We start from the raw sequence: 144179 nt of genomic DNA on the forward strand, positions 1-144179 counted from the left end.
CAGACCTATATTAATTTCTAAGGTATTCAGTACAACTAAATCCACACTTTTTCCCTGCTGCTATTAGGTGGGTTTTTGCCTTTTGCCCCAAATGACCTATCCTCTCTCATCAGACTTATGTTCCATTACCCCACCAATCCTCATGGTAGGCTCTCCTGGAATACTCACTTTGAAAATGCCAGTTGAGAATGAATAAGGCTCTTTAATAACAAATATTTTGTTATCACCTATGTTAGAAAAGTATGTTTCAAAATTATATATTTAATATATCCAACCTATCACTTTCTAAAAATATATATAAATCACATTTTTGAATCTTGTGGACTTTGTTATATCGTCTTAAAAACAATTTATTTCATTAATATTTTATGTGAAGCATTTTGGGAATGACGTGGAACATGTTTGACTTAATATTTATGCATATTTGTTTATCCTTGATGGTATACAAACTACACAAAGCTGGAAAAATATCACTAGCCTACAACTTTAACAACTAAAATGGATAATAATAAAGATCCCCATTCACTGACCATTAACTTGAAATCTCAAAAATTACTACATGTAGTTTCTTCCCGAGGCATTCAGACTTGGCACAAGGTGCTGTTCAAAGCTCTGCATAAACCATGCTATGAAGTCTTCCAATAAGATTCCCTCTCCTGCAGCGGCCTCTGGAGGTAGTGAGTGAGTCAGGCCTTATAAGGAGTTGGAGTTTTCCAGGAAGGGCGTTGGCTGCAGACTTCAGTGGTGTAGTGAATTGTAATCTACACATTTTCCACTCACTAGAAACTTCTGTGGAAAAACACTTAACATTGCTGCCATGCTTACTCTGTGCTTCATCAAAGCTACTGATGAAAACCATAACCATCACATTTAAATAAAAACACTGAAAGAGTTCAGCAATGTCCGTTTTTAAGGCTAATTATAAACACAGCGCTAAGCATGGAACACAGGCACATTCTGTTAAATATCAGTGATTGAAGTTATGCTTCACCCGTTCTGTATATGTTGTGATCTTAATTTTTTCCCATGCATTCATAGTTATCCAGACAAAGTTTTATACTCAAAGTTTTAAGACATAAAACACAGAGCCATTTGTTTGACAGAAAAATACTTAGACAACTTTATTGTGTATCAAAATACTGTCTTACAAACACTTTTAAAGCCTTTTTTTTTATTCAGGACAAGATTCTTTTTTTTTTGCTCTGAAAGATAGACTATGCACAAAGCGAGCTGGAAGGACAAAGGGAGGGGGTGAGTGGCGGCTGACGGGGGTGAGATACAAACACTGAGCAGAAAACAAAGCAACATCTGTTCTTTTCTGTTTTTGGTCATCGTGTTTTCAGGACGTGACGAACCACAACATCATCTCCAGCCCTTCTGTCCGGCACAACTTTAGAAACTTCCCTTTTTAAACCTTTTGATTTCGATGGAAAAAAAAGTTCCATACTCGAAGGTGAACCACCACGAACGCATCACATGTCATGTTGATGTTATTCTGAATCAGAGGCTTTCTGTATTGAGACAACCTAATGAACATGCAGATCACGTGGTGTGCCACATTAAAAACACACAAAAAGCGTTGTTTCCCAGCAGCGGTGTTGAGAGAGCATGTGTGAGACAAACCACGAGTATGCTACTGTGAAATGTGTCTTTCTCCTCCCTGTTCACATACGGTGCCTTATCTTTAACCTTTATTAATTTCCCTATTCTAATCCATATTACGGCTTTAAGAACAGCAGTGCCTAAAACTGGATCACACTAGCAGCAGGTAAAACAACTGGGTTAGTTAAAGAGCATAATGACAAACACATGCTGAAGTGGACTGGACCAGTGCTGAGCACATGTGGATATAAGTAACAGACAAGTATTCATCTGACTTTTATACGGACAGATAAAGATCTTACATCAAAGTGTGTCGTTGAGTGTAAAAGAGCTCTTTTACACAATTGTACATAGAAACCCACAGGTCAGGAAGGCACATTACTTCTGACACTCTTTGGTTCAAGTCCTGTGATTGCTCATATTAAACTGAATCCATTATTTATGTATGTAAGAGTAACTCATCCAGTGTAAACAGTAACCTTCCATTCAAAGCTGGGCTCAGCGGGGCCAAAATCTACTGCTGCTACACTACGCTAAGCTATACTATCACTGTACACTAGTTCAGACCAATCTGCTAATGTCCATGACTGAAAATGTATAAAGCCTAAGGCGCAATTGTCTGGCTTACCATAATAAAAAGGTGCATCTTTTTCCTCCCTAAATTGACTGAATGATGTGATTAGTAGAAGAATAAAACAAGAAATGGAGCGAATGACCAGAAAAAAAAGGAGTATGTGTCCATGCATTCATCTTTGGAAGATTCTGGACTGGGTTACAGTGAGGATGTTGGATTTAAAATATTAGCTTGAGGAAAAAACAGAAATCTGGCTGAGGGTTAACACTGATGTGACAGTTTGTTCTCTAACTGGTTAAATAGTTATAAAATAAGATACAAAAAAGCCAGAAATCTTAATTTGTAACATGGGAGGGACCTGGAGTTGTAAACAATGATCGGTTAGACTCTAGATAGAATTTCAGTTGTATTAAACAGTGGTATAAGTTTCTGATCTTGGAGCTGGGCTTTTAGACAGTAATGTGGTAGGGGCTGCCTGGGATGTGTTCATCTCCCCACTTGACCACGAGGATGTACTCTCCCTTCTCTTTGAGCTGATAGCTGACGTTGTACAAGCGGTTGCCCAAATGTTTCACTAGGATCTCCTCGCAGGGGACCTTGGGACCATCCACACCAACCAGGAGCATGTTACGACCTGTGGACAGAGACAGAACAGATCAGTATCTGTAATACATTACTATTAGCTTACAGCAAAACTTCTATCAGTAGCCCGGGCTATTATTTGCTTAAATCACTGAACTCAACAGGCTTATATTAGAGACACTAGACAGCTATACTGTATGGGACAGGCCTTTAATTCCTTTTCCATAAAACTGTTCCTCGGGAAAGATGGGAAATACAATCCAAGTGTTTATTTGAACCAGTGTGACACTGTACAACATTATATTTGTGCCTCAATTGATAGTAAACTCACTCTTTTAATCATTTAATTTCATTCAAAAACATGTTTTACATGGCTGTGGTGTGCCTAACCCTTCTTCCATTTCTTCCCTACTAAGCTGGAAACTCGCATTCCTACTGATAACAACCAATCAGAATTACTGACTCCAATTTTCAGATGAAAAGGCCTGATCACACCAGAAAGTGGAGTGACTACTAGTTGGGCTAGTTGGTGAACTACTGTAGCTGGTGAGCTAACCGCTAACATGCTAGCCAGTGTGGAACATACATGCTGTTAAGTCACATGAAATCCACAAGCTTCTATCTTGTATCTAATCCACACCTTGGTCCAGGGTCTGTAAATAACGATCGCCTAGTCTCTAACCTTTCATTCTATTCAAAAGTAGTGGAAAGAGAACCCTTAGAGTGTGCTGTCAGGGTCAGCCACTCCACCGAAATTGCACACACTAAAGTTGTAAATGACCTTCTCTTTAATATGGATTCAGATTTCACCTCTGTGCTTCTTTCTGTATCTACATTTCAAATGTTTCTTTCATTAATATCCTAAATGTTGCTGAACATAGAAACACAGGACTTTCCCAGATAATGTAAAGATCCTATAGATTTATGTTAAGGCCACCAGTTTTAATTATTTCAACTTTCTTTTTTTACAATTCGTATATTAAGCATTCTTTTGGTATGGCAGCTGGCTCTTAATACTAGAGTAACCATTCAACCGGCGTTGCCACCGAGATGAAGCCAGTCAGAAGCGCAAATCAGTACAGTGCAGGATTCAAAACGCTTTGTTGTCGCTAGGCTTGTGTCGACAGGCAGATTATATATTTATGATTGTAGGGATCATCGAGGATTGTTTTTTCCTATGCTGATAATAAGACCAAAGCTTTTTCTCTGCACTCCATATGAATGGTTAATGTTGATTCAAAATCTTTAATACAAATTAAATTCTTAAGAAAACAGAGAATAAATTATTGAACAAATGTAACTAAATATACTGCTCCTAATACAAAAAATGCTATTACTGAGGTAATAAAAATATTTTAACAGTAGTAATGTGTTTATTAATCCATAATTAGCTCATAATAATCAAAGTTGGAAAACAATACCTTTATTGCTTACTCTTAGAAATCCAAAACTTACTTAAAATGCACAACTGCACATTTAAATCAAGAGGTAAATGCTTAAAGGTGAAGTGCTAAAATTCCAAAAGCAAATAGTGCACGTTTATTCAGACCCTGACACACACTGGCATGCTGTGACGTCCATCCGTGAACTGATAACTGATTTAAGATGCAGATTAAAATTAGTTTTCTTAACAACACAATCTTTAACTTCTGCCTACTGATGGCGTCGAAAATGATCAAGCTTTAAGCTTGGTGTTTGGATGTTTCTTGACTAACTGCACCTTGGGAGACGTAGTTGACTTCTCCCCTAAAACATGTACACACAGGCTTGTACCTTTGACTTTTTAATCAGAGAACCAGATATTTTTTTAATGCAGTAGTTAATATTTTGGACTCATACTTTAACTGGAAAAGTTTCATGCTGATTCAAGCCAAAGAAGTGCTTTAACTGTGAGTCATACAGCATTGTCTGTGGGAAAATTGAATGAGACTTTTCTTTTGGAACCAGGGGCACCCAGAAATTGCTCTTCCCACTTCACAAATCAAATACATTTAGTGCGTGCTCAGGATTGAGATATTGAAATATTGAAATATTATTCCTACACTTGGAGTGTTTGTCTCAGACATATTTCTTGCTGAGGTGAAAAAGCACAAAAAATGCACTTGTTAACATCACAGTCACACATACCTGCTTTGCTACAGTCAACACTGAAGCTGTTTTTCTGACCAATGAAGCCCTTGTTCAGGCCCAGGCCCTTGGCCACGACCTTGCTTGCATCTGACTGAATGGGAGCACCCCGCTGAGAACAGCTGATGGCACGGGTCACAGGGTCAACCATGACAGAAGAGGTTTCGTGCATACTGTGGCTGGACACAAGCTTGGGACCTGGAAGATGGAGACGAGAGTGCAAGTTAATCTCAGGGACATTTACATTCTGTTTTCAATCTTTTTGCATTTTTTCATTAAAATCCTTACATTCTCCTTGCTAATAAACCAAAGATGTTCCTCACCAGTGATCTTGGCTTTGAAGGGGCTTCCGACGATGTGGTAAGGACCGCCGTATTTGATGGAAATGAGATAGCTGCCAGGAGCCATTGGAGTGTATGTGACCTTATAGCCCTCAGGGCACTCCACACAGTCCATCTTCACCTTGGAGGGCCCGTCGATGGTCACAGCTAAAGCACCAGGGCCTGCGTTGCTTGTGTTAACCACAAACTCACATGCAGTTCCTGAAGGTGAACAAGACAGAACAGGTAGGCTTGAGGTGACTATGGCAACAAAAGGTTTAGCATGAGCAGGAAAGAGACTGTTCAGATGAAATTTAAAGCAATTCTCATTTTTTCTGTTGTTAAGAGGGACAGTGTGTTACCTGTGGTGCCTCCCTCCAGTCCTGCTCCATAGGCTGACACCATCCCAGGGTCTCCAGCCTGGCCCATTTCTCCTACTCGGATCTTAAATGGACTACCAGGGATGTGACTTCCGTTGAACTTTACATCAATTAGATAGAGACCGTTCTCTCTGGGGATGAACCGGACTGCGTACTTATCTAGACAAACAGAAAGAGGGGTAATGATAAGGCACATGAAAACTTGCTATCCTGTGCAGCAACACTATCAAACTCTCCCTGTATGCGACATAATTTCTGGGTGAGCAGCCTGGAGGTGTTTAGATGAGTTTGGATACCATCCCTGTGGTTACCTTGGTCGATCTCAGTGACGCAGCATTCCTCCAGGGCTCCAGATGGGCTGTGCACCTTTGCATCAATTACACCCTTTGCTCCATTCAGGCTGACGGCAAATGATGCCGGCTGGTTCACCTTCAAACCCGACTCCTGCTCGACAACACACACTCACATATTCAACACCGTATAACCGACCAAATAGCTGTCCAACTCCCCCCCCCCCACACTGTACGTGATAATCAGCAAACTGCTACTAAGTACTGTCTACTTAAAGGGATAGTTTGGATTTTTTGAAGTGGGGTTGTATGTGGTAATTATTGATAGAAAGTATATTGCCTACAATAGATGTCAGTTGGCACGCCCCCAGTTTGGAGAAGCAGGCTGGAGTCCGACATGGAGGCTAAGCGACATACTGCCGTGGAGGGGTCAGCAATAAAATGTATTTTAGCCACCAAAAAAGCCCCACCTAAAATAATCAATATTAGTTTAAGTCTATGCTATGTTTAAAATATTTTCACTGCTTTAACTTAATGTCAGACAGTTATTTCCAACTGGTAAATGAAGCTGTTAATCACTCCCTTCAAAGCCAGACTCCATTGAGAAATACAGTCAGATAACACTGCTCAACACAGGAGCTGCTGGTCTACCACTGCCTTGTACAGTTATTTTGTTTGTTTTATTGTGTGACTGACATTTAAAAGGGTTATTTCAGATTTACATAAGTTACGGAATAATACAAGCTAACTAACTGATTGAAGCAGTGGTAGACCAGCAGCTCCCGGATTTTGCGAGCTAAAATGTTTTTGTGTCTGGTGGTTTGACCAGAGTATAGATGACGAACTAAAGTCGGTAATGGCATTCCTATTGGAACGGGCTGTCTGATGGAAAGTTAAAGCAGTGAAAATACTCTCAATATAGCATACACTTTAACTGGTCTGTACTTTTTTAGAGGCTAAAATACTTGATGTTGCTGACCCCTCAGCACTGCATCGCTTAGCCTCTGTGTCAGACTCCAGCTTACTTCTCCAAACTGGGGGTGTGCCAACTGACCATATAACCCCACTTCAAAAAATCTGACCTATCCCTTTAATAGTAGGGATGTCACGAGAACCAATTCTTCTGTACCAAGTCGATGCCAAAATTCTGAAAACAGGACGGCATCCGTTTTTCTCCAGTACCATAGGTACCAGGGATGCAATCCTTCCAGACCTTACGGGGTAGCATATACACCTAGAAATGTTCTATTCTGCATTAAAGGGTTAGAAGAACAGTGAATGGCAGGGATTAACAATAAAAATTAAAACACATTTAAATGATTTTAATAAAGGAGGCTGTGTCTAAGTACATGGTATTTATTGATTTATTTTCCCCATGATATTGGTGTCGACTACTTGATTACTGGTATCGTGACATGCCTACTTGATATCACTATGATCACCCCTGTATCATATTCAGATTACTTATGCTACTGTGCACCTTACCTGGAGGTCGCTAACAAGGCTAAAGAGGAGGGCTGAGCAGTGAAAAGGCAGAGAGAGAAGGTGTTTGTGGAAGTTAAACAGAAACTGAAGAAAACAGAGAAAGAATAAGTGATTTTTTTTGTGAAAACATTTATCTGTGAGTATATTTGTAAGTTTATGTGTATGTTTATGTGTATGTGCGAGCACATCTGTGCTAGAATGAGGGAGGGCCAGCAAGCAGGTGAAGACACATTGATATATGAAAGTGAAAGTGTTGTACATAGATGATGACGAAAAGTTATGCACAATAAAAATAGAAATACTCATAGTAATTCAACATGAGGTATTATTATAGATAATAAATTGTAATTATTATAATAATTAGTATAATTTTGACTAGTGCATCATGCATTTACTTAGTGTCTCATAATTTTGACTTACCATGAGATTTTTTTATTTTTATCCTGCAATACTAAATTCACATTTATTTACCAGTATTTATTTTTTTCTGCCAAAAGGGGGCCTCCACAGTTTTTTGTATGTATTTGTGCATTAGTGAGAACAGAGAACAGAGAGGAAAAATAGCCATGTCAGACCTCTTTAACCCTTTAGCGCCTCGTATCAATTTTAGAGGTGGGAGGCTGTTGGCAGCCTTTAGAATGAGGCACGAGAAACACACACAGTCCTCTAGTATCCCAGAAGCCCTTACACTGCCTAACAATGCAGCAGCAGCAGCTGATCTTAAGCCTGCACAACTCAACGTTCATCTCATGCAACTAAGATGCCTATGGAATCAGTACTCTGCTATACACCTAACTCTACACAAGCTATCACATTTCACTTGTTAAATAAGACAATGTGATCTGCCTTCATTACCAACTCCACTCTATCAAAGTCCCTACAAGCGGAAAATATTTGTCTATTGTTTAAAACCACATTAACTAAACTGTCTCTAGTACTTGTCACTGCAGTGTACAAATGTTCACGATATTCTGTCCACACGCAGACTCCTTCAATCTAATATCAATCTAATAAAAGTATGGTCTGCTGCTGCTGCACTGTAGGCAGTGTACTGAGGCCTGGCGTGTGTGCACACGGATGTGTGTGTGTCTCAGAGCCTCACCTGAAGACTGGCAACAGTAAGGCGACGGGCATCGTCTGACGGCGAGGCCACAGGGACGATGAAGGGGCTGTCAGGGATATGCTCGTCGTTGAAACGGATCGACACCTCGTAGTCTCCTACAGGATGGATTTCAAGTCAGAAAGTCACTAGAATGGTCACACAAATCCAGAAACAGTGACAGGCGTCCACAGCATAGATTATAGATTCCATTTCTTTCACAGAAACATTTATGCCAAAAATAAGAGTAAAAGAGTGTAAACAAAACAAAAACAGCACTAAAGAAGATAAGTTTACTTGATGTTTTTTTGCAGAACATGCTTAATCCTCATCCATGCATAAACCCGTCCCTGTCTCTTGTCTCACCAGGCTCCTGCACGATGTAGGACACTCCACTGGAGCCGTCCTTGCGGTCCTCGAAGGAAATTTCAGCCTTGCTCGGCCCCTCCACAGCAATACTGAGACCTCCTGCACCAGCCTCCCTCGTCCAGATACTGAACTCGGCTACACACAACACAGGGGCCAAAACAAAGTCAGGTACGTGTATTGCAGCACACACACAAACTAATGATTCATCCACCATACCAACCTGGCACTCCAGCTTCTGCTCTCTCCAGGCCCGGCCCTCCAGCACGAACCTTATGAGCCCCGCCCTCTCCCAGGGGGCCGACGGTAAACTGGAACGGGCTGCCAGGCACATGCACGCCGTTGTATTTCACATTCACGGTGTGCACACCTGTCTCAGTGGGGACAAAACGAATGCAGTAGGTGTTGTTCTCTCCCTCCATAATGTCAGCCTTGTGAATCTTGCCGGATGGGCTGATCACCTGAGCGGTCATGTCTGCTATGCTGATCTCTGAAGAGGAAGGCAGTCACATGTTTGAATAATTGAAAGAAAAAAAAAAAAGACATGAAGTGAGACTTTGTAACTTAGAACTTTTGTATGACAATGGAACATAAATTACATAGTTAGCTGACATCAGCTAAAGTCAGTCACCAGTCTGTTGCTGTGTCGCTTGTAGTGTGAACATAGCATTACACATCTAACAAGGCAACCAACTGTGTCATAATGTGGAGTTTGATTCCTTCCTCCTGTGACCACAGAGAGCTGCATTATGATGTCATTATTACCTGGGATCTTGAGGCTGAGGTCACACTGGCTGCCTACATTGGCGACTGACGCTGCTCTCCTCTTCCTGGTGATGCTCTCCTTCATCCTGCCCTCCCCTGTTACCTTCACTGTGAATGCACTCCCTACACACACACACACGCGCACACACAATGATTTATTCAGTTTAGTAATCGAGAACAACACTGCTCTGCTCTGTAGTCCCTGAATGTTTTAAGATAAGCACCTGGCACATGTTGGTCAGCAAACTTGATGTTGATGATGTAATTCCCTGGTTCAGTGGGGCAGTAGGTGACCTTACAGGTGCCGTCGTCCTGGTCCTCAGTATTGATGTCCACTTTACTGGGCCCCTCAATGGACAGGCTAAGGCCGCCATAGCCTGTATGAAAGAAAGATGAAAGACGGGTAATAAATAAAATCTGGATGACTGAAAATGTAACAAACCATAACACGTAGAATTATCTTCTTATCATGCACATACCTGCATCACGGGTGTCGATGATGAACTCAGCAGGCTCAAAGGTCCTGGCCTCACTCAGGCCCTGTCCACTTACACGCACACGGCTGGCATCACCAATCTCTGATTGGCTGATCATAACAGCAATAGGGCTGTTAGGAATATGGTGACCGTTCTTCTTGATGTTCACAAGGTGCTCTCCCGTCTCCTTAGGCACAAATGAGATGCCTGTGACAGATGCATGCATAAAAACAGCAGAGATGGGTTAAAACAGGGATTAAGAAGATGACATCAGCTAAGACTTGTCTTTCCAGTTGTTTTCTCCTCGCCTACACACTCACCAACATGTCCATTCCGCAGCATCTTCAGAAGGCAGGGTTCCTCACGGCCTGAGGGCGTGGTCAGTGAGGCGGTCAGCTGGCTGAGGTCAAGCTCTCCGATGTCCAGTGGGATGTCTGCGGTTGAGCCTACCTTCAGATGGGACATCCTCATGGAGTCATCACCTGAGGACACAGCAGTGACAGGCTAACTCAGAGGAGAGAGGACAGTAAAGGGCAGAGGTTCCAAAACTTTTTCTGTCATGCCCCAGGATGCTCAACTTCACCGAATTTTTATTGTCTGGTAATAATATTTGGAAAACCATAAGAGAAACTTAAGCCTAACTGTGTTTTTATGCACAAATGACACGGCCCTGACAAATGACACAGAGGGATTGTTTAAGCCCCCAGGAACAGCGCTGGGCTTTGAACCCAATTTGACATAGTGGCCAAACCATGGGATTACAAGTTCCCTGTCCGTCCCATGATACCATTAGGCCCAAAATACTTAATATCTAGATAGATATCTATAAATCAGTGGATACATTTTTTTAGAGCGTTAGTTTCGGAAGTCTCTAGTGCGCTTGCTCTATGGGCCCATTGATATGGAAATCTAGGTAATTTCATACAGCTGAAATCAAGCTTTTTTGGCTTCATAATAAATAATCACCAGTAAATAATAGTTACCTAGATGTAACTCCAGTTCTATGAGCATGTGAGTAGCCCTCGAACAGGCTTCACTATTGGCTTTTGTCATTAGCAAATAGTGTAAGCTATTAGGGAGCAGAGCATATACAATATAAAATGTGACTACCACGACTGAGTGAAAGCAAATATGAACACAGCTAGAACAGTCTGGTAAGTTTAGAATATTTTAAACCAGAAATAGATAATACTTAAAATATCCAAAATCTCAGACAATATCTACGTTGTGTCCGAAATCACATACTATGCACTACATGCCCAATATGATGGGATCACATTTCACTGGAGTTTTATCTTGTAAATTGCGTGCAACAAATAAATGATGGCATGATTGACTGTTGGATTGGTTGATTGATTTTCAGATGCAGCCTTCGTGTCATATCCTGACATCAGCATAGTATTGCTATATTGCCCAGCCCTAATTTGTCATTTTGCTCTCTAATTAAATCTTGCTAAGCAGAATCTTGACAGGTTAGCATCACAGCGCTATTGTTTGCTCCTACATGAATCAGATTCATAAACCTTTATCACGTCTAGAGAAGCATGACCACCAGCTTCAAAACCATTGGGATAGGCAGTTCTTTTTCTGTGTTTCCATAAGACCAAACATTCGTTCATTTAATTTTGAGTTGCTACAAAAGGATCCAGTCAATGTGAAAATGTTAGTCGTGATGGCATTCAAATTTCCAGCTACTAATTAAAGATTTGAGATTAAATGATATTACCAGTAATCCTAGCAGAGAAGGGGCTGCCAGGGATGTGCTTGTCATTGTATTTGACCAGGATGCTGTAGTCTCCAGGCAGGACGGGCAGGTATGACACGGTGCAGGTCCCATCCTGGTTGTCAACACAGCTGATGTCAGCCTTGGATGGACCTTCGATGGCCAGAGACAGACCCCCTACAAGGACATGCAATGAACAGACGGGGTTTTGTGTGTCTACGCTTGACCGTTTATCACTAATTTTAGCCCTTTGTCTTTCTTGTCTCTTCTGCTTTCTTTCTCTGCGGTATGTTGTGCTGTTAAAAGTTTGAACATGCTGCTAAGTGTGGTTTTGTAGAAAAGTTAAAAGGGACAGTTCACCCCTAATTCAAAAATACACATTTTTCCTCCTACCTGTAGTGCTTTTTTTTTTTTAATCAGTCTAGATCTCTAGTCTAGTCTGTTTTGTTGTGAGTTGCTGAGTGTTGGAGATGAAAGCTGTAGAGATGTCTGCCCTCTCTCCAATATAATGGAACTAGATGGCACTCAGCTTGTGATGCTCAGAGTGCCAAAGAAACTCAACAGCATTGTGTCTTTCCACAGATTATAACCCAGTTACTCAAGATTATCCACAGACCTCGTTGTGAGTAGCTTCATGTAGGACCTATGTTCTCTCTACCGAACTACATCTGCCAACTGTATCCTTGCGCAGAGGGAAGCGTGCGTCTCCTGCTAGCTCACCTAGCACCACTGAGCTAGCCAACATTACAGTACAGCTGGGGAAGATGCCATTAATGTTTACATCTCAGCCTATTGCTAGCATAAGCATCTTGTCCATGAGTAAATGTATGCTTCCTTCTGAGCTACAATATGGTTGGTGGGGTGTAGTTCGATAGAAAGAAAACCGTTCCAATATGAAACTCCTCACAACAAGGTCTGTGGATTATCTTCAGTAACCGGGTCATGATTTCTGGAAAGAGACATTGCTATTCAGTAAAATACATGTTTTTGGTGATTTGAGCACCACAAGCTGAATGCCATCTGGATCCATTACATTGGAGAGAAGGCAGACATCTCTACAGCTGATATCTTCAACAATCTGCAATTCACACCGAAACAATCTAACTCTATAAAAAGCACTACAGGTGAGAAGAAAAATATGCATTTTTGATTTTGGGGTGAACTGTACCTTTAAGCACTGTGTAAAATGAATAACAGTTATTGGTACAGTCATGAATGCTACATTTCTACATAAGCTGCTGATACGGTCAGATGTATACTGTCATATTACTGCTACGTACCCTCTCCAGCATCTTTAGTGTTAACCGTGAAGACAGCAGGCTTGTTGACAGTCCCATGGATGAGGCCAGGCCCATAGGCACTGACATTCCCACTGTTCATGTAGTCCACATAGAACTGTAAGGGACTTCCTGTGAATGACAACAGAGAAGAAGATGATTTTCTCATTCACCTCCAAGGTTACAAATTTCTGTTGTATATTTGCAAAAACTTTTGAGGGGAGTTGTACCAGGGATGTGGATGCCGTCATATTTGATGTCCATCTCATGCAGACCAGCTTCAGTGGGAGCATACTTGACAGTAACAGTGCCATCCTTGTTGTCTGTGATATCAGGCTTGGCCACCTTGCCCGATGGCATCCGGACTTCACCTGAAACAGAGGACAGAAACATACTTTACAGTGAGATGCACACAACACAGACATGATCACTAAAGGTTGGGGTTTAATCTGTCTGGGCTCATTATAGGTTTGTTTATGTTACCTGTGATCTCTCCCTTCTGGATGGTGAATGGGATGACCAGGTCAAACGGTCTCAGCCCTGCCACATCCAAACCATTCATTCCCATTGGTCTGTCTGTTGCCTGGGAGATAGAGGGCAAAGGTCAGATACACTGTCTTTGAATGATGGGCGTGGTTACAGTAACAGTATGCGTCACAGATGCAATCAACACAGTGCAGGACAGAGGGGTAAAAGTTTCCAAACACCAACAAACAGAATGGGATGAGACAATCACGAGATGAAATGATTGGCAATGGTGATCATGGTCAGGACGATGACACCGATACAAACTGCGAGAGGAGAGAGAATGAGATGAGGACAAAAACACTGGTAGGATGACAAAGCACAGTTAGCCATTTTGTAAAATGTGGAGCAGCCACATTAATAATTCCCAAAATGGCTTTTGTCTCCGAAGCAAGTTGACATGGAGCACTGCTGAACAGATGGGCTGCACAATGATTTATGGAAAATATTTAATATCCTGAACCAAGGGAAGTATTTGCTATGTTGCTCAATAAAAATTGCGTGCACATGTTGTGCAACTGCAACACTGACAAGAATATTAATGTGCCTTTTTGACATTGTGCAGCTCTGTTGCACTGTCCATGTGTTTAAGGAATCCTGTTTATGAGATGAAATGAGAGAATAAGTCCCCTCAGAGATGAAACACCTGCGATGAGAGGCAGCAGACACTGATGCAGGCTGATGAAAGGAGGCCATGACTGATGATTTGGATGAGAGATAGGAAGAATAGAAGAACAAAAAATTGAGTTGAGAGGGATGAAAGAAGCTGGAGACAGAGGTTTTAGGTACCCAGGGCTGTTGTGCGTAGTACTGGGGCATTTGGCTCTGCTGCATGAGCTGGTCTGTTGGAGCTCCTTCCAGTGCCTGAGGGGTGGGAGGTGGTGGGGGGTAGGTAGGGGTTGTGTAGGGGATGGAGAGGGTAAAAAAGATAGACAGGATTGGAGGGGAATAAAACAGTAGTCACAGTGATTTAGAAAATCTCTGGCGCAACCGGGACCCAGTCACGAAGCTTCTGTAGGGAGAACCAGTCACGTCAAGAAGCTTTGGTCCATGCAGTATCCCTCACGCACACTTTTGCACTAAACACAAATATGAGATTGTTTGTTACCAGCCGGCCGCCATGTTTTTGAGCTAGCTGGCCAGTGCATTCTGGTAGTAGTAGGTTTTCTACCCCTTGAGCAAAAGCAAATGCCACAGCCCTTTCTCAGTTTTATCTGATCATATAGCACCTATTGCAAAAGTATTTGTGTCCCTCTACTGCGCAGACTACCTAGTTTTGTGAAAAGACCATCTTTCCAACAGTGAAATACTTCTTTGAAGGTCTAATGTCTAGGAGTTAGTGGCATCTAGCCATGAGGTTGCAGACTGCAACCAACTAAAACTTCTCCCATGTATCGAGTGTGTAGGACAGTGCCAGTGTTTGGTTTGTCTGTCAAGGGTTACTGTAGAAACAACATGGCGGACTAATGTAAGAGGACCTGTTCTGAATGTTGATATAAAAAGCTAATTTTAAGGTAATAAAAACACATTGATTATTAGTTTTAGGTCATTATAAACTAATGAAAGCATAGTTATTATTTATAAAACATTTCTGCAGATAGGTGCTCCTAAGCCCTACACACTGACTTGACCTTTAAGTCAATATTGTTAGAAATGTAATTTCTTAGCAACATCTCGGCTTTTACTGTAGTTTTCTATAATAACTATTATAACTAGTTAGGATTAGACAATAAGAAACACTGTGCCTCCGTTTTTTATACATTTATCAAAAGGCTTTGATACAGTAGATCATGTGTGTAAAAGTAGGAAATCTGAATTCCTCCAGGTTACTAGTGGTGTGCCACAGGGATCTATTCTGGGCCCTATTCTGGGCCCTGTTCTGTACAACAGAGCTGTAAACTTAAGACCTGAACTTGATTAAGATTCGAGTTGTGGAAGTCAGGATTTGCAACTCATCTGCTGAGACTTGACTTAACTTGACAAAGAGGGAAATAAGCTGAGCAAACTTGATTTGTTAGCCCATAAATACTGACAAATGCTGTTTTATCTTTTGGATCACTGCAAATAATATGTAGCATAACAGGGATGGTTACAATGTGTACATATAATATGCAACACACTTGCAGTTGCAGCTGCAGGCAACAGAGTAAAATGGAGAAAAAAAATCTAAATTCACATAAGACTAATTAGCCATTTATCATACAATGAATCAGGCTAAAGGCTGTAAGTAGCTAAGTGGTTCCACCTTCATATCCAACTTGATTTTATCAGTTTTTCTGTTTTATTTATTGACTCTATTCTGCTTGTTGTTATTTTGTTGTCCCCCTAACTGTCAAAAGGCAAATGCGGTAAAAGAGCACGTATGAATAAAAGTTAAAATGCACATCACTCACCGTGACTTGGAAAGGGCTGTTAGGGATGTGCTCGCCTCCAAAACGGACGCAGATGACATACTCGCCAGGCTGCGGTGCTGTGTAGAAGATGTCGAATGTGCCGTCCTCGTTTTCGACAACGTCCACATCGAGCTCCGCCCCCTCAGGCGTACACACACTGCATGTCACCTTGCCTTTCCCAGCAGCCTTGGCGTCCACTGTGATGACGGTCTGTTCGCCAATCTGGATAGTTGGACCAACGCCAGCGCCTTAAAGATTGAGAAGAAAGGGTCGGGTGTAAGATGTTGACTGTTATAATTTTTTATCTTATAGAGACACAAACAGACACACACTTACTTTCGCACACACAACATTCGGCATGCACATTCCACGATCATGAGACCAGGATAAAGTTGGATGAGATCTAGTCATGTTATTTCCATCTACTGTATGTTGTTACCAATGACTCATGTTATTATCATACAGTTTCCCATGTAGAACTAAAAGCTAGATAAGCCATTCCACCATGCCATCCTACCTACTCTGTTAGTCCATTAGTCTGTCCAATAAAACATGAGAGAAGGAAACAAACGGTTATGACAGAGGAAGTGGAAAATGAGATGGGAGGAAGAAAAGGTATGGGAGAGAGAGAAGAAGTCGAAAAAGCCAGAGAGAGACAATGGGACATCATGTTGAAAGCTGGTGCCACTATCCTCCATGCTAAAGGTAAAGAAAGAAAAGGTAGAGCAGTTCCTCTACATGACAGAGTCGTTCAGTAGGCTTACCTAAACCGTGACCGCCGATTGAGACTGATAATAGGAACGGTGAGAAGCAGGGGAGCGAGAAAAACAAAGTGACAAAGTCAGGTGGGGGTGGGGGTGGTGGGAGGCAATAACTGTGCTCCAAACACTTGGATGAAAACAAACGGTGATGGTGGAGTGTGAAGCGGGGAGGATGTGTGTGTGTGTGTGTGTGTGTGTGTGTGTGTATGTGTGTGTGTGCAGCAGGGACCTGAGTGAAGGGCGAGTGTACTTGAGGAGCACAGCGTGAGGAACACAACATAACAATGCATGAGAAATGAGACTTAAGCAGCAGGTACACAGAGAAATGAAATCTTAAATGACTAAGCCAATGCGTTTCACAAGTGACTGATCCTCTTTCGCACTGTCACAGATGTGAGTTTTCTTTTTTGATACCACTCTCATGTCTGACGCTAAATGTAAAGCTAGAGCCAGCAGCCACTTAGCTTAGTATAACAACTGGAAGTGGGAACACTGAAACAGCTAGGGTAACTAGATCCACCTATCCTCTTGTTTGTTTAATCTGGACAAAAAACAAAGTTTAAAAACAACAACTTTGTGGCTATGATAAATGGCATCATTGTGGCAATTCTTAAAGAAAATGTGCTTTCCGGTGGGTTTACAAGGCATGTTGTTAAAAATCAGCAGTAAAATATATACAAAATACAACTATTTAAATGTGTATGCCAAAATAAAAAACACAAGTACCTCCCCAGTGCTTAAAAAAATATGCCTTCCCTTTTCACACCACCCACTCCTTCCTCATAAATAAAGAACAGTCCCTTAGCTAAATGTCTAAATTTCAACAGCAGTACCTAGGCAGGCTATTCCACTAAAAGTATGTTGTCAGATGCTACAATTGACCAAACCACAACGTCCAGAGCTTACAAATTAAGCCAATGGCAAAGTGCCACAAACTGCAGTTCCTCTGATGGCAACATGAGGCTGGCTCCAAAAATGAGTCAATCATAGACCCCCATGTTAAAATTCCCAACTTTATAGCAGAAATAAACATGTTTACAGCTTGGTCCAAAAACAGATTTGGCCTCTACACTCATTTTTCCTGTTCGTGACAACCAACTGCTCGTGAATTTTTGTATAACTAACCCGTTGTGCTAAGCTAAACTTTCCATCTCTTGGCTCCAGCTTCATATTTAATGGACATGACAGTGGTAACAATCATCACACTCTTTGCAAGAGAGTAAATGAATTTCCTAATATGTCAAACTGTGGATGAAAAATAAATTAAACACTGTGTAGTTTAACTTCCTGTTTTGTTAATTAAATTTTTTGTTAATGATGGATAACCAGCAGCTCATTTGTGTTTTACATTACAAAATAGGAACAATTGTTGGAGCTGTCCTTAATGCTACTGCTGCTGTTCAACTTATTTTACAGTAAACATGATCCTCATGCAACAACATTAAGATGTGTGGGGAAATTCTGACCTGCCTGGGTGTGTTGTATACAACAGTAAAACTCATTATGATGCAGAAGAGAAATTGTCCAACAATACGAGTTTCAATTATATAAAAGTCAGAATACTGTACCTCTCCAAGGTAAAAACTAAATGTATGAGTAGGTTTTGTTCTAAGTTTTATTTTTCAATCATTTGAAAACAAATGTGGTCAAACAGCGGTCTAACCGTCATGTACATACCTGTGACAGTGCACTTGCTGGCGTCTCCAGTGGGCAGGGCCCTGATACGGTAGGGTGAGTATGGGATCTCATCCCCTCCGTACTTGATGAGGATGGTGTATCTGCCAGTCATGTCCGGCACATAGGACACCAGATAGGTTCCGTCATGGTTGTCACGGATGTTGGCCTTCTTAGGCTTGCCCTCTGGGTCCTGCAGGTGTGAAAACAACCAAAGTTTAAGAACAATCGTCAAAAATAGTATTTTTTACTTTATTTTTTATTTTATTTGCATCATATATGAGCACTCACAGTGATCTGCACTGCCAGCAGTCCCTCGCCTGCATCTTTGGCATCAATGGTAAACTCGACAGGCAGAGAGGCGGGCACCCCTGTGGTATTGAGGCCGGGTCCGCTCGCACGCACCTTGCTGGCGTCGTGTGTGGGGAGCACCTTCACCTTATAGGGACTGAAAAGGGAGACAGGAGAGGGTGCATAAGCACACACAGACACCAAATAGAAACAAATTCTCGGGAGTTAAAAAAAAGTGTACTGTCAGGGCTCAACAATAAGGACTGCCTGATTGCCCGGGGGAAGTAAAACTCAAGGTCGGGCATGTAAACTAACAACTCACTTGCCCGATCGGGCAAGTTGCTAAAAATAGTAAAAGTTAATAACTAATTGATAAAATAAATGTATGTTAAAACGTGCTCTTCGGCTCTGATGCAGTGGTTTCTCTGCCTGAAGTCACAGGCACACGTAACAATGTCCTGCCCACAGCCCCCATTGATATTATTTTGCGTGACGGACGCTTCATATGATAACATAACAATATACTATTTATGGTGTTATGTCATCGTGTCATTTCTGTCTCTACATGGTCACACGTTAACAATTCTCCTCTGCTCTCTGTATCGTACACGGTGGAGTTCCACCACACACACACACAGGTGAGCACGCTAAAGCGGCTCGGGTGCATTTTCCTGACCAAACCTGACCCCGAGCCCGGTGCAGTTTGTCAGCTGACAAAGTTATTGTTATGGACACTGTGTAAATAACCATCAACAGACTGCTGTTACGCACAGACAACTCATGCTGAGCTTGCGTTGCGTTCAGGCGTTGTCATGTAAATAACAACTTCTAGCACTTAAATAGGTCATAGCACAAAACAGCAGCATGTCAAGTGACTTTTTACTTTTATTATATTCAATACAATTGTATGTTCCTAAATCTTGAGACACCTCATATGTAAGCTAGACAGACATTTCACCTGCTCATACTGTACACACATGTACTGTATGTACTTAGTCCTAAAGAACCCTTCTGGTGCCAGTAGATACATAGAAACATCCCAGCAGGCTGCTTTGCAAGCATACAAAAAAGTTTCACGCATGTGAAAATTATTTTTTATGCGTGTGCTTCACCTCCGCTGCTACAACTCCATAGGGGAAATACTGTTGTGTGCGTTTTGTGCAACAGGTGGATGTGGTAGTCTACTGGTAGAGTAGAGAGAGAGCTAAGTAGCGTTGAAGTAGAGTAGAGCAGGGCAGAGAGATGGAAGCAAAATATATTAAACCCAGTGTTAATACAGCAGAACTGGAGAGAGGGGTGAAAAATAAATAGAGGTGGGCATGGCTCAAGTTGGGCGCAAAATTATAGACGGAGAATGATTGACAAATTTTTCACTTTAAGCCCTGACACTGTCATATTTGTGTAGGAATTAAGCTACAATACATGACATATGTTGTTTTAATTAATAAATACAGTGTGAATAAAGATTACATAACATAAAAATAACTGCAGTCTTTGTTATTTGATAGCCGCTTAAATTAAACAATTTTTATTGGGCAAGTAAAAACTGATTTCGGGCAAGTAGATCTCTGACCAACTTGCCCAACTGGGCAAGTGAAAAAAAACCTTAGCGTTGAACTCTGACTGTACATATAATCTGTACATGTTAAAGTGCTTTTGTGTGTTACCTGCGTGGGATCTCCTCGTCCGCATACAATACATTAATAGAATAGGGTCCCTCTCTGGTGGGAACATAGTTGACTGTGTGAGTCTGATCACCGTTATCCACCACTTCCACAGGCTCCACCACACCTACACACATATAGAAAGAAATAGAAAGGAGTTAAACTCTGAGTTAAGTTGAAACAGTGTTCTCCGTGTGTCTTCCAACAGCATGCAGATGAATCACGTGAATCTAAGCTCAAAGATAGTTAACGGAATGGAAAAGAAAAGGACTTGAGCACACTGATTGATTTTCAGCCTTTAACTGTGCAAAAAACCTAAAGTTTTAACACCAGTGATCATCAGACACAGTAGTATTTAAAGCACAGTTAAAGGCTCAAAATGAATCATGTGTGCTCCAGTCCCTTCCTTTTCTTTAAAAATGTATTAAAAGGGTTTAAAAACATAAGATTTATTTTTTGTGTGTGACATCACAAAATACACGCTTTAATTGTGAATAGCGATACACAGAAACAGTAGGACACACACTTACCTTTGGGTCCTTGTACGCGGACCTGCAGTGGGGCCACTCCAGCTTTGGAGGCGTCCACTGTGAATGCCTGAGGAATGTTGGCTCTGACATTGTTACCCAGGCCTGGACCCTGGCACTTCACCTTGGTGCTGTCTACTGTGTCACTGACTGGCACAGAGAACGGACTACCTGCACAGACAAACATCTCAGAAAAGTTAGAAAAAAGATTCTAACATCCTCCAGCATTTTAGCAAGCTGAGATGGTGAACTGTGAAAACATTATCATACTAAAAACCCTCATCTTTTTCCCTTTCATGTTTCTAGTTCTCTCATTGTGCCTAAGAGTCATAAATACTTGCCGCAACTTGGCTACAGTGGTGCCCCTAGTAATTTTTCATAGGGGTCACTAGATGAGGCCACTGAAAATCTTGGGGCGATAGACCAAACCAAAAGCCATGACTGAATTTTAGGAATTTGCTTAAATAAGTTGAAAATGAAAATGTCTTTTGATACTGATAAGTTTTTCAAGCTGTAACAATTCACTACCTTTGATAGGCTGTCCTCCGTAGGTGATGTTGAGGTTGTACGTGCCAGGCTCGTATGGGATGTACTCCACACTGCAGCTGCCATCCTTGTTATCAGTGCAGGACATTTTGGCTTCGGATGGACCCTCCATTGCCAGGCCAAGACCACCAGTACCTGCTCCTCTGCAGAAGGAAGAAGACGACGATGGGCATTAAAAATACAAGCAGGAAACACTTAATGACTGAATGAATGAATGCGTTTTCCACCATTTTTACTTTTTACTCCTCACTTACCGGGTTTCCACTGTGAACTTGTTGGGTTTGTTGGTGATGCCACCTTTCAGGCCAGGGCCGTGCACACGAACACGAGCTGGATCACAGCCTTCAGTGACAGCAACACGGAATGGACTCTTGGGCACTGGAGAGCCATCATAACAAACCTCCACACTATGTGGGCCTGAGGCAAACACACAATACCAGGTCAAACTCATGTACCGGAGAATAAAATAAAATTTAATAAAATTAATAAAATTAAACCTACAAATTCTGCACACACTGTTCTGTTTGAACTCACCCTCCTCATAGGGAGTGTACTCTACGTTGTAGGTTCCATCTCCAAGGTCGGTGATCAGGGCATCTGTACGGCTGCCAGACGGGTTGCTGATGAGGGTTTTGATGTGGTCACCTCCGCTCTGTGTGAGAGCACGAGCATCCACAGTGAAGTCTGTGGTCGCCTCACGGAAAACGCCTAAAAGCAACAGGAAACATACAGTGTGTTGGTGAAATGCTTGCAAGCTTGTACAGGCTTTGATTACATTCAGGGATGCACCAATTTGATTCAGGATGACCAAAATAAAAAATAAAACATATAAAACGCATTATCTTTGCTTAAGAACACTGTAAAATAAATAAATACAATATAGTGACCAAAGCACTAAATATTAACTTGTGAACATAAAACCAAGTATTCAAGTATTTCAATCTTCATTATCAGTCTCTGCAGGTTATTTTACCTTTGCCCTCCACTCCTGGTCCGAACACACGGACTCCGCTGGCGTCGACCGCAGGCTCCACGTTGAGCCGAGCAGGGAAGTTGGGTACATCCTGGCCACCGTAGCGGATGGTGAGAGTGTACGAGCCAGGGTAGAGAGGGATGTAGGTGATGGTGTAGGTCCCGTCTCCATTATCCTGGATGTGAACCTCAGCCTCGGTGCCGCTGTCTGAGATGATCTCGATGGTCAGCTCAGCTGGGCCGGCATTGGTACAGTCCACAATGAACTCCCCTTTCTCCCCGACCTTGGCGCGCTCCAAGCCTGGACCAGAGCAGCGTACCTAAGGAGAGGTGAGATGGGACAGAGGTAAATTACTTTTATTTTAATTTACATGTTAGACATATTATTCATATATTTATATTTTACTGCACAGATGTGTAACAATTATAGGGATGTGTAATAAGTATAACCAGACTTAACCATTGAATTCAACTGAATAGACTGGCCCCACTGTCACCAATACCCAATCCAGCTATTTGAGTTGCTATCGGTCGGATATCCAGTGCCAGTATCAGATTAGTGCACCCCTAAAAAATACCGTCAGTGGCTAACCTTGGATGGATCTGAGACAGGATAAGCTGTTGGGCTGAAGGGTGATCCAGGAATGGGGACACCATCATAGGTCAGTTCAACCTGGTATGGCCCCGCCTCACGGGGGATGAACTTCACCTGACTGGTCTCTGGGCTCAGCCCTGGCTCAACCTGGATCAGAAATATTCACAGAATTTTACTAATGATAAAACCACATATTAACAGCATGTATGCATCATATGTGAGGACCGTATATGGTTTCAACATAGAAACTAAGGTCCTAATAAAGAAAATAAATGCAAATCGGCAAGTCTTGTACCACACCTTGCTGGCCACTGGCTTCCCTGATGGTCCGGTCACCTTGGCAGCAACCTTGCCCTGACCACCAGCACCCTTTGATTTGACAGTCACTTCCTGGTCTTTGCCTACAGTCATCTCTAAAATGACACACAGAGCAAAATGTAGACATGTAAACAGACTGACGCTCATGGTTAGAAAATGACATTTCATATATTTGATTATATGGTTGAGACATGTTTCATATAGGCAACCATGAAAAGATAAAACTGATGAAAAGACAGGATTAAAGTATTCATGGTTCGACAAAATAACCAACTGAGGTCTATGAGATACCAGGTCAAACTCTCCACTTAATAAGTCAACATTCTGACATATGATGTCAATTCTTTTACTTAGTAAGTCAAAATCAGCGTAAAAGTCAAAATTACTCTCCTGAATAGTCAACACAAAATGATAACGTCTATATATGAGAATTGAAATTAGAAGAAGTAGTAAAATCAGAAGTACAAGAGTGTTGACAGTGAAGTACGTACTGTCTCCCAGGCCTGTGACGTTGACCTTGCTGAGGTCCAGTGTGGGTGCCACAGCAACATTGAAGGGGCTCTTGGGAACGTGATCTCCACCGTAGGTCACAGCAACTCCCAGAGGACCCTGGAACAGAAAGGAGGGCATATATGTGATTTCACAAATTACTGTGTAGGAAAGGGCAGACAGAATAATGCAGCCTAGACTTATAATAGAAGAACCAACATAAAACAAAGCAACAGCGGGCAAATCAAGCTGCCTGTTTCTGAGGCAAAAAGCAAATTACAGTTCTGAAATTTCTAAAGATCCAACATTTTACACTCATGTAATTAACTGGGATAACTGCCCTCAAAATGCTGTCATACTTTTTTTGATGAGAATTTAGCTAACTATTCTAATGTTGTGTTCACACACTCAAGCCCTTCACAACGTAACTACGTTATTAAGTGCTTGAGCAAAACTTCAGCAGCGACAGACTATCACAGGGCTGACACATAGAGACAGACAACCATTCATGCTCACATTCACAGCTACGGTCAATTTAGAGTCACTAATCAACCTAACCCTTGTCAGATTGTGGGAGAAAGCTGGAGTACCTGGGGAAAACCCACAGTGACACAGGGAGAACATGCAAACTCTGCACAGAGTTCGAACCCCCCACCCTGGGTTTGAAACAGGAACCCTCTTGCTGTGAGGCGACAATGCTAACCACACAATGAATGAATATTACATACATTGAAAAGCACTGCATTTCATGTCTCCATCTGCTGGTGGGCCATCACGATAAGAGTATGCAAGCATAATATCATGTTAATTCCACTACAAAAGAGACTTGATGATAACTGAAGTTAGGTGGGGAAAAAAGTGGATATATCGATATCCAAATCAGTTATCTGTCAAATAAGTTGCTATATATTGGCAAACCTGATATCAGCAAAAAATCCAATATCATGCATCCCTAATCTGGTTGAAGGAATAGTTTGACATTTTGGGAAATACGCTTATTCACTTTCTCGCCAAAAGTCAGATTATAAAATTGATACCACTGTCATGTCTGTTCATTAGCAACGGAGTGAGAACCAGGAGGTGATTAGCTTAGCTTAGCACACAGACTGGAAACAGGGAGAAAGCTATAGATAGCTAAATTTAAAAAAAAAAGAAAATAAGAGAAAACACCTATCAACATCTCTTGAACTAAGTAACTAACGCATTACTTAATTTGTTTGAACTCTACACAAACCAAAATGAAAAGTGGTTTAAGCAACTAACTCCCCACAAAACTGCAACTTGTCTTTTTTTTGAAGGGTTAGGTACTGGTAGGATGAATTTATCATCTTTGAACAGAGCTAGGCTCGCTGTTTGTCCCTCTTTCCAGTTTTGATGCTAAGCTAAGCTAACTGTCTCCTCACTCTGCCTTCATACTTGGCACATAAACATGAGATTGGTGTCGGTTTCTTATCTAACTCTGGGCATGAACACTAATGAGTGTTTTTCCCAAAATTTCAAACTACTCAAATTTGTGTGCAGAGAAACTTGGCAGAGACCGGACGTGCCTACGTGTCAAAATGTGGACCTATATGATATGAGTGAGTGCTTGTCCCAGTCTTACCTGCTGCACAGGTGTGTATTTCACAGTGTGTGTGTTGTCATGGTTGTTGATGATTTCAAAGTCCTTGACAGCCTCTCCTTTGGTTGGGCCGCTGAAGTTGCAGTCCAGGTTTGCCTTTCCTGCTCCTTTAGTGCTCACAGTGAAATGAGTGGGCTTGTTTAACTCAACACCTGAAGAAGACAGAGGATTAATCTGAGTTAGTGAATCTGGACTAAAATTATGTAATAATTTAGGTTTGATTGCAATAGTTGATGTGAGCTGTGATCACCACCATAGCTTAAGAGAAAATGCAAAGCGAAAGCTGCAGACTTAAATATGCAGATAAATAAGAAATGGAAATACAAGTGTTCTTACCACTGCGGCTGAGTCCTGGTCCCTCTGCCTTGACTTTGCTGGCATCATGAGAAGGATCCACTTTGACCCTGATGGGTGTCATTGGAATAGCCTAAACAACAAACATAAGCAATGCTGTGTTCAGACACACACATTTTAACAAATAGAACACAGTAAAATACTCGATCTACATACATGCAAATTCTGCTCTCATTCATACTGGAAACAATGCATGATTCAAACTCACCTGGTCAGCAAACAGGACCATGATGGTGTAGCTGCCTGCTCCAGGAGGAGTGTATTTGACAGTGAATGTGTCGTTGTCATTCCTTATGATGTCAAAGTCGATGTCGGCCTCTGCAGGTCCCACCACTCCGGGGGCACACTTGATTCCTATACTGATGTCACCTGAGGGCAGGAGACAAAAGTCTATAAAACGTCCATAAAAAAAAAAAAGCCTATTTACACATTCAAAAGACACAGAGCAACATAAACATTCATCCTGAGTGAAGATACGTATATACCAGTTTATTTGGAAAACTTTATCTTGACATGACATCTTCCAACTAAAAAAGCAGTTTATTATCTTCTTAATCTTATTCAACACATCATTTCCATTCAGCTCACTGATGTGTCCGTATCTGCTGCAGCAACAAGAGTCATCAGGTCCACCAGTAAGAGGGGCGCTTATTTTCTATCTATTCATACTCTATGGGCCATAAGTATTTAACCCAGCATGACTTGTCTAAATAGGCTAATTGCATATTAGAAACACAGCAGTGTTGTGTTGGCTAGACAATGTCATACATACTACAGTGACTTCTGTCATTAGTAGCTGAGCTCTTTTTTTTTCTTCTAACACAAATACAGTGATATACTGTATACCCCGGTGAAATGTCAGTATGAAGGTATGAAAAAATGGAGAATGCCTAAGCTTTATCTGGAGCTATATCTCTGACCACCAGAAGAATAAAAGCTGAATATTCACTGTTTTGGTCTCCACCAATGCCTGAGGAAAATATCTAGCTCATTAGCTGCTAAATACTCCACTTTCTGCACTAGCTAGTTGCTAACTTTGTCTATCTGTGTTTTGGTGCTGAGCAAATAGTGTAAAGTGGGTTTAACGTGTGTATTGAGTGTTTTTGCTAAAAACAGCTGCCTGGAACAATGAGAGCTGAAGCTGCAGTCCCAAAAACCAAACCAATGGGGTGAAGGATGCTTAATTGCCATGTTAAGCTAAAAAGAGCTTTGTAACTGCAAGTGACGTCTTTCACATGAGCGAATGTTGATTATTGGAGCCCCACTGCAGATCTCCTGTCAAAGCTACTTATATGCTTTATAAAGCATCAGTTATGCAGTGGTATAAAATACTGTGTGATTCACTGTGTGAAAGGATGCAACAGTTTTATGTAGCTTTACCTTGACCAGCCTCTGCGCAGTCAACAGTGAAGTATGTTGGCTCAAAGGCCTTGAGGCCAGTCTTGGCCACCCCAGGTCCTGACACCTTCACCTTGTTCGGATGGCAGCCTGCTCCAATATTCATCTGGGATCAAAAACACAATAGCTTGAGAGACTTTTCTGTGATAAAATGCCCTTTGTGTAAAACTTCTCTAAACATATGTCTGTGCACTTACCCTGAATGGGCTGTCAGGGATGTTGACTCCTCCCCAGGAGACCATGGCAGTGTGTTTTACAGGCTTACGTGGGGTGTAAGTACAGGCGTATGTGCCGTTGCCATTATCCTTAACCTGTACATCCACAGGAGTACCTTCCCCATCCTGTGTAGATGTGAAAAAACCAATAAGACAAGTGGAACAGATCAATCAGAGGGGTTTAGAACATGAGGACAAAGGTGTTTCAAGGGATGAAACAGGACCAGAAGATCTGACACATGCAAAATTTCAGGTCATATGCTATTACACACACAACCCTACCTGAGCCACAATCTTAAGAGGAGCTTTTCCTCCTTGCTTGGCATCAACTGTGAACTCGGTGGGCTTTCCAACAGCCAAACCACTGCTTTGAAGGCCTGGACCAAACGCCTTAACCTGGAAGAAACCCATTCATGGAGCTTTAGGAAGATAGTTATACATTTACAGCGACAGGACTAAATTAATTTCACATTAAGAGAAATAACTAATAAGTAAATTGTATGCCTGTTCTGCAGCTGCGCAACATGGAAATGCACATATCCCTGGGTGTGTGTATACCTTGTCAGGGTAGAAGTCTTTGCCTGGTGGGTTGACAATCTCAGCCATGAAGGGAGAATGTTGGATGTCTTCATTGTTGCAGAGCACATGCACTGCATACTCCCCGGGCTCTGTGGGCCAGTAGCGCACATCACAGGAGCCATCGCCCTTGTCGTCACATTCGATCTTGGCCTGAGATGGACCTTCTACAGAGAAACCTGAACAGGGGAAAAAACAAACATCTTGAAGGAGCTGTCAATAAGTAACTGAAGATAAAACTTTAGATACTTAGAACACAGACTTTGAGGATTCTTTGACTGTATGTGATCTCTGCCATCTCTTTAGCTTACTTACCCAGTGTACCGACGTTGTCTCCAACAGCCTCCACCACAAAGTCAGCAGATTTGCCGACAACACCACCCTCCAGCCCTGGACCCCAGGCCCTCACCTTCTGCTGGCCGGCCTCAGCGCCAATCTTGACCTCAATGGGACTAAATGGAGCAGAGAGCAATCAGTCACAATCACAAAGTCAATATAGTGCAATTGTAGTATTTGTTCCCATGCCAGTGTGTCTACCTGCGGGGGATGTGCTGTCCTCCCCAGGTGATGGTGATGGTATAAGTTCCAGGTGTGGTGGGGTAATACTCAAAACCGTACACACCATCTCCGAGATCTTTCCTTTTACATGGCTCTTCAAGACCCTCTGTAAACACAGATATAAAGCAATTTTTCTTAACTGCCAGTTGTAGGAGACAAGTTTAAAAAAATTCCAACTGATTGTTTCTTGTTTGCAGGACATCATGACTATATTATAAGCACACTGACAGCGCATGATCATTTCAACCACGGTATGATAGCAAACAGCTTTCAGTTTGGTTTATGAGGCTTGGACCTACATAAATTGAGTCATTGAGGCAACGAAACAAGTGAAACACAATATTATGACTGGTATTAAACTATTAAAGAGCGTTGCCTCATCTGAAATGAGGGTCTATGGACAGAGGAGGTCATACACATAGAAACTGTAAAGCCCTGTGATTCTGGGTTATATTAAAACTAAAATTACTGCCTCATGGTTGTGAAAATGTTTTTTGCACAACATTGTGATGTCACAGTCAAGTTCACCTCAAACCTTTTGTATATAAAATGTCATTACTTCATAATTTCATTCTATGAGACATTTGTGTGAAATTTTGCCATAATTAGCATATGAATTCTTTGTGAGGTCACAGTGATGTTTGACCACCACATTCCAATCAGTTCATCCTTGAGTCTAAGTGGACCTTTGTGCCAAATTTGAGGAAATTTCCTCAAGGCGTTAATGAGATACCATGTTCACAAGCATCGGGACAGACAGACAACCCGCAAACATGATGCTTCTGGCCACAGCTATTGCCGGCGCAGAGGCATAAAACTTAGTTCAGCTGACTACGAAGTTGATATGGCCAGTTTTGCCAACTTGGCAATTTTCTTGCTAGATTTAACTAATTTTAAAACTGTTTTACTGACTTTTTTTCTTTCTGAAAAAGAGACAAGGGAAAAATCTAGCAACTTTTGGGTGGACATTAACTACCCTTCCTTATGGAGCCATGAATTGATGGGTGATAAAAGTTTGAATGATGATAATAACAGCAACTAATGATAAAGCTAGTAAGAGTCTGTTAAGCTTAGGTTGACTTAGGTTTGTGAAAATGTTTTTAATCTTTCAAACTTTTCATATTTCTATGGACACATATTGAGATTAGCACATTATGGCTTCTAGTGACTTCTAGGAACTTTTTTTAGCAGGCTATAGCTACTTTGCATTGAAAACAATTAGCAATGTAAGTGGCTAACCTGTTAGCAAACAGTGGCTAATTTACATACTAGACAGGGAGAAAGGGAGAAAATTGCCTCTGGCTACCTGATAAATTTAATTCTAATATTCACTCTTCTCATAGCTCTGCTTTGGTCTTCACCAACTCCTGAAAAAAAAATCTGTCTCTTTAGCCACTAAATGCTCCACAGTGTTCACCAGCTGATAGCTAACTTTGTCTGCAGTTTGGTGCTGGGAATTTTTTCACTGAAAACACCTTCCTGCTGCTGCTGCTGCTGCTGCTGCTGCTGCCGCCGCTGGAAACAGGTCTGATGAACGATGAACGAAGATGAACAATTAAGCAGGGCACCATAAAATCAAAACCATGGGCTGAAAGATGCTAAAGCCCTCCGTAAAGCTGGGGGGGACTGCTGAATCGGTTGATAACTCTCTGTGGGTTTGTGTCATTTTCTGAAGTCTATCCAAGGACTGCATTCACAATTTAATCAGTTTCACAACCTACTTGCAGCATATCAGCCCTCTACTAAAGTGATGTGTTACCATAGATGGAGTTGATAAATCAATCTGCCATAACAAAACCAAGACTGGTGTTTGCAGTGCAACTCACTGGGCCCCTTGATGGAGACTTTGAGCTCTCCAGTGCCGGCTCCTTTGGTGTAAACCTTGAAGTCTGCGGTCTCTTTCACCCTCAGGCCCTTAGGCTGCAGACCACGACCCTTAGCTCTGCACAGGCTGGGGTTACATGCTGTGGAGAGACACACAAAATCAAAGTGTCAGAGAGAAACAGACACAGAGGCTATTCTGATTCCAACGCGATGCGGATGTGTGAGTTCAGCAGTGGTTTCAGTTGGGAGGGGTGAATAATGAAAAGATCAACAATGACGATGATGACCCAACGATGAAGGGTCCCTGGAAAGCTAAGTGCTTTTCAATTGTCCTTTCCCACCTTCCTCCTGCCCTGCACACTCCTCATGTGCCTCTTATCCATCTATCTTATCCCACAGAGTGAACTCATAGACTAGAGTTAAAGAAATAAGTGTTTCGTCTCACACAGGAAGTGGAGTATCTCCTGATTAAAACTGTACAAAAAAATAGGAGCTGCTGAGTCACAGTTTGATGCCCTGCAGGAAGCAAAGGAAACCCCACAGGAACAGAGGCAACTGAAAGGAGATCAAGATATTTTCCAGGAAGTGGACGACTTGGCACTTAAAGAGGAGAAATATGTTTCCATTTTATTATATTTAAGCCTTTTTTCAATTAAGCAGGTGACGTTTGCAGGTGTGGTATAATTGGCAGAGGCACTATAACCAATGATAATTCATTAAAAATAGAGAAAAATTGTATCTTGTATATAATAAGGTTATTTGCCAGGTTAAACAGAAATGTGATCAGAAAAAACCCCAAAAAAAACTACAACAAACTTGCTATTCCAATTTCCAATTCCTTAAGCATTCTGTAGTTTTATACAAGTTATCTGAATGGACACACCCAATGCGATTTTAAGATTGTGTCTCTCTCAGAATGCCAAAGCTAATTACCACATATCTGTTATTTGAATTCCTTAAAATCCTGATTCTTAATGCCAAAAGCTATGTTTTAAACAATGCTAGTCATGCAATACAAGTACAGTTCTTTGTGAATTGTGTCATTGTGTAAACTGAACACCACTAGTGAGCTAAAAGAAATGAGGCACCCCTTTCCTGGGCAAAAACAAACTGCAGCTTAGTGGAGGTATTCTTCCATAAAAATGTGAGAACATGTTTGTAAATTTCTTAGTCGCGTATTACCTCATGGATCTGATGACCGAGTGATTTTGAAGTCTAGAGCTTTAGAGGCAGATGGCACACACACCACACAAGTAAAGCGGTCAAATATCTACACAAACACACAGCTCATCCACTCATGCATGCAATCGCACACGCACACAGTGGGTACCCAAGAGAGATCCCAGGAAACAGGAAATGACAGCAGAAGGAAGAGGCTGTTCCAGAGAGAGGACAGATACCACCAGGCCTCTATCGAAGAGAAGAAGGGAGGGAAGGGGGAAGAGAGGAGAGAGGACACGACATCCAGCACAGTGGTAGGAAAAGACAGAAAGCATCAGATACGACTGAAGAAAATACAGCAGGCTGAGCAATTATTTAAAGTGGACCCATTATGCTCTTCTCAAGTCTCAAATCATGAAGTAAATGTTTAAGTAAGCAAGCTTCAGGCTTCAGACTGCTTTGAATACTCCGTATCCAAGTTTTTAAAATTTTGGCTGCAAGATGATATCAGATTGTGACAGATTTCTTTATATGGTCATCTGCTCCATCCACTCTAATGCAAGTGTGGTAGCCTACACTGCTACATGTAGCTACATGCTAACATCACGGAAACATGTGAACTTGGTTGCAGAGTTTGTAAATTTGTCCCCAATTATGGATCATATTCCTGCTGGAGCAAGTCCGATTGTGTTTAGAAGCTTTTATTTGTGATTTTTAATGGGAGAAATTGTCGTTTTACACAGTGATTCCCAGTTTCAAGTGCACTGTTGCATGAAGCTACATGCTAATGCCATGGAAACATGTAATCTTTGTTACTGATATTGTCAAATCATTCCTAAATTTGGATCATATCCCTGCTGGAACATGTCCCGTTGTGTTTAGAAGCTTTTATTGGTGATTTTTAACAGGAGACAGTGCTGCTATTTTCCACTGCAGTCATTCCCTTGCTGCAAGTACACTGCTAACGTACACGTAGCTACATGCTAATATCAGGGAGATATGTAATTTTGGTTGCTGAAGCTGTTAATTTATCCTTGATTTCGGATCACTTTCCTGCTGAAACATGTCTGGATGCACTGCCACATGTAGCTATAGCTAACTGGGAAAATATTCAGTCTTGGTTGCATATGTTGATCCAAATTCGGGGAGAATATTATTTTCCTGCTGGAACACGTCATGTGTTTAGAAGTTTTTATTTTATTTTATTTTATTGGTTTTTAAACATGTTCTAGTAGAAACCCAAAATAGAAGTATAAACCTGAAAATGAGCATAATAGGTCATCTTAAAGGATTTAAAATGTTCTTTTGGCCTTTAAGATTTACAGTGGACTTTGTTAAATCTGATAGTCTTTAAAGGCTGAGACCTTCACTGATGTAATTTTAGTAATTTGCAGGGGAAAACATTTAACACAGAATGTTTCAGTAACATCCTATATAGATTCATTTACAAAGAAAGTTTCCCTTGATACTTCTCTAATGAATAATCTGTAACCCTTACCCTCTCCCACGTTGACCGTGAAGGGACTCTTGCTGATCTGACCACCTGCGAAGGTGACATAAATGGTGTGCTGGCCCTCCTGGGTGGGTTTATAGGTGCAGCGGTAGCTACTGTTGCCCTTGTCTTCTATGCTGCAAGTCACTGTGTTCTTCTTACCAGCAGGGTCCATGATGACCACCTCCACCTCGCCAACACCAGCACCTGAGAGAAATCAAGAGAAGGAAGAGGGCACTCAGGAACTGGTAAAAAAATGCACGAGTTAAAGCACACATTAAAACATATTCATGCAGACTTCTAACCTGATGATAGTAAAACCTCACTCACACACTGCCCATGTAATTACCTGCTGTGTAGACATCAAAGTAAGTAGCCTTGTTGGCAATGTTTCCTGAGGGCTCAAGGCCTGGTCCTTGGGCTGTAGCCTTGCTGGAGTCCCCCTGAGCCATGCCGATCTCCACCTCGAAGGGGCTCTTAGCGATGTGCTGCCCTGCAAACAACACTGTCACCTACAAAGCAGTAAGGAGAGAGGGAACTGAGTATCTAGAACTTTCAAGTCAACCCTGTATTTTTAAAAAAAAAAAACAGTCAGTTCATTCAGTTTCTCTCTCTAAAAAAAAGACCTTAGAAGAATTAGAAGTCTTTAATATTTTCTCTTATCTGCTGTGAACAGTAATGTTAGTGATAAAATTATTTTGTATCTGATCACTGACTGTCTGAAGACATTTAAGCCTAGAAACTAAAAGTGGGATTGCTGGGACAGTGAAGTATGCTGCAGGACGCTGTTAAATCCTATTTTGTTTTTCAGTTGACACCATAAGACCTGAAAGAAACGCAGTCATTTCTGCTAGCAAGAGTAGCTGGGAAGCTCATCACCTCATAATGGACAGGTGTTGATTTCAGCAAGACTTATTCAGGTCCAGGTACCATTAATATTAACAACTATATCATTTAAATGTTTTTCCTTTATACTGCTGGGAAATAAAAAATAAATGAAAGTGACGAAAATATATAAAAATATCAAAATCAAAACCTAGTATCAGTCTGATTAAAAAAAAAAAAAAAGAAAAGTTTGACCTGGCAGTACAGAGATTTTATTTTGTTTGTATTTCAACCGCTTATAATCAAACTGTGCATGTCTACAATTTGGTTTCAACAAGTAACATGTTCTTGCAAAAGATCGCTGTTTTTCAAATGTGAAAGCAAGTAGAGGTGTTTTAAAGTTTCAAGTGTACAACTGAATCAAGACGACAGGCACTGATCATGCTGACAGGCTGAGCTCAATCCAGCCAGACTGGAAGTCTGTCCACATAAGGAAACAATAATATGAGTCTATTCAGAGCTGGCCAATGTATAAATATTGTACCAAAATTGTGATATGAGACCAGATATCATTTTAGATTTTGGACATCTAAAGGTTGTTAATGCCAAGTTTTAAAGGCTTGTTTTTCAATGAAGTGCAGACTGGAGTCTCCCATAACAGTGACAGCCAAAGATTAACCTTTGACAACTGTGTCATATAAATGTGTCCATCACAGGTTGAATGTGCTAGAGCTGTGTCATTCACTCGTCTCTTGTATGGAAGAGCAGCATTCACATTTTTTCTCAGTTCCTTTAATTCTCTTTGCAGTTTTCACACTTCAGTGTTCACATCTGTGTGGTTTCTGTGGCTTTGACACACAGCTTGATGCCGTTCAAGTTGGCTGTGTGTTATGTAAAGCAGTCGAAAATGAATGTAGGGCTGGGCGGTATGACAAAATTTTCATATCATTGTTTTAAGAAAAAATCATATCGGTTTCACGGTATTTCACGGTATTTTGCTCAGGTTCGGCCAACTTGACATGCTGCTGTGTTGTGCTATGGCCTATTCAAGTGCCGGAATTTGTTATTTACCTGACAACGCCTGAATGCAACACAGGCTCCGCTCCATTAGCTGTGCTCGGTTATAACTGTCTCGGACTTGGGACGGGTCGTCTTCGGTCAGGAAAATGCAGCCCGAGCCGTGCTCTAGTGTGCTCACCTGTGTGTGCGTGCTTTGTCTGTGTGTGTGTGTGTGCGCATCGGGGCGAAACTCCGCCGTGCGCGATACAGAGGGCAGAGGAGAATTGTAAACGTTGGTGCACCGCTGTTAGTTGCATATAGGGGAAACAATGCTCTTTTTGGTATGAGTTCTTCTGGGTCATCGTGTACAGTTGCTTCACTTTCAGGACTCTCTCCGGCAGCCATTCTTGCCCAAACGTTTCTATATGCTCTCACTGTCGCCTGCTCAAGCACGCCTGTGGTGTGCAGCGGTGAAATGGGTCCCCGCTGAAACACTTTCCCGCCGCGCATGTTCTGCTCACCGGTATTGCGGTATATGAAAAATTCATATCATAACGAAAATAAATACTGGTTTTCGGTACGAACCGGTATACCGCCCAGCCCTAATTCTGATAACACCGATTTGTTCACTTTTTCTAAAAAATAAAACTGTAAGGACTCGATTATTTTTTCCTAGAACAATGCATCCTATAGCACTGACACTAAACTTATGGCCAGTGGCCCTAATGTGGTCCACAATACAGTGCAGGGTTGTCTGCAAACCATTTTCTAATTCTCACTGAAATTTAACAGATTAAGATTTTTTTGTACTATGAGTGTAAACAAGGTTCCAGAGCAAGGTTACAGCCTCAAAATAGAGTTTATTATGTTATGTTATGTTTATTAAAAGAAAGGACAGGCCCAGGGGAGGTTCTGGGGTCCAGGCTAAACCCTAGAAACACTGCATAGACCTGCCTGAGGCTGCTGTGACTGCATTTGCCTCATATATTAATTCTATGCGATAAATATCAGTGATGTTTGTTCGTTAACTGGCCCTTGGCCTACTGACATGTTGTGTATCCATGCCTTATACTTTTTTATACTGTATAACATGCAAACTATGCAAAGTAACTGATAAATAAAGCTGTCAGATAAATGTAGAGAGGTAGAAAGTCCTACACATTGTAACATGTGGTGGAGTAGAAGTATAAAGTGGCATAAAATGGAAATACTGGTATCTCAAAACTGTACTTAAGTAAGGTATTTGAGTAAATGATCTCATTCACTCTCCACCACTGACTTCCATCATCCATTGCATACACTGTTAACAGTGTGAGATCAGTCTTTTGCATTAAAAAAAACCCTCCTACCTTGTGCATGCCTGTTACTTTAGGGATGTAGAAGACAGAGTAGGTGCGGTTCTTATCGTTGTTGGCCGTCACTTTAGCCTGGAGGACATTTTTAAAAAGTTAATGAAATAGAATGCCATGATGACCAAAAACCAAACAGCCAAAAATCAGCAGTGGCTCACCTCCTCTCTGTGTCCTGCAGGGTCCTCCACATAAACCAGCACCTCTCCCATTCCTGCACTGATGGTCTCGACAGTGAACACAGCCTTCTTCATCACGACATTCCCAACAGGTTCAACACCTTCAGAGAGGAGAGGTGGAAGGATGGAGACAGTACATTAATAAAATGTGTAGTTTATATAACATATATGGTTCTGGATTGACACAGAAAAGGTTGAAGATACATAATTAATGCATGCTATCTAACATCTGTGTTACATTTAGGCTGCATTCACACCAAACCTGGTGTTTTGGGGATTAGCCGCAGGGTTGTATGGCAGTGCGGGAGTGTCACTAAAGGGCCCATTTGTAGGGGAGTGGAGGGTGGAGAGAAAGCCAATCTCCCCACCACAAGAAACTGAGTATTTTCCTTTGCTAAATGTATTTATGTTGGCTTAAAAGATCTGTAGAATTCTTCTTGATTATAATTGCTGTTACATCTTCACTGCCACAAAAGACAAGTGATGCACACACATAAACAAAGCAAGGGCCCTCGTTTGTAGGATAGTACACATTACCTGTTAATTCATACTTTATTTCTTTTTATCAATAAAATATTTAACTGTTTTTTATGGCATCTGCTGCAGCTCCACCACCACAGCCTAGATGCACTACCCACATTCAAATGAACGGGGGTGGCGTTTTCGCCTCAGCACTGGATTTGGTGTAAATACAGCCTTCAGGTAGTAACCAGATCAATCTACTGCAAATGGATGAGCTTTAACTGCTTCTGACTGCATAAGTTCAACCTCTTGGACAAGCTCACAATTTTTGGGTCCACGGCTGTAAACATGTAAATCCTTCCTGCTCTAAACTGATCCAGCTGCTCTGCTCAACACAACTGCATTTGTTTCCTTGTTGAAGCTTCAGATGTGTGGGTGTTTGTGTGTGTTGGTACCTGGCCCATAGGCGCGGGCCTTCTTGGGGTTGAGTTTGGGTCGTAGAGGTGCACCAGGCTTCAGTTTAGCCTTGGGGAACTGGGACAGGTAGGTCATGACTGAATGTTCGTCCACGTTGGGGTCAACAATCTCTTCAGGGGTTATCACCTAGGAGGCCAAGAAAAGAAGGAAAATGTTTTCCAGAAGAAAGGGCTGTTTTTCCTTGTTAGTGTATTTGCTAATGGAAGAGAAGTTGTACAGCCTGTCACAGTGCTTAACTTGGTTTCCATGGAGACTATTACCCACAAAAATCAACCAAGCAGTGTTGTGATTTGTAGATCAAAACCACATACCAACCTCTTCCTCAGCTCAGAAAGTACCTGAGACAGACTCACACGCAAACCAGCCGACAGCCACTCATACAGACAGGCTTATTGTCTGATTTTACAACCCACAGAGACAGCAGGGGAAGGGACAAAGCCAGATTCTTAGCTGAAACAGAGCTGAAGGCGGAAACAGCGACGACCACAGAGCCAACTGTCAGCACGCTATGCTGTGCCAGCTGCCAGCACTGTGCTAATCATGCCAACACAACACTGTCAGACTTTCACCAGAGTGACCCAGCCCAAGAACCAGCAGGGAAAAACTAACTTTGGTGAATTAAGTTGAAAATCTCCCTATGAAATGTTGAATATTCATTATGGATAAACACTAAAGGGGATAAAATTAAAATGTGTTCATTCTTTTCTTGATGCACAAGTAAGCACACTGTACCATGAGGCTCGAAACTCTTGTAGTATTAGGTTCTGTCTCATACAGGATGGTGATTTTACCTATCAAACAAACTCACCTCTCAAATCAGTCCTGTAGTATTAAAGGTGAACTCTGATATTTTTCAACCTCGACCCTATTTTCCCATGTCTTTATGTGTAAGTGACTCGTGGGAACGACAATTTTTGAAATTGGTCCAGTATTGAGAGAAATGGCTGCAGCTAGCCGTGGTGACACAGGTCACAACGTAACCGTCCACGTCCACTATGTGCAGTTTCACATAGATTGACCACGTCAGTGAGTAGAAAAACATAGGACAGACAGAATGACTGACTGACAGAATGACACACTGACAGTTTCCGTGATTATGTACAGCATAGTTTTAGTAAGGTTTCCAACTTTTGCCAAGAGAGAGCCTTAGATATTGGTCCCTAGATTATGTTCACTGAGTTTCATGCAGATTAGTCAAACTTCCTAGGAAGAGATCGATTTTAAGTGTTTTCCAAAAAATTCAAAATGGCGGAAAATCTATATAACCGGAAGTTATGGGTTCTTAGGCTGATTTGTTCCTCATGAGAAGAGACATCTCTGTGCAAAGTTTCATGTCTCTACAACATATGGGGCATGAGATATGCCCATTCAAAGTTTGCAATTTCAATCGGTTGCTATAGCGCCCCCCTTTGGCCAATTGATGTAATATTGCTTCATTCGCATCTTCCCATGACCCTCTACCACTGTGCCAAATTTCACATGGATTGACCAAGTCAGTGAGGAGAAAAACGTGGAACAGACACACAGACACACCCACAGACAGAGTTTTCATCATTATAAAGTAAGATGAAAAAAAATCTCAAAAACAGAAATTAGATTTGTTTTTTTGCTGAACATGACCACTGCGCACACCTCATCAGTACACACCAAGTCATGCAGTAATCATCTCACAGGTTATAAATTACTAATAAAGCTGCTTTGAAGAAAAAAAGGTTCATTAATCCACTTTTCCTTGTAAAAATAAATTTAGAAATAATAAATAATACTTAACTGCAAAATCGCATTTAGCTTTTACAATTAATAAAATAACGTATTTCTTATTTCAAAAGAAGCTTATCTGTCCTATATTGGTATTTATTTTACCTGTGGGATGCCCAGCCAGTCGTCAGCTTGCTGCATAGCCTCGCGGGCGTTATCCACTGGTTTGGTCTGATCCCACTGATCCCAGTCAGGACACAGACCTGTAGAGAAGATATGAGGTGAATTAGATTATCATTCAACAGTAGGCTAAAACATATCATGATAATATAATGATATTCTATCCAAATCTATCTAAACTTTATTTAAAGCTGTTTTGGAGCCAGCATGTTGACTCCAAAGTTACAGCCCTGACACCATCCAGCAGATCCGGGCAGAATACCAAACATGCCTTATCTTTATTTGAAGGTGAATCAGTGGCAGTGATTAGGTGTGGGGTCATACCTACATCTGTCTCTGTGGCTCATAATCAAGATGTCTGCCCTTGAATTCACCCATTGGATGTTACTATATTCCTTCATTATCACATATCCTGGCAAACTGTGTCAGCAGTTTTTATCTACTTGTTCATAACTGACTCTCAGGTCTGACTATTGTTATTTCTGGACACTGTTGGAAATCTTTGGCTGCAGGAAAATAAAAGCCCTTGCTGAATCCTTATCTCTGGCTCAAGGCTGTTGGTGATCCACAGGTATGCCAAACATCCTGAGCATGTAAACAGAAACCTCCTTTATGCCTCACTTTCCTTCATCTACATCCCTCCTCCCCTCTGCCTCCTCACCCCCACCCTTTTCTAATTTAACAGGACCATAATGGGAAGGTTCAGCACTGCCCCTCCTCTCCACTCTGTTCAGCTCATCACCCCTGCCCTCAGTTTTTATTCTCGCCCAGATGAGAATTATGCTCTGTTTTCCCTGACTTGACCTCAGATCACCAGCTGTCAGTCTTTGTTGTGTGCAGTCAGTAATGATGCTAAAAGGCGTACTGACATCTGGGAGGCAAAATACATTCAGATACTGAGTAAAACGGAGATAATGAAGGGATAGTTTGTATTTTTTGAAGTGGGGTTATATGAGATACTTATCCTTAGTGCCTGAAATACAGTAAATGACAGTCGGCACACCCCCTTTTTGGAGAAGCAGACTGGAGTGTGACACGGAAACTAAGCAATGTGCTGCTGTGGATGGGGACAGCAACATCATTATCAATATCATTTTAAGTCTACACTAAATTTAGAATATTTCCACTGCTTTACCTCACCATCAGACAGCGATTTCCAACAGGGACCTATATTGATACAGATTTTTTTAAGGTGAGACTTTTTTTAGATGGCTAAAACTGTTGGTATTACTGCATGCTTCTCCAAACTGTGGGCATACAGACAGACATCTACTGTATGTAGTACACCGACTATGGATATGTACCTCATACAACCCCAGTTAAAAAACAAAGTATCCCTTTAAAATGTCATCTCCTCAAACAGCTGTCAGTGAATGTTTCAGGTGACCCTGACTGAGCACGTATCCTCCAGAGATGAGCGTTTCTAGCACTTAATACTTGGCTGGTGTTAACTGCAGACCCTTTCTGTGCACACCACACACACCTACACATTCTAGTCCTTCACCTCCACTGACCTGTGAAACACAGGTCAGTGTTTCCCCACACACACACACACACACACACACACACACACACACCACACACACACACACATGCACACACACTCCCTCACCTGGAGCACAGCTGTCAACCAGGGCACCCAGGGCCCGGCCGCTCTGCCAGTCCTTGCTGAAGTTGGTGATGGGAAGCTCGGGCAGTTTGTTCTGGATCCATCCCAGCAGCCTCTGCTTGGGCGTCTTCTGCTTGCCGTCATCCGACTCCTCCTCCTCATCCCACATGGGCATGGAGATGGAGTAGTGCAGGATCAAGGTCCAGATCAGACCCAGGATCAGCTTCAGGTTCCCATCCACAATGGCTTTAGAGTCTGGAGTTCAGAGGAAGACACAGAGGGTAGATTTTCAGTCATATTAGCATGCTTAAACATTTATACAATCTTGAAAAATGGACATCCAAATCATAGAGGACAAACAGATGCTTGTTATTTAGAACTGTTTTTGTACAATCATTTAAAAAAGACATCATTTTTAAGATGCAGCCCTCCTTCAAAATAGAAACAGCACAAACAACAGTGGACTGGAGGAAGCTATTGTTTGATCCTTTCTCTACTACTGAAACGTCAGTGTTTCAGAAGAGAGGACTAGTAGCTAATCATGTGTGCTTTAAAGTCCACATTTCCCCCAGGAGTGTCTCTGTTATCTGCTATCTAATGCATGTCTCATTAAGGCGGAGTGGGATGCATGCCTTGAAATCATGGACCATGGGGAGAGATAGTGAGTGAATTTATGTTGACTTCCCTCATGGTACTTTGAGGCCTTCTGTGCAGATTTCAATCACATCAAAAGTACTAAAGATAACATATTATGCAAAATGCACTTTTCATGGCTTTTCAAGATAAATGTGTGTCCCCAGTATGTACTGTATGAAGGCCCTTTAAGTCTGAGAAAAGACCATCGTTTTTTTTTTTCTCCTGCTCCATCGTTTAGAAAACATGTGTAACAACAAACTAGACAGACTTGCAGCTCCATACTATATGTAATCCACCATACCAGTTCATATTGCAAGAGAATGACACAACTAGCACATCTAGTCACAGGTTGTTCTAACATTTGAGGCATTTGTCTGTGTTCAGGCAGAGCCACCCTCTCTGCTGCAAGCAGAAGAGTAAGTGATGCAACCAGAAGCTAGCCCAGGCATGAGGGAGAGAACCACATAGCACCCAACATACACACCACATCGTGCAGACACACGTTGCACAAGAAGCAGTTGATCAGGAGGCCTGATTGCTCAGGTCCATCCTGGAGGAAAGGGTGGAGCAATGCATTTGTGTCTCCTAGTTTATGGTGATTAGAACATTAAGGAGGAAATGTCCTGGTTCTTGTAAGAATTTGAGGCGTGGTGCTGATGGCTATCCAGGGTGTATGTATGGGTGCTTATAGGTTTTAAGCTTTCTGCGGGGTATCTGAAAAGTTAAAGGTCTGTTAAAAGGAATGTGTGACTCCCACTTCTGACAGTAGCTATGTCCAGATGGCAGTTTCTGTGTGATGTCAGATGTTTCAACACTCTGATAAAGCTGCAGAAAGCATAAAAACAGAGAAGAGAATGAGGCTGAGAAAACAACATAACAAACGCTTACGAACAAGCGGCTATTCAGATTCCAGCGCTGCTTACAACTTTTTTTGGTTATTGTTGTCAAGACTGGAATAGTGATTGGTAGCAGCAGCTCAACTTCAACAACAATAAGGTCCTGAATTACTTTTTTTTCTAAGATGTTTTTGCATAAGACTGCTGGGGCTGCAGTTGGGGGCTGGGGCTACTGAAAAGGCTGAATTTTAAAGGCCTGCAGTAGGAGGGTCTGAAAGCTGAGGTGCAGTAAGACTTTAAGGACAGGGTCAGGATGAATGGGGGTCTTAACCAAAAGGAGGGGGAGGTTGGAATTTCATGCATGATGAAGATGAGGAGCAGAGTAGCAAGCAAGTCAGGACACAAAGGCTGGTAAGACATGAAAAAAAGCTAATCTAATGCACAGAGATGCATGCTTTACATCAGATTACTACAACCACAACATCTCTGCTGGCTGCTTGTCTGAATTTGTGCTCCAACAGAGAGATGTGCTCACAAGCTTTCAATCCTGCGCTACATGACATGTCAACTGCTCCCAGTGGAAAAATACACCCATCACCATGGGAACTTTGAGTGAGAAACTGAGTGCCAACTCAGTCCGCACAGGAATGACAGGGAAGAGGAAGAGGCGAAAAAGAGAAGACGCAAGAGATAGGAAAGAGTGACTGAAAAGGAGTGACAGAAAGCAGTAAAGGGGGAACAGAAATGTTGCCTAAAGACAGAGATAAAACTGACAGCTATAAACTGTCATTGGTACTGATAGTCAAGTCAAGTCAAGTCAATTTACTTACATAACCCAATATCACTAATTTGCCTCAAGGGCTGTTATAGGATAGGTGGGTGCATGTGTAGCACAGGTTGGTACTTGCAGACAGAATGCTGATCAGATAAAGTTGGGGTGTGTCTCAGAGCAGCCTGTCAGCCACCACAGCATTAAAGCACAACCACAGCCTTTGAACAAGAGCAGAAAAGACCATGACTAATAATTGTTTTAAACTTATTTTTTCTCTCAGTTAAATGAATAATAATTTGTCCATCAAAAGTCAAAAATAGTCAGGGTTGAAGCAAGAACCAACCTCTGCCTGTACAAAATGCTGTAACTAGAACAGTGATAGAACTTAACACAGGCAGTGTCAGTGCCTTACAGTTTCCAGATGAAGCAAAGCTGCCCAGTACAGGGCATCATCTAAGGTTTGGACAACAGACAAGCTTGTCCTCCTCACGGGTACTGTTAGGACATAAATCTACTCACACTCTCTGATAATGTGTGTATATGTGTTGCTCTTTGATTCATGCCTCTCACACACAAAGCCACTAAACATCCAAGGAATCTGCCAGCATTCCCGGCAGACCACGGCGCACCAAGCTCGATGGAGCCCATATACGGACACAGACTGCCAGACTCCCCCTCTGCTGACTCATACCACCCCCCCCCCCCCGCGTTAAATGTGTGTGTGTGAGAGAGCGCGATAGAGGCAGAGTCACCAGAGTGTGGAGACTACTGTATGGAGAGTATGCGTGTCTGTGGTTGATGCTCCATCTGCCCCAAAAACTCCCATGACTCATCTATTTGGCTCGAAGCTGCAGCTCCCCCCCAGTGGCATCGCTATGACATCATTGCAACCCCTGACCCACAGCCTGACCTGATCCCAGCATCTCAAGGAGGGAGAGGGAGGGGGGTTGCAGAGAGGAGCAACAGCAGGCGGAAAGGTTCTGCACAATATTCAGGTTGTACAACAACATCTGGTGCAAATTAGTCCAGAGATCTTGTAAAGGCGGTAGACGAAACAGCACAGCAAGTCTCACTCATAGTATCCTTAGATTTATTCATGTTTTTTGATATATAATAATAAAATATAAAAGACATTGTCAGAATGTCAGGAGACAGATCTATCCACCAATAAATGACCATGCTTGTGTGACTGGGCCTTCACTGTAAGTATTGTAGAACTAGACTGTTAAATTGGCTGGGCCCACAGATTGATCTACATCTGTATCCATTCATATCGTGGCCATTAAGTAACAAGAATTGCTTTGCAGACAAGCAAAAATGTGTTTTAGGTCATTTAGAGGAGAAGGGTCCAGCAGTGGACACGCCGTCCCTCATTGCCCTCCCACTCCTCACAAATGATGCTGTATCACTCGTCGCATCTCACCATGTTTATTCTCTCCCTTCTTTCTCTCTCTCTAGAGTTAACCAATCGCAAACCTCGCACACTCACAACTGCGTTGAGCATAAACTTGGCTTTACCCTAAGCCTAACCAAAAAAGAGTTCCCCTATGACCCAAAAAGCATTTTCCCCATAGACCACCATTGTATAAGAGACGTCTGTAAAACAGGACACCTCAAACTACAACCAAGGTCAGTTATGACTCTTTCTATTCTGAATTTTTGATCCATGAAGGTTTTATTTGTATAAAACTTTTCTATTTTTTAATATCTTTTCTCACATTTTTGCCTTTATAGTTAGGACACTGACAGGAAAGGTGGGAGAGAGAGATGGGATGACACGCTGCCATGCCAGAATTGAAGCTGGGCTGCTGCAAAGCGTTCAACCTATATAGGGCGCACACTCTACCAGGTGAACTCAAGGTCACCCCTATAAAACTTTTCTTGAGCAGAGAAAAGCTATTTAAAAATGCATGACGTCATCACAATGTAAAGTCTGTGAGCTGAACAGGAACTCGCAGGTGCAGCCAGCAGGAGAAACACTACTGCGCATATTCAGTGGCTCACATACCGCGGAAGTAAACCCGTAAACTCGACTCTTTTGTTGCCGCATGCGGCAGGCAAGCAACTCCACTGGAAGGAATAGGCACCATCTTGCCGTCTGATATCTGGGTATTATTATAAATCTACTGGTGCGTTGAACTTAAGTCATTACATTAGCCAAGATGCTAGTGGAGATAAGCTAGGGGAGGGCTGTGAGGAGTGGGAGGGCAGTAAGTTGCAGCAGTGACACTGCCAGATATACTAAAGGTAGTAACACCAGGAGGGTTGTATCAAGCACTTATCCACAGTCAATGTATAACCTACAGTAGAAGGCTGTTCACCCCCAGTTTGGAGAAGCAGGCTGGAGTCCGACACACTAAGCTAAGCGATGTACTGCTGTGAACGAGGGTCAGCAACAAAACCTTTTTTAGCCAGCTACAAATAGCCCCCCCTAAAAAAATCTATAATAGATTAAATGTATACTATATTGAGTATTTTCACAATTTTACCTTTCTGCCAGACAGCCAGTTCCAACAGAAACTGAAGTCGTTACCAGCTTCAGTTAAACATCTATGCTTTCTTCTAAACCCCAAGACTCCATTGACAAATGGCTCACTAAACACAGGAGCTGCTGGTCTTCCACTGCCTCGATCGGTAGGTTTGGGTTTTTGTGGGACTTAAGCGAATCTGAACGAACCCTTCTAGATGCCAAAGTCACACAGTAGTACCAAAAAGATAACTGATTGATGCAGTGGTAGACCAGCAGCTCTTTAGTTCAGCTATGTTAAATCACCATTTTTCACAGTGGAGTCTGGATTTGATGAAAGCAACATAAAATCTAAAATCTAAAATCACTGTCGGATGAAAAGGTTAAGTAGTGAAAATGCTTTCAATATAGTATACACTGATAGTGATCGTTAAAGGTTGGACTTTTTTAGATGTTTAAAATATGTGTTTTTGCTGACCCCAATCCACAGCAGTATATTGCTAAGCTTCTGGGTTGGTATTCAGCCTGCTTCTTCAAACAGGGGCATACAGACAGCAAACTACTGCATGTAATAGATTGGTTATGGATAAGTACCTCATACAACGCCACTTCAAAAAATCTGAACTATCCCTTTAAGCCTGTCATGTGTAATGTAAAGCACTGACTGAGTGGGACCATCACATCATACATACTGAACAAAGTTACTTTTGGCAGACTTCTCAGACATTAAGATCAAGTGTGCAATACAATGGTGCCTGCGCACGCTCACACACATACACTTAGACCAAGTCATGCCTGGAAAAAAAGGAGTGGTTTGAGTGACCAAATCCTGGTCAGACAGAACACTGAGGAAATGTCACACATTCCACACTGCCCTTATCTCTCTCTCTCTCTCACACACACACACACACACACACACAAACACACACACACACAAACTATAGGACATTAAACTTCAGTAAAGCTCAAGAAGCAGCAAAACATTTGCTCTACAAACTGTGACATGAATTCAGCTTGTAGCCTCAAACATCCAAAAGCTGAAAATCATTGACCTAGAGCTCTCTCTCCTTTCCCTCCTCCCTCCCTCCTTTAACTCCATGCAACAAGCCACACTGGAGCTACTACACTTCCTCCTCTTCCTTTCTACTCCTTCCAGTCATCCTCCCTCCCTCCCCTCTCCTTCGATTCACTCCCTCCGCTGGAAAAGGTTCCTCCTGGTTTTTTAGCCTTAAAAGGGCAGAAGCAAACTGGATCCTGGCAGCCCTCCCATTCCCTGGGCTCTGGTTACAGACGAAGGGAGGACAGGACAGGAGAAGGAAAAGGGAGAGGGGGTGGAGTGCTGAGAGAGAGAAGAGAAAAAAAGGGCAGGGAAAAGTGCTGTGTGGGACATTTTTAAAGCCCACATTGACAATAGCACCCGCTGAGGATGGGCTGAGATATGTTCATGGATGGGCAAAAAAAACTGAAGTTTTAAGGGATAGGCAAGGAAAGAAAAATGAAAAACATGAGGAAAAATCGGGAGTGGCAAGTAGGGACAGGCTAAGAAAGAGTCTGAGGAGGTGAGAGCAGGACATGGGCATCACATATAATGATGCATTTGGGGGGTTTAACAAATACCAGGCAGCTTTAATCAACTGTTTGTTTCCTGGAAACATCTATGATCAACCAGAAGAGCAGAGTTTGGGTTTCCGAGTAATTGATAGTTCTTGGCTTGGCAAATATGATTCAGGTCTGGAAAAGTAGATCCCCACCGGACCTGTTTCTGGCAAGGGCACCCACACTGTGTCTGTTTGTAGGTAAAATCTTGTAACATAACGACAGTATGCAAAGCACAAACAACTGTCATCATCCAGGGCAGTTTTCTTGGTTTAAACTGAACATTTTCAATTAAAAAAAACAAAAACAAATGTTATTATATGACAGGATATGGTGTCATTGCAGTTTAATGTATTTAAATATCTCACAGAAGCTCTTTGTGAGTAACTTACAGAATATGTTGCTTTATGTCTGCTTGTTCAGTCTGAACATGAGGCATGGGGTGTTAGGGCATGTTTCCAACTCTGATGTAATGCAATAGCCTGAATACCACTGTACTGAATGGGAATGTGCTCTCTGCTAATCCTCAGTATCCATTTGACCAGTCCTCTTTTGCCTGTGCAGACAGGAAGCTATGCTAATGATAATGAGCGAACAGGAAGTGAATCATTTTGACCTAACCAAGTGGCTAAACTCTGTTATCTAACTCTCAGGCCAACATTCCTCCCTGCCCTTCAGCCCAGCAGTCACTCTCTCACTTTTATCTTGTTTCTGAAAACATAAGATTACATTTGATGTGTATGACATCCCTAACAGGACTGTTTAGAGCCCCCCCCATGGGTCCATGCAGTGCTCTCTTATTATCTGTTGACTGAAGCTGCAGTTGTAGGACTCTTGGGAGTTGCCTTAGCATTGTTATTGTAATTAACTGATGTTAATTGATGTTTTGGCAAACAAGTGACCGCAAAAACAAGCTGTAAACACAATGACATATCATCACCTTATAAAGTTCATATGGCAAACATTAGCAAACAGTGGCTTGTTTACAAATTCAGCAGAACCGTAGCAACATTGGCATTCATTTGGAGTTGTGTTTCTAGCAACCTGATGAATGTAGTCACTCCCCTTTTCACTCTGTTTTGGTCTCCACCTACTCTTAAGAGAAATATCTTTAGCCGCTAAATGATCCTGTATGTTCACCACCTCATCACTACCGGTGGTGTACCGTGGGTTTTAGAGCTTTTTAGCTGAAAAACAACACTGCTATGTGCAATGAGAGTGAACTAACATCCACACTAACATGTTTTTAAAAAATGTTTTTAAAACAACATGCACCAGCACGTTTTAGCATTGTTTTGGAAATAATATCTGTCCACGCTAACATGCCTGAAAACGCGTATCACATGACCATTCACATACACTGGGCATGTGCGTGCCGATGAAAACAGGAAGCAGATTGTCTCTTTGGTTGGTTGCTTTTGAGATAATACTACCAAGATGGCGAAAAGTAAGACCAAAGATTTCTTTGCTTAGACTGACAAAGTGGCAGAAAACACACAGGGAATTGTTGCAAAGCAAATAGAGTGACAGAGCGGTATTGGAGGCGTTATCCGTTGCCAGAGGAAGCCATGGCAATGGGAATGGAGTACCCAAACAAGAAGGAAATCAAAAAAGGTATGTAGACCTAGCTATAATGTTTTGGCTTGATGTGGTGTGACTGATAAGACCCAATCACTTTGTGAATGTGGGTGTCTGCGTGATTGCATCAGAAGTCTCAGTTTCTGCTAAAACGCAATCCTGGAGTTTCCAATCGGAAAAAAGGTCAATAGCGTTTTCAAAGGTCTCTGTTTTAAGAATTCCAAAATGCCAGAGTGGTGTGGATGCTAGGCATAGATGTAGCAATAGTTATGTATTTTAAAAACAAAAATGTATTAGTGTGGATGTAGTCTAAAACAGTAAAGTTGTGGGCAGGGAAAGCAAAACACGGCGTTAAAAGATACTAGAGCTGAAAGGAACTGCAGAGTTAGTGATAATTCTTTGTGGGTTCTGCTATTTAATTTACAAGGTTTCTGCGTCAATGTAATGAAGTGACTTGATCTGTCTGGTATTTCAGTCATTCATTACATAGACTGTGCTCAACAAGCCGAGCAGTGAAGTGTAGATGGAGCGCGGATTTGCCTTAGAGCCCGACTCTTATGGCACTTTCAGACATAAGCGGTTGTTTCACAGCCACCACCCAGCAGTTTTGGTGTTTGATATTTTGAATCGTGTTCACTGCAATCTCCTCACATAGCTAAACAGAGCGGGCTATAGCCACTGGTTGGCAGCTGCTGCCGCTACAATGGTGTTCTGTAACTTCCAACTGTGGCTTTTCCGAATGTTTTCAACACAAAAAAACACATACAATTAAAAATGATGTCCATGTGCAGATGATATCATCCAGTGGTGGAAGTCAGACACGCTCATCTTGTCAGGTATCTTCGCCTACTCCGTCTAGCTGCCAAAATCTAACAATTCAAGGCACAGAAAGTCAGTCCAGGTAGACATGGTCACAGTGAATTAGAGTCATGCAGCCACCCCACCCTACATACATCCAGTTAGCCTGCAGGCAAAACCTCACTGTAAGAAAAAAAAATGTATTCGAGGAATTGTTCAGTAATCTGATTATTCAAAGCTGACCCACCCTTTTCCTGAATCGACTCTTCTGTTGAGCACTCACACACACCAGTCTTATCATTCTATAGTTGCCCAAACATACCTGACAAGATAAGTAGTCATAATAAAAAAGCTACACCATGTACCTTTTTAAAGAAGACAGAATTGTTCCTTCTCTTACAAATGAAAACAATGACACAGCTGCACGATAAGATCACTACAGTACCAGCAGATAAAGGCTTTAAAATGAAACATTGGTACTGGTTGGAAATTAACATTTCTGCTTTTATGACAGGTCAATGAGATGACACTTTACAGTGTTGCCAAACATTTTTACTGATGATTTTTCAAAACCTTTCGATTATATTTTACCCCATTTCCACAACTTTATTCAAGTAGTTTAAAGTGGGTTGGCCTATATATAATAGGCAATACAGCCGTACATTATTAAAAACATTCTTCACAGGCGTTTACGGATAAGCAGCTTGCTTTTTAAACACCCCTGCTGCCAACTAGCTGCATACATCAATAGACCAGACTGGCACATACGAGCACTTCACAAAAACATTGAGGCCATGCCCCTTTATTGGGGGGCAGAAAGCTCAAAAAGATCCTCTTAATGTCAATCCAATTTAACATGTGTTAAGATTCTAATTTCCACAGGTTTGTATATATCTGATTCTTGTCATACAAAAAAATATTTTATAGACATGTCTGATAATTGTTTTGTGACCTTGCCTGAACCTATGCAGTGAATCCTTAATAAATTAAGGCTGATCGCTGTCATGCCCCTCAGGCTTCCCCTGTCCAAGTGAATCAATGACCCAATAAAGTGGACGGATATCGTTCATTTCTTTTTTTCTTTATTAATCAGGATCCCCATCAGTTGTAACCATAGTAACTCTCCTTGGGAGAGATCACAGGATCACGATACCTGGTGCAACAGCTTTTCAGCATTTTACTTGTTTCTCTCTTGATGTGACAGCCCGTTTCTTTGCCTTTTCTTGGCAATGACCCAATGCCCATCTGGGCTGTGTATCACATGATACTAATGACGTTTCAATGGTAACACAGTACAGCACTAGTTTTTACAGTACAAATACAAAGAGCATATTTCACATAACATTAAAACATGAAGAACAGTTTTTTGAATTACAAAACTTTTGCAGGAGTTTCATGACTGTGGGAACCCTGGCTTTAATTATGGAAAATAGGCCAAATTTATACCGGTTGTGGCTATTGTCAGGACTGTCTCAGGGAGAATAGTATCTAAGCCTGATAAAGTGGGATGAATTTTACAGGTTTGTTTGAAAATACATGTAACTCAGGCTGACGTAGTTTTCTTATTTTGCCCAGTGGATGTGTACATTTTTGAAAAGGATTATTTTTCATGTCTGCATCTGCCGGTGGGCCACCACAATAAGAGCAGGCATAATAATATGTTATTCGCACTACAGCAGAGCATTGAAGTTCTCTGAAATTAAATATGTGCATATGTTGGTACTGGATAAGATGCACTGGGAAATATCTGTGTATCAGATATAACGGCAAAAATCCAGTGTCATGCATGCCTAATTAATTAAGCAGCAGAATCAGCTTTATGGCCAAGTATGTATGCACATACAAGGAATCTGACTTACAGATATAAATATACATGTCACATGTCACATATGAACATTTTTAAGCATGGTGTGTCTCTTGTTTTACTGCGTTGGAATGCTAATCTGTAACATGCTGAGCCAAGTTGTAGCACGTAGTATAGAAAGGTCATAATGTCAAACTGACTTAGTTTTGTAAGTTACCGTAATATGTAAAGCTGGCTAATGTTAGTTGAGCCCATGTCTCAGTGCTAGTTTTACAAGAACACAAAGATACAGGCTCTTCTGCTATCGGAACATTTATCTCATTCCTCTGTTAGTAATATCGAAAATGTTATTTAACAGTGTAACTAGGGGTGTAACGGTACACAAAAATCTCGGGTCGGTATGTACCTCGGTGCACAAGTCACGGTTTGGGTTTTTTGGGTACAGTAATGAAAAAAATAGACAACTATTAAATATCTTTTACTTATTGGTAACCTTATTAAAACATACCACCACAGCAGTTAACTCTTTTTACACAATTTTTGAATGAAACAAATATATATAAAATCCTGCTTTTTCACATTGTTTGAATGAAAATAGAAATATAAAAGTGAAAAATAAAATCCTGCTGTTTTTTAAACACATTTTTTGAATGAAAAATATAAATATAAATTTCTGCTTTAACAGTTTTACTCAATTAAAATAAAAAGTATAGTGCAGCTGGTCAGCTTTAAAGCCTGCTCAGATTCAGTTTTACTAGGAACTTACTTAGCTTTCCCACTTTGTTAAAGTGCAGTAAACAAAACATGCTTATATCTAAAGTGCAGCTTAAACAATTTTACTCAACTCCAATGGCGTTGGTTATTTCTTTAGCGCGATGGTCAGGGAAATGCTCTTTCTTTTTAAACGACGACGATATCGTAGTTTGCACCAGATTGCTTTTTCTAGTCGTGCCGGTTAACGTTCAAACTCGGGTGGTGTCGCTTTAGATGCGTTAGCATGTTAGACGTGTTTCCAAGTACATACCCGACATCTGTTCTGCAGTGTCGGCACACTGCTTTTGTCTTGTCAACTTGTTTATTTCCATCTTCGTATTTTACCCTGAAACCAAAGTGTTCTCAAACAGAGGACTTAAGGTTTGCGGGTGGGTCTTCAGGTTTGTCAGGCTCACTTGCCATGTTATCAAAATGCGAGAATGCACTGCACAAAGTGAAAGCGAAGATTTACGGGACTCGGTCCGTCACTCAATTATGTCCGTCGGGGAACTAAATATTTTAAATGGTTCGGCTCGCAAAAACGGAATTAAAATAAAACAAAATAAAATAAAATAATATCCTGTGCCCAATAACTCGGTACAGGGTCGTGCCGAACCGAAAGTCGCATACCGAACGGTTCGACACAAATACATGTACCATTATGGCCCTAAGTGTAACAGAAGGAGACAGCCTGATTGTTGCCACACATCTGTCTCAACCTGCTCGGTCTCCGCTCCCGGGCAAACACAGGGGAACAGCCAGGTTCAAAGTTACATCACAGCTCTGTTAATTTTACATCCTGTCTGTGTGGATGACGGGAAGAGTTTGTCACAATCACTGCCATCTTAACTATTTCGATCAACTCCACACAGGCTCAGTAGTAAGTACAGACGGCAATCATTTTAACAGCTAGTGTGTGTTAAAGCTTCACTGCACACACACACGCACAGAATGATGTCAAGCGAAATTATTCACCTTGTTCAAACATGGGTGTGATGAGCACAGTAGAATATGCGCATAGGCTGTTTCTATACGTGCACAAGAGGAATGTCCTCACACAACTCAAGATATAAAGATGAGATGAATGTTAAATCATCCTATAATCACAGCAAACTAAATAAACAAACCAATGCAAATCACATGGAGACGTAACAACATGAGACACAATGGTGAGCCTCAGCCTGTTTGATCAGTGCTACTGTCAGTGTCTCTCCCCTCATTCACTCCACTGCCAAGTAGATGGCAGCCTTGCCACTATTCAACTGCACTCCTGGCTGACTACCTGTGAGTTCTCCTCTGGATCTGTCAGTAATCATGTGTCTGCTGTCCGTGCCTTATCATGTGGGGTTTTGTTAAAACTGTAGAGAGAGATTAACTATTGGGTTTCAACCTCATTACACTGAACCCCTGGGTGGGTGATATGGCCAAAATCTTTTACCACGATATATGTAATGTTTTTATCACAATATTCCCTTTGGCAGTGATGTTGATGTTTTGTCTTGTGTTATATATCCAGCGCACCCCTTTCCTTGACAATGGCTTACTTTTGCCCCTCCCTAAAAGCTCAAACTCACTCTCAGCCAAGCTGTGGCATGTTTTTCAGTTGGGTTATATTTAAGGTTCAAGAAAATCCAATAGTAAAAAGACAAGGTTTTAAAAAAAGTTCAATTAATACATTATGTTTCTAAAGTAAAGGAGTAATCATGTTAACTAATTGTGATCACAATTTATCATTATTAGAACGATATCGTGATATAAGACTAGATATTTTGGATATCATAATATCGTAGGCTAAGTGTTGTCTTTTCCAGGTTTTAAAGGCTGCATCACAGTAAAATGTTATAATTTTCTGAACTTACCAGACAGTTCTGGCTGCTCTATTATTTGCCTTTAACCACTTAGTGACTTTATCCACATTACTGATGATTACTTATCAAGAACATTGTAAATATTTTGTGAAAGCATCAACGGTCAACCCTATATTATCTTCGCAATATCGATATTGAGGTATGTGGTCAAAAATTATCAAGATGTTTGATTTTCTCCATATTGCTGAGCCTTAACCCAATGCTGACCAAAATAATGGTTATCATTTCTGCCATGATCGAGCAGCCCTAGCCTCACGAGTTAAAAACAAAACAAAAACCTACAATCACTTTAAAAATGGAAGCTTTAAAGGTTCCAGAGAACTATAATTTCAAATGTTAGAGGTTTCTGTATTCACAGCTTCTCTCTCCTCCTCCATGTCTGCCCAAATCATGTTACCTTGAGAGACAGCTGAATTTGCAGGATCACGCGCAAATCCAGCCCTGATTTGCAACATAGCCTACCCCAAACAGTTCCCAAGGTAGAAATGGTATTGCCAAATCTCTACCAGTGGACACATTTCTACCGTTGCATGATATTTATCAAAATACTGCTTAACCCTAGGAAACACTAAACTTCAGTGTGTGCTGAGAATGCAAGGAGAGAGTGTACTGCATTGTAGAGCTGAATTTGTTAACTGTCTAGATTCTCTACCTTCACAGCCTGCTGAAAGATCCAACATACCAACAACCGTGGATCTATTTCAAATCATAATCCTCGTCTGAGTGATGCTAATGACACATATGAGGATACTGTGACTAAAGCTGTTGGCACACACCTCAGACAATGATAAAATAGAGCTTAGTGTAGTGATAACTGGCAATCCTGTAGCTTTGTAGTCCAGTTTGGGGCTGAAACAATTAGTTGATTAATCTATAAGTCAATCAAGATTACTACTCTCACGTCCAGACCACAGACTGTATAAAGATGGATGACATGACAGCTTCCCAAAAGTGAAGGCAAAACATTTAAATCGCCCCCTGGTAGCTGGCTGCAGTATAGGACATAAACCCTGGAACCTGGATGGGACCAAACTAAAATAAATCTTTCTCAAAGATGGTTTCTGTCATTTTAGGTAGTTCATTATGCTGATGTCTTTTCAAATATTAATCTTCCTGATAAGTGTGGTTATAATTATGAATTTGATGTTAAAAAAGGGCAATTGAGGTCATGATTGACAGCTGTGTTTGCCAATCGGTATGCTTGCTTTCAGTGGTATTTCTTGCAATTGGTGGGACTGGTGTATGGGCCGGAACTCAATACTGGCAGATATCACTACTGCACGAATCTATCAAGACAGATTCTGCAATTTACATAGTAAGTCTGAACGATGCTGCGCAAAGCAGTTTTGTGTTGCTATGTGTGGTATTTATTCAGTTATGGGAAATCACAATGTCTAGAAAGCAGCAGTGGCTGCAGCTGACAGGGACGGTTAGCAAAGCTAACATCAGGACATCATCTGTTAAAAGCCTCCCGTTGTCAGATATGACATGAAACTACTCCAGTTAGCTCAATCATGTTGTAACTAAGACATCCGCTGGAAAAAAAAATTTTTTTCACGTTGATGAGACGGCGTTTTGGGTGGAGCGGTCGCTATGGACGCGGAGCTTGCTGTTTCTGTAGGTACACATTTCCTGGGGACACCTGCACGTCTCAGCCATGCCCCCTCCATTGTGATTGGCTAAAGCGTAGCATCGTTCAAACTCAAAGCCCCGCCCTCCCCCTCTCTGTAGTCGTCTTTCACACAGGGCTGCCGACAGATTCTACAATGTAAATTGCAGAATGTAAATCTACAATGTAAATTGCAGAATCTGTCTTGAGAGATTATGTTGTAACTAAGATATCCGCTGGAAAAAATATTTTATTCACAGACCATTTATTGAGTTATTACCTTATTTTTATACAATCTATTATTACAGACACCGCTAACGGCTAACGTTAACAGCTAAAGGTTAGCCCAGCTAATCTACGATAACCATGTTAACGTGCACACGGAAATAGTAAGTAACGTTTGTTCAATCATTGTGTTTATAGACTTAACAAACATCAGATTAGTCTACACGGTGATATATAGCTAAACTCTGCTGGTTTTCTACCCGAAGTATTTGTAAACAACACGGCGATTCCCTGGGGGCACTGCCGGAAGTGAAGGGCGTGAAGGCCCCTGCACTTCCGTTAGTCGAAAAACTCCGGGCTGTGCCTCCAAAGGTAAAGGAAGAATTTTTTTTTTTTTTTTTTTTTTTTAACCGATGGATTTCCAGATTACTACTGCACAGACTCTGGCTCCAAATGATGTCACCAATGCAAAATGGCAGCAGCCATATGCGGGATATTTTGGCTTCGTTTTTGTAAAGTGGGAGGAAATGGAGATGCACTGCCCATCTTAAATACAGTCAGTGGTCCAGACACGGGAGTGGTATTGATTTTATCATCTAACTCTCAGCAAGAAAGGGAGTAAGTGTATTTCTAACAATATTAATTAAATTATGTATCAAGCATAAATGCCCAACATTTGTAATTGTTGTCTGGAAACATTTGAAGATTGCACCTCAGGGCTCTGGGGATTCCTGACTGGCCACTTTTTACTCTTTCATACATTTTACAGAATAAGTGACTTATCAATTATTGATTGGTGATTATTTGCATCCCTAGTCCACATCCATGCTCAACTACTCTGATCTTGATTGCTTTTTGGGTGGAGAAAATCATTGATTTGTCTAATGTAGCTTATCTCATGATGACAGTGTTACACTAGGCACTCTTGCAAATCAATACATGTCCATTTTTAGTAAGCAAGCAAAGGAGAATTGAAAGGGGTGTGGACATCAAGGTTCAGAAAGGACAAAAAATGTTGAACTGGTAAAGGAGAAGGGAAAGAGAGCAAGAGCTTCAGAGCAAAGAAAGAGGGAGGGAGACCATGCATCATGCTGAGCAGTTTGGTAATTTGTGGTAAGGGTTGCTGGCTGGGTGTGCCCGTTTTTCTGCAATGAAAGGAGGAAGTAAAAGAGGAGAGCGGGCTCCTCTCTCATCTTCAGATTAAATGACTCAAGAGGAGCAGCTAGGCTGATGGTGAGTCAGCAAGAGGAACAGACAGTGCTGAGTAGTGTGGCTCATTGGTGCCTGGTACTGCGCCCTCAATGGTATCTTATTGCCAACCACAACACTGATAAACACAATCTCTACTGATGATGAGATCTGTCTGCAGTGGCTCCATCTCTCCATGTCTGCTATGATTGAAGGGTACTTTGACATGAGGATCAAACGGTGCCATCACCTCACCTGTTGGCTGCAGCAGGAAGCAGCAACATGTGTGTGGAAAGCATGAATTGAGCCAGGCATTCCCCCTAGGACTCACTCATGTCTGATTCACACACACAGTCACACACATCCTTCTTTCCTTGCAACCACACAAACAAGGCTGTTGTCTGTCTTTACCCCAGGTGCTGAGAGGGTGCAACATCTGATAGGATTAGTCATTCTTATGCAATCTCAACTTTTAATTGAATTAACAATGTGATTAAATTTGGGATCAAATCCATTAAGGATCCTTGAGCCTCTTGGAAAATCACTGCAGTGTGACCTAACCTATACTATATGGGAAGGGATGAACACTAGAAGGCTATATTCTCCTAGTTTCGTATTGTAGCTCAGCAAACAATTACTTTAATTCACTTGCAGTCTGATAAACAACTACAAAATCACCAGTGTTGTAAACAGGTAGGCAGCTGCATGTAGGCAAAGCCCATTAAACCCAGTGTCACCATGCTTGAGCCAAGTTCTGTCTAATGCTGTGGAGACCCAGCCAAAACCCACTGCACGACATGAGCACAGACAATAGCCCTGTGTCTCTCTCTTTCTGTGTCTGTGTGTGTGTACCGGATCAGCTCTCCTATCCTAGTAGGCCTGAATTACATCCTGGCCCACAAGTTTTGGCTCGGACCGGCCCAGCTCAGCTCAGCTAGGGTGGCAGGGGAGCACAGAAAGCCCGGGGCCCCCTCTGCACAGTCAGACCCCCTCCTCCCAAAACAACCCTGACACAATAGCACAGCGGCCCTGGACACTGGGGAAACGCCTGCATTCTAACTTAAAACACACTCAGTAATATTCCCAACATCAGCAACTTTACTGGAGACTTATTTAACACTCGTTCACAGGAGAACACAGTGGGGTCAAGTGTGTTTCACCCCTTTTTCTTTACAAGGTGACAGATATTTTTTTTAACTGGGCAGTAACATGCTCAACTTTATTCGACCTGCAGGAATGTATACATGCACTGCTCTTTACTTTATCACAATCTACTTGGCCTTGTGCTCCAATTTAGCTGTTTCTTTAAGACAACCAAACATGCATGCACAAAGAGCAGCTTACAAGAGAGGAGAGGCCACCTGAATGAAGCTGGACAGGAATTAAAGGACAGTTGCAAAAACCAAAGACAAATAAACTGGCATTCGTTCACTCAACATGTGACTCACCTATGGACACCAGCTTTATGTTCTCCTTGTCGAGGAACTCCAGGGCCACCGACACGTTCTCCAGCTGCATCTGGCGGAAGGTGGGCCTCTGGTTGTACTTTCTGAACATCTTCTTCTGGGACAGGACCTCCAGGAGCCCGATGAGCCGCAGCCCGTCGCTGAGGTCCGTCTGCAAGTTGCCGATCCTCTTGTTGACGCATTTCAGGTGCTCGTTACACCAGCGGGTAAAGGTGTTCTGCTGGATCTTCTTCCACGGCGCATCCTCGGCCAGGTCCTTCTCCGTGGCGGGCATTTCTGCGTCCTTGTCCGTGGAGAGAGCGTTGGGAGCGGGCGCGGCGCTCTGGTGGAGCCGGGGGTGTGAACCACTCATTTTTATGGTCTCGGCTGTGTCTTGGTTCGCTGGCTGTTTCTCTGGGTGGAGTCTGCTCAACTCTGCGTGGCCGCTCCCTCTTTCTCTCTCTCTCTCTCTCTCTCTCTCTCTCTCTCACTTTCTAGCTTGTCTGTGTCTGAGAGGAAAGAAAAGAAAGAAAGGAGTGAACACGAGAGAGTGACTTATAGCCCGGAGATAGATATTTTGCAAAGAAAGGAGGTGGTTATGGAACCGGAAAGCAGAAAGGGGAGTCATTTTGGATGAAACTTAAGGCACATGTGATACGCTTGCACATGGAGGCAGCTCCACAGGGATGACACTCTTTTTAAATGTTCACTTTAAGAAGAAAATGACTCACATTCAAACTAAATCTCAACAGATGGTAGTCATTCATTTAAGACAACAGAGGGAAAAATAGACTCAGCACAGTCCTGAACACATTTTCCAATAAGTAACATGGAAGTTAAAGGTCTAGTGTGTAGGATATAGCAGCATCTAGTGGTGAGGTTGCAGAACTGAAACTTCTCCCATGTGCCAAGCGTTTCAGAGAACTATGGTGGCCAATGCAAAAATACTGATGGCTTCATCTAGAGGCAGTGTTTGATTTGTTCCTTCTGAGCTAGTGTACAAGCAACACAGCAAAGTCCATGGAAGAGGACCATAGAGTGGTGCAGGAATGAGTCCTAAAACCTGGAAATGATTTAGCATTTTGGCACTCCCAGTTTCCTCGCCTCAAACTCAGTGGGTTAGGTTTTTGGTTAGAAGCCTGAAATAAAGTCTTTGGTTAACACAAACTTAAGAGACTTTTATGTTTGTACTTCACACATGCAAACATCTCTTTAAAAAGGCGGTTGCTAACAAGTGGTTAAATGAGACTACAGAACGTCAATACCATTGGCTTTTTGAGGAGGGAACCAGGGTGACGCTAACTTCCACATCGGCTGTCAAAAAAAAAAAAAAACAAACGTAGTTAAGGTTAACGTTAACATAGTTATTGTGATGTCACCGTAGATTTTTAATAATAACTAGATATGGACGGCTTGACTGGAACATTCACCAAAAAAGTTTCTAGCTTCCAGGTTTACTTCTGTGGTATGCAGCCCACTGAATATGCGCAGTAGTGTTTCCCACTGGCCCTGCCCACAAGTTCCTGCTTGGCTTATAGACTTTACATTGTGTTAATGTCACAGATTTGTAAATCGCTTTTCTCAGCTTGAGGAAAGTTTTACAAACATAAAATCCATGCCTCAAACATTCAGAATAGAAAGATCCATAATTGATAACTGTGGTGATGGCTCACAGACAGCTAGTCACTGTGATCACGCCCTTAATTGGATGTAACTTTATGCCTTAATAGCTATAGCGAACAAAATCGTGTTTTGTAACAGGCTGTAAACATGTTTATTTCTTCTGGTAATTTGGGCAGTTTAACATGTGGTCTATGGGGATCGAATCTGTTTTGGAGCCAGCTTCAAGCTGCTATTCAAGGAACTGCAGTTATTGGCACTTTTGCTTTGGCTTCATTTCTCTACCCTGCAGTTTGCTGCTTTAAGAGGACCTGCTCTGTATATAGATATAAACATCTCATTCTGAGTTAACAAAAACAAAATAATTTTTATTTTCAGGTGATTACAAACTAATAAAAAGATATTTATGAATATTATATACAATTTCTGCAAAATTGATGCTCCTAAATTCTACACACTGTACCTCTGAATTGTATATTATTGGGCACTGGTCTGATAAGTCCAACTCTACAGCTATTTGTGATAGAAATACTAAGTAGAAAAAATGGACTTTAGTCTACTTGTGTATTGTGTATTTTAACATTTTCTGTATTTGTCTACCAGATATGGAAGCTGTAGTGAAAAGAATTGATCAACTTTACATTAAACACAAGACTCCCTCTTTCTCAGCCCTGGTGTATCACTGATTATTTGGAGACAGCCCCATCCTTTATCCTCTATAATCCCATCATTTATCAGTTAGTCATGAGTTGACCGATTCTTGTCACAGTATCATCTCCTTCGAGCTGATACATGTAAATTAGTGATGGGCAACAATGAGCGAACAGATCTTTCTGAATGACTCCTTTTATTGTCCAGTATGTACTGGTTCAACTTGTCAAATGTCTGACTGCTCATGAATCTCCAACTTCACCCACTCGGCTATTTGCTGTTATCGAAGGGTTCTGCTCACACTGCCTGCTACAGTAAATGAATGATAAGTGATTAAATTGGCTGATTGAATCCTGAGTTTTAAGTATTGATGTGGAAACTACGTAAACACTGACCCCATGATGGCTGCTTATGAAGAAAAAGTTGAAGAAACATTTTGGGGTGTGGACAACACAAGCTGTCGAATGCGCATATACTATAACAAAGCATCACAGAGAAAGTGACACCACATTTTGTAAAAAATGTCAAAACTTGAAAAGTTCGGAAGGTTTACATGTATCAACTCAATGGAACTGATGCCGTGAAAAGAATGTTTCATGGCTCACCTGATCAGTTTTCTTTGCTCTTTGTTATTGTTATGTTTAAGTTTAAACTTCAAGCTTATTATTTCATCGACCAATTCAGTCGCGTCATGTTTACATATTGTCAAAAGAAGCGTAAGCAGTAACCTTTGATAACAAAGACTGGGCAAGTGGGGAAAAAAGGCATTCATTAGCCCTCGGACATTTGATAGGCTGATACCATACACTAAAAGTGTTGTTCAAAAAGATTCATTTGTTTATTTTCTCCCATTACTGATGACAGTAATGCTTTGGCTATTGAAGAAGGGGGTTGTTTTCTTAGCTGGAGAAAGAAGGTGATGCTGTGCCAGATGTACAGAGATGAAGGTACCATGTTCAGGGTCCCTGTGAGCATATGAGCTCAGCTAATGCTCATGTTCATTGGTCCCAGGCAGCAGAGATTGAGCTATCCAGAGGGATATGAGCATCAGTGACTCTGCATCAGGTCACAAAGATGTGTTTGTTTGTGCCTGTTGGTCTGCATACAGCTTTGTTCAACTTTCCTTTTCTGTACAGTTGTTTGTGTCTGCAAGCATGAACAATGTGTTTATTTGTGCATATATATTCAATATATGTAGCCTGAATTTGTGCCTTCATGTATATGTGTTTGTCTGGTGATGTCACAGTGTGTAGCCTTATCTTTAAAGAGGTAACAGCGTGAATCAGCCAGACAGGGAAGTGTCTAGACACCAGCCTTACCCACCTCCTCTGTTTGACTTCACTGTACTGACAGATGCGATCACACACCAAGTATGCACCATATGATGCACTAATGACAGGTTGAGTGTTTTATAGAAGCAGGCAGTTTTTCACAACGTAAGAAGGGTAGTGGTAGACAGTTTAATTTGGTGTTTTACTTCATTTTCACTAAAATCTCTTTGAGGGTTGTTTAACCATTTGTGTTGAGAAGCCACCTCTCCTCAAGTTTTAGAGACATCAGAGACATAATTTGATTGTTTTTGAGGGGGATGCTCCATAATGTGGAGTCACAGCACAAAAAGAACATAAGAGGGGATGAGGTGGAAAATATTATAATCCAGATGTCTTGCACATGCTCTCGCTGTCATTTCTGTTCTGTTTTCACATGACAGAAAGCCCCTGGGAAACATATTAAATAATTCGAGAGCCACTCAGCCAATTTTTCACATGATGTTCAGTTTATTAGTTGTGGGGGGTACAGCTCAGCCTGTGAAACAGTTGTATAATGTCTTCAGAGGCTCTAGAGGAATCTTTCTAAGGTCTGAAGGTGTTCTTTCATCTAACATAATTTGCACGATTTGACCTCTGGAATGTTTGTGTTAATTTGCCACAAACTGCCAACTGTAAGATGGCAGCATACACATTGACTATGTGTGTGTTTATTTCTGCTGTAAAGTTGTGCATTTTAACATGGGGGTCTATGGGAATTTACGCTGTTAAGGAGCCAGCCTCAAGTGGCCATTCAAAGAAGTAGTTTTGGGTTTGTCTGCACTGGCTTAATTTTTCAGCCTCAGAGGATGTGGCTTGCTGGAGACATGGAATTTGAAAGATGAACGCATTTTAAACGTGAAGTCTAATGACATTCTATTAAGGTGCATTATGGGAATTGTAGGATCCAGCACTTTTCAAGCTTGACTCAAACTAGAGGCTAAAAGTCAAGATATCTCAACCTCTGCTGCCTCAGTTTTGCCCATAATTTTTCAAATCTGTTATGCAAGTCACCCAACTTTTTTGAAAGTGTAATACTAAATCACTGCAGTGCCCCTTCAACAGGACTATCTCATTTATTTAAAATTGCAAGTCTCAACAATTCACACATAAGTTTATGTCTTTTGATTAATTTTCTCCCTGAGAGAAACAGAACAGCAGTAGCTATAAAGACAGTTGGAGAGAAGTGACTCTGCAGCGTTTTTGACTAAACAAGGAGCTCAGTGCCAGGAGCCACAGTGTGGCCAGGAGCCATTAAGAATGCTTTGCCTTTGTGTGTTTGTGTGTGCCTGGTCAAGGAGGGAGAATCTCAAGAATGCCCCTCACCCCCGTAACAACCCTGGAGCCCCCAGGCTTAATAACACCCCAATAAAAGGCCCTTATTAATGTAATCTTAACACACACACACACACACACACACACACACACGAACCAAGTTTTCACATTCACTTTGCCAGCTAAAACAATAGAACAATAGATAAAACATAGTTTCAAAATATTCGGCTCTAGTCCCTGTAGATGTGTAATTTTAATTCATTACTTTTACATTTGTCCTAAGAGTTTACAGGTTTTACAATTAAAATAGAAACTAATGACGACAGTGGGTAGTGATTGTGGCAGAGCAGGAAAACAGGGCAGCAGACTTTATAAAAAATGAGAAGTGAGACACAGACAGTAAAGAGCTGTAACTGAATGGATATGTGGAAACAGGAACGTTTTTGAGGGATCATCTCTGGGTTAAATTCGTACTGCGCTTCAGAAAGCACAATAAAATGTTCCCTGGAAGTAAGTGAGAGCTGAGAAAACTGGTGAAATATTCACAGCGGAGTGGCCTATTGTTTCAATGGAATTTGCCAAATAAACAGGAGACAAAACACGGGGCGGGGACATAGAGAGCTGACCAAGACACATTAAAATGTCTCAGGATCTGGAGAGCAAACTGGTCCCTCTGGCTTTGCATTTAGCTCCCTCTAGTGAATATTTATTGCATCACATTTTCCAGTTTTCTTCTTTAAATGACTCCTCTATCCCCCTCCCCTTCACTGTTTTGGAAATCACACTCTTCTCTTGTCCTCTCTGCACTTTTGCTTTTAAAAATTATCCCCTTGTTATATCTGTCTCTGCCCCAGTCTTCTACCACTTTGTTCGCATCTGGACTCATTCTGGACAACTTTCATCGCACTAATCAAATACTTACTGTGTGTTTTATTTACGAATCCCCACTGACATTTTTTCATATAGTCTTGATCAAATAATGGCTGATGTGTAGATGTTTGCATTCGCGTCATTTTTTGAGAAGCTTTACATTGACCGCTTCTTTGCATGGGGCGCATCCTATTATGGAGGATAAAAAATGACCTATAGTCATACTATGCAGGAATTGTAAATGACTATTTGTAAATAGCAGGGATGCACAATAATATTGGCACATCATTGGTATTGGCTAATACTGGCTTTGAAATTAACAATTGGAATCGGCCAACATGCTTTTTCGTATTTTGCACAATGAATGAATATTACATACACTGAAAAGCATTGTATTTCATTTCTCCATCTGCTGGTGGACTGTCACGATAAGACTATGCGTGTATAGCATGACATTAATTCAACTACAGAAGAGACTTGATGATCACTAAAATTAGGTGAGGAAAAATGTGGACATATTGATATCCGTATCAGTTATAGGTCAAATTAGTTGGTGAAAAAATCCAACATTGTGTGTCACAAGTAAAAAGTACCACCAGTAAAGGTGAAAGTGAAAGCCAACCCCAGACTGGTGTTTCACCTTACTATAGTTGCAGGGTTTTTTGTGTGCTGTGTCCATATTTTTTATGGATTCCTCTTGGATGTGTGCCGCTAACAGTCTGGTACCGTGTCACTGCCTTTTCATAAAGTCCTGACCACACCTGTTCACACTGCCCAGGAACCAACCTGTTCACACTGCCCAGGAATGTCCCAAACACAGCAAAATAAGAGGAAAATGGGAAAACACAAACAGAGGGCAGAGTCTTTGCAGATAAATACATCGCCACACACTGAGAGTGACTCATAAAGTGATAACTGAGCAACACTTTCTCACTACCAGCTTGTCATGTATCGCCATTTGGCTAGTGGACTTTCACGCCTACTAGGTATCCTGGGTGCCAACATTCTAGGACGCCAAGTGTGTCTTTTTAAATAGGCTACACTTTCATTTTCACAGGAAATGCAGAGTCTCTGCTTATTACATGCGTACAGTCTTTTTAAAAAAATAAACTTACAGCGTCAGTAATGCACCTCATATTAACGTATATTTCCTTGTGCAACAAAAACACATTAAGAAAAAAACACAATGATTTGGCCCAACATTCATAGTGAAGCAAACACCAAGGTCCTGGGTGAAAGCCTGGTGTTTGTTGAAACCCATCCACCACCATTCCCACCTGACCTATAGGGATTTTCCAGCTCCTTAAATTCCGTTGTTATCCAGCAGTTTTTCAAACTGATGCCACCCAGCATACCATGGCGCTGAGAAAGGATGCCAAACAGAGTAAATTAGAAATAAAACCATCTAATTCCATTATATTGAAGAAAAGGGGAACATCTCTACAGTCTATATCTCCAACACTCAGCAAGTCACACCAAAACAACATAGACTGATAAATAGCACTGCAGCTAAGAGGAAAAATATGTATTTTTGATATGGGGGTGAACTGTCCCATTAACAGGCTCTGCCAGTGATACTACTATTAGTATACTACCAGCCCTGCAGTGCCAGCAGCTTCTCATCATCACTCACCACACCCGCTCAGTCGCAAGCAGAGCAGAACTCAGCAGAGGAAGTTAGACGAATGCTGCAAGCAGCCCCACTAACCACATGTCACATGTACAGAGTGGTGGTGAGGAGAGAGAGCAAGTCATATGCACAGATTACAGCAAAGTTGTGACTTTCCCCTTAATGCCCTGTGTGTGTGTGTGTGTATGTGAGTGTGTGTGTGTGTGTGTGTGTTATGTGTGTGTGTGTGTGTGTGTGTGTGGGTGTGTGTGTGTGTGTGTGTGTGTTTCCTCTGGTGGCACTTGTTCGGTGAAAGTAGGCCAAGAAGTGTCAAATAAGGACGGGTTTGGTCTACATGTTTACATCTCACACTTTCTATGCCCGCAGCACCAGCTTCTTCGGGGCTCTTGTCACCTCATTATTATGAAGGTGTTATGAAACTGAGAAGCTGCAATAAGTCATCGAAATTTTTGGCCGGCCTACAGAGCCAGTAAACATCCAAAGCCTACAATCTGAGAACACACATTTTTCTCAACTGTGTTTTAGATGAAGTGTGTACAGGAATGTTATCACCAAAGTATGATATCATGCCAGAAGAGCTTGGGAAAAAATGTTCACGTTCACTTTGAGAATAAAAGAAGTACATTCCAATCTTTCAGTCTCACCAGAGAAAATTAAAAAGAGGAAAACATTGGGGGACAGAAGATGATGATGATTCAGTATAGAACTGAACTGAAGAAGCTTCTTGGATGAGAGGTGCAATGGCTTCAAGAAACTCAAGCAAGTCCAGCTGCCTACGATATAGTACTTAAGATTACTGTGACCTGGATGACTGAGAATTTTCACAAACATACTGCAATACTTATACTAATACTAATGTTTTCCCCACCCAGATATAACAACAATGTACCATGTGCATATTTAATAAAAGTATTTGTGATGAGCAATGAGCAAAACAAGCAACATTTGCATTAAATACCTGTATCAGAACATACATATGTTCCCTGGTTTCTTTATGAAATAACTCAGAAGTAAACAGAGATGGACCTTGAACATCACATTTTCTGCAATCTGCATGGCGTATATTTGCGTGGTTGCATTTTAATCAGTCCTATTCCTCATACTTTCACCCTAGGCCACATTACAGTTCACAAAATACACTTCATACTGTCATATATCGCTGGTTAGAAATATCTTATTATTCTATAAAGACCAAAAATGTGTGTTTCTGTGTGTTAACTGTAAATTTGTAAAAACCTACAGTTCCGCCTCTCAACTTGCTTTCTGGGTCTGATCTTTCTCACTGTCACTGCCCTCAAGCTTAACTGTAAGTGGGAAAAGACCTACAACAATGTAAAGGATCCATTTCCCTTTTAAAACAACAAATGCGCATGTGTCCTATAGGGGAGAGCGGGGTTGGTTGGAACATTTTTTTTTTTTTTAAAGATTTTTTTGGGCTTTTTTGCCTTTAATAAACAGGACAGTGTGAAATGGGGAGACAGAGAGAATGGGGGGACGACATGCAGCAAAGGGTTGCAAGCCAGAGTCGAACTCGCAACCGCTGCAGCGAGGCATCACCTCTATACATGGGGCGCCGGCACTATCCACTATGCTACCTACACCCCGGTTGGAACATTTTTGTACTGACTTGAAATAACTGTCCATTCATCACAGACGACTTGAGCCATTATCAATGTTTTTTTAGAGCCCAATCCCCCAAATGTGAAAGGCACAATTTTGTGAAGAGGAGTGCATTTTCCCAAAACTGCCTCCTCAGGACAGTTGGGAGAGTGGGTAGGGTAAGTTGGAACACCTTGTTCTGGGCTAAAAAAAAAACATAATTTAGATTTCACTGGCACCTGTCAGATTAATGTGGTTACTATAGACTACATGTAGCCTATATATTTATGTAAGCTACAACAACTTGAGAGTTGTATACAAAATAAAAATACACAATTTCAATCAAAAAAGCCTTTGTCTTGTTTTTGTTGGCCGCCATTCCAGTTGGCCTAATTTGTAACACGGTGGGAATTATAAACATTACTGTCCCAACAGCCTGTGGATAACCATCCAAAACAGACACATTTTGGACTCCTGTGCTAGCTACCAACAAAAGGACAGACAGCTAACACTAGCACAAACTGAAAAATCAGCTTTTGACAACTTATTTTTTGTATGTGGCATAACTAAAAACAGCATGGTAGAAAAAAAAACAAAAGAGACAAAAATGTTCCTATAGCTGTAGATGTCAAAACTCTGAATATAATGTAAGGAACAGTCAGAGGTTCTCTACCTTGAGGCGAAAGCGAAGAGGGTGTGGCTGAGTATGAGCAAGGGTGCTGCAGCGGGGGGAACGGTGCGACTGGTTACCCAGAGCCCCAACTGGAGGGAGGCCCTTGAGAAGCCTGGGATGAAAAGTTTGGTTTTGTTTGCAAAACTGGCTCAATAAATCAGTTGAAAGACTGAACTTATAAAAAAAAAAAACCAAATAGTGGAAGCTCTCTGAGACCTCTCTCACCCCTTTAAGTCGCAAAATGGTTTAGTGCGCCCCTGCGCTAGGATTCATCTTTATACACTGCTAGAGTTGAGTGGGTGACTGCTCGATGCTGCTGGAGCACCAGCATTCACTGTCAAATCTTTCCCCAAGAAAAAAAAGTGTGTGAGAGATACATGGATCAAGAGAGGAAGTGTGGGGGCCCACAGAGACTACTAGTGAATAAGACCCAGAATTTGGTTCTAAATGTATATAGATGTGATGTATATATGTGATGTACAGATGTATGTATGTATACATACATGTATATATAGATATACATACACACACACACACACACACACACACACATATATACAGATATACATTGGCTATATATCCAGGCCATATACTGTGTGTAAGGTATTTCTTGAAACATCATTGGTTCTTTACAAATTCCAAACAGTCATCTTGATAAAAATGTGATAAATCATTTCCAGCACTGTGCCTTATGATCTGCCTGCTGACAGGAAAATTATATTTAACATTATAACCACTTTAGCCCCTCATTGATTCATGTGATACAGTGGCCTTTAATGTGTAAAAAGTAAAGAAGTAATTTTATAAATGAGAGAATGTGAGGGTCTGACAGTCTGCTTCTCCTCAGTTGAGCCACTCTGATCTTTTCATGAGTTAAAACCCACAATGACATATGTTCAAACTTCTTGAACAGGGACCAAATGGCCCTCCAGCTCTTGCGGTGTGAGACCTGCTCCCGGCGGCGGAGGGCGCAAGCGGCCACCACTTGCTCCACTGCCCCCCCCCTGTTAAAAACTCCAGCGCAGTCTGTGTATTGCCTTATTTGGTGCGGAGCCCCTAAATGTAACACCGGAGAGATGCTACAGTCCGCTGCTGCTGGAGTGCGCGCGGAGGAGCGTGCTCGTGCGTGACAACCCATAAACAAACTGTATGTGTAGGAATGAGGTGAGATGGATGGATGAGCTACATCCACCTTTACATCATCTCCTGTGACTGACTATCGCGGTGTCAAACGTCACACTAGACTACATGCACAGAGATTACAACTATTACAGCCGCAAACTGACTGTGTCAACCAAAGCTTCAGATACATCAGAGAAGTTATTGGTGACAGCTACAAGACACACATTCACAGCGCGCAGCCTGGACCGCAGTCACATCAACACAAGATTTCAGTCAAGACAAATCATCTGAGAGAAACTCTCCCACAGTGATCACGCCGCATCACTCTCACACCACAGCGGGACACAACTTACATGTGTACTGTAGCCTGTGATCTTCAAGTGAGTGTGTCCGGTGTCTCTCCGGTCCGTTCAGTCAGTGCGCGCAGCAGCCTGCAGTTCACTTGGTCACAGAGGGTGTGTTTGTGTGTAGCCGCTGTGTATGAGTGTGCTGCACCGACGTCCCGGTCCTCCCTCCCAGCGCGCAGTCACGGTGGGGGGAAATGGGTGTATTGGCTGTGCTGGTGGCGTAAAGGAAAAAAAGACAGCTCTGTCGCTCTTTTCTACCTCTGCGTCTCTCGCTCTCTCTCTGCCCTCACCGTGAGAGCCTTAATTGGTAAACGGATAAAGCAAAAGAAGTGCTGGGGGTGTTTCTGTCTCTCTCTCCTTCTCTCGCTCTGTCTCTCTCTGCTCCGTGCGTTTTTTTAAAACATGGGTGACGTCATGACCGCGCCTTCGCGATTGTAAAGGTATGAGGTGACTGGCCCGTGGAGTGCACCTATCTCTCCCATCTTCTTTTTGTTTTACCCTGTGTGTGTGTGTGTGTCTGTGTTTGTGTGTGTGTGTGTGTGTGTGTGTGTGGGGGGGGGGGGGGGGGGGGCTGTGTGTGTGTGTGTGAGAGGTCCCCACATCTCTCTGCACCCTCTGCCCTCTCTTCCTCTCTTTCCTGTTATCTGTTGTTGTTCATACAGACTGGTGATGAAATGTAATGCAGTGAAAATGGTGAGCTGCGTTTCTCTCTTTCAAACCCTGCTCTCACTCAGTATGGGGGTTGGGAAGGGCGTGTGTGCGTGCGACCAGCGTGAGAGTGTGTTAGAGGGAGAAAGAGAGATGGATTGTGTGTGTGTGTGTGCGCGCGCGCGTGCGTGCGTGCGTGTGTGTGTGTGTGTGTTTGTGTGTGTTTGAGTGCTCTCCAGCTGAGCATTGGCTCAGAAAACAAGAATGTTCGGCCTTTGCTGTGCCCTGTACTTACAGTTCAGCAGTCTGGTGGGAGGACGGAGGGAGGAGAGGGGAGGCTGTGGGGGAGGTGGAGGGGGAGTGGTTGGGGAGATGAAAGTGAGAGTGAAGGAGAATAAAGAGGGATTACAGATTGAAGACATTTAGAAAATCTTTTAATAATAATTCTCATTTGGCTTTTCGTGTGTCTGTGATTGTGAGTTTTTAGAAACCTAATAACTAATAAGGAGAGATGTGACATTTTGGAAAACAGCCCGCTGAGAGTTTGATGAGACTCAGGGCAAGTGGCCTTGGAGCAGAAGAAAGGAGCTGGGGATCTCAGGGGGACAACCTAGGGACAGAGCTGACAGGTGAAGGCTCTCAGGAAGCCAGGTAGACAGTGAACCCCCGTAGGTCCGCAACAGAGCGGGACTCCTCAGGAGGATGATGACAGTGACGGGACCTTCTGGAACACAGCCACAAAGATGGGACCCAAGCTGATCACGGCCATGGAGATGAGACACTCCCGAAATACAGCCACAGACACAGGACCCCTCTGAAACCTGGCTCAGGGACTTGAGGTTAGAAAAGGCAGCTGGTAACTGATGACCTGGCTGTAGGTTGGACTCATGAAGGACTGAGCAGGAGAACAGTGAAAGGACTGCTGCAGGCCAATGCAGGAAAAGAACGGGATGCTGGCTGGGATAGCTGACGCAAGGTCAGGTCCAGGCTTTGGCTGGGCATTGATGGTGGTGCTGGGCTGTGGAGACTCTGGGTTGCTGGACAGCAGAGGCTCTGTGGTGCAGCTGAGTCTCTGTGGTGCAGGGTAGCCTCAAGACCCTCAAGACCCATGCTTCCTTCTAGGGGCCATGGCCACTTCATACCTTGGGGGAAATAGCCAAACGACTCCTCAGGAAAGTGGATTGCTCAAAGTCTTCAGAGTCAGGATCTGACAGCAGGTTAGCTGGCTTGGATTTAGGAGCAGCCCGGGATCGAACCAGCAACCCTCTTGCTGTGAGGCGACAGTGCTAACCACCACACTACCGTACCGCCCCTGAACTTATTTTTAATCAATTAATTTTCTTTTTAATGATCACTCCTAATGTTGATCTAGCATGATAAATGTGTGATAGTATTTACAGTAATTATGGTAAGCATGATGTATTTTCATGTGCATTAATTTTGTGCATTGAAAGTACCTTTTATCCAAAGTGCTTTCACAATTTTTGCCTCATATTCCCCCAGTCACACACAAGCAGTTTGGGGTTTGGTGTTTTGCCCAAGGACAAGAAGAGCTGCTAATAAAACTGTCAACCATGTGATGGAAAACCTACTCTGAGCAAGTTAGCAACTGGGTGCTAACATTAAGATACATAACGTTGCTAAGCACAGGAGTGACTGTTTCTTAGAGTCGAACATACACCAATACCAGCGAGGCTCCCAGAACAGAGTAGACCATGATTTCATAGGCTAACAGAGCCTGCTGCACTTCAGTTGCAGTATAAAGTTCCACAAAAGGAAACATAAAAAAAAATACATCCAGCCTACTTCTACTAAAAATTAGCTTAAAGTTTGCGCAGTTTCTCAACATTGCTCCATTGCTCAACATTGATTGTAGGTCTACAATCAAAGTTAAGTCGGATTTATGCTTGTGCATCAGCTCTATACAGAGCCTTCGTTGTAGCCTACACATATGGCCTTCACCGTTGTTAGTATTTATACTTGTGCTGTGGTGTGTCTGTGTCACTCTAAAGTTACATCTCCAAAACTCTAGTATGTGGTGGGGTTTCTGTGAAGTGCTGTAAAATTTAGTAGATTCAAAACACACCTAAAATACATATCAAACATGGTTTAATAGCGACAATTTCAAATACTAGTACACAAATTGGCTTCATAATAACTTGCAGGATTTACAGAAAAAGCACTTGTCTTTTGCTGGACACATTTTCCCCACAAATACAACATGCTAATGTTATAAGCACAAGCCTTTGGCATTTTACATTGTATAAAATTAACCTTGCGGCTAGCAGAGATTTCCTCTTCTCATATGAAAACAGGTAATGATAGCACGCATATCCCAAAAAACTTAATGCTGGGTGCTGGACCAAAAGGTAAGAATGAAATAAAAGATAATGTCCGCACACCAGAAGCTGCTCCTTGAAGAATTTATTGGATGTAATGTTTCGGGCTCCTGCCATTCTCATATGAAACCAGGGACAACAGCAACATTTGACAAAGGTAACGAGACAAAATTTCTGCTCCATTACAACTCACCAGGTTCACTGATTAAAAAAACTGTTTTATAGGCCTACTAACCAAGTTTTCCAAACAAATACAACTTGCTAACGTTATTAGCACAAGCCTATGGCATTTAACATTGTCTAAATTAGCCTAGCGATGAGCAGTTATTTCCTCTACTCATATGAAGCCAGGATAAAACACACACAAGACTGAAAATGTTATTTTTGTGGAGGCTTCATTGTCTTCACAATTTATTGTTTCTCATGTGAAATAAAAGAAAATAAAAGCTTTATTTCCACCAAGGGAAATAATTTTCAGCCTATAAAAATAGGAGGTCTGCATCATTGTGATGTGTAGTTACATTTCCGGGGAGGTGCACATCAGGCTACGGCATAGGTACGGTTGTAGATTCGATGTAGTGCCTGTGGCACTTGCCGTGCCACAGGCTAATGATAAGTTTAACAGGCTAATGCTAAGGTAATGAAGTTTGCACACACTAATGCAAACACTAGTGCAACAGTTTTTCAGTGGTGGTGGTGGGCATATTTCCATCAAAATAAATGTATTCACTGGGTCTTCACATTCTCAAATGATGGGTAAACATTAGACTTTTGTTTTGGTTATTGCAGCCAAAAACAGAATAAGTAGTGTCTTTTGCTCAAAATGTCTGTACTACCTGGTCAGAGAGGGAATAAAATAATAACCATGGTCACCTAGCTGGAGTTGGTGGCTGTAGGCTTTTACAACAAACCCCATAGGATGTCACTTGGAGCTCCAAATCTGACTGGCTTTTGGGAACACACGCTTTCTGTTCTGTTAGCCTAGATGTAGGAGGAGAAAAAGAGAAAGATGTTGTTTTCTAGTCTCTAGACACACCAGGGACACAAAGTGCAAAATCTGAAATTTGAAATGGGGGAATTCAAATCACATACATTTAAATTCAGTGGATGGTTGTCAGATTAAAAATTTAAGATGTTATGAATTAAGGTTAATCTTAATTTCAGCATTAGACTTATGTATTCAGTAGTGATTGCATTTCAAAGCTTGATATTCAGTTGCTTGTAATTTTCCTATTATTGCCTTTCTTTGCCCCTATTGGCAACACATGTAACCAATGCATAAGAACTGCAGTACATCCATGTCTAACGTAAACTGGCCTTGTTGAATCTTTCTGCAAGTTTCTTAACATTTTGTTCATTGTTCTTTCCTGTCAAACAGAGTAAGGCTCGCATCTTCCACCTATTTCCATTTTTCGTGCAAAGCTCAACTAACAGGAGCAGCTTTGTATTTACGGCACAGTCATAAGAGTGATCTTCTCATCTAACTCTAGGCAATAAAGTAAATAACAGCATTGCATAAAATGTCGAGCTATTCCTTTAGTATATGTTGTGGTGTCATGTGGTTTGGCATCATGCAACATTCCTACATGCTTACTTGGAAAAATGTTGTATTTTTCGTCAATGTCTTTTTTGTCTCTTTAAAAATGTAGCATACAAGCACTCATGATAGTTCTCTGTGTGAGAGAGGAGGCTGCAGCATGGAGCAAAGACAGAAGACAGAGGGAGAAAAATAGACAGAGGAGTGGAGGAGGCACGGAGCAAGAGAAAAGTGATGAAGAAAGTTATAACTGTGTGTGTGTTTGTGTGTGTGTGTGTGTGTGTGTGTGTGTGTGTGAATCAGTGTGTATTAATAAGAGCCAGATGTTTGCCGTTGTGGTTGTGAGCTCGTCCAGTCGGTCAGTGACATCATCTGTATGCAACTTGTTTAAGTTACATCACCAGAGGCTCATTTGTTGGGGTAAAAACACACACACACACACACACACACACACACACACACACGCAGTGAGAGAGGCACAGTGTGACAAACATAGGGGTTAAAATCTTACCATTACTTCCACATATCTGTAACCCCCAATAACATTGTTAGGAGAAGATGTCAGGGACCAAGGGCGTAACAACTTGCCACTGTATTTTTTTAAATTATAAATTGCTGAATACCTTTGTAATAATTACAAGGTATTCATGAGGTAACAAGACAGGAAATAATGGGATAACAGTGACAATGTGAAGTTATGTTGTTTTACAAAACTCAAATAAATTATACCAATTTGAAAAAAATGTTTTTTTGGGAAATGACATTGTATAAAGTTTTCAAATATGGAGCACCCATTATTTACCAGCAGTGCGCCAAGTTGGCCAATTCTCACCTGTATGCAGTACCGGCAATTTTTTACATTTTACTGTTTGGTGTACCATGACTTGTTCTTGTGCACCAGCACTTCTCACAACCTGACGATACTCTCCATATCAGATTCCTTGGGCGATTCACAATGGCCCTTAATAAACTTCATTGCCCAGGGGGCACTATGTGACACTCACCTGTTCCTTTCTCGCCTGCCTGCATTTCTCTATCTGCAGAAAGTCTGGTAACATTACATAACAGTAATGTTGTACATATGCACAAGCACAAGACAGGAGGCCTAAGCAGTTATTAGACCCATAAAAAGCACATTAAACCCCAATTGCAGGTAATCGAACAAATACGTCTCTTTCACATTCCTTGAACCCCCGCCCCCAATCTGACTAAAACTGAAAGGCACTCACATATGCACATAAAAGTAACTTCCATATGACAAACTATAGCAATTATGGAAAAGCGTTACTCATTAAATGGAATGTAGTCCATATTTAGACATGTCAAGTATGGAGTGGCTTTTATGACCAGCTGAAGCAGATGAATCAGTTCCACAGAAACAGCACAAAGAACACACAAACAAACATGACCAAAATGAGGTGACAGTGAGCCAAAGCATAATGATAATGTGACAGTAACTCTTCACTCTCAAGGATTGGTACCAATTTCTAATGAGGCACCCTTTATACAATGTTTAGAAGTTGTCGCCAATGGCTTTAGTAATGGTTTTTAAATCCTGTTATGGATACATTATAGGCCAATAATAACAACAAATTTTGGGTTCTCAGGTTGGGAAAAGACTTGATGGATCAATAGCCCTTTATTTTTGACTTGCTTACATGTGTAACTTCAGACTTGATGGCTTATTAGAAAGAAACGTATGATTTTTTTTATTGTTGTATTACCATAATAACTTAACCCTAACCTGCTGAAGGAATTTCAAGCAACCTGGTTATTCAAAAGTTGTTCTCATTAATGACTCGTAATGGAGCTATAAAGTATTTGTAAATGATTTATAACCCATTAATAATGGCCTTTTGTGTGTGATCATGGACACACCTCCAACACAGCTGTGGGCTATTATGCAATCATGGGCTGTATTAATCTACTGATTCACTTTGATGAACTTTTTTCGACATAGTATTTTCCTGCCATTTAAAGGCCACTTCATTCAGATAGTAATATTTGCCTACACGGATGGGTTCACAGCATGTGCACAGTTTGCTTGTTACACACAGGGACACACAGATGTGTTGTGGCTGAGAGAAATAATACATCATTAATGAGGTAAATATGAGTGATGATGTTCTTATCTTAAAAAAGGTGGTTGCTAACAAGAGGCTAAATGAGACTACAGAACATCACAATGCCAACCATGGCTTTCCAGCGTTGTTTCGGTAGGGATGTTAAACACGCTACCAAAGTGTAGTTTGTTTAAAGCTGAACATTAACTTTTTACTTCTGGCGATTACATTTAGGCTTCAAAAATCATAAAAGTTGTGTTTATTTGTGAAGATTATCTTGCTTGATAAACCTTTGTTTACCACCAAGCTTATTTTCTGCAATAATCCAAAATCCTATGGAAAAATAACATAGGCTTTTCGACAAGGGAACCAGAGCGACACTAACTTCCGCATCAGCCTACAGAAAAGCATCATCCCTGCAGCGCTCTATTTCAGAAGCTAAAAGTTTAGTTATGTTTTTTCTGTCAAGTTAATAACTATGGTTTTTAGTTATGCCGCTTAAATGTCCCACAATATTTGCTGCAGTGACATTAATGCTCTTATTGTATCACTCTAAGCAGAAAACCGCTTGCTTCTCCAGTCAGCTCAATAATAAGGATGCACCTAATACGGGTAGATCATTGGTATCAGTCAATATCGGCTTTAAAATCAGCTATAATTATCGGCCAACATGCTTTCTCTCAATTTGCACAATGAATGAATATTACAAACATTGAAAAGCACTGTATTTCATGTTTCCATCTGCTGGTGGGCCATCACGATAAAAGTATGCATGTATAATATGATGTTAATCCACTACAGAAGAGACCTGATGATCACTAAAATTAGGTAGGGAAAAAACTGGATTTATCGATATTGGTATTGGATATCGGTCAGATGAGTTGTTACATATCAGCATATCGATATCGGCAAAAAATCCAATATTGTGCATGCCTACTAAATAATGTAAATAGCAGTGCACAAGGTGCAGGCGCACTTTGCTTTTAAAGGGAGTTGGAGATGACACTCGAATTGGTGCTCAAAACACACCTATGATTAGGCTGATTAAAGGGACTAAATACAACCCCTTTGACCTTTGCACCTTACTTTGCGCCCAGATTATGCACCTATTAACTAGCAAAAAAGAAGTTGGGACACACCTCAGTTATTGAGAGTGTGCCCACCTGATGACACTGTAGACTTCTCTGCACTTGTACACTCAACTTCATATTAAAACCATGTTAATTTTTCTGTAGTAAGACACATCAGTGGCCATCACATCATCTGTGGAAAAATTTTTGATACCAGATTTATTGCTGTTTAGCTAAGCTATTGTGGTTTAACCATTGATGATGGCTGGACTACTGAGGCACCATTGCATTCAGATGAAACTGCCTATCAAGCCAGTTGAACCCAGCCAGCCATTGTAGTTTTGCTTCAGTAGATACAATGTAGGATAATGCCATAAATAGATAGGTTAGGGTTAGAGAGTGATGCCACTTGTCAGAAGGCTAGATTTGTGATGAATTTCCACAGTGGGACTAATGAACACATCATCATTGAACATTAGTAGACTACCTGGATTTCCATAGAAATACTCAGGTACACTTTTTGCCGTGTGTATATTGATATGAACATGGGCTATTTTGAACAAAATTTTAATTTCTCTCATCAGAACTGAAATGACCATAACATTTAAACACACAACACAAATACAAAATAAACTCCAAAACTGAAATGAACTGAACAGTAAAACATTTCTGTAATCTTCTGCAGAAGCAACAAGACAGCACACAGTCAGACCACTACAGAACAATAGCTCATTGTCATTACAGCACAAACCAGCACTTAAAACCTCCCTCACCTGCAAATACACTCCTTCAACACACTTAATATGTGGTATCAACTCTTACCACAGGCGCAGCAAACTATACTGTGAGGATTTGAAGTCATAAAACCCAGTCAGGGCCGAGCAGAGCAGCAGACTCTGGTGTCTGCCGCAGGGTGAGTCACACAGACTCAAGACGTCAGAACTTCAGGAATAATGAGATGTTTGCAAGTGTACTATGTGTGTATGCTGGTGAGTGTGCATATGAGTACAGTATTCGTGTGTGTGGTTTTGGTGTCCTGCATGTATGCGTTGTATGAGGGGTTTCCTTCTGGGAAAGCCCTCTGCATGTAATTTTGTCTGTGTGTATGTGTTGGTGTGTGTGTGCAAATGTGTGTGTAGGCTCTCGTGGAAAGTGTGAATCTGTTTTCTTTCTTTGTATTCCCACACTGCACAGACTGTGGTAATCTGTCTCTTAAACTAGCCTGGAGATGAAATCATTTGGTGCATATCATGAGAAAATCCTGCAAAGAAAGAAACTACAAGTGATGCCTTGCATAGTATGCCTCTGCGAACCAGTCAAGATGGGATTCACATTTTGAAGCCAGGTTTGTGAAAACATGGATGCATCACACACATCTTCCCCTGGCAGCACAGAGGATCTTTACAATCAGCACAGTTTTAAGGTGGACACCCAAGATTAGTGTCATCAATTCAGCATCTAATCAGATGTCTCTCCTTCCGTTCCTGGGATATGATGTTGAATAATGAATGAAGTGTTTTTGCGAATCATTATGATGTCACAGTGAAGCTGACCTTTGACCTTTTGGATATAAAATGTCATCACTTCACCATTTTATCCTATTAGACATTTGTGTCAAATTTTGTCATAGTCAAGGTTACAGAGTAAAGGAATACAAGGAACTAGATTATTTAGAATACAAAATATGAGTAACTGTATTCCATTACAATTACAGTTTAAATTGGTGGTATGCTGAATACACTTACTGTCTTTAAAAATGCAGAACAGACATAACAGAATGCTACTCGAGTGACCATCAGCTTGATTACATTGTTTACTACTGGAACATCTGAACAAGCTCTGAATGATGCATCACTGCAGTTTTTGAATTTTTGTTGGACGCGCTGTTTCTGTTTATTCCTGTTGCCAACACTGAAAGCTCTGCAATGAACCAAGAATGGCTGATTCAGGAAGCTGAAATGAGGGATTATCCACACAACACAAAAATATAAAAAAGGTGTCAGCTGGCTGGAGGGAGATCACCAAGGAAAGTTTCTGGTCTATCACTGATAACAAGCTATTTGAGGTTGGCTATAGTGTATGTCATTTTATGTAAATATCACAACATAAAATGTGTGTTTTCTGTTTAAAAATTACAAATGTAGAAAGACAGATAGTACCTGGCCATCTTCTAAAGGTGGTTATGTCTCCAGTCGAGCACACAGCAGATAGGTACCTGGTTCCTTTTTCATATACATTTTGGGGTCATTATCCTGCTGGAAGACAACTTTTTAAAACTGGGCTGTATGTTTTGTTCCAAAATGCCTTGTTGTGATTTCACTGTGCTCTGCACAGATTAAAGGCACTCAGTACTGGAGGCAGCAAAGCAACCACAAATCATCCTTGGGCCTCCTCCAGGGTTGTGACAGCACGAGATGTAAACATTAATGGCATGCTCCTTGGTTGAGCTGTAACATCAGTGAGCTTGGTAGTGCTAGATGAGCTTCAAGTAGATGCACACATCCTTCTGCACAGTGATATGGTTGATGGGTGTGGTTCGGTAGAAAGAAACAGTTGCCATATGAAACTGCTCACAACAAGGTCTGTGGATTATCTTGAGTAACCGTGTCATGAGTTCTAAAAAGAGACATTGCTGTTGAGGTTTTCAAATGTATATCTGGTGCTTTGAGTGCCACAAGCTGAGTGCCATCTAGTTCCATAACATTGGAGAGAAGGCAGACATCTCTCTGGCTGATATCTCATACACTTTGCAACTCACACCAAAACAATCTAGACTGATAATATAGACTGAAATATTTTTGATTTGGGGGTCAACTGCCCCTATAAGGTCATACAGGCAGGTATCAGGCAGGCAGATGAAGTGGTTGTAACGCCTACTGAAGAGTCAGTAAGACAATTATTTATTTATTTAACCTTTACTTAGCCAGGACAGTCCCTTTAAGATACAAGCTCTTTTTGGCACAATCAGCATAATCATAATCAGATCTAACACGGAACAAGTGGAAATGTGCTAGTATATGCGGGGCTGATGAGGAAAATGTACATAGTGTGTTGGTGAGAGGGAATGTGAGGTGACCTTAACTGGCAAGAAAGTCTGAGGATCTCTATTTAAAAGATCTTTTAATTTCAACACTCTTCAAGGTGAATTGTGTATAATTTTAATGCGAGGGTACCAACACTATGAAATTTAGATTGTAAAAAAAGGATTGCAAATAGATATTTTTACCTCATCAGAATAGATGCAGTAGTTTGAGGTTGGTTGTCAAAGAAAATAAAACTTCTGATTGTCCAAATCCCTGCTAGTCCTACAAAGCAAACCCCACCCAGGTAAACTGTGTTGATTAAACAAACACTTTGAAGTAGGTCTAGGTTGGACAGGGTGGTGCATGAAGAGTGAAGACAGATGAAATGCAGAACATTTAGCTACTTAGGTAAGTCTACTCCAATGTCCAGCTCACTCTTTCTGTTTTCACTCCCTCTCTGGCCATATTAAGAAAATCACTTAGATTGGAGGAGAGCAGAGTTGACAAATCGAGGGAGAGAGAAAGAGGGAGAGAGAGAGAGAGAGAGAGAGAGAGAGAGAGAGAAATCTGGACCTATTCCCAGATCTTCAGTTCCTGTTGGGTAATGAGTATCATTGGGGCTGAGACAGGATGAGTGTGTCTGTGGTCATGTAATCATCACTGAGTAAGTTACAGTAAAAGTAGAATAGCTTGCTGTTGTGCGTGCGTGTGCACTACAAGTGGATATTGAAATTAGACAGGGGTGTTCACAGCATCACATTCACAGCCTTTAAAAGGAGACCTGACTGGGCTGAATGAATCAGACTACAGGAATCTATTACTAGTAGCTACTGGCCATTTCAGCAAGACACACACGCACTTACACATGCACATAAACACACAAAAGCACAGACACACTCACAAATATTCTTGTACGTCTATCTTTGTGGGCCCTCACTGACATAATGCATTCCATAGTCCTTACCCCAACCCTAACCATCACAACTAAATGCCTAACCCCGGCACTTACCCTTACCCTAAATCTAAATGTAACCTAAACCCTTAAACCTAGTGTTAACCCTCTAACAGGCCTTTGAAGAAGTAAGGAGTGGCCAAAATATCTTAATTTGGAAAAATGTCCTCACTCTGTTGATTTAAAAGGCAGTCCTCACTATGTAGCAAGTACAAGTATACCCCCACACACTCACTAAAATCACACCGTAATCAGTGATGTAGGTCCGGCCCTGAGAAGAGTGGTCTCTCTCCGACTGAATCCCCTCTGAAGTTTTGCCTATATTGTGCTCTATACAGCTCCTTAACCCCCCTTACCATCTGTTAATATAGGTTGGGGACATTTAACAACCTGGGAATGCACATACACGAGTACATTTAAACACTCTGATGCCTTCTCTATCTTACAAACACAGCCTTTTAAGGTAAGTTCTCCCTTCCTCTCTCTCTGCCTCTCTTTCTCTGCCTGTCTGTCTTTGCCTCCTCTTAGTAACTCTGTTTCTGTCTCTTTCAGCCTGCCTGCACACCCCCACCCCCAAACCTCCACCATCACCACTCCTCATTGTGTTTCTACCCTCCTTATTTTTTGCTGTTTCTCTGGCTCTTTTCCCAAGCAAGCACTGCTGGATTCCCTCTTGACCAGCGTGCCTCTCTTGGGTCTTCTACTCTCCTGAACTCATCTAAACAGAGAGGAGGGTCAAGAACAGCGACAAACAGTCCAACCAGATCGAGTGAGAAAAAGAGCAAAGCAAACAAACAGAGGAACTGCAGTGATGCAGAGAGATGGACTCTGGATATCAGTGTTTTTTTCCTGAGTCAGGGTGCAAAATAGTGTTGCGGGCATTTTTGTAGTGTGACCACATAACAAGGGCAGCAATATACTTTGATCAGACTGGATACTAGGGCAAGATAACATTTCCTACATGTGGGTCAGAGGCTGAAAAAGATGAAGAACCCCCAACTGTTTGTAGTTTGGCGGCCTCTGCATTTGTGTGTGTGGTATAGAGATGGAGAGATGGGCTCCAGTAGTTTTGTCCATATAAGGGAGGAGGAATGTGGAGAGAGAGCAGCTATGAATGACTGATCTCCCTCTCACCCTCCCTCTCTCTTTTCTCTGCTAAATCTAGTTTTGTTGCGCTACATCTTCTGGATTCTTTTTGTTGCTTTCACATGTGCGCACAAAATGTGCATTGGTGCAAATGTCTGTCAAGTGTTCATATACACAAATGCACATATGCATGAGGTATTCTTATATAAACACACACACACATCTGGATCAGACAGAGAAGTGTTTCAGAGGCTGTCTGATCCCAGTGACATCATCATGACCCCGCTGGCTCACTGACTTGTCAGTTACCTGTGAATGACTCAATGTGTGTGTGTTTTTTAGAAAGAGAGAGAGAGAGAGAGAGACAGAGAAAGAGAGGCTCCTCTTGCTCATCCAGGTGACACTGCGTGAGTTATATGCATTACATCACCCCTGCAAAAAACACACAGGTACCGTTCACACACTCATGTACACATCACACCTGTGCGACTCATTTGCTGTGTGTGACTGTGCATGAATGTGTATTCCTGGAATCTCTTTGTCTCTCTGTCAGTCATCCGCTCTCGTATACATAGAGTGGCAGTTGTCGTCTTCACCTGCATCTGGACTGGATTCACTCAAAACAGATGTTAAAGGAAACAAATTATGATGTCACCCCCAGATGATGTCACACCCAAAAGTATTTGAAAATTATGTGTGTGTGTGTGTGTGTGTGTGTGTGTGTCTGTGTATTAGTGCAAAATACACACACACGAAAGAATGTGCATGTGAGCGTGTTCTCTAGTTAGAGGAAAAAAAGACTGCTGTGAGGAAAGGGGCGGAGATGTAAGAGAAAACATTTTGCTGGTTTTCTACTTGACCCTTGTGATCTGTCTTTTTGGCTCAGCACCTAACCCCTGTTCGTTCTCATCTCATCATCCCCTCTGCTTGTTTACCCCTCTGTTCCTTCTGCCTCTCTTCAGCTATACTAGCAGCATGGCTCTATGGATGGCAATGTCCATCTACTGGTTGGTTTTTCCTCTACTTTGGTCTAGATTTAGATATCTAAATAGCTATTGGATTGATTGCCATGAAATGACATTCATGGTCCCCAGAGGATGAATCCTACTGGTGATACACTGACTGTTTGTCTAGCGTCACCATGAGGCTGAAATTTATGGTTTTGAGTGAAATGGCTGGATGACATTTAGGCATCCATGCTCCTCTCAAAAAGTGTAATAACTTTGGCTGCCATTATCTTCTTTCTTTAGTGCCATCATCAGGTTGTAATTTCAATTTTTAAAACCTTTGGTTTATGACCTTTTCCTTGGTAACCTACCAATGTACCTGGTCATACACCTACCTCATCAATTACCATGACACTACTCTGTGTTTAGCGCCACAGCATGTTAGCATTGATATAATGAACATGTTAGCACCCTGACATTAGTATTTTTTTTTTTAAATAGCACTGCTCAGTCCAAGTGCAGCCTCGCAGAAGGTATTTAAAAAAATCAAGAACAGAGCATATAAAAAGAGAGGTACCAAAAATACATGGAATCATATGTGTTCAAAATGAAACAGTTCAAGATTTTATCTGAAACTCAAATTGAATGAAATGAGCAGAGGTTTTCTGTGCAACTCAGACTGTGGGATTTGGTGGATTAAGGCAGAGTAAAAGCTGTTTCTCGCCAGTGTAGTGTAAAAATGTAGTGGAGCCACAAGCAGGTCTTCAGCCCCTCTCCAGTGGCTCCCTGTGGCTTTAAAAAAAATAGAATCAGATAGAAATGAATGCATTTTTAAACATCTAATTTTTATTTGTCATTGTTGTAGGCCTAACAAAATTACATTCTGTAATTGTAAAAATATGTACCCTATACACAGGAATTAAAAACATTTTTAACATTTTGTCAACTACATCTATGGCCTGGCACCTTCTCCTCTAAATGTTGCACAGGTCATGTCTAAATGAACCTCTGTAGTTGTGGCTAGTCTTGAATTTCCCTAGTGTGGCTAGCTATGGACTCCGAAACCAAAATTGTAAAGTCTCTGAGAAAAATAGAGACATTAACAATGGGTGGACAGACTCATATGCTTTCGCTACCAATTCTTACCAACTGTTCATAAATAGCCCACTGGTGACCAGCCATCTTGTGTTAAAACCTATTAATGACTGCTCATTTAGACCTATTGGTAATGTTGATAGGTGCAATAGTCTGTGTTACCTTCATAATTAGACTCAAATATGTTTTTGAGGCTTAAATTTTTGGCCAAAATGGAGTTTTTTTTATAGTAATGGTTACTGACAGTAAGAAAATGTCTCAGGGGATAACCCTAACTACACAATACATAATCAGACCCCAAGTTTGATGCTAATGCTAGCTCTTGTGGCTAGCCCCGTTCTGTGACCAATATAAGACATTAACGTTAGCCTAAGTGTATCAGCTACATTACAATCTTCATTGTATCCCAGTATCCCTCTGTTCCCCAGAGGTGTCCAAGTATTCATACGAACCCACAAAATCAGTTTTGATACATGTTCATGATTTTTCAGATGAAAATCTATGCTTGGTGTGAAATGGCTTTATGAAGAAGTTAATGTGCAGAGGAGAATGCTGAGGAGAGACATAACGAGAGAGAACACGCAATAAGAACTTTTAGAACTCTTTAGAAAATGTGTAGATTATTAGATTAACAATAATTACTGAGGCTGGTTTATTGCCTATGTAACGTCTCTCTCTCTCTCTCTCTCTCTCTCTCTCCCCCTCTCTCTCTCTCTCTCTCTCTCTCTCTCTCTTACACACACACACACACACACACACACACACTCACATACTGGCTTTCAGCCAGACTGATCAGAAGGCTGCTCCCGCTTGAACTGCATGACATCATATGATCTCATTACTGAGGCAGTTGAGCCTGACACACAGACCTGCAGAGACTTGACCTGCAGAGAGGGAGAGAGACAGACAGACATAGATAGAGACAGACATATAGACAGAGAGATCAAAGTTCTGTTGTATAAAGTGATTTAATATACAACACTTCATTATATATAATGTTTTTTTTTAACACATTGTACACATTGATTTATTGTCTTGTCTTTACTGTGTTTTGATCTTCTTGATTCTATCTAATGTCATTTACTGTTTGTTCTATTCCTGCCTTTGCTTTGGCAACACATGAATGAACCAAAATTGAAATAAGTGAGGGGTAGACGTGTTTCAACAGATTTCAGGAGGCATGGTTGGGTACAAGCTTTCTATAGACAGTTCATTCTGAATATTTTGAAATTTATGAGAGAGCAAACCATAGCAGAGTTTTTTCCTCAGAATTTAAGTGATTTATACATTTTATGTTTACTGTAGGTGCATTCAACCCGGTGGACCCTCATGGTGGTTTGCTGATATGTGAGGCCACTAAGGGAAGTGGTGTGCAGGGACCTTATTGTAATAAATTGAGAAAAAAGAGAACTAATCACAAGAAAGATGGAAAGAAGGAATAACCTAAGTCAGACTTGTTTGTCAGTGTTGTCCTTGGCAACTGTCTCTGTGGCGCTTCATTTTTACTTCCTCATTAACAGTGCGGGCACCAAAAGCCGACTCAGCAAAAATATTTATTTGTTGCAATCTGACTCATACCACAGCTCCAACAGAGAGAGTGTGCCATCCTTCATTCCCCAGGTAAACGAACGAATTGTTGATCTTCTAATTGTGTGCTTTAATACCTTGCTTTAATGAATGAATCAGATCCCCTCTATGAAAAGCATTAAAAATGCATAACATCATCCAAATCAGTGAGACACAGACAGCATTCACATGCTCACACGTGTCATTCTCTCTGTCATTCAGAGCAGTTTTATTGACAGTTTAGGCCTAGACTCGTGGACTTAAAGGATAAAGCATTATTAAGACATTATTTGCTATTTTTTTTTACTATTTTCAACAATTCCCACGTAAAGACCCAAAGCAATATTGTTTTAATCTGTTTAATTGGTAGCTACTAAAGATGTAAATCTTTGAAGACTTTATAGTTTAATTATAAAGAAAAAGGCTCAGTAATTAAAACAGCTGGCCACTGTAATTTTTAACAAATTTTACACAAACTGGAGGAAATAGTGCCTTTGTTGGGGACTGTTTTCAGCAGTGGATTGATACATATTTGGTACTCTAGTGAGTATTTCCAGCAGCAGGACCGTATCTGTGGGATTGAGTTGAAACAGTCTACAGTATGTGTGTTCATGGTAATGGAGCAACACGTCAGCCAGTGCAACAGTGTGACTCACTGATGTGGTTTTAATAGCTTTAGACAACAATGGAGCTCTGCGGCACAGAGGAAGAAGATTTATCAGGCTTAGATACACACTAAACTTGTTAGTAGGATACATTCATTGTTGGTTTCACTCTTTTTATTTAATTAGCTGACAGTTAGAAAATTCAAATTCCCCGGATTGGCCTTCAAGTCACCAAATAACATTCTTGACTTGAGATCTGAAAGCAAAAACATTCAAGTTTCAACCAAGTTAATTGCCAGAACAATAAAAATAGAATAAGACAGTGACAGGCAGGGCTTGACTACTCATCCATTCATTAGCTGTACTCACTTATCCTTTATGAGTTGCAGGGGGCTGGAGACAATCTTCCAAACGACCTTGAACTAGAGGTGGGATACACCCTGGGCAGGTCACCAGTCAATCGTGTACCATGAATAGGCCATTTGATTTCAGTATTATGCCTATATATTGAAATGACTTGGCCAAAGCTGTGTTTAACACACACACACACACACACACACCCACACACACACACAGCGATCTATCTATCTGTATTTATGTATTAAAACTGTTTACAGTAATAAGGATTATAGTCTGCATGCTGCTCTGGTCCTATTAGAGGTGTGTTGTATGGTAACTAAGAAGCTGGACTGTTTAGAGTGGTGATGATACAAAGAGAAAATGACTGAAATGTAAACAGGGACTCAACCTGACCAGAGCCTGTTGTGCAGTTCCATACAGAGAATACTTTGCTGTACGTGATCAGAATCTTATTTATTTATTAATTATTTTTGTGTGAGTATAGTACTTTATTACCCCACCCATCTCTCCATGCACCCTCGCTCATTCACTTTTTTCATGCCGGCCTAAAGACGTCATGCTCTTGATTGATTCTCTGTCCTTTATGCATTCTTTAGAATGAGAGTAAGGGAACTACACTGTGCAATTTCTCCTGTAGTTTATAATTTACCTTGAGCCTCACATGTGAACTTCATTACACTACACAGCACACACTCTCTGCCTGCACACACTCAAGAAGACAATATGCACCTCCCAGAGACACTTCCGTTTTCACAGTACCACACAGGGTGTTAGCCACCACGCCCTCATCAGTCACACTGGTCAGTGTGTGTGTGTGTGTGTGTGTGTGTGTGTGTGAATGTGTGTGTGAGTGAGGGTGGGTTTGGCGGTATGAGCAATTCAGTGTTTATAATATTACCTATTTCTCCATTTAGGCTGTCAAGAGAGCAGCATGCACTAGAAAAAAACAAACAGAAGTAACTGTTTAAATCATTTGGATTGCTGTCATCATAAAATGTGTTTGTTGTTCTTAACCTTCCACATACAGTCAGGTCCATAATTATTTGGACAATGATACAGTTGTCGTCATTTTGGCTCTGTACACCACCACAATGGGTTTTTAATGAAACAATAAATACCTGCTTAAAGTGCAGACTCTCAGCTTCCATTTAAGGCTTTTTTCCAAAATGTAGTATGAACCGTGTAGGAATTACAACCATTTCTTCACACAGTCCCCCGACTTTAAGGGCTCATAAGTATTTGGACAAATTAACATAATCATCAATTAAACAGTCAGTTTTAATACTTGGTTGCAAATCCTTTACAGTCAATGACTGCCTGAAGTGTTGGACACATAGGCATCATCAGATGCTGGGTTTCTTCCCTGGTGATGCTCTGCCAGCCCTTTACTGCAGCCGTCTGCACTTCCTGCTTGTGTTTTGGGTGTTTTGCCCTCAGTTTTGGCTTCAGCAAGAGAAACGCATGCTCATTTGGATTCAGGTCAGATGATATGACTTGACCATCACAGAACATTCCTTTTCTTTGTCTTAAAAATGTCTTTGGTTGCTTTTGCAATATGCTTCAGGTCAATGTCCATCTGCACTGTGAAGCATCGTCCAATGAATTTTGAAGCATTTGGTTGAATCTGAGCAGATAATGGTGCCCCAAACACTTCAGCTTTCATCCTGCTGCTCTTGTAAGCAAGACAAGACTTCACTAGAATAAATACAGAGGGTTTATCACAAGATGCAAACCATTGGTTAGCCTTGAAAATGGAAGGCCAGATTAGAGTTTGTCAAAAACCATCTAAAAAGCCTGTACAGTTGTGGAACAGCATACTATGGACAGATAAAACAAAGATCAACTACCAGAATGATGGGAAGACAAGAGAAGGAAGAAGGGAAGGAACTGCTCATGATCCAAAGCACACCACTTCATCAGTGAAGCATGGTGGAGGTACTGTTATGTCATGGCCATGTATGGCTGCCAGTGGAACTGGTTCTCTTGTATTTATTGATGATGTGACTGCTGACATGAGCAGCAGGATGAAAGCTGAAGTGTTTGGGGCACCATTATCGGCTCAGATTCAACCAAATGCTTCAAAACTCGTTGGACGATGCTTCACAGTGCAGATGGACATTGACCTGAAGCATACTGCAAAAGCAACCAAAGACATTTTTAAGACAAAGAAAAGGAATGTTCTGTGATGGCCAAGTCATATCATCTGACCTGAATCCAAATGAGCATGCGTTTCTCTTGCTGAAGCCAAAACTGAGGGCAAAACACCCAAAACACAAGCAGGAAGTGCAGACGGCTGCAGTAAAGGGCTGGCAGAGCATCACCAGGGAAGAAACCCAGCATCTGATGATGCCTATGTGTCCAACACTTCAGGCAGTCATTGACTGTAAAGGATTTGCAACCAAGTATTAAAACTGACTGTTTAATTGATGATTATGTTAATTTGTCCAAATACTTATGAGCCCTTAAAGTTGGGGGACTGTGTGAAGAAATGGTTGTAATTCCTACACGGTTCATACTACATTTTTGAAAAAAGCCTTAAATGGAAGCTGAGAGTCTGCACTTTAAGCAGGTATTCATTGTTTCATTTAAAACCCATTGTGGTGGTGTACAGAGCCAAAATGATGACAACTGTATCATTGTCTAAATAATTATGGACCTGACTGTATATTCTACACAGTGTCACTTATATGTTCATCTGCATACTTATCAGGCATTTAGTGGATGCTCTTATATAGAGAGAGACTACAATGAATAATTGGGTGTTGTACAGATAATTTAGTATTGCCAACTTGGCAACTTTCTCACAAGATTGAGCGACTTTTCAGACCCTCTTAGTGACTTTATTTTTTAAAAATCACAACAAAGTTGGCAACTTATTTAGACCACCATGGAAAAAAGTAATAAATACATTAAAATATATTATATTGTAATTCACTACCATGCATGCTGCTTAAAGTAGGCTATTAGCCATCCTCAGCTCCTCCGCCAACAGTGCAGAGTCTCTCCCTCTCTCCTGTCCAAGTCAGTAAGTGTAGGATGTCTGGGTTGGAAGCCTGAGAAAGCTTTCAGTACAAGAAAATGTGTTCTGAGGATTTTGCAATTAACTCTAATTCAGAAAAGTTGTAGAATGCTTCCATAGAGTGCTGCAGGGATGATGTTTTTTTTTTTTTTGTAAGCTGATGTGGAAGTTAGCATCGCCCTGGATCCCTTGTCAAAAAACCTATGGGATTCTTCCATCAGGTTTTGGATTATTGCAAAAAAAAAAAAAAAAAAGATCTGTGGCAAACAAAGCTTTATGAGATCTTGTTCAGCACAATAATCTTCACAAATGAACATCACTTATACTGATTACACTGATTTTTGAAGCCTATGCAATTGCCAGAAGTAAAAAGCTAACATTAGGCTATAAACAAACTATGCCACGGTTGCATGATTTAACATACCTACCACAATGGAGCTGTAAAGCTGTGATTGGCATGATGCTGTTCTTTCGTCTCATTTAGACACTTGCTAGTAACTGCCTTTTAAAAGGCAAATAAAGGCTTAAAAATTCACAGGTGTGGTGTTCAGTGATGTATTTTATATCAAGAACAAAATGTCAAGGTCTCTTCAGCTTGTGTTAACCGCAGAGCTTGGCTGTGTCCAAATGTCCACCCTCTGGACTTGTGGACTGAGCCCTCATGGACTTCAGTCGTATGAACTGGGAACAGTTCACCATCATCATGTAAAGTCTGCAAGGGCAGAGACCACAAGCTGCTGACAGACAGCCTTCGAGACTATTTTACTCATTGCCATGGGAACATTCGAGTGACAATTATAATCATTGTAACTGCTGTCATACTGTCATATAAACCTCATATATAGAGGTTTTTGTGCATGAACAAATACATTTCTGTGTAACATAGCCTGCAGACATTCAGATTTAGAGATGACTGTACAAGGACTGGGCTATGACTATAAAAATCAAGTAGGCCTATTAGTTACATCAGAAGATCTTCTTTTGTTGTTTTTTTGGCCAGTTTTCTAGCCTATATATTTGGCATTACACTGCAATACAATGCATTTTGATTACACTCTATAGTTTATATTTCTATATTTTTTTGTATCATGATGTTGAATATTATTTCTGGCCTACACAAGTCAAGTATTGTTTTAATATGCTACAATAACTGTTTTACATACACATAAGTTTTGTTTTTCAGTTGGCTATTGAAAAAACAAAAGCTACCACATCATGTCCATATTGCAATGAATTGTGGGCGATTAAATCAGTGAAGTCTGCTGCAGTCTGCACCCCAAGTGAACTCTCTGGAAGTCTGCAGAAAGTCAGCTTAAGGCCCCTTGTGGACTGGATGAATTGTAGATTTGGACAGCCCTAAGCACTCCCAAACTTTCCAGGAACGCACCCACAAAGTCCACAAGTCTGTAAGTGCTGTGAAGTCCAGACATTTGGATGTAGCCCTTATTTTAGGCATCTAACCAAAAACCCATTCAAAAAACATACTGATTTCCAGACAAGGGAACCAAAGTGCTAAAGTGCTGCCAGGTTTTAGGACTCATGTTTTAGATGAATGTGAAATGATTTCAACAATATGCAAATAAGAGCATGAAGTTATCTGGTACATTTTAGCATCTTTTAGCTGGGGAAGTCAGCTAATGTGCTTTTTTGGTGAGAATGAGATAAGAATATGAGAAGCTAATTTCTGTATGCTTAATATGAAGCTAAAGAGATTGTTATCTTGGCGTAGCATAAAGACTGGAAGCAGGTGGAAACAGCTAGCCTGGCTCTGTCCAAAGTTAAAATATATACTTAGCTACACCTCACTTGCTAATTATTAACACATTTTGTGGACTTTCTGGAGAAACTCCTGGAAACCACAGCACCTGCCAAGAAATAATTGAACACATAACCCCTGTAAAACCACAAATTGTTGCTTTTATGCTTTGTTTTTCGCACAGATTTAACAGATCAAACAGGTGTGGTATGCACATTAGACAAAAATAGGAGAGCTATTTTAAGTATTTATGCTAAACTAAGTCAGTCTAAGACAATCTGCTGGCTTTAGCTTCTGATTTAGCTTACATACATGACTGAGGTATTGATCTGCTTCTCATTTAATTTTCAGTAAGAAAGTAGATAAGCGTATTTCCCATAATGTTAATACACATAGTTAATTATACCTACCCTGTTAATTCATGTTAGTAAAGAAAACTAACTTAACATAAGTGCCTTATTTTACAGCCTGGATCTAAATGGAAAATTACTTGTAGGTCCTGTCTGGAAAACCAGTAGGCTATTTCTGTTGTAATGTGTGTGTGTGTGTGTGTGTGTGTGTGTGTGTGTGTGTGTGTGTGTGTGTGTGTCAGTGGTCACAAGAAACAGGCACATACAGTACGACCATTTTTGGTCCTTGCTCCCTTTCCATCGTCACACTGTCATCCTTGCCCTTCAGTGAGGTTCAGTTCAGACAAAGCAAAGTCTGGAAGATATTCAGACAAAATTGAAGGATCAGAAAAGATAGGGAGGAGTTGCAGAACTGATAGCTGACCTTCACATGAGGTTTCACAGGGATCCCAGTCAAAGTTCAGAAGCTTTCCTGACTGAGATATCTCCTTTTTCACTCACAAGGGAGTGGCAGTGTATTGTCACTTCCTAATCAGAACTGGTGTGAATTGATTGTGTTTGCACAAGGATATTATTTATTCATTTGTAGACTCAATGACTTTATTCATGTTGGTCCATTTCAACAACCTGATGCTGACTGTGAATTCACACTAGACAAGTAAAACTTTGAGAGCCTTAACAGCAGTTTTTTACACAAATTCAAAGAGGAATGAGGACACCATTCATGACGTCTAGACTTATTACACATACATAAATAACCCTCACAAATCCTCCAAGGCCTCTAGGATGTTTAACAAATCTTGTTATGTTGAGTAATGTTGGAGCGGACATCTGAACAAGGTTAGGATTCCTCACATTCCCCAGTGAGAGAGCAACATTTGTTCTGCATTATCAAGAGTTTAGATATGAGCTCATTGTTCCTTTTTAAGAATTAGCAAAGTAGGGCACAGACAAGCTAGGACTTTATATATATATGGTACAATAGTGACCTCTAATGGTTATATTGCAGAGTGCATTAGGAATCTGTGCTGATTCTCAAAGGATTTCTACCAAGGGGATGTGGACATCTTGTTCACAGCAGCTTTTGGACACATTAAAGCTCAGATCTGTTGACCTGAGCTGGAGATGATCAATTATACTTTTGTGTCCCCCTGATTGAACTACTGTAATTCTCCTTTTACTTCCACTGGCAAGTCATCGCTGAACTGTCTACAAATAATCCAGAGCACTGCTGCTAGGTTGTTAACCAGGTTCAGCAGGACAACACACATCACACCAATTTTTTTTTTTATTTTTTAAACTTCCCATCAGGTTCAGGATTCATTTATGGTATTCTTTCTCTTTTTCTGGAGTCCTCTGTGGTCAGGCACCTGAATACATCTGTGACCTCCTTCATCCCGAGGTCATCAGTAGGTCTCGCAGGTCTAACCAGGACTTGGCTGTCCCCCACCCTGGACTTAAAACAAAAGGCAATCATGCCTTTTAAGTAGTGGCTCCAACACTATGGAACTCTCCCATTAGGTATATGGTCTGTGGTCTACTTAGAAACTTTTAAAAGAACTAAACTAAAGACCCATCTTTTCAAAATGGCCTGTTCTTTAGTGCGCTTCTTTTTGGGTCCTCAGTAGCCTATATTTGCTCTATGTCTTTTCTTTTACTATAATTGTGTTGCTTTTGTTTTCATTGTTTGTATGGTTTATTGTTTGTTTTATTGTTTTATTGCATTTTGTGAAGCATTTTCCTTAATATTATGTGCAACATCAAATAAATGTATTATTATTATTACTCTACATCATATGTCACACATTGACTAAACCAGTACAGGTTTAGTCAATGTGAACAGAAAGTCTAAACAAAAGACTTGATCAAAGGAGCAGCATCTAGCTGTGAGGCTGCAACCAACTGAATACACCTTCCCCACAAAGTCTGTCGTAGAATCCACGGTTGCCTTCAGGTAATGTAAAAATGTGAACGGTTTTCTCTAAAACAAGTCTTTGGTTTGTCAATTCTGGGCTATTGTACAAACATGGCAATGCAACATATGGCAGACTCCATGGAAGAGATCTCCTAATCTGTGAAGATATATAGGGCTCACTCTAAGCTAATGAATCAAAACAATTCTTAGTTTCAGGTGATTGTAAACTAATGAAAACCTAATTATGAATATTTAACAACAGATGCTATTTGCATTCAGGTGTCTGTAGCCAATGATGCTATTTGCAGTCAGGGTGGAATAGCCAATTTATCAAACATTTATCAATCAAGCATTTATTTGTCACATGGAATTATAGAAGGTACAGCTCTGGTGAGCTGTGATCCCATCAACTCCTTTAACGCATACACTGTGATTCAGTCCCTTTTTGCATCTTTTTACATTGGTGGCTGCTATTTTATAATTATTTACGATTATGGGTGGTTCTGTTTATCCATGATTTCTGGTTGTGGAATGATGGATCTGCTTACTGCTCCTCTTGCAGCCACCTCTGAATGGTGTCTAGCGGTAATCCAGAGAGGGAATGGGACAGCACCTCACATTCCCACTGACACACCAGTCCTTATTCACCATAAAACACACGCCTTCTCTCCTTGTCACACCAGAGCCCTCCGCTATGCCAGATCAGCATATAGAAAAAGAGTCACTGTAAGCACATGCCTCCTGGTTGAATGGTGCGGTCCAGGATTAGAGGCCAAGTTGCAGAGAATCAAAAGACATTACAGTTGCTGATATGATACCCCACTGGAAATTTATGTGGCGCAGAAGTCGTCCAGTTATTTTCCGCTACCAATACAGTGGCCAGCAGGATGCTACTTCAGCTAGTGCTCATCTTCTCCATCCTTTCCTCAATGTTTATTGATGTTTACATTTGAAACCCTCAACCTGGTTAGCTAACAGAGTCACAGGAGGAGACTTTACAGACTACTGAGTTAATTTCCTCGTCCTGATGAGGGACTTGCCGCCATACACCACCACCATCCAAAGCCAACCACAAGAAGCCCCACCAAGACTTGCAAAATAGATGTAAGAGCACAAATTTAACATAAATCCAGAGGCATCTGGAAACGTCTGCGCCTACATCAAAATGTGGTTATTTGTGGGGCGGCAGTAGCTCAGTCCATAGGGATGGGAATAATTGGGTTGGGAACCAGAGGGTCGCCTGTTTGTGTTCCCATCCGGACCAAAAATATGAAGCGTGGACTGGTGGCTAGAGAGGTGCCAGTTCACCTCCTGGGCACTGCCAAGGTGCCCCTGAGCAAGGCACCGAATCCCCCAACCGCTTGGGGCGCCTGACCAAGGGCAGCCCCCTCACTCTGACATCTCTCCACTTTGTGCATGTATAGGTCCTGTTTGTGCATGTGTGTGTCTTTCGGACCTGTGTGTAATTGACAAGCAAGAGTGAAAACATTGAATTTCCCCTCAGGGGGATTAATAAAGTAAATAAACATAAAAACTTACACATAGCAACAGCAAGCAACCAGGTGTCTGTATAGCTAACAACGCTATTTACATTCTTGGGCATCTTAACAACATTAATAACACAAACAAGTCTATTTAGCTATTCCACTAAAGTTTATGTACGCCATGTGTATTCAGCAGCTTTCTACATTGAAAATTGATTTATTGTGTTAGTCTGACTAAAACTCTTTTAAAATGCATATAAACATGTTAGTCCGACTGAAATCGTACTGAATTAAAAATCTCAAAGTCGGACTAACACACCCAGATAATGCGACTGGGAGCCAAATGTGTGTATACAGTCAATCAGACCCAAATTGGCTGCGGTGCCTTGCGCATGCTTCACAGTTTCCACTCCAGGCTTTGACCTGGAGGTCAGATAGCATTAAATGTATAACAGAAGATGTCGGTAACAACATAGGAAAATCGACATCCAGTGTTCATCTCATCTGTAAAAAAAAAAGTAAAGCGTACAGACTTGTAAAGTTGTCCACCGTGGTACCAGTTTGCCACTAGCTAATTGTAGCTAACTTGTTTATTGATTGTATGGTCTGTGACATTAGAGGTCAACTGGAAAAAGGTCCAGTACTAACAAGCTGAAAAAGGGCATGTTGCCACCTATTGTAACGGAGTCGGAAGTACTTTGGTCAATGAATGGATTCCCCTCCTGTGCTTGTATACTGGGACAGGGACAATCGACTTAAATGTGCATGTAACGTACTGACTGATTCACACCCCCGACTCCTGTTTGAAACTCTTGTGCTCAACCCATCCACCTGCCCACATCTTACTACCTCTATGGACTGTGTCACTCTTTGTAGTGCATCACCTGACTGTCTGGCAGTATAAGTTATGACCTTTTTTTGTAAATTTACCACTTTAATCTCAAAAAATATCAGCTAGTATTAGCCTTAACCATGACCTCTTTGCCTTAACCATAACTGCCTTTGACCTCGATGTAACAAATAGCCACCTAGCCAATCACAGCTCACAGTGGGATCCCTAATAGCACATCATAGGGATGGTTTAAATAGTTGAATAACCGCAGAATGACTATTCCTACCCAGGGGCAAATAGACACTCCAATATCATATTCCAATTCTGCTGATAGTTTCCCCTAAATCCTACACACTTAAAAAATCCTACTTGAAAAATGTGAACCATAAAGGTGAGTGAATCAGCAACCTCAGCACTGAAACCATAGCAGACATATGAAAGAAGTGCTGTGGAGGTGTTGAATGGTGCAAAAGGAAAAGAAACAGCCAGCAAAAAGAAGAGAAGCAACTTGTGGACCAGCTTCAACCAAATATCTCCTGAGTTTAAGACAATCCACTAAACACAGGGAGCTATATTCAATTTGGGCCTGACAATCCAGGGACCTGGTGTTGTGCAGGTTGACACAGTGGTATGAATTTCTGGATAACCTGCTGTGGTAGAAGAATACCATTTACTGAAGTGAAAGTAGTGATGGGCCTTTTTCATGGAAAACATTTTGACCTGGCATGTCCCTGATTCTAAATTACCTGTTATTAATACTATGGAAGTACTGGCAATAACATATCTATTTTTCACTGTATTATTTTGATCGATATCTATATTACTACTATATTGTAATTATGATGCTTTTCCAATTCTCTTTGATTTCTTTTATTACCATTACACGTCATGGTATTACACTGCTGTTGGGACTTGCCACTTGCCACTACTGAATAGTGTGTGTGTGTGTGTGTGTGTATAACATATACGACAGATGTATAACATTTAATACTTAATTATTTTCTCATGTATATTTTACTTAATATTCATACCTGTATACTTACATATTGTATTAGCCTATACCTATACACTAAAAGGGATTTCCAATTAGGGTTCGATAAAGTCTCATCTCATCTCATCTCATCTGACTGTAAAAAAAAAAGCACAAGTATACAGTAAAATAATAAAATGAATGATGACCAAATTCCACTTAGCCGCTCCAGTTTCAGGATCCTGGTATTGTGCATGCTGGCTCGCTGTCAGTTTATCATGGTTTACTGGGACAATTGAAGACAACAGAATGCCCCAGGAATTAGTCCTAAAACCCGGAAGTGAGTAAGCATTTTACCACTCACGGTTTCCTTGTCTCAGTCATAGGGCTTGTGGTTAGATGCCTGAAATAAGGTCTGAAATTAACATATGTTTAAGAGACTTTCATGTTTTGTTTAACAGCATAAAATATACTGGTAAATACCCCACTCAGAAATTTTGAAGCTTTTTTGGTGTTTTAAAAAAGATGGTTGCTAGCAAGTGGCTAAGTGAGACTACAGGCTGTTATCATGCAAAACACAGCTTTACAGCCTCAGTGCGGTGATGACATTATGACATGTTACTGTAGTGTAGTTTGCTTATAGCCTAATGTTAGATTTTTACTACTGCCGATTGCATTTAGTCTTCAAGAATCATAGAAGTGGTGTTCATTTGTGAAGATTAGCTTACTGAACAAAACATGTAGGTATCCTGAATGTTTGTTTACCACAGAGCTTATTTCTGCTATAATCCAAAATTTAAAGGAAATATCTCATAGGCTTTTTGATGAGCAAACCAGGACAACCCTAACTTCCATGTCAGCCTACAGAAAAATGTCATCCCTGCGGCACTCTACTGAGCCATCATTAATATAATTAGTAGCACTTGTTGTTATGTGATGTCATAGTCTGCAGTCCCCACTGCTGTTGTACAGTCTGATGGCAGTGGAAACAAATGAGCGCCTGAAACATTTTGTTTTATATCTGGGTGGGATGATCCCATTATAAATAAACTGCCCATCTGCCACAGCTAATCATGGAGAGGGTGAGAGTGATGGTTTTGACCTTGTCTTTCATCCTCCTCTCTTTGCTAGTCCACCGCCGGAGGTAGCCTATTGTAGGTAGTAGCATAAAGTACTAAAAATACTTAAGTAGCCTACTGTAGGTGTACCTCAAAACTGGAGCTACTTAGATTGAGTACCCTACATGTTCTGAGTTGTTTTCCATCTCTGGAAACTTGGAATTGAAAAAAAGCCATTATTAATTCTATTAATTAGCCAACACCTGCTTTTCTATTTTACCATTAAAAGGTGATAGAGCAAGGGACAGTTCTACATTTTCTGGTGTGCAAAGGCTTTGTAAAGGCCATCTACACTTACATTACACAGACATTTTGACATTTTATATCTGGATGATAATGTTTTATGGTAATATTAGAGTTGGGCCTAAACTGCTTTAATAAACATCAGGAAACAAACTGCAATTTATTCCTTATCAAAACAAGGAATCAAATGTTAGGTTAACATTTTGTAGTGTAAAGCAAATGAGGGAGGATAAGTTTAAGGTGGAGGCAACAGTGTTGGGAGGGTTACTTTTGAAATGTACTAGGTTACAGATTACCCTATAAGCTACCCTGTTAAAAATTGATATGCAATGTAGCAATTTTAATTACTTCATCAAAGTAATGTAACATTATACATGTGATTACTTTTCGATTACGTTTCTAACAAATGTTTTATAATGGCAGTAATGTCTGGAAATAGGCCATGACAAGAGCAGGCATCCCTGCACAACAAAAAGATGCAAAGCAACAGAGTGAATGTTATAGGCCTACTTTACTTTTTGAACCCTTTTGTAATCACCAACATTTTGATTAGTAACTGTTAATTTATTACACAATTTCTCAGTAACTGTAACTTCTTATAATTATATCAATTTTCTAATTTAATCACTGTAACTAGCTACATGTAACTAGTCACTCCCCAACTCTGATGTAACGTGGGTGTAAGGCAGATGTCGACCTGCCGTCCCGCTAACTGTATAAAAACTACATTTCCCAGCATTCAGTTGGAGTTTGTCCACTGGCATTAAACAAATTTTCACAACAATATATTTGAATTTATCCGTCATATTAACGCTTTTAATTACTGTAAATACATACTGAAGCAAAAATAGTGTGTTAACGAAATAAAAATATATTTTCCCACAGGCAGCCCTGTACCATATGACCAAGCGGAAGTCGCCTCTTCTTCCTTTCCTCCATTAGGTGAGTACGTGGTGGGAGCGTGTCTTATTCGGCTCTCCGTAAAATAGACAGTTTTAAAGTTGTTTTACAGAAATACTGACCCCGAATTTATACAAATAATACATTTTTATTGGTTAATTTACAGATCGCAACCATGGGCCGCCGACCTGCCCGGTGGTAAGTTCTGTTTTATGTCATTTCAGAACAGGGCCGGTTTGGTCACACTCAGAGGAAAATGGCAGCGGCTCCGGCTCGCACCATGTGCACTGCACTGCACTGACATACAGACAAGCCTTGTCGACAAACCTAGTCTGTGTCTTTTTATGGTATTTGAAAACACATGTATGCCACACGGTACTAACCGTAGTTAATGCCCGCCTTTAGCCACATTTTTGTAATGATTTTTTTTCACTAATAGAAAACGCCAAAGTTAGCTTGTTGAAAGTGACTTGAGCTAACGTCAGCTAGCATGAAGCTAGCGCTAGCGCACTAATGCTGATCCCTGACATAGCCACTTTAAATGTTTTCATGTAAATTCCCGTTACACATCACATATGTAGTAGCAAAGCTCTTAATGACAGTCTTGGTTTGGTTTTCAATGAAGTTATTGGAGTAAGATGACAATGTGAATGTAGTTGACTGCTACAAGCCTGGTATCAGTCACCTTAGGCATCTGAAATATTAATAGAATTGTAATAATAGAGATTCTATGAAATCCCTTTTCGATTTCTGTTGGTTTAGGAGGCCATTCTGAAAAACAATGCATTCACCATTTCTTTCACATTGAAGAAAAAATGTACAGCTTCTGTGGGGTTGTGATGTCGACTTGTAATTGAGGCCCTTTAGTATCTTGAAATAGATTTATCATCTAGTGCATCAGTTATGTCTTTCTCATTAGCAAATCCCATGAGAATGTCAAAACCAACAATTCATGTGTCATACTCACTATTGTAGTGTCTATCCATAGGTCTTATTCCTCTGCACTATTGCAGTCGATTGTTTACCAAAAACTTGACTTAAAAATGCAGCCTCACTGTTGCACTGTTACATATTCCTTCATTACCATCAACACACAATGTAGTTTATATTGACTCAATTTCACACTCATGTCCTGCTGCTGTAAATACTGACAATAAAACCAATTGTGTTATTCCACAGCTGAAAATAGTCTCTCACAAATGTACTACTTTTTTCTGTAGTGAGTAATGTTAGCTAAAACCTATACTGAAACTGCAACAACTTTGTTAAATAAATCATATTAAAGCAACAGCAGAAGTCAAACATTGTATGGGTTGATGGTTACATTTAACACTGTCTCCACAGCTACCGTTACTGCAAGAACAAGCCCTACCCCAAGTCCCGCTTCTGCAGGGGTGTGCCTGGTAAGCTGCCTCCATCATTTACTCAACAGTGTTGTTAAAATGTAGGAAGTCAGGAACAAAAGTGTGCAACTGCCTTTTAAGCATTGCAGTTACTAAAGTAGTAGTATGTTTGAAAATACCTTTCTGTTTAAAATTGCAGCTTCCTGCTGCAGTGCCTTTTTGACTTCAAACTAAGTGCTTGTTACAGAAGTGTTCTGTGGATAACCCTGCAGCTTATTAAGCCGACCAGCTCCGCTACAGTGTGATTCTGGTGTGCAAAGGCTGCAGACAGTGACTCTTTGGTTGTGTATGTTCTCAGCTGGGAAGTGCTGAGTGCTTTAAGGGACCACTGAGACAAAATGATAGTGATGTCCTTAGGCTAGTGTTAAATGATAATCCACTGCCTCTCCCTTTGTGTGATGTTAGTTAAACTGCTATGTATGTCTCGAATGACTAGATGTTGCAGTCAATATGAGAGTTAATCGGAAACTCCAGTGTGTCTGTGGTCAGACAGTTTAAAAGCTGTCACTCATAGTTTTTTCTTTGTGTAGATCCCAAGATCAGGATCTTTGACCTCGGCAGGAAGAAGGCCAAGGTAGATGAGTTCCCACTATGCGGCCACATGGTCTCTGATGAGTATGAGCAGCTGTCTTCTGAAGGTGAGGAGTCAAGAAGCCACAACTAAACACACAGATGTATATGTGAATTAGAACCTTTTTATAAGGTTTATTTTCTGTTGAGAAACATAGAAATTAGGACACTGTTCATCTTACATTAAACAGAGCCTTCTTCCACTCCTGTGCTGCAGCAAGTAACCATTGATTTCTTAAGAAAAAAGTAATAAGAATGAGAATTGGTCTCAATGTGAGAAACTAAATTCTTATTTTCCCTTCTAAGGTCTCAAGGGGTGCAGGTAGAAAGGATTTCTTCTTTGTGTTTGTCTGCAGACTGTAAATGCAAAGTATAGGTGGGCATGTATGTTTGCAAGTTAAACAAAAGTCTGTGTGGATAGTAGGGATGTAACGATACCAGAAACTCACAATATGATATTATCACGATAAAGAGTCCATGATACGATATATCACGATATTTATACAAGGGGGAAAAAAGAGACATTATTGTTAAAAATAGCTATTTTATTCAAAAATAGTGCATGTACACTGTACAGCATGTTATTTTTAACTTGGAAGCGTATCATAAATCAACACACAGCTGAACATGTGCTTTCATTTCCCCCCCATTACTGCTACGCAGGCAGACATTAAAGTGCCATAACAAAGTCATGTCAATTAAAACTATAGTAACAGAATATGAAGATGGAATCATTCAGTATTTTTAACCTACTCTGAACAAAAGTAGTGTAGTATTATTACTAGAAAGTCATCTGAATGACATCAAATTATGAGGATAGAGTAGTCTTAATATTCATCAAATATACAGAACTTAGAACAATCAGACCCTGCAACAACAACAAAATTAACAAATTAGGAATATTGTAAACTCAATAACACACAATCCCTCACTCACACAGAGAGAGAGAGAGACCGAGAATTCGTTTTATCGTTACATGCCTAGTGGATAGATCTGTAGATGCTTGGAGGTAAATGAGTGAATGAAGAAAATAACGCCTAAGATGTCACTCTTTTATGCTTGCAATACTACTGTATGAAAATCTCTAGATAGTGCTTTTGATTCCACCAGATGGTACTTATGGTAGAAGCAAGTAGTATACCAAGAAAAAAAATGAAACAATCAACAAAACATGCATGTCAACAATACCAGGCAGGCAACACACTCTGAAACGCCCCTGGTGTGGTTTAACTGTACAGAGGACCGAGCAAAACTGTGTCACGCTCGTATCACGGCACCAGTTGGAAACCAGGGGTCAGAAATAACATTGATGATAAATAAAAAATAACACTCGAATATATTTTACTAAACAAATGTACTTTAATATTGAGGTCATTGGTGAAAATTCTTATGGCTGAGTCCATTTCTGTTACGTAGTCTAAACTGTTCTCACCTTGAGCTGGTCTAATGTTCCATCTGAAAATGGAATTACCTTTTTGTGTTTAAGAGTTGAAGCTTAATAGGCTCATTTTTGTTTTTGAACTCAGACCCATAGGTGTAGCTCTGTATTCGGGAATCACAATGTGAGCTGGAACAATAGTGGAGGGTCCTGTTTATTATTATTGTTGATGAAGACAAAAAAAACATTATCTCAAAATGATTTTGTGTATTCCTTAAAGGTTCAAAGTCTTCTTAAGCTTGAAAAGTTTTTGTCACATACAGCAGACATCTCCTCACGATCCGCTAGCTACATGTCCTCTGAATGTGCTGTGAAAAAGTCCAGTCTCTGTAGGCAGCCCAGGCTCCGCAAATGGCAACAAAAACATTTGGGTCCAGGCTGCACCAACCAGCCAGTGCGAGACCAGCGAAAGCAAGCACACACGCGTGAACATGGTGCCCATATCTCACGGTGCTTTCACGTGTGCACAAGCGCGCACATGTGAAAGCAAAAACTTTTCAAGCTTAAGAAGACTTAGAGAGCCTTTAATAGTTTTTGTGCTGCGATAACCAGTTTATACATTTCATTTAGGCTGCCATGTAGCGTGCACTCAGTATTTTCTTTGGTTACTACAGGCCTAGAAAAATGGCATACTGAATCACAATCACAGTATTAGTCCAAAACAAATGTAATTGGATTTTCTCCCTATCAGCCCTACTTTAATGGTATATCCAGTTGCAGTGTCCTGCCTCCTCCTGTGATTACTCCCCACCTTCAAAACCTGCAGAGGAGGTGCACAAATAGAAAAACTAATCATTTAATGCTGGAATTGTCTTTATTAAATGTTCTTAGTGCAAGCTGAAGCTGGGGCACTAATGTCAGTTCGATTTCCCCACCCTCCTTTTTTCCCTTTCCTCTCCACCCCTGTGTAGCTCTGGAGGCTGCCCGTATCTGCGCTAACAAGTACATGGTGAAGACCTGCGGTAAAGATGGTTTCCACATTCGCATGCGTCTGCATCCCTTCCACGTCATCCGTATCAACAAAATGTTATCCTGCGCTGGAGCTGATAGGTGAGCATCTGTTGCCTTTGTGTAAAGCATTGCTGTAGGTTCTGATGGAGTGAGATGGAGAGGCTAAAATATCTGCTTGTCTCCTTCTGGTTGTCAGGCTCCAGACTGGAATGCGAGGTGCTTTTGGTAAACCCCAGGGCACTGTGGCCCGTGTGCACATTGGTCAGGTGATCATGTCCGTGCGTACCAAAGCCCAGAACAAGGAGCACGTGGTGGAGGCTCTGCGCAGAGCCAAGTTCAAGTTCCCCGGACGCCAGAAGGTAAACAAGCATGTCACCTGCCTCACCACTGAAACCTGCCAAGGGAAAATATCAGCCGAGTCGACATGCATTTGGTGATGTGCTAGTCTGATCTGATTGGTATCGGGCCGATTATGTTTTGTACTCACCAGGATTGGCTATGTAGAGCTCAGTCCGATCCTTGGTTTTATGAGGGCTATCACAGGTGTTTTTACTCGCAGAGCTTTCATGCACAGCAATGCAGTGTACAGCCGTCATCAACTTTCCATCTTTTCTATTCTCCACAATGCTGAGCATTGTGTGTGTGTGTGTGTAAGAGCAGGGACTCCATCTGGCCCACCGCAGAACACCACACCATAAATGAAAGCAAAACACGGTATAAGACTTCATATACCTGAAGTTATGAGCGCTCAATTCATTTCAGCTCAGTGTGAGAAGTCTCTTGCATTTTGGTGTCACCTGTGGCACATGCTGTTTCACCACCCTGCATGGAGGAGAGACACAGAGCAGTGGAGCGACAAAGACAACCTCACTCACCCCGCCACTGCAAGCACAACAAAAGCAAAAGTCAATAAGAGAAATTTATTGATGTAATCTGTGCAAAAGATGTACAGACCACTGACCCTAACCCTAACCATACAGTTAATTCAGATAACCCAGGTAAAGGCTCTACTGAAGCAGCAAACACTGGAGAATACTCAGTTGAAGCTCAGAACTCAGCTTGGATGCAGGGACTTTTTCTTAATGCATTGGAGAGCTTTTCACTTCTCAAGCATTTATATTGGATTGCTTTTAGTAACTTGAATGTACTTGAAGTGTGTACTGTGCTGTATGGTCTAGGAAATGCAAGTATCGGATCTTGGTCTGACAGATACTTAATGTTAAATGACCATGATTGAGATCAGGGAAGAAAAAAAAATTGACTGGGACATCCCTACATGCATTCCTTGTGCTATCACAACCTAGCTCTGCAGCTTATTAAGCCGACTGGTCTCGCTGTAGTGTGATTCTGGTGTGCAAAGGCTGCAGACAGTGACTCTTTGGTTGTGTATGTCCTCAGCTGGGCAGTGCTGAGTGCTTTAAGGGACCACTGAGACAAAATGTTATTCAGACTTTTACTCTAACTGCAAATGGATTTAACTTGTTTTTTTGTAACACTTAATCATGCTTTTTGGCCTGTAATTGTACTTGTTAGTCTAAACTGACTTCTGTCGTCGTACTCACCTTCAGATCCATATTTCCAAGAAGTATGGCTTCACCAAGTTCAACGCCTGCGACTTTGATGACATGATGGCTGAGAAGCGCCTGATTCCAGATGGCTGTGGGGTAAAATATATCCCCAGCAGAGGCCCTCTGACCCGCTGGAAGGCCCTGCACGCCAACTAGAGCTACTGCAGGATTTCCCTGATCAGACAACCAATAAAAGTGGGTTTGATTACAAAATGGACTGTGGTGATGGTTTTGATTTATATCACGATTCCTACATTAGGCAGCTATATCCACAATTTGGAAGAAGAATCGAGTCACACTACATTATATTTATGTAGCCCAATAAGGCAAAACCCAAATGTGCTCTAAGGGGCTTTACAGTATGTACCATATGCGACCTCCTAGGTCCTCAGACCTTCATTTAAATAGGGGGTATTTATGTGAAGGGATGCCTTGGAGCTGAGCAAGTGGTATGAATTTTTTGTCATACTTCTGGTGGTAGAGTACACTTAGGGGGTTCATCCCAAATCAATTCATTTACATTAATCCTGATGTACGTGAAGCAAAGGGGAACATCACCTAAATTAAGAATTCCAATGTGTTATTTTCATGGCCTCGGAAAGTTTAAACAGTATTTATGAACATGAGCTACTCTCAAAGCCAGAAACCTGGGGCCGTATTCACAAAGCTTCCTAGTGCAGAAAGTTGCTCCTACTGACTAAATTCTAAGGAAATTTGTAGAATTGTGATGCTTTCTTAGAATTCCCCCTTAAAGTCAAGACTAGGTCCTTGTAGAGAAAGTTATTCACAGAGCATCTTGGACCATAAAAGAGCTCATAAGGTGAAAAACTTAGGAGTAGAGAGGAGGACTTTTAAGAAGCTTAAGAGTTTCTTAAGGAGAAAATGGCAGAAACAAAGATCAGAGAAATATTCTCCCAATGCTGGTTGACAGAAAATAAAATGAGATTTGATCGTGCAGGGATTATGTGTGGTTGATGTCATTAGGGATACACACACATATCCCACCCAACGCTATAACGGCAGAAATAAAATTGTCACAACACTAAGATATTTGGAAAAGTGGAAAAATGCACCAGTGCAGCAGTGATGACTTGGGTCTGTGTCAACCTTCCATCGGCAGAGTGATCACACTGACAATGATACTTTCACAGTCAGCAGTTCATTTCATTTCCACTGGGTGTCCACGCCTTACATGCTCACAGAAGGGCGTGTATGACAACCGATCACATCTGTTAAAAGAATGCATCATACCTAGCAACAGGATCAACCTCACCCCCTCACTAAGATAAAAGTTTGTCCCTGCCTTCCTCAGAACTTTCCTGAGTGACTTCTAAGATAGGACTCCCCACTAAGTGTTACAGCTGAGTTAGGAGCTCTCAGAGTATTCTCAGAATGTTTGTGAATGCAGCCCCAGAGAAGTAAGTCTCAAACTTGGGATGTCAAGTACGGAGTTTTATTTATGGAGGTGCTCCACAGACAATGAATGCGAGACTTGCATATTTTTGGACTGTCTTAGACCAGGGGCCAGTGACCTTTTCCATCGAGCCATTTTTGGACAAAAAAATATCTGTTTGGAGCTGCAAAACATTTGAGTCTTTTGACAGTGACAGCCTATTAAGTCTAAAATAGCACATTGACATTAATAATAGGCCTAAATAAGCATTGATTAATGTTTTACCAAAATGTAGCCATTGTCTGCAATGTGCAGTTTATGATTATTTGACACTTACACTTCACTGTTGGAGAGAAAGTTAATAAAGACACTTGTGGCTCCAGAGCCACAGATTGCCTTCCTCTGTCTCAGACCATAGGAGGAATAATGTATGAATTTTAAAAATGGGCGAAGTTCCCCTTTAACTATCAAACATCACAGATAGGACTTGGTTTTGCATGGAGGATAAATTCTCAGACTACTTTTAACTATGCAATATATAAAAGATCTAAACCTGTGTAGAGATGAGATCATAGAATTTAAAAGCTATAGTTCTTGTGTATTAGCAAGTAATAGATGCTGAAAGATGACAAATAGTTGTACTTGTTTCTCAGAAGGTAATTAACCCCTCAGACTTAATGCAGTACACTTTTACCACATTGATTCACATTGGTTTATTTTAGTCATTTTTCTAGTGATCAACAACAAAAAATCTGTAAAATTTTTACCTTAAAAACAAATGGATTTAAAGCGAATGCAAACTTAACAATTGTAGATTCACTTTTTCTTTTACTTTTGACGTGCCCAAGTTCTAACTGGTGCAGCCAGTTTAGTAGTTACAACCAGGGTCACCTGTGTGAAACTATGTGATCTTGATTGAATCCATGGAAAACAATAGCCTCAGGTGTTTTTTAGTTTTAATACTTATTAAACACTCATAAGCACAGCTTATGCATACTGTACACTAAAAGACTTTGAAAAGTCTTTAAAAGACTAAAGCCTGACACCTTCTCACATCTAAAGACACTGGGTCTCATTCATGAAACATGAGCAGAGCGAATTTGTGTGTGAAGTGTTGGCAGAAGGAAATTTATGTGTATTTCGACGTTCATCAAAATGTTAGCTCCGATCTTTTTGTAGGTTCTAACAACAAATATACCCCTGCTTCTGACTGCTGGTAGTGCTTGTGTAAATAAGATATTGTATATAAATGTTGCTTGTCATTAGAAATTACAATTTTATTTCGTATTCTGCTCTGCTGTGTTCATAATACACAGATGCCTTTGAAACAAGTAAGTTAAACATGACGAGATGTAACAAAAAAAAAGTAACACATTTAGTTAAATTAGTTGGCATTTAACAGATGAAACCTTCCGATTAAGGTTCTTGAAAATGTGAATGAGTTATTTAAATCAATTTAATACAAAACTGGTAAACGCTGTTCTCTGAATAAATAAAATAACAAACCAACACGCTCCTCTGCCCTCTTTACACACTGCAGCACCAAACTGCATGTCATTTTTGTTTGCGACGTGGGAGACGTAAACATTAATTCAGATTAAGTTTTGATTTAATAAGACTCATGGACGTGGGAAAGCAATTCGACGCCAGTCTCCGCTCACACTGGGCAGTTGGTGAATCTGAATCAGACTGACGGAGGTCTCTCTGATGATGCAAGTAATGAGCTCGTCTGCAGCAGAGAGCTGTGACTGAGAGGAGCCTCCTGTAGCTGTTGTGTTGCTATGTTTTTTGCATCTAGTTTCATGTCGAATCATTTTCGTTTAATTTTTTGGATGGTTCTTTCAACAGAGGATGCCCTAGAAGAATTTATTGGATGTAACGTTTCGGGCTCCTGCCCTTCATCGTCAGACATGAATGTCAGACATGTCTGATGAAGGGCAGGAGCCCAAAACGTTAAATCCAATAAATTCTTCAAGGAGCAGCTTCTAGTATGCGGACTTTATCTTTTATTACATTCTTACCTTTTGGTCCAGCACTCAGGCATTAAGTTTTTTGGGATGTGCGTGCTATCTTTACTTGTCTTTCAACAGAGGACACAGAGTTAACAGCACCTCTGTCTTCCCTTTAGGCCTTTTATTTACCTGTCCCTGTCACACCACCACTAACAGAAGAAAATAAAATGTTTTTCTCAACCTCACGTCACCTAAAATAACTTCAGTCTCAGCGTCGGACAAGTTTTTCTTTTTCTCTCTTTATTTCTTTTTTTGCTCTATGTTCACAGGTCGACAGGTACACCTATCCATAGTAATTATCACCTCCTTATATGTTGGTCACTGGCTATTCATGGGTGGGATGTATGCTCATTGCTGACAAGCGGGTGCATGCTGTCAATTTATGACTGATTGGCATTCATGAACATACACATGTGCCTACGATCAAAGTTTTCCGTGGTGTTCATGAATCCGGTGAAAGTTTTTAGTACCGAGGTATTTTATGTGCAAAATTATTCACAGATTTACTAACACTTAATGAATGAGACCCAATGTTTTTAGTAAACACTTTAAGAGATTACAAAGACTGGAGATATTGCAGGGCCACTATTTGCAAGACTACAACTAGATTTTGTTAAGATTGTTTCCCATTCTGCACCTGGTGAAAAATATACCAAGGTCCCTTTAAGAAATATGACGTATTGACAATTCCTTATGTGCACCCAAAAACACATAACTTTAAAAACAGTTAAAAAAAATGGATCCAGTTAAGCTAACTAAAATCCTGAGAGCAGAGGTAGGAGAGGTGAAGTATGCAAGAGCGGAGGGAGATAGGAACCTACTGGTGGGGTGTGGGGATCAAGTGCAGCTAGAGAAAGCAAAGAAAATGAAAGCAGTGGGAAAAGCCAAAGTGGCCAGAGTAGTAGGAGTGGGAAAACAGAATAGTGGGTGCAAGGGGGTAATCACTGGAGTACCACTTAGTGTGAGCATGAAACAACTAGACCACCTGAAGATGAGGAACAGTGCAGTAGAAAGTGCTAAAAGAATCAAACAAGGGGACTGGAGAAAGAAGAGTCTGAGACTGTGCTAGTGGAGTTTAAAGGGAGGGTGCCCCCTACTGAGCTGTACTTTGGATTTATTAGGTACAGGGTGAGAGAATATGTGCCAAAACCCATGAGATGCTTAAACTGCCAAGAGTTTGGACATGTAGCTAAGGTGTGTAAGAAGAGGGTGAGGTGTGTGAGATGTGGAGGGGGAGACCAGTATGGAGAGTGTGAAGAGGGAGTGAGGGTGAAGTGCTGCAATTGTGGTGGAAACCATAGTGCAGCTTACTGGGGGTGTGAAGTTATGAGAAGGGAGGCAGAGGTGTAGCAGATAAAAAGGAAGGAAAGAGTCTCATATGCTACTGCAGTTAAGATAACAGAACAGGAGAAGCAGGGGAAGGAGGCAGGATACAACAAAGAGCAACTGGCAGTGAAAGAAAAGCTAGAGAATGAAAAAGAGTGGACAGAGCAGAAGAGATTGGTGATATTCATAATGGGAGTGGTAAATGCTACAGCGGATATCCTGTCAAAGACCAAAAGGATTCAGGTGTAAGTGAAAGCTGCAGAGCACCTCCTAGGTATGAAAGGATTGAAATGGGAGGAAGTAAAGGATGAACTTGAACCCAGTGGACAGGCAAGTAGTAGTAGTAGTAACCAGCCAAGTAGCAGTCAAGAGTCAAGATGAGTGGGTGGGTAATACTAATAATAATGATATTCCTTCAGTGGAGTGTGAGGAGCCTGATTGCAAACAGACAGGACTTTAAGCAGTTTATAGACAGTAGAGAAGAGAAACCAGACATCATGTGTATTCAGGAATTTCAGCTGAAGCCTAACCTTGATTTTGTTATTTATGGATATGTGTCAGTAAGAAGAAATAGGAAGGTGTGGGTGGAGGTTGTGTAACTTTTGTAAAACAGGGAATCCCCTATAGAGTGGTGGGTGTAGGACAGGAGCAGGAATATGTGACAATAGAAGTGTGGGGTGAGAATAAGAAGTTTGCAGCCATAAACTATTCTAATCTGTGTAAAAGGTTGGAGTTAAATAAGCTTGAGAAAGTAGAAGGGCAGGATAGGAATAATGTGATACGGTGTGGGGATTTTAATGCAAGAATGTGAAGAATAGGAATAAAGCGTTCAGATTAGTTAAAAGAATACATAGTTTACTGGCAGTGTTGCAGTATAGGCAAGCCCAGGCAGTGGTGAGGAGAACAATAAGGCAGACGAAAAGGACATACTGGAGGAAATACTGTGATTCTATTTGCAACACCCCTCAGGTAGGAGAGGTTTGGGGAATGATAAGGAAGATGGGTGGAGACAAGAGGGAATGGAGCTATCCAGTGTTGAGTGATGGTGAGGGGGTTGCAGTAACCAATAAGGAAAAAGTTGAGTTAATGGTCAAAACTTTTGTAAGTGTGCATAGTTCAAACAATCTGTCTGAAGAGGGGAGAAGAGGCAGAGAGGACACTAAGGCAGAAAACCTGGAGGCACTGCAGAGGAAGGAAAGCGTTGAAGATGAGCAAAATGTCCCATTCAGCATGGGGGAGCTAAACAGGGCCTTGGCCAAAACAGGAAAGACTGCACCAGGGAAAGATGGAATTTGTTACATCATGTTAAAACATCTAAGTGAGGAGGGCTTATGGAAACTACTGTGTATGTTTAATGAGGTATGGGAGGAGGCAAAGATTCCAGAGAGCTGGAAGGAAGCAATAATTATCCGGATAAGGAAGCCAGGGAAGGATGATAGCAAACCAGCAAACTATAGGCCTATTGCGCTGACATCAAATGTCTGCAAACTGATGGAGAGGATGGTCAATGAGAGACTTACGTATTACCTAGAAAAAAGAGGTATGGTGGCTCCTTATCAGAGTGGGATTAGGAGGGGAAGGGGCACTATGGACCCAGTTCTTTGCCTGGAGGATGATGTCAGGAAAGCCCAGGTAAATAAAGAGACAGTGGCAGCAGTGTTCTTCGATGTAGAGAAGGCATATGACATGATGTGGAGAGAGGGCCTTATGATTAAGCTGCACAAGCTGGGAGTAGGAGGGAGAATGTTTAACTGGCTCATGGACTTTTTGAGGGGAAGATCCATACAGGTTAAAGTGGGATCTGAGATGTCTAGCCAGCATAGGGTAGAGAATGGGACACCCCAGGGGAGTGTGGTCAGCCCTACTCTGTTTTCTGCAATAATAAACGATATTTTTGTGACTGTAGCAGGGGACATGGGAAGATCTTTGTTTGCAGATGATGGAGCTCTATGGAAAAGAGGGCAGAATGAATGGGGGTTGAAGTGGGGGTTTACATTCTCAGTTGAAAAGACAAAGTATATATTATTCACAAAGAAAAGAACCAGGGCAGAGTATGTGGTGAAGATGTATGGAAGTAACCTTGAGAGGGTGGAGAGTTTCCGTTTTCTAGGAGTGCACTTTGACGCAAGACTGACGTGGAGAGAGCATGTGAGGCAGGTGGAGGGGAAATGCAGGAAAGTGATAAATATCATGAGATGCCTAGCAGGGGTGGAGTGGGGAGTGGACGTTGTGTCACTGAGATATATATATGTGTAGCTCTAATAAGATCAAGAATAGACTATGGGAGCATGGTGTATGGATCAGCAGCAAAATCTGTGCTGGAGGGGCTGGACAGGATTCAAGCGTGGGCTCTGAGGGTGTGTTTAGGGGCAGTCAGAACATCTCCAGTAAGTGCTCTTCAAGTTGAAGCAGGGGAAATGCTATTTGAGCTACGCCGGAAACAGCTGGCAGTAAACTAATGGATAAACTTCAGGGGGCATGAAGAGAGTCATCCAACAAAAAAGATACTAGAGGCATGCTGGGAGAGAGAAAGGGCACAAAAACTAAGTTTTGGCTGGACAGGATATGCAACAGCAAGAGAGTTGGGCGTGTATGAAGATGAGTTTAGTCCAACTGTAGTATGGCCTGTGACACCTGTGTGGATGGTAGAGTGTATGGTGGTTGACCTGAAAATGCTTGAGCTCAAGAAGAGCAGGGAAAGAGTAGATTTGGTGAGTGAATTCCATGAGTATGGGGAGAGCAAGTACGGGGACTATGTGCAGGTCTATACAGATGGGTCGAAGGATCCAGACTCAGGACACACAGGGGCAGCAGTTGCAATACCGATTCACAGAGGGGAGATGTGCAGAAGAACAACTAACAATCTGAGTGTATTCTCTGTTGAAATGTACGCCATATTGATGGCTTTGGAGTGGGTAAGAGAGAGGACAGTAGACAAGGCTCTAATCTGCAGTGACTCAACATCAGTGCTTCATAGTCTTAGGGCAGGAACATCTAAGTGCAGACAAGATTTGTTAAATTAAGTATTAGCAACACATACAGCAGTGATGAAGCAAGGTAAATAGTGGTCATGTGGGTCCCTGCTCACATTGGCATCCTGGGAAATGAAAGGTCAGATACAATAGCCAAACAAGCCATAAGGAAACACAGATGTACAGATTAGACTGGAGGCTTTGATGTAATTGTATACTTACTCAAGGAACTTTTCTTACCTACCTGCAGCTGTCCTACTGCAGCAGCAGTGGGACCAGGAGATCAAAGGGAGACAATTATACATCCATCAGAATAAAGCTGGCAGTACAAGGAGAGGAGGAGGGGGAGGAGGAAAGAGGAGACGGTGAGTGATCAGCATGCTAAGAATAGGACATACACAGCTTAACAGCACATTATACATGATAGGGAAACATCTGACAGGACAATGTGACAGATGCCAAGAACCGGAGACAGTGGAGCATGTGATGGTCAGATGCAAAAAGTACACCGGAGAGAGAGCGGACATGAAGGGAATGAAAACAACAGGACTGACAACAGAGACACCGAAGAACATACTGGAGTGTGGAGTGAATGGAGGGGGAAGGGGATTCTTTATCAGCTACCTAACAACAACTGGACTGGTGAAAAGGATGGAATGAAAGATGTAGGAGCAAGGTAGACCCAGAAGATGGCGGTAATGCAACGTAACGGATGCCAACCGCCGTAAAACTCCGAAGAAGAAGAAGAACCATACACGCGCCAGTAAGAGAAAGAACTGTAAGGTAATGAGTCTTTTAATTATTAGAATTAGACAATTTTATTGTCATTGTACTAGCACTAGCAGTACTAGCTAGTAGCTAGCACTAGCATTGAGTACCAAGCCGCTGCGTTTACACGCGCCGCCATCTTTATTATCTTTTAACATGTGTGTTATGTTCTCAAAGATGCAATTCTACGTAATGTATCAAATCATAAGGGGGACGTCTATGTGGGGAATCTGGGCATGGTGGGTTTAGCTACATTTGTTGTGTAAAAACGAGGGCATGATTGGTATTAACTTAACGTTAGCTGCTCAAGGTCTGTTGTGCTCACTTTCATCAATGTATGTGTGTAAAGAGTGTTAATGTTGGTCAGAGACTATTACTGCCCTCGCTTGATGTGTTGGTTAATTTAGATGTGTAGTTTGCAGCTGGGTTAATATGTGTTCCTCTGCTTTTTGGTGTGTTGTGGTGTAAAACATCTGTGCACACACTTGGTTCGCCTGGTCTCCTTGTGTATTAATGCCTGTATAACCTCACCCCTGTACTGCTCAGTCAAGTTATATACATCTTTTTTTCCGGAGATATTTTAAAAATAGTAACGAGAGTCGTCTCATGTGGTATACGACATGAGCAACCCCGAGGGTTAACCGGGTCAGATAAATAACGTATCCACATCCTCGGGTGTCTGCCAAAAAATGCATTTTATTATGTTTTAGTAATGCAGAGCACTAATACACATACACATGTGGATACATAAATAGCTGTAGTGCCTCCTCCACCATGAGTCCTTTAGATCGGTAAAATATGGTTGATGTTCAGTATGTTTTCCAGCTATCAATGTTGATTGACTTCTCCTTTTTCAGATGCACCCCTCTATTTTGAGTGACGAAGCCAGTCTGGGGCACATAACCCTTTCACCATCCGAGTTTAGGTGTCCTCTCTGTCCCAAATTTAAAACCAAAAATGAGAACGCGATCCAGAGGCACATGAAAAACCATATGGAAAATGCAGTTCATTTCCATGGTATGTTGATGAGAAGTGTCTATTTGAGATCATATACTTCTACATGTAACAGTAATGTTTAATGATATGTGTTTTTGCATGTATAAGGTTGTCATATTTTAACCAGTGTTAAAATTAAGTTGCACTGCTTTGAGGTCTGTGGATAAGCTTGGCAAAGAAAGCAAGTTACTTTCAATAGATCCCCACTTGTAGCATTTTGTGGAGTTGTTGCACCTGTTGAAATGGTCATAACGGTTTAAATTAAGGAAAAATACAATCATATAAGTAATTGTTTATAAGATGTAAAGTAAATTTTTGTTTCTCAGTTATAATATGATGGTTTTTAATACAAATTTCTCTCTCTTTACAGAAAAGATAATCTGCAGATGCAACATGCCTTGCCGTGATACAGGTCATTTCCACTGTCCCTTCTGTGACACAACTGTAATTCGTAAAGACTTCGTATCACTACATGTGACTGAGTGTTTTAAAAAATGTGTTGTGGTGGTGCCACCTCTTCATCAGTCCTCACCATCATCATCTGAGGACTTTATTGCGCAATCACTTGATCATTCATATGCACTTCCCCCTTCAGTGTCCGCATCAGCTACAACCACAGAGCCTCCAGAAGAAGTAGTCACTCACGAACTTCCATCTTCCCACCTCTCCCACCCTCTGTCTCAGACAGCATCACCCAAGACCCCAACAGTTGTCACAGATCAGTCACCCCCAGCTACAACCACAGAGCCTCCACTTCCATCTTCCCACGTGAAGTGCCCTCACTGCACCATTGTATTATACAAAAAGAATTTGGCATTACATATTCAAAGACGACACAGTCAACAAAATGATATCACAACCAAATCTCATCTTAAAAGCACATGTGTTGACCAAAATAATGGCGTTTATGCAGTCAGTAAAATTGCTAAGGGTTTCAGCGTACCGGTGGATGTGCTGCGGAAAACATGGGGCCAGCATGTCACAAAATGTGAGATGGAGGACTGTCGGCAGTATCACCTACTTGTTCAAAGGAGTGGCCTGTCTCATACTTTGTGTCACCATATTCGGTCTGTGGATTACTGTAGCACCACTGCCAGTGAGGGGCCACTGCAACACCAGGTTCTTTCCGAAATGGTGGAAAACAAGTTTTGTGGGGACTCCAAGGAGGACTTGTGCAAAAATAATCAAAAAGAAGCTGAGGAAGCTCATGTCCCCTTGTCAGTGTTGGTGGAACTTGGTGGTTCGCCAAGTAAAATTTGTTGTGTCCATGGTTTTCAGTTGTTTTGAATGACCTGATAATAATCTGCATGTTGCAACTGTAGCCCAATAAATGAAAGTGCTCTCCTTATTTAATTTTTGTTAAAAATTAAATCAACTAAAATTCATGTGTTTGCTGACTTTTCAATTTTTGTAGATTTAACTTGTTGGGGTCAATGTTATTCCAAACAAAACATGATTGTATTTAAAATAATTGCTGAAATATTATTATTATTATTATTATTATTATTATTATTAGTTATTTTTATAAATGTATATATTTATAATTGTTGACTGCTTCAAAGTTTGTAAATGCATTGCTAAAATAAATAACATAAAAAAGACAGACTTAAAAAAACTGACGAGGGAAAACAAACAAACAAACAAACAAAAAAAATGACTTCCGGTATGGACTTTGGGTATGTATATATGCAACTTCCGGAAGTAGGAGAAGATGGTTGGAGGAAGGGGAGCAGAATACTGCTTATTTTTTTCAACTTGAAACATTTCATGCTAAAAATAACACAATACAAAGACTAAATATTGATGGAGACATTACAGATGGCCCTTGGAAAATAGCTAAATATTGTTCAAATTTTTATACCAAATTATATGAATCAAAATATAGTGAAGAATCTGCCTGTCAATTTTTGGGGTCTTTTACAGAAACTAAGTTAATTGACACTGATTTGAAAGACTTATGTGACAAACCACTAACACTACAGAAAGCTGAATTTGCTGTTGAACACCTCAAGCCTAGTAAGTCTCCAGGCACAGACGGTATAACTTCTGAATTCTATAAAGCATTCTCCAAACAGCTTGCACCTTTCCTCCTTGGTCTTTTCTTAGAATGTATAGGCAATGAATCCCTTCCTCCCACCTTAAAGATAACTTAGGTATTTTTCAACCTGGGCCCTATTTCCCTATGTGTATGTGTGTGTATGATTCATAGGTACAACTCGTTTTAAAATTGGTTCAGTATTGAGGGAGGTGGATGCAGCTGGCAGCCGCGAGGTAGATATGGGGGCAAATGCGTCCCGTATAAGTTTGCGCAATAAAAGTGCTTTTTTTCGCCACTGACCGGGTCAGATCGTCAGTGCTATCTCTGTAGATTGCATACTGAAGCCTGATTTATGGTCCTGCGTTAAATCAATGATGTACCTACGTCGTTGCCGTGACGCCATCGTGAATCCTTCGAACTTCTCCGTCACTCCATTTCATCGCGGTGCAATTCATCGCCAGAGCAGCAGGGGGCTGCATTCCTTTCCTGAATGGTTATCATCGTCTCTAGTTGATTCTTTGTTTAGCTTCCGGCTTTTCCGGTCACAGTGAATAATGGCGATCAAGAGAGAGAGAATCTTGCCGGAGTTGGAGTTGTTGGATGTCGAAGAAAGTATGTTAATACTGCAACATCTACATCGCAACAGAAGATGTTTAAAGATGGTGGGGATGGCGCAATCTTGAAATACGGAACCGGAAATGCGTTGCTACCAAGCAAACCAATCACAGCCCTCTCGGTCTGCACTGGGTCTGCGTCTCCTCGATGTGTAGTTGCATTTTTTGGGAGGTGCACGTCAGGCTATGCCAGGGGCTACGGCAAGACTCCTGTGTAGCCACGTACCCTACGACGTAGGTACGTCGTTGATTTAACGCAGGACCATAAATCACACTTAAGCGTTTCCCTTACCCTTCACTTCCTCTGGGCTGTGTGTGACGTCATCTCGTGAGAGCTTTGCTTGTTGCCGGAAGAAAACAGAGGAGCCATGCTGAGCGCCGCTCAGAGTGGTGCTGGTTGTCCCGGAGTACAGTTGAGAGTTTTACTGCATCGATTGAAAACAATGGTTGGTGTTTGTGCTTATCCGCAGTGCAAGAACAGGATGTCGCGCAACACCCCATACAGCTTTCATAGGCTACCTTTGTCGGACGGCGAGATGCTGAAGTTGTGGCTAGTTGTGCTACAAATGGATGCTAACGCTCCTGTCCAGACGCTGCGCCTTGCAGACCATTGGGTCTGCAGTGCTCACTTCTCCCAAGATGACTACTGCCAGCCGAAGAAGAGAAGACATCCAATCCCGAAACACCTCTTCCTCAAGAAAACGGCTGTCCCACGAGTTGAGAGAGCTACAGACACAGTGGAGCAAAGCTCTCGCGAGATGACGTCACACAGCCCAGAGGTAAGGGAAAGGCTATTTACAGAGATAGCACTGGCGATCTGAACCGGTCAGTGGCGAAAAAAAGCACTTTTAATGCGCAAACTTATATGGGACGCATTTGCCCCTGTTACCGTTTTAGCTCGTTTCGCTCCCGGTTGCATCCGCCTCCCTCAATATTGAACCAATTTTAAAACGAGTTGTACCTATGAATCATACGCACACATACACATGGGGAAATAGGGCCCAGGTTGAAAAATACCGAAGTTATCCTTTAAGCGTGAAAGGGGGAGATTGACAAAGGGAGTGACATGCAGCAAGGTGCCACAGGCTGGAGTTGAACCCGGGCTGCTGCGGCAAAACCAATATGGGACACCTGTTCTATCCACTAAATTTCACATGCCACCTCTCTCTCCTTGGCAGCTTTAGTGGTGTTGCTTGTTTTGTTTTTTTTTTACAAAATATATGCTCATATTCATGGCATTCATGAGCACCTCCAATTCCACAGGTGTAAAATAAGTTGATCGCTTTTTCTCTCTGGTTGCCATGGTGAATTGAGGTATCGGGGCTCCACTGATGATGGCTTTTTATTGTGGTTGTGCACGCGCTTAACTCAAGGTGTACCTACTCAGAGTTGATTGAACTAATTCAAATCAGCTGTTCTGGAACCAGATACTCAGAGTTTCCCATCTCAGGGTAAGTCAACTCAGAGTTCAGGATTAGACTCTGAGTTTGTAGAACCTCCTACCTGGAATACCCCTCTGGGCCTGGTGTGCTTCATGATATAAAAGTTCACCACCTTTAAACAGCAGCCCTCACAGTGCAGCTGCTGTTCTTTTGCTTTCTCTACAGGCATTACCACACACCCATACATGCATAATGACAGTTTACAGAATTTCACGTTTATTTGGTTATTTATCATTATTTTGTAAATAAATAAACTTTTAACTCTTTGTAAACTTGTCTTGTTCCATCCTTGTTGCAACCTAAGAGCTGGGTCATAATAAGTGGAATAAAGATAAGGGATGCTCAGAAGATAATGTTCTCACTTACTGTCACACTGGCTCACAACAAGACAAGTATAGGTAGGGTTGCCACCCATCTGGTATAAAACAGGATAGTCCCGTCTCGAAAAATAAAATGTTCTGTCCCATACTGATTCAATATGGGACGCAATTTGTCCCATATTTTTGTGCACATCACATTCTACTGCATAAACTATGTTGTCACTAGCTAGATGGCAGCAGCAGTACTTATCAATCCTGTCTTACTATGGGAGCGTATCTGTGTTCCCAGGGTTCTATGTTTCCCGGGTTCTATGTTCCCCACTTAACCCTGCAAAAAAGGTTCTATGTTCCCTGCTTACACAAAAAAGGTTCTATGTTTCCCGGGTTCTATGTTGCCCACTCAACCAAGCGGGAAACATAGAACCCTTTTTGTGTAAGCGGGGAACATAGACGCTTTTTTGCAGGGTTAAGTGGGGAACATAGAACCCGGGAAACATAGAACCCTGGGAACATAGGGATGACCCCCTTACTATCCAAGGAACAAGATATTAGCAGTGCTAGCATAGATTGGACTAGGAATGAGTTTTCAAACCTGGAAATGAGTTTGCATTTTACCACTCACAGTTCCCTCATCTCAAAATCAGTGGGTGTTTTGAAATGGGTTTTTAGTTAGATGCCTGAAATAAGGTCTGTGGTTAACACAAGCTTAAGAGACTTTCACGTTTTGTTCTACGACATAAAATATATCAGTTAATACCCCTGGTGTGAAATTTGAAGTTTTTATATGTGTCTTAAAGAAGGCAGTTGCTAACAAGTGGCTGAATGAGACCATAGAAAGTCATCACCAACCATGGCTTTCCAGCTGTGCCGTGGGGGCGACGTTAAGACATGCTATTGTGGTGAAGATCAGTTATGGCCTAACATTAGCTTTAGATTATTATTATTAGATTATCTTGCTGAACAAAACATGTAAGTATCATAACCGTTTGTTTGCTACAAAGTTTCTTCTCTGCAACAATCTAAAGTCCAATGAAAAAATGCCATAGGCTTTTTGACAAGGAAACCAGGGAGACACTAACTTCTGCGTCAGCCTACAGAAAAACATAATCGTTGGAGGGCTCTGTAATCAGCATGTTTAATACTCAAGGCTATTCAGTAGGCTGGGACATGCTCTTTGACCCCATGAGAGCTTTATGACACATGTGCATTGTAACTGGAGCTACAATGTTGGAGGGTTATGGTAGAAAGTGCTAGAAATGAAGGAATGATGTCTACTCAGGTGCTCTTTGGGTGCCCTCAGCCTTAGAGAGAAAGTTTTTGGGACACATAAATGATGTCCAAAGTACAATAGAACATTTATGCATTTGTTTATTATCTTTTATTTAAAACCTTTTCAATAATTGCAGGATTGTAATTCTCAATTAATTGAGCCTTTCAGCAGGTGCAGTCCATTTCACTGAGCATGTGTTATACCCCAAGGATATGACATAATATGATGCACTGACTTTTCCTTTTAACCTGCTTGTTGATACCATGTGTAGAAGTGAAAATCAGTGCCTGGAAGTGGGCCAGATGGCACCCGACCTCGTCTCCTACTTCTCCTGCAGATCGTCCTCTGATGTTGATTTGGTACCTTAGGTTCAGTTGGCAAACACTCAGAGAAACACTGGAGTCAAGTAGAATCAGGTGCAATCGAGTTTAATGTGTTCACAAGCAACAACACATACAACTCATTGAGTCAGGCTCCGGAGCACGACTGAAGTTTCGCTCTCTGCGTTCTCTCTTTTATGCTGGTGAAGATTCGAGAGAATCTCCACCCAATTCCTTTAATCCTGCCCACCTAAACCCAAACCTATTGGTGGCAGATCCTTTTCTTTTTAGCCTTTTCCCATCTGGTCCAAATCTATTGGTAGTAGGCCCCTTGGGCCCTTGCCCAAACATGACCTAGGCCTGGAAATCCCCAAATTCTCCCACCATTAGGTTTGAGCCTGGTTTCACTTTATTTTTTAAAAATATATAAAACTTGGGGACTTTCTCTATACAGTCCCCTGTGCGTTCATGCAATGTGAGCTTAGAGTGTGTGTTGTGCAATACAAACATTCAAGAGTATGTGTGTGTTATTATTAAACAATACATGGTTATTATTAAACAATACATGGTGTGGTGTATGTGTGCTCTTCAATGTGAATGCATAACCCTGTGTTATGAATACATAAACTTGTATAACCTTATTTTATCATGCATAGATGCATAACAAACAGTTTTATAGGAAATGGTAACATAAAACATGGTTATATGAACTTCACTCTTAATCAACTTATGCAGTTTAACACTTTTATCTGATTAAAGATTAAATCTTACACTACACATGGAAAACTCTAAGTAACTGCCGACATTTGATAGCATTAAACAAAGTATGAAAACCCGTTAACCTTCAGAACTGACATGTTACAGAACCTTCTTGCATCTACAAACCAGAACTTAAAGGTATGTAACTTTTTAGTGTGAATCTTTTTTTATGCCAATAGGTGAACAGGCTGTAATGTAACTTAAAAACTTAGACTTTCCCTGACCTTCTTAGTTGCATGTGAAGGACTCTGTGAATTTTTTAGGAAAATCCAAAGGATGTGACGATATCAATGCTCCCAAGTGCCTGTCTCTCTTCAGCCCTATACAGTGCTAACAATGTGGAACAGTAGTTAATGTTACCTTAGCAGTGGAGCTTGCTAATGTCAACAAGCGACCAGCATCCACCACAACACAGAGTCCACACATACTGTGTTTCCGCTGCTTCACTTAGCACCCTGTGGTCACCTGAGGTCAAACTGAGGAAGGCTGAGCAATGAGGGTCGACTGTTATGAGTCCCCACCAGATAAGCAAACTGTCAACTGAATTTTTTATGGCCATTAACCTAACTTGTTGGATTGCAACTTGAACACAGAGTTTTAAATAAACAGGCATTCTTAATTTCTCATGAAAAAGGTCTCATGTAAAAATAATTAATTACATGTGCATGTTTTTATTTTGGCATTTTTATTGAACACACAGGAAGGTAACCTCAAGACCAGATCAGTGTATGACAGGACTGTCACGTAGATGAAACAGAAAAACGTTCAAACTTTGATTTTTCGATTGTTAGTTTGAATCAACCTAACGTGCATGTCTTTAGACAGTGGGAGGAAGCCAGAAAACCCACCTGCAGAAAACCCAAAATAGCACAGAGAGAACAGAAAAAAACATTCAAATTTAGGATTTTCATCACGATGATTAATTTTTCAGTGTTCAGAGTTTTTTTTAGTACATTCTCATTGTGTAAAATTAGAAAAGAAACATGTATATGGGCAACTGGTGAAATGGTGTGTCACCCAGCAGAATCCAGTCATTTACATTTAATGAAACACTTAGTTATGACATTGTGAATGTTTCTTTACAGTTGTATCCACCTTATTCCTTCCCCTCATGATGCCTTGTGTGAATTATGGGCATGACTTCTGCACGAATATAAATTTGCCTTTTTTAATTTCTTTATTTATACTTGTGTGTCAGCTCCATGCAGAGCCTATGCTGTAGCCTACGCACGTGACCTATGCTGTTGTAAGCATTTATACATGTGCGGTGGTGTCTGTGTCACTCAGCAATTACACCTCCAAAACAGTAGTGGGCAGCGGGGTTTCTGTGAAGTGCTGTAAAGTTTAGTTGATTCAAAACACAATCAAACACACATTAAACATGGCTTAATAGAGACAAAAGAAGTACACAAATCAGCTTCACTATAACTTGCAGGATTCACTAGAAAAGCATTTGTCTTTATTCACATTTTACCCACAAATACAACATTCAAATATTGAAAAATCAGCACAAGCCTAAGGCATTTTAACTTGTTTAGACTAGTGTAGCGGCCATCAGACATTTCCTCTACTCATATGAAGCCAGAGACAGGAGATTCAAGATTCACCGACAAAACAACTGTCTACTAAACACATTTTCCAGACAATATAACATGCTAACGTTATTAGGACAAGCCTATGGCATTTTAGCTCGTCTGCCTTAATGACGCAGTATACACAGTTTTATATCATAATCATACTGAGTGAAACATGACGCTGAATTCCGCAGCAGACTTCAGTAATATCAGTAATATAAAGTATTACATACCGTCAGGCATTTCTTTTTATATGACATGAAAGAAGTATGGTAAATCAGTAACACATTCTCAGTCTAGATGACTAAACACATAATGCAATGCATGCTGTTGAGTTTATATCATATTTTATAATGGGCAATATTCTAATGTAGGTTGAGAATGCAGTGAGACAGTAAAGACAGGGATATCATGTACTGACGTTGAGTGACAGACCTGCGTAGGTGTCATTCTCTTCAGCAAATTCTGCTTTAATGTGTCTCTGCTCTCAAAACTCCTATTTAAATTATTTCGTATGTCATTCCAAGCTTGTGAAAATGTAGTAAAAGCATTAGAGCAGGATGAACATGAAAATGCAGGACAAATCATGTCCGGTACTGATTTAGTGAGGGAAAGTGCGTTTTATTTTTGAATACTGGACGATCTGGTATAAACATTGTACAGTACACGTGTGGCAACCTATTCCTCTCTGTAGGAAGGTGATAGAATAATCCTTTTTTTGTTCTGGCTGCATGTTCAACACTGTTGTTTAATACTGTCGTTGGAACCTCATATTTAGCACAGTCTGGATGTTAGTATTCTTACAGACACAGAAGCGCAACAGGTACCAGAGCTCCACAAGGACATCTTAGAAAATACTTATCATTTAACGTTAGTTAAATATCAATGGAAAAAAAACAAAGCCAAAATTGCTAAACTGAAGGCGAATTATGCTTGAAAAGACGCATTGTTAGCGCTTAGTAACCAAGATTAGCCTTTTGGACTAAACATAAATAGTCAGTGTGATTAAATAGCTTACTGCAACTACTGCTATCTCACCGGAAGCACCCATAATCATTTCTACAGTAGCGCTCTCATTGACATTGACAGCACTCCACATTGACCCTGACATTTTCACCATGAGTTTCACCAGAGGACACATCCCCATCAATATTTAGAAATCCCCCAATAACAGCAGCAGAGGACTTTTTAGACAAAATAAAAGACTTTTACACCATAAACTGATGCAGATAATGCACAATTTGGTGCGTAAAAATTCACCTGAATGTGGAAAATTAAGTGCTTGATACTCAAAATTGTACCTCATTTTATATGTGTCCCCCAGCGTTGAAATGAAACATACACCCTTGTTTACAAGAAAAGGAAAATTTCATATTTTTGTTTCGAGTTTGTCGAATGGATTTGGACATGTTACTTAGTCTTTTAAACTGTGAAAGACACACATATACCTAGCTATTAGAATAAAATCTCAAAAGATGAACTATGTTACAGTATATTTCAGGAGATATGTTTAAACTTAACATCCAATTTTCAATTTAAGTGATATTACACAAGGGGGCCTGCTTTACCATCATTACTGGCACAACAGTGATGGACCGAGGCAGTTGAGCCTGTATGAAATGCCTGGAGTGGAAGGAAAAGAGCTCCCTCAAAACAGATCATCATATGTTGTGTGGAAGTATTTCGGATTTCTGATGCATAAGTCTTGTGTCTGCGCCGCAAAGCAACACAACTAACTTGTTCAACCACCTGAAAAAAACACCAAAATCTGCAGTAGGACGAATGCATGACAGCCAAAAAGGAAAACATCACCTCACTGAATCCCTATCGTCCATAACAGAGACGCTGTACACTACCTCACCGTATCCATCCATGCTCCCAAAGACTGACTGAAATAACCAATGCAGTCACATTCTATTTGGCCAAAGATATGTGTCTAAAAATACATGGCTGCCATCAATCCAAAAGTATTTGCAAAGGGCAGGGCTTAGAGGAAAATTGGCTATAACTCAGGTTGTCTGTGAGCAGTCCTCATTAAACTGAGAGGAGACATCCTGAACGTACTGACCAAGATTTGTTCATATCTGATAAAGGGAGAGCAGAAGGATTTTGAGTGTGCTATTATTTAAATGCTGTATACGCTGTAATGATGAGTGTGAGACTGGTCTTACTCCCGCTTAAAAAAAATAAATGAATAAATAAACCAGCTAAAGTGACTTCCTCAGCTTTGTGAAGCCTGAAAGGCACTCCCTTTATGTTGCTTTGATTTTGGACAGTGAAGCCGCTTCCCTCTGTTAAAAAAAGTGCTTGAACCCATAAATGTCACTTGTGGCTATACTGTATTTATATTCAATTTCATGTAGCAAAATGAATATTAATACTGGAGACTAGAGACAGCTTTTTAAAAGTCATCTCTGTGACTCATTTAATTAATTAACATTGTGTACTGACTCATAAAGTATGGACATCCAGCATCTCTAAGAGCTGTTTTTTTTTTTTTTTTTAAATGCACAGCTAAACACCTTCTAATTCATCAAACCCAGGGGTCAAGGAAGATTTTGGATCCTTTACCAAAGTAGAAGTACTAATACCAAATTGTAAAAATACTCTTATATACTCATACTTTTACTATTGAAAATGTTCCTTCAATAGAATTATGTAATTATAAACAGGAAAATGTAGACAGTAAATGTACTTTATTAAATTCCACCACTGATGAAATCTAAACCTGAATTTTGTGCTGAATATTTAGTGAAAGAAGATTAAATACAACAAAAACAAAACAGCTGTTGCTGAAGCAGTTTAGTTGGCATCAGCAGTCTTCACCAAAATACAGAAGAGGATTTGCACTGGTGTACATGTAATTTATGACAATGACTGTTTAATCATGACACAGAAAACACTGGTCATCTCCAGGTGGCATTAAAGATTTATAGATATTTTTAACCATATAGGTTAAGGTCAAACCATTTTAGTAATGCATCATAGTTTGTCTAACAAGCTTCACAGATTTCCTCAGCACAGTTGATAAATTTGTTACATTCAATTAAACATTTAGTTATGATGTTGTGCATGTTTCATATGACACCAGTTCAGGTGGAGTTGCTCCTCTCTGAGGTTGATGGATGTGGTCTGCAGGCTGTCTAACTGAAGAGTCCTTCAACAACTTTCATTACTCCCACCACCGAAAAACATGGCAGACAAAGATGAGATAATAATAAAAATATGTACCAAAATACATCAAAGACAATCAGATCAGTTTAACAGCTGCTTAAAAACATAGCTGCAAACAGCAAACATAGCTTGACATTTGTGTTAGGGTCGTTATTACAACTTATTCCCTAAGTATTAACTGCTCCTAGCTGGGTGGTCTCTGCAGACTCTGTGGTCTCCTCTTATACAAAGAATGCACTCTGGCTGCATTGTAAGAATGTCAGACTGACCAACAAAGCTGGTAATTTAACATCATCATCACGGGCTGTTGGAAATTGTGGAGTACATTTTTCACTAACACTTTAGATTGTGGCCCACAACTATCACTGTTAGTAAAAAAAAAAAAAAACCTCAAAGAATTCCACTGTATGTTGCAGGCAATGTTTGTTTTTTTCCTCACAAAGTTGAAAGCAGCAGCAGCAGCAGTAGCTGATAACAGCACAGCCCAGTTAGTGTTGTTTTATGATAAGATAAGATAAGATAAGATAAGATAAGATTACATTACATTACATTACATTACATGATTTTTTTTTCCACATTATTCACATTAGTCAGTTTAAATGATTCACCTCCTCTTCCTTCTTACTGCTTGGCGTTTTCGGCAGGTTCTTTTTGATCGTCAGCTTTATTTTCACCGCTATCTTCTGCAACGTCATCTGTCTTTTCGCCATCAGTGATGGGGGCGTCTCCTTCAGCACTGGGTGCTCCCTCGGCTTTCTCATCTCCAGAACCCAGGAAACTTTTCACCCCGCTCTCCACGAATTCACCTGCAGAACAAACAGCTGTTAAGTTTGCAGATAACGGAGACAAGGGATAACAAACACATCAAATATATATAGACCTAATAGCCCAATCATGTTAGGCCCCAAAATTGAGCCTCACTTATTATTATTTAGTATCTTTGTAAACTTTCTACTCAAATGTTTAAAACAAATATCTGCATACCTAATAAACGATCTGAATGTTTCCTCTACCTCTGGTTTAACAAAGTCATGTGGGCCTATAACAACGTCTGTATCTTTAAAACTCAAATACGATCTAATCTCTGCAATATTTTCCAAATGATACCCACCTGCTGCCTTTGCAATGTCAGTATCACCAGTCAAACTTTTGAGAAAATCCATGGGTGCCGCTGTGTTGAGTGTGCTCTCAGTGTTGAGTGCGCTCTCAGTGCTGAGTATGTTTATGGATGGAGGAGGTTTGGTCTTATAAAGGCAGTTTCCAAGTGTCCATGCAGGTGACGCATTTATTGTCTTGCCCTGTTGAGTAATCAGGTGTTGCTGCAGGAAGTCATACAGGGTCAACCTGTCTCACGGGTCGACAAAAGACTAAATGTCAGGAACTTAAATTTAGGTTTTACCTGTAAGTACACAAATATTTTGAGGTGTGTGTGTGTGTGTGTGTGTGTGTGTGTGTGCATATATGTGTGCATGCGCGCACGTGTGTTTGTTGGTTAAGGTATACTGTGACGTAAAAGTTGATGGTTATTATACCATATCCATTTGCTTATCTACAATATTGAAAAAAATATAACTGATAAAAAAATCTCTTCTTTATTTTAGTTTTTTTTCAGAGGGGAGACTTTTTACACATACACACCATAAACAAAATGGTTTCAGGTTTTAATTATAATAATAAAACCGATGTGCTGATTTACTGCGGTAAGTGTTTTGTCATTTCCAGTGTTTCTATCTATGATAGCATCTGTGTGCTGCCCTACTGAGCTCACATCAGTTATTTTTCTGATACTACTCATATCAGCTGCTAAATATCTAGTACACGTTTAAACCCACAGTAGTTCCGTTTAAGCATTCATAGCTCTCTTCTTCTTTCAACGATTTTCTTGCTAATCACAGCTGTTGTTTACACAACAGTGGTACATGAAATAAATGTGGTTTATTTGCTGTGTTGGAGGAATAGCTTAGTGAATTGGAAGCGCGCCTCCGCACCATGGAAAATCATTCAGTAGCTGCAGTAGTTAGCCAGGCCCCTGTAGCATGCGTGGAGCCACATAGCATAGCTTCTGCTAGCAATCCCCCTGTGCAGCCGGAAGCCTGTGACTGTTCGAGAGAAGCGTAGTACTAAGCCAACGCTCACAGTCCACCAGCAGCCTGTTCACATTTTTAACTGTTTCTCCCCACTCACATACCCGCTGAGGAACATTTAATTGGCCTTAAAGGTCCTGCACTAAGCTGGTTTAAATCCTATTTATCCGATTGATTTCATTTCGTTCATTTTCTCGATGAATCATCTTTACATACAAAAGTTTGTTTCGGAGTCCCACAAGGTTCTGTGCTCGGACCAATTCTGTTCACTTTATATATGTTTCCCTGAGGTAACATCATCAGAAAACACTCTGTAAACTTCCATTGTTATGCAGATGATACACAATTATATCTATCGATAAAGCCAGAAGAAATGGATCAACTAAGTTATTGTTCTTGGCCCCAAACACCTCAGAAATTGTCTATCTGAAGATATAGTTTCTCTGGATGGCATTACTTTGGCCTGTAGCACCACTGTAAGAAACCTCAGAGTAATATTTGATCAAGATTTGTCTTTTAACTCCCATTCAAAACAAAGTTCATGGACTGCGTTCTTTCCCATGCTTTTGTTACCTCTAGGCTGAATAACTGCAATTCCCTATCATCAGGTTACTCTAATAAGTCTTTAAAAACTCTCCAGCTGATCCAGAATGCGGCGGCAGGTGTACTGACAGGAACTAAGAAAAGCGATCATATTTCCCCTGTTTCAGCTTCTCTGCACTGGCTCCCTGTAAAATCCAGAACTGAATTAAAAATCCTTCTCCTAACTTACAAAGCTCTAAATGGTCAGGCTCCATCATATCTTAGAGAGCTCATAGTGCCCTATTATTCCACCAGAACACTGTGCTCTGAGAATGCAGGGTTACTTGTGGTTCCTAAAGTCTCCAAAAGTAGAACAGGAGCCAGAGCCTTCAGCTATCAGGCTCCTCTCCAGTGGAATCATCTTCCTGTTATGGTCCGGGAGGCAGACACCGTCTCCACATTTAAGACTAGACTTAAGACTTAACTTTTGATAAAGCTTATAGTTAGGGCTGGCTCAGGCTTGTTTTGGACCAGCCCCTAGTTAGGCTGACTTAGGCCTAGCCTAGTCTAGTCCACCTCTAGACCTAGTCCTAGAGGTGGACCTCCTATGATACACTGAGCACCTTCTCTCCTTCTCTATCTCTCCTCAGTCTCTGAAAAGTTGGTTCTTCTTCATTTGCTAACATTCATGTCCTATTACTGCATATTGCTAACTAAGCTTTACTGCATGTCAGTAACTTGGCTTCTTCTCTGGAGCCTTTCTGGTCTCACAGGTTCCCTCATATCGCAGCTTCGCCTGGATCGTGTGATGTGGTTGTGCTGCTGCCGTGGTCCTGCCTGATGCCTCCTTCTGCTGCTGTTATTATTAGTCATACTTCTATTATACACATATTATTGTTTTTGTCACATACATATACTATCATATATTTCCATACTTACAAGATATGGTAACACAATCACTGTTATAATTATTATTATAATATTATTACTGAAATGAATATTATTGTAGCTATTATCATTACTGTCTGTCCTGCATCTTTCTCTCTGTCTCTGTCTCTCTTTATGTATCATTTTGTCATATTCAAATAAACACGAGAAGTTTGTGCTCTAGAGAAAGGATCAGCACTCAGTAAATAAGTACCGGTGGCTAGGCTTGTCAGGATACCAGAATTTCAGTAGTCGATACCAATACCAGTGAATTTCCACGACTCTCGATACAACGATAAAAATCAAAAAACTGAACTCATGTATTTCTAAATTCACTACTTTATTAAAACTGTTTCAAACTTTAACTTTAACTCTGAGGCCTCATTTACACCGCAAGCGAGCCACAAGCGTTGCGGCAGCACACGTGTATTCACACCAAAACCGAACAGCCGTGTCTCGCAGCGGCTGCTGCTGTCCTGTCAAAATACAAACCACACCCGAACAGTTGGTCTCCAATAAACCCCAAAGAAGAAGTGAGTTTGGACCTAAAGCCCAGGGTGGGCAGGTTTGCGTGCCAGTGATTATTCCAGCGCTTGGAGAATTAATATTTAGCACTACAAATGGGTAAGTACATGAAACATGTGCCTGTCAGGTCTCTCAAGGGGGAGATGTCTACGGTGGCCGAGAGAGGTCACAACACATGCAAACTCGTGTTTTTTGTTGAATACCACAACCATTCGCTTGCGACTCGTACAAAACTATTTTCGAGCTTGCTCGCAAAAGCAGCGCGACTCGAGCAGTGCGTAGAACGGATGCGGTGTGAACACTCGAAACTGTTAACATGCTCACCGAAATGAAAACACGAGTAAATAGCAACAGTTCGCGAGCACTACATGAACACATTGCTTGCGGTGTAAATGAAGCCTAACCCTCTCCACACACGACTCCTACTATCTGACTTTTCGACAAGCTGAGGTGTTGTGGCTCCAGCAGCACTTGTTAAAGCCACTGTTTCTAGCAAAGACAATGGAGAACAGGCACTCTTCTTTGGCGCTCGTCCTCGGCACCGACTGACACATGTATACTGCCCTCGTCAGTTCCGACAGGAATCGACACGGCCTGCTGAGGGCAAAGTTGTATCCGGTACTTATGGTACCCAAAAAAAACAGGTACCGACGTATTTTTTGCGTGTTGGCATCGACTTGGTACCGAAGTATCGGTTCTCATGACAACCCTACCAGTGGCAACCTATTCCTATGCCTTTCTGTCGGAAACTGTACTGCCGGTAACAGGAACAATCCCTCCTTGTTTTTGCTACACATCTAAACAATATTGTTGAAGCAACAAATTTAGCATAGTCTGGTTGTTAGTATTGTTACTGATGTGGACAGCACAACAGGGACCAGAGCTCCACAAGGACATTAGTTAAATATCTGTTTAAGAACAAGATAGTATTTGCTAAATTGAAGGTGAATTACTTTCGAAAAGAACAACTGTTGGCAGGAAGCCACTAAGAGTAGCAACTGGGCCTAATCTTAGACAGTCAATGTGGATAACTAGCTTACTGCCACTTCCATATCTCACTGGAAGTTCCACCCATAATCATTGATCTAGTAGTGCCCTCAGGAACAAGGTGGATACCAACTGTAGTAGAGGAAGGGGCGTGTCATTGGATAACTTTTCAATTAGGGAAACCACTCACATGTTCCAAAAAAGTATTCCAAATGATTACAAATGAAAGGGGACCCAACTGTTCTGCATCACTAAGGTTTGAACACTCTTACGTCCCCGTTTCATTTTGTTTTGATTTTCCATCCCTGAAGATTTCTAATCTTTGTCATTCTGACAAAAATAAAATTATAATTTCACCTTTTTTTCCCTAAGCATTTACTAGCATTTGATTCGGTCATAAATCAGGTGAACCATGAAGTTTGCTGCTGTAAGTCCTCATTGCTTTGCTGAAGTGCAGTTTGATTAACGGGAGGAAAGACTTGTCAAAAATGAAATGTGCCAGAACATTTGCCAACAACTATTTAGATGGTCTAAAACGCAAAGCGCCAGGTGTGCAGCACATGGGCGTGTCCCAGTCACTTGCTAGTTAGACAGCGCGTTTTCAGACTGTGTGCCATGGCGGAGGGTCTAAAAGGGTTGGACTTACTCTGTGAATTAGTCATGGGTGTGTTTTGGGCGTATCATTCAATAAGCCAATCAGTGACACCTCTCATTCCCTTTAAAAGAGGCGCGATTGGAGCGCACAGCAGAGAGCTAATTAGATGGCGGACCTACCAACTGGAAAGAGTGAGCGTTTTACAGCTGAGGAGACGATAAATGTATCTCTATATCAACTGTCCCGTCACATCTGATGTCAGATCAAAGGGGATTGGCACCGTTTGGCACGTTTGGCACGCGTAATGGAAACCCAACCTGATTTGACTACAGTAACACAGCTGCAAAATAATAAGTTCACATCCCTCTCAGCCAGCCACAAACAGCCACAGCATCAGATAGGGAGTATATATTCTGCATCTGTCATCTTAGAAAAGCCAAAAGAAAAGAAACAGAGTGAGACTGCGAGAGAGAAAGAGAGGGCGTGCGCGCACAAGAGAAACGCTGTCCGCACCCGGGGCGTCTGGTCTGGCTGCGCACTGGCTGCGGAGCTGGGGTCATCCTCCTCCTCCTCCTCCTCCTGACAAGATGATCTTCAGTTTTACATTCTAAACGCTTTTTTTTTTTACATATGCATTTGTACTTGCAGGGCTATAAGTTTACGTTTTTAGTTCACAGAAGCTGGTTATTGTTGTGTATATGTCAAAATACAGTTTATCAAACGTTTTCACATCTTTGATTTTGTGATTTACATGCCAAAATCATCACAATTTAATTGGGAAAGACAAGTTCATTTTACAGGCTATGCATCATCAGCCCGTGGAGGTCTGCTTGCAGTTCCGTATATTCGGACACTGCGAGCTTGGACCTCCCGGATTATGATGATCATTATTACTGCGATTAGATCATTCTGATAAATGACTGACCATTAAGACGTGTTTCTGATAAATATTTTAATGTGCACAATAATAACCTTTCACAATGTAAACATATTTTTATTTGTTATCTTTTGCATATGTGTGGCTGCTTCATGTGTGTCTGAGCAGAGTGCACGCGTGTTGTGCACCCGCCTAGAGACGATATTACTAACTTGTTTAACAGCGAAATACTGCGCCGTTGACTTTAGACCTGGTTTTTGTTGGTCACTGGCGCATTTGCTTTTTACGTCATCTAACTAGCAATGCGCCATGACTGCGCCTGACCACTCCTCATTTTTAGACCAACACACCCAGAGAAGTGCAAGTACATTTGCCAGTTAGACGACAAGGGCGCAGGGCGCGAAAATGACAACTGCGCCTGCATCTAAATAGCAATGACACTTGCGACATGGATTATGCGCCCTCCGCCATCCACTTTAGACCATCTAAATAGGGCCCTTAAAGTTATGAGTTACAGTGCCTTGCAAAACTGTTCACTTTTTGTTGGTGTTTTTCCTATATTGTTGCATTACAACCTGTAACTTAAATTAAATTTATGGATGTTTTTGCAATAGACCTACACAAAATAGTCAAAATTGGTGAATTAAAATGAGAAAAAAAAAGTTAAAAAACAACAACTAAAAAACTAAAAAGTGGTGTCTCTGCATTAACCCCTTTTGCTATGATGCCCCTAAATAAGACCTGGTGCTACCAATTACCTTCAGAAGTCACATTATAGGAGCCATGCCTGATGTAAAATGAATGTGGGATGCTAATTTGACCTGTAGGGATCACTGTCATAGATATCTGTCAGTATAGGTAGGAACCATTCATTCTGTGACAAGTGTTGCTGAACAGAGGTGCACATATAGTTTTTTGACTGCAACACAGGGCCATATCAAGCCAGGTGTACGCTGCTGAATGTAATGGTGAAATATTGTTCCTTTGAAAGGTTTATGGACACAGATTCGAGGATGCTTGCATATTTTTGATTCAAGAATACAGTGGTTAGAAATAAACTATGCATGAAAGACAAGAAGAAGAAGTGGGACTCTGTGTTCTCACCTGATGAACAGCAGTGGGTTATGTCAGCTTTGGCTGCCTTGGTGGCTCCATCAAAGTCTCTCCTGGGCAAGGCAAACTGCCCGAGTATAGAAACTGCAAGGTAATAGGTGGCTTGTTGGGAAAATGCATGAAGCCATGGCAGTTCAGACACAGCTGGCAAACACGGGTGCCATACTGTCCCTGTACCAGCACCATCTGGTTGGCCAGCTAGAGGAAGGGTGTAATACGGATCTAATAGCTGAACTACAGCGTGTCTCCTCACTTCTTCCAAAGCTCATGAGAGAGCAGGGTGAAGCAGCTGGCAGTGCTATGGCAAGTGTTTGGGTGGCCAGGTGCCGTCTCTGGCTGTCACAGAGTCTGCTGCAGCCAGAGGATAGGGCGTGTCGGCTCAAAATGCCTGTTGAGCCATCCGCCTCGTTTGTGCCTGATGCATCCATGATGATTCAGCAGGGCCAGAAGGCAGGTGTCAGGCACCTTGAAGCGAGGTCAGGGCTGGCAGCGGTCTCAGCTGCAGCAGCCCAAGCAACCTTTGCCTACTTGAGGGCAGGAAGATCTGGCTGGACACAGCATGGTGTGGCAAGTCTAAATGGGGCAAAGGACATGGCAGTGGCCAGGGGCCACTGAAGCCCACGCCTCAGTCCTGATGCAATATCACCCCCAGCCTTCCCTTGCCCTCAGATGGCATGGGAGGCTTTGGGGGCAGACCCCTGGGTTGTTTCAACAATGACCCAGGGGTATAGTTTACAGTTTCGAAGCGCTCCTCCTCTGACGAGGGTGGCTGCATTTTCCATTATTGCAGACCATGTATGCTTGGTCCAGTACTGCATTGCCAGGTGCTCTCTACGGATGTGTCCCTGGAGGAGTGGGGTGCACTCCACGAGGGCAGGGGCGCCAGTGGTGCACAACTAACTTGATCGATGCACTGACATGTGCAGCCTTAGAGGTGTTCCAGTACCTGCAGGGGCTGCTTGAGGTGGTAAAATCACCTTCAACCATTAGAGGCATGGTGGCAGCTATCAAGGCTGCTCGTACAGGGGATTATAGGCTTGCAGATGGTGACTGTAGCCTCATCTCTCAGCTCCTTAGCCAGGAGGCCGGCCATTTCACTGTGGGACCTGGGTCAGGTGTTGGCTGCCCTGCAGCAGGAACCTTTTGAGCCTCTGGAGTCAGTCAGCATTAAGGCCCTGTTTATACGACAACGATTTCAAATGAAAACAGTAAACTTTAGTTGCGTTTTGGCCGATTGTTTACACGACAGCAGCGTTTTGGGTGCTTGAAAACGGGTTCCAGTGTGCAACTTCTTGGAAACGGCAGCGTCTCCGTTGTCATGTAAACTTGCAATATGCAGTTCCTCTGAAAACAGAGACTTTTCACACATGCACATTATGGTTCCAGTCACTAGGCATGCCGACCGTCACAACAACAATACCGAGCACTGTTTGTGCTGCTCACCCTGTTGATTTGAAGTGAAGTGTAGATCTGTTACTGTAGCAACTCCACCTCGTCGTCCATCCAGACAAAGTTATCTGTGCATGTTTTCGCCATTGTGTCTTTTTTGTTTTGGTTTGTAATCACGGCGATGTAGAGGAAGGCGCAGGCGCATGGCGTCATGCCGTGGTGTTGCTTTGCAAATTTACACTGCCACCCATTGGCCTGGCATGCATACTACAGCGTTACCAGTAGATTTTGCGGCTCCGTGTGAACGGGGATCATTTCAATAACATTGTCATATAAATGCAGAAGTTTTTTAAAACACAAAGGACAGACTTTTCTTTTTTAGAGAAACCATTGTCGTCTAAACAGGGCCTAAGTGGCTGTCTCTTAACGTGTTTTTCTCTTGGCAGTGGCATTAGCCAAAAGAGTGGGGGAACTGCACGCTCTGTCAGTGGATAAGAGCTGTTGTTGTTTCATGCCTTCATGTTGAGTCCAAACCCTGCATTCCTGCCAAAGGTACTCACAGACTTTAGGCCCGTTTCCACTGAAGAAGTTCCTGGTACAATTTGGGGGGCAGGAACTACTACAGGAACGTCCTCTCGCTTGGCCCTCTCAACCACCGTGTCTCCACCGAGAGAGCGGAGTAGGAGGAAGGTTCATGTAAAGTTACCGGGCTCTGTATGTGACATAATCGTTGCACAACCATTTTGACCGGGGCGACGTAGGGGCGTAGGGATGCCGTTAGCTGTTAGCCATTAGCGGTGTCTGTAATAACTCCGGTCACGGTCCGTGAAAAAAATATTTTTCCCAGCGGATGTCTTAGTTACAACATGACTGAGCTAAATCTAGTGGTTTCATGTCGTATCCGACAACGGGAGGCTTTTAACAGATCATGTCCTGATCAGCTTTGCTGCTGCTGTTAGCTGTCCCTGTCAGCTGCAGCCACTGATGCTTTCTAGACATTGTGATTTCCCAAAACTGAATAAATACCACACATAGCAACACAAAACTGCTTTGCTAGCTCAATCATGTTGTAACTAAGATATCCGCTGGAAAAAATATTTTTTTCACGGATCGTGACCGGAGTTATTACAGACACCGCTAATAGCTAACGGTTAGCCCAGCTAATCTACGTTAACCATGTTGTTATTTACAAAACGTCACATCCGGTCTTGAGTATATCCAATCAGCACCAAGTAATCCCCAAGCCCCAGCCAGGAGTTTCTCGGGGCCGTTCAGAGTACCTACTCCGAGGCAGGGACTTGTTTAGCCCCTGTAAAAGTTCCGGAACCGGAAATGGTAGCAAATTCAGCTACAAGAGCAGCCTGGGGTTGATTTACACTTAATATTCAAAGTGATATAAGGGGTGTAATGATACATCGATCCACATCGATACATCGATTCATTGATTAATGATCCGATTACACTGATGCAAAATGAAAATACTGATCCATATCGTCATCTTAAAAATACACCTTTAGTTTGAAATTCACTTAAACATGAGAAATGTGAGACTTTAGTGAACAGGTCTATTTTTATTATTTTTTGTTACAGAAGAATACTGTTTTACATTTAAATGCCTGATACCTGGAAGAGCTCAGAAATAAAATGGTCAAATCATATTCTAGTTGTTTTTGTGAGTTGATGTAAATGATTGTGTTAGATGGGTATATGATATCACGTCATATCGATCGCGGGCTCCTGAATCGAATCGAATGGAAATCGTATCGTGAAAGACTTTGTGATATCGGCAAACATCCTATCGTCATCCAAACAAATCGATATAATATCGTATCGGGATGAAGCTGGTGATTTACATCCCTAGTACTAAATGGGATACCGAATGTCATCTAGACCAACTAATAGTAACAAAATAAACCAGTCATTTACTGTAAACACAATCTGCTTTATTATTTCTTGTTTTAAATAAACTGCAACACAGAGGGGACAGTGGGCACAGTGGATGGAGCAAAGGATGGAGATGTTAGATGTCATACTATGCTTGAAAATTATGCTGCTTATTTTCTAAGTAAAATAGTACAGCTATAGCTTGTAATAAGAAAACAATCTGCCAGTGGAGCAACTGAAAATTGCTTGAGAAGTTTTAAAATAATATGCATTTGTCTAAAAACATGTCCCTTTTCATATGATTATGTCTTATATTAAAAATTATTCATCTCAGACTGTTCTGCAGTACACTGAGCAATTACAAAGGCTGTTGTGTTGTCTAACTTAACAGGTAGAGCTGAGGTTGCAGCAGACACAGAGGGGACAGTGGGCACAGTGGATGGAGCAGAGGATGGAGATGGACCTAAGATAATTATAATAATAATTTATTTGTAGAGCACCTTTCAAAACAAGGTTACAAGGTGCTTAACAATAAAATGATTAGTGCAAATAAAATACATAACAGTAAAATAACATTAAAATACAGGAATACAGAATAGAAAACTAAGAGTCACAACAATTATAAAACAGAATCAGTTTAAGAAGGCCATACGATAAAAGTGAGTTTTAAGAAGTGATTTAAAAGAGGACACTGAGTTTGCCTGCCTGAGATCTCCAGGCAGGGTATTCCACAGCCGAGGGGCCCGGGCAGCAAAGGCCCGGTCCCCTTTAGTGACCAGCCGAGTTTTGGGTACCTGTAAGACGGCCCCGCCAGAAGATCTCAGGCTCCGGTCAGGTTCATAAGAGTTTAGCATGTCACCGATGTAGGCAGGAGCCTGACCATGTAAGGCTTTAAAAACAAGCAGTAAAATCTTAAAATCAATTCTAAAACTCACAGGTAACCAGTGAAGGGCAGCAAGGATTGCCGTAATGTGGTCGCTTCTCTTGGTACCTGTTAAAAACCTGGCAGCAGCATTCTGAATCAACTGCATTCTTTGAATATTTCGTTTACTAATGCCAGAGTAGAGTGCATTACAATAATCTAGCCTGGATGTGATGAAGGCGTGGATAACCTTTTCTAAATTAGCATGAGAGAGGAAGGATTTAATTTTTGTTAACTGTCTTAGTTGGGAAAAGCAGGTCTGCAGCACCTTGGTAACCTGAGCATCAAAAGGACAGGACACCCAGACTAGAAGCTAGAAAATCTATGTTGTTTGTGCTGGAGCCAGCAGGGGTGACGATGAGCACTTCCGACTTTGAGTCATTTAACTGCAAAAAATTGTTGGACATCCATTTTTTGATGTCAGCAAGACAGGACATTATGCGGGAGACATCAGAGCAACCAGGTTTTAAAGGGACATACAGTTGGGTGTCATCTGCATAAAAATGAAAGTTGACGTCATACTTCTGAATGATTTTCCCAAGGGGTAGTATGTAGATTGTAAATAAAAGGGGTCCTAGAATGGACCCCTGCAGGACCCCGCAAACGAGAGGAGCACTGGAGGAGGAAGAGTCACCGAGCATTACCGAGAAGGACCTATTAGACAGGTATAAAACAAGCCAATCGAGAGCCACATCACTGATACCAACAAAGTTTGTCAGACGGCTAATCAGGATACCAAGATGAAAAACATGTCCCTTGTCATATGATTATATCTTATATTAGTATATCTTAATGAGATAATTTGACTAGAATGGTGACAGTTTTTCCCTCACCTGATTCATTAGCCTTGGCTGAGCCTGAGGAGGTGGACTGCCCCCGGGCTGAGCCAGTGCCTCCTCCAAAATACTTTAACAGTGCTCCTGGGGAAGTTTCATATAACTTATGACCATAATAGGGAGTTGATGTAAAAGGAAATATGTTTATTTACTCACATAAATTACTATGGTCTGCAGCAAACAACACATCTCAAACTATAAATTAACTAAGTTAATTCATTAATGCAAAAACATATTGCTAGCAAACGTCACCACATCTGTAATTAATGTTAGTTGTTATTAAACATTTGCTGTCAAACGTTGTTATCAAAAACGTTGTTTTGATGCCAAAAAGCAACCCAGAATATATACACAGAGAATCAACTTATTCAAAGTAGGCTATTACACAAACACAAAAACGTTAGCTTGAATAGTAAGCTATCTAACCTACCAGTTAAAAGAGGAATTTCTCTAGTTTTGAACTAACATTAGCTAGCTTATTTGCTATTGTAGGCTAACATAGTTGGAACAAAAAATCAACAATAATTAGGGACTTTCCTAATTTGAGGAAACTTTTCAAAATCTCTGTGACACCAAACGTTACATTACCAAGACGTGCAAACATACCTTTATCTGTTTTTTCTCCTCTTCCTCTTTCTTCTTTTTTCTTTCTTATGCCCCTGAAGGGTATGTCCTTTGTTGCGACATTATTAGGCTTTCCACCTGCTGCTAGCTCCTTGGATGCGCAGTGCGCACTGCTCGGCTGGATGCACACCTTACTAGCAGAGCTCTGACATTTAGTCTAGAGCAGAGAGGCAGTAGGAAACTACACTCTGTTAACATAATATTGTCTTTTTTTTAACAACAACGTACATTTGATAATTTATGAATCATCAATTTTTTTTCTTTTTTTCTTTTTTGAAGTTAATTGCTCTTGGGGGCCCCCTAGTGGTCACGGGGCCCTAAGCAGGTGCTTAGTTCGCTTATGCCTTGCGCTCAGTACCCATTCCAGTCGATGTTAATCAGTGGGTGCATGCACAAGGTGGGGCTTTTATAGCCTGGCGCATGCCGGCCACATAAAGTGGTGTGTCTTAAAGATTATTAATTTTCCAAGTTAATGACCCCAGATGGGAATAATTCCCATAGTTATGATATAACTACTGGGTGTGAAGATAATCTCCTCACTCAGAGAACCAAGGTAACAAAGTAACTGAACATTCTTACCTATATTGATAGATACCCATGACAGAACAGCAACCCCTACAGGTCAAATTAGCACCCCACATACTTTTTACACCAGGTATGGCTCCTATATGTGTAATTAGTTAAAGTCCACCTGTTTTCAATGTAAGTGTCACATTATGTCAGAAAGGCCTCTCTTAAAGGCCCCAGAGTCTACAACACCACCATGCGGTACCACCAAGCAAGGAACTCTCCAAACAGGTCAGGGACAAAGTTCTGGATTAGTCCAACTCAGGGTTGGGTTATATAAAAAATATATGAAACTTGGAACATCACAATGAGCACCATTAAATCCATTAAATCCATCATTACAAAATGGGAATAAAGGTGACACTACAACAAACATGCCAAGAGGGGGCCACCCACCAAAACTGATGGACCAGGCAAAGAGGGCATTATTCAGAGAGAAAACAAAGGGCCTGTCCAGACCTGGTATTAACAATCTTCTTGAGTGATCCAAACACAAGTGGACAGTGCTAAATACTAATCTAAACGACCACCAAGACACATTGTGATCTGATCACTCAAACCACTTGCGGAGGAGGTCTGGGATGCGTTTGACACATATCTTTTGTAGTGTGAACCCTGATGCGTCCCTGACAAGAACTATGTCATAGGTGCTGCTGGTCATTGTGGTTGTTTTGGTAACAGTGCACTACTGCTCCGTAACTTACCCATTTTATGTTAAGGTGGGCGAAGTGCTGTGTGACTATCCATTGTTTTGGCCGAAGGAGATGTGCTGAATTCTGCTGAAAGCGATATCTCCAGCTGTACTGACACAACCCCTAACTTGACTAACAAACATGCTACAGAGCAGCTAGCAAAAGTGCGGATGTAATAACTGAGTGCCAGGCCGTAATGTAATCTGAACACAAACGGTTAGCTGAAGACACATGATAACACAGGCAGCGATGTGTCTTGGCTGTCCATTTCTGTTCAGATCACTGAAACACATGGCAATACCAGGCCCAAACAGGCTCAAAGAGACCAAAGATAACACTGAAGGACCGGGAAAACTTCACAGAGAAGACTGGAGTATCTGTCCACAGGACCACTTAAAGCCATGCATGCCAGAAAGTTGGACTTTATGAAAGAGTGGCCAAAAAAAAGCTGTTGCTTGAGGCAAGGAGGTTTTCTGGTCATATGAGATTAAAACTGAACCTTTTGGCCGCTTTGTAGCACTCTCTTTGCACACAACAATTGCACACATTTTTTAAGCACACTGAAAACCCCTTGGGATGAGAAGGCCAGCTCACTAGGAGAGAATGTTGCCGTAAAGGATCGTTAAGACCAGTGATTTGCATGAGAATGTGGAGGGCAGATTTGAGACTGCAAACAAGACAGAGGGGAAAGAGGTGAGTGATCACACATGGGGAACCTGCTAAACTGAAAATACTTGAAAACCATACCATGCATTTCTACAAACTCGCTTAGTAACATTTTATTAGTTTGTTGGTTTTTCTCTGTGTCATCTGTAGCTGCAGGTTTGGCTTCATGAATGTAAATATGAGATCAAATGATGTACTAACTGCTTTTATTGGGAAGAAGTGAGGGAAAAATCAACAGTGAAACATCCAGGAAATCCAGAAGTTGTGAAATATTGGTAATAAGAGAGGGCTTTTTATAAAAACAATTTCTCTAGAACTGCTAGGCAGTTTGGGTGGGCAGCCATCATGAACGATAAATCTGGAGGGAGTTAATCATTTCCTGACTCACTGATCTATGTCACAGCAGTACATTTAGGAATTAGAAACTCCCCCAAAACCCTACTTTTGCCATTCTTCTTTCTTCCACCTGATGCCCTCGAACTTTCCCTTTATTCCCCATCGCCTGACTGCCCAGCCATGTACACATCTGTTTCCACCTCTCTCATCAGCCCTGCAGTCACCTGACATCCCCTGCCTTCCGGTCCCCACTTTCCTCATCAGTCCTTCAGATATTAAACCAGCCCATTTTTGTTGAGCCCTTGTAAATCCATCCATGTTTTGTGCATTTGATTTGAGTGTCTGTACCTAACTACAACCTACCTGTCTGCCTTCCTGTCAACTGTGTACATGCCTGTAATCTATTTCTACCATAAATCTCTGTTGTTGTTTTTTAATAAATAAGCTCTATTTTGATGCTTTTAATGAACTCTTGCACCTTATTTACCCTTATTTTTCCCAAATTAATTATGAGTTGTGACGTTAAAAATATTAGTAGTTGTTAGTAATTGGTACTGAGTAGAAACAGAATATTTTGCAACTTCTATTATTCAAATTTAGAAAATTATGAGGTACTTGCACTTGATTATTTTATTTTATGCTGCTTTAAAGTTATACTTCTCTACATCAATATTGTACTTTTTACCCCACTACATTTATTTGACTGCTTTATTACTCTGAAAACTTAGCTTATCAATACAAAAATCTCTTGCATTCAAACACCTCCTCAATTTCATCCTCCCAAGGGATAATTACTTCTATGAGGAAACACATTGACAGGACTTGGACCACTGGACCAGGTCTGGCCATATATATTATATGTATACATATATCTATATATATATATATATATATATATATATATATATGTATACATATATATTTCTTTGATATTTTTGTCATATACAGGTATGCAGTTATGAATGCAGCCTCAAGAGGGCACAAGCTAGTGTCCTCACTGGGTCCGTCTCAAGCCCGGATAAATGCAGAGGGTTGTGTCAGGAAGGGCATCTGACATAAAACCTATGCCAAATCAAACATGCGAATCACTAATATGACTTCCATACCGGATTGATTGAGGCCCGGGTTAACAACGACTGCCACCGGTGCTGTTGACCTACAGGGTGCCGGTGGAAATTGGACTACTGTTAGTCGAAAAAGGAGATGAGGAAGGCGTGTCTGTAGGCAAAGAGAGAAGATGAAAGGCAAGAGTCTAGAACTGAGAGTAGGGACTTTGAATGTTGGGACTATGACAGGGAACCCTAGAGAGTTGGCTGACATGCTGCAGAGGAGGAAGGTGGATATACAGTGTGTTCAGGAGACCACGTGGAAAGGTAGCATGGCTAGAAGCTTGGGAGCAGGGTTCAAGCTGTTTTATCATGGTGTGGATGGGAAGCGAAATGGAGTAGGAGTTATCCTGAAGGAGGAGTTTGTTAGGAATGTTCTGGAGGTGAAAAGAGCGTCAGATAGGGTGATGAGTCTGAAGCTAGAAATTGAAGGTGTGATGTTCAACGTTGTTAGTGGTTATGCCCCACAGGTGGGATGTGAGTTAGAAGAGAAGGAGAAATTCTAGAGAGACTTAGATGAAGTGATGCAGAATATCCCTAGAGGTGGGAGAGTGGGGATTGGTGCAGACTTCAAGTGGACATGTCGGGGCGGGGAACAGAGGTGATGAGGAAGTGATGGGCAGGTTTGGTATCCAGGATAGGAACACAGAAGGACAGATGGTGGTAGACTTTGCAAAAACGATGGAAATGGCTGTAGTGAATACTTCCTTCCAGAAGAGGCAGGAACATAGGGCGACTTATAAGAGCTGAGGGAGGAGCACACTGGTGGACTACATCTTGTGTAGAAGATGTAATCTGAAGGAGATCAGTGACTGCAAAGTCGTGGTAGGTGAGAGTGTAGCCAGACAGCATAGGATGGTGGTTACAATGTTATGTTGTTCTTGTTGTTGGATGGGTGGGGTCCCTCTATGAGTCCCCTGGGGATATACAGTACATTTCACAATAAAATGGGAGAGACTTGTAATTTTATACTTGTGTATTTTTCGTATTCCCAATAAAAATATTTAAAATAAATAAATTGTCATTCTGTCCACAGCTATTGTATTTGTGTTTGAGCATGCTTTGGTTGTTATGATCCACAAATCTAAGAAATCCACAATCTGCTGTGTTACTGAAGCTGAACAGCATTTTATTCCAGGTTGAACAGAAGCATCTAAGGAAAATGTCCTTGGGATTAGCTCTATTGTCAGACGAATGACCTGCAGGCCTATCCATGTCTTAAAGTTCTTCCTACATAACGTTTCAGTGCAGAAGGTGGGTGAGCCAGCTGTGCA

General features: G+C 41.2%; 2 protein-coding genes, 2 long non-coding RNA genes and 2 other non-coding genes across 8 annotated transcripts; 4 read left to right on the forward strand and 2 right to left on the reverse strand.

Moving 5' to 3' along the window:
* Window positions 1-1091: 1091 nt before the first annotated feature.
* Window positions 1092-69837, reverse strand: flna (filamin A, alpha (actin binding protein 280)). 3 transcript variants are annotated; one of them, XM_033629020.2, is made up of 49 exons: window positions 69474-69837; window positions 58377-58882; window positions 40802-41053; window positions 39175-39272; window positions 37290-37437; window positions 36355-36473; window positions 36194-36271; window positions 33370-33532; window positions 33027-33227; window positions 30370-30507; window positions 28523-28649; window positions 28301-28437; window positions 27968-28164; window positions 27692-27805; window positions 27392-27535; window positions 27177-27300; window positions 26005-26165; window positions 25779-25869; window positions 25425-25594; window positions 23824-23941; window positions 23315-23427; window positions 23012-23161; window positions 22421-22739; window positions 21982-22155; window positions 21702-21864; window positions 21430-21590; window positions 20905-21072; window positions 20378-20501; window positions 18711-18867; window positions 18423-18612; window positions 16749-16772; window positions 15985-16232; window positions 14381-14455; window positions 13550-13649; window positions 13297-13437; window positions 13070-13198; window positions 11793-11966; window positions 10387-10548; window positions 10070-10273; window positions 9815-9967; window positions 9591-9713; window positions 9049-9315; window positions 8826-8963; window positions 8463-8578; window positions 5897-6029; window positions 5568-5744; window positions 5209-5427; window positions 4886-5083; window positions 1092-2810 (listed from the first exon to the last, which is right to left on the reverse strand). In XM_033629020.2, exons 2-49 carry the CDS (start codon window positions 58744-58746, stop codon window positions 2626-2628), a joined length of 7635 nt encoding a protein of 2544 aa, XP_033484911.1. In that variant the 5' UTR covers window positions 58747-58882; window positions 69474-69837; the 3' UTR covers window positions 1092-2625. The 3 variants fall into 3 exon arrangements, with proteins under 3 accessions (XP_033484911.1, XP_078026437.1, XP_078026438.1); XM_078170311.1 differs by lacking the exon at window positions 16749-16772; XM_078170312.1 differs by lacking the exons at window positions 14381-14455; window positions 16749-16772.
* Window positions 69838-99399: 29562 nt separating this feature from the next.
* On the forward strand, window positions 99400-105488 carry rpl10 (ribosomal protein L10). The gene is made up of 6 exons (XM_033630163.2): window positions 99400-99543; window positions 100690-100748; window positions 101279-101386; window positions 103668-103806; window positions 103904-104066; window positions 105276-105488. The coding sequence occupies exons 1-6, from the start codon at window positions 99521-99523 to the stop codon at window positions 105429-105431; spliced, it is 648 nt and encodes a 215-aa protein (XP_033486054.1). The 5' UTR covers window positions 99400-99520; the 3' UTR covers window positions 105432-105488.
* Window positions 100955-101087, forward strand: LOC117259000 (small nucleolar RNA SNORA70). Its single transcript, XR_004501802.1, has one exon. It is a non-coding gene; the product is annotated as a small nucleolar RNA SNORA70 (small nucleolar RNA).
* On the forward strand, window positions 105014-105146 carry LOC117258999 (small nucleolar RNA SNORA70). The gene has a single exon (XR_004501801.1). It is a non-coding gene; the product is annotated as a small nucleolar RNA SNORA70 (small nucleolar RNA).
* Window positions 105489-113331: 7843 nt separating the features above from the next.
* Window positions 113332-116127, forward strand: LOC117258984 (uncharacterized). The gene is made up of 3 exons (XR_004501795.2): window positions 113332-113761; window positions 114604-114763; window positions 115113-116127. It is a non-coding gene; the product is annotated as an uncharacterized LOC117258984 (long non-coding RNA).
* A 9629-nt stretch (window positions 116128-125756) lies between these two features.
* LOC117258018 (uncharacterized) lies at window positions 125757-127511 on the reverse strand. Its single transcript, XR_004501743.2, has 2 exons — window positions 127365-127511; window positions 125757-127059 (listed from the first exon to the last, which is right to left on the reverse strand). It is a non-coding gene; the product is annotated as an uncharacterized LOC117258018 (long non-coding RNA).
* Between the last annotated feature and the right edge of the window lie 16668 nt (window positions 127512-144179).

The sequence above is a fragment of the Epinephelus lanceolatus genome, chromosome 8, assembly GCF_041903045.1.
Source record: "Epinephelus lanceolatus isolate andai-2023 chromosome 8, ASM4190304v1, whole genome shotgun sequence".
Classification (NCBI taxonomy): Eukaryota; Metazoa; Chordata; class Actinopteri; order Perciformes; family Serranidae; genus Epinephelus; species Epinephelus lanceolatus.

Bases quoted from the DNA above. Each gene is read 5' to 3' on its own strand.
- flna (XM_033629020.2), bottom strand. From the start codon at position 58,746: ATGAGTGGTTCACACCCCCGGCTCCACCAGAGCGCCGCGCCCGCTCCC. The intron at 21,591-21,701 runs GTAAGTGAGGAG...TTCCTTCTGCAG, and splicing joins AAGTTCACAGTGGAAACCCG to AGGAGCAGGTACTGGTGGTC. The intron at 5,745-5,896 runs GTAACCACAGGG...CTGTTTGTCTAG, and splicing joins CGTCACTGAGATCGACCAAG to ATAAGTACGCAGTCCGGTTC.
- rpl10 (XM_033630163.2), top strand. From the start codon at position 99,521: ATGGGCCGCCGACCTGCCCGGTG. The intron at 100,749-101,278 runs GTAAGCTGCCTC...TTCTTTGTGTAG, and splicing joins CTTCTGCAGGGGTGTGCCTG to ATCCCAAGATCAGGATCTTT. The intron at 103,807-103,903 runs GTGAGCATCTGT...TCTGGTTGTCAG, and splicing joins TCCTGCGCTGGAGCTGATAG to GCTCCAGACTGGAATGCGAG.